This window comes from Littorina saxatilis, linkage group LG7 (genome assembly GCF_037325665.1).
Source record: "Littorina saxatilis isolate snail1 linkage group LG7, US_GU_Lsax_2.0, whole genome shotgun sequence".
Classification (NCBI taxonomy): domain Eukaryota; kingdom Metazoa; phylum Mollusca; class Gastropoda; order Littorinimorpha; family Littorinidae; genus Littorina; species Littorina saxatilis.
The window spans coordinates 20,961,291-21,105,469 of record NC_090251.1 but is presented as its reverse complement, the minus strand read 5'-3'; the positions used below and the strand labels follow the sequence as shown (position 1 = coordinate 21,105,469).

Here is a 144,179-nt window from a genome sequence, read left to right as displayed (position 1 = left end):
ACTGGTGTGTGGTTTACGCAAGCTAAATAGCCATTCAAACGAACTGTGTCATTCAATGCTATTAAATGCTATTGCAAATGTGATCCATAATGTTAGAACTGCTTTTTTCATGAGAAGATTTAAATCGTTCTGTAAACCATTTGAGGCAGACTGGGGCTTTAAGCATAGAAAAACAGCTTTCCCAAAGAAAGCAAGACATATAATTCTCAACACATGTAACTGCAGTACATACTGACCAACAATTCACCCCATCCACTTAATACAAAATTAGTGGGATTTGATTGTTTTTCTGCTCTTCCAGGATAACGATCAGCAATACCCAATCCAGGGATGTTGCTACAAATTCATACCTATAGGACAAATGTCCTGAGTTCTTCAGCATCAATAGGACATTTGACCGCTTTCAGAAAGTGTAATAGGACATTAAGAATTTGCGCCAAACAGCTTATAACACATTCCATGGAATTGTTCCAAAGTCATGCGCCCACACCACGGGGGATAACCGGTCAAATGCCGAACAGAAGCCGAATGCCGCTCATGACACGTGTGAAGGCAAGTTTTGTCTGTTTTCTAGGTATTGTTTGATTTATGTCGGGATTTAAGGTAAGCTACTGATTCAGCGATGACTAAATTTGTTTCTCGATGCATAAAAAGTCAGGGAGCGATTGATATTTGCCCGTAAATATCCTTCAAAGCTGAAAATGTCCGCGATCGAGCACCGGAAATGGCTGTTCGATGGGTTTTGCAAGTAGAAATGTGCTTTATTTCACCAAATCAGCTCGTATTTGGTGTGGGTACGGGATTCTAGAGGACGAAGGAGTCATAAGAGGTGCAAAGAAGTGCTATTTGGGAGTAGAATAAATCTTCCGAGACAGTAGACAAGAGAAGGTCATATTTGAGAGAGGAGCGCGTAGGCCGATTGTCTTTCCGACAAGCGAATGATACAGCAGATTAATCATTCGTTTTGACCAGAAACCTAGTCTCTAGTTTTTATGAATGAGTTTTTTAATTAAAACAATCACGAGAACTCTCTCGCTTAGCCTAATGGCTGTTCGATGGGTTTCGCAAGTAGAAATGTGCTTTATTTCACCAAATCAGCTCGTATTTGACATCGGTTTGGTATATATATATATATTTTCTAATCCTACCGCGAACTGGATAGCAGACGCGGCACGACTGTTGCACCACACTTTGAAGGGGATATAGCTCAGTTGGTAGCGCGCTGGATTTGTATTCAGTTGGCCGCTGTCAGCGTGAGTTCGATCCCAGGTTCGGCGGAAATTTATTTCAGAGTCAAATTTGTGTGCAGACTCTCTTCGGTGTCCGAACTCCCCCCCCCCCCCCCCCCTCCCCCGTGTACACTACATTGGGTGTGCACGTTAAAGATCCCACGATTGACAAAAGGGTCTTTCCTGGCAAAAATTGCTTAGGCACAGTTAATAATTGTCTACCTATACCCGTGTGACTTGGAATAATAGGCCGTGAAAGGTAAATATGCGCCGAAATGGCTGCAATTACTGGCCGTATAAAATTTCATCTCACACGGCATCACTGCAGAGCGCCTAGAACTGTACCCACGGAATATGTGCGATATAAGCCTCATTGATTGATTGATTGAAGTAATCCCACACTTTGAAGTAAATTACTTCAAAGTGTGGGGATGTGCCCCACACTTTGAAGTAAACCCATTTTTTACTTCAAAGTGTGGGGGGATCTTCCCACACTTTGAAGTAAACTCAGTTTTTACTTCAAAGTGTGGGGGGATCTTCCCACACTTTGAAGTAACTTACTTCAAAGCGTGGGACTTTTGCATCGCCTGTTTGAGCCTGATGATTTTGTCAAAAAAAATGACAAAGTCTTTTGGATGAGTGAACAGAAAAAGTGAGCGAGCCAAGAAACATAGGGATGTTTGTTATCAGGCTTTAAAGGCATATGTACTCGATGACTATACACGCTAATTGCTTTACCAACAGCTGGAGACATGCTAAATTAAGTTCCCTGCAAAATATTGTGGTCTAGGACCCCTTCAATGTTGAGATATGTTAATTTTCATTTTGATCCGGATCGTCCTATTTATAGATTTGGCAACACATGTAACGTTGATGCAAGGGAGCTAACACCGCGGCTTTGTTGACATCCTCACTTATTCAGAGGCTAGAACAAGCTGTAATGCATGTATTATGGTCCGCGCATGGTGACATATCGTCATTATATGGTCTTATGGTGCGTTTGACATCGATTATGGGCAAACTACACTTTGTAAACACGGGAGCGCGTACATATGCCTTTAAGCAATGTCCCATTGTTGAGTATGACGAAAACTCGTGGTGACGATTTTAAAACATGTTGGGTCACGCATGGTCCAACCTTACATGGTCCAACCTTACATGGTCCAACCTTACATGGTCCAACCTTACATGGTCCAATCTTACATGGTCCAATCTTACATGGTCCAACCTTACATGGTCCAATCGTGCATGGTCCAATCTTACATGGTCCAATCTTACATGGTCCAACCTTACATGGTCCAATCTTACATGGTCCAACCTTGCATGGTCCAACCTTGCATGGTCCAATCTTACATGGTCCAATCTTACATGGTCCAACCTTACATGGTCCAATCTTACATGGTCCAACCTTGCATGGTCCAACCTTGCATGGTCCAACCTTACATGGACAACCTTACATGGTCCAACCTTACATGGTCTAACCTTACCATGTCCAACCTTACATGGTCCAATCTTACATGGTCCAACCTTACATGGTCCAATCTTACATGGTCCAATATTACATGGTCCAACCTTACATGGTCCAACCTTACATGGTGCAACCTTACATGGTCCAACCTTACATGGTCCAATATTACATGGTCCAACCTTACATGGTCCAACCTTACATGGTGCAACCTTACATGGTCCAACCTTACATGGTCCAATCTTACATGGTCCAATCTTACATGGTCCAATCTTACATGGTCCAATCTTACATGGTCCAATAATATATATGGACCATGTAAGATTGGACCATGTAAGGTTGGACCATGTAATGTTGGACCATGTAAGGTTGGACCATGTAAGATTGGACCATGCGTGACCCAACATGTTTTAAAATCGTCACCACGAGTTTTCGTCACACTCAACAATGGGACATTGCTTAAAGCCATATGTACTTGATGACTATACACGCTAATTGCTTTACCCACAGCTGGAGACATGCTAAATTAAGTTCCCTGCAAGATATTGTGGTCTAGGACCCCTTAAATGTTGAGATATTTGAATTTTTATTTTGATCTAGATCGTCCTATTTATAGATTTGCCAACAGAGGTAGCGTTGACGCAAGGGAAATAACTCCGCGTCTTTGTTGACATCCTCACTTTTTCAGAGGCTAGAACAAGCTGTAATGCATGTATATGGTCCGCGCATGGCGACATATCGTCATTACATGGTCTTATGGTGCGTTTGACATCGATTATGGGCAAACTACACTTTGTAAACACGGGAGCGCGTACATATGCCTTTAAAGCCTGATAACAAACATCACTATGTTTCTTGGCTCGCTCACTTTTTCTGTTCACTCATCCAAAAGACTGCCATTTTTTTGACAAAATCATCAGGCTCAAACAGGCAATGCAAAAGTCCCACGCTTTGAAGTAAGTTACTTCAAAGTGTGGGAAGATCCCCCCACACTTTGAAGTAAAAACTGAGTTTACTTCAACGTGTGGGAAGATCCCCCCACACTTTGAAGTAAAAAATGGGTTTACTTCAAAGTGTGGGGCACATCCCCACACTTTGAAGTAATTTACTTCAAAGTGTGGGATTACTTCAAAGTGTGGTGCAACAGTCGTGCCGCGTCTGCTATCCAGTTCGCGGTAGGATTAGAAAAAATATATATATATACCAAACCGATGTCAAATTTATACGAGCTGATTTGGTGAAATAAAGCACATTTCTACTTGCGAAACCCATCGAACAGCCATTAGGCTAAGCGAGAGAGTTCTCGTGATTGTTTTAATTAAAAAACTCATTCATAAAAACTAGAGACTAGGTTTCTGGTCAAAACGAATGATTAATCTGCTGTATCATTCGCTTGTCGGAAAGACAATCGGCCTACGCGCTCCTCTCTCAAATATGACCTTCTCTTGTCTACTGTCTCGGAAGATTTATTCTACTCCCAAATAGCACTTCTTTGCACCTCTTATGACTCCTTCGTCCTCTAGAATCCCGTACCCATACCAAATACGAGCTGATTTGGTGAAATAAAGCACATTTCTACTTGCAAAACCCATCGAACAGCCATTTCCGGTGCTCGATCGCGGACATTTTCAGCTTTGAAGGATATTTACGGGCAAATATCAATCGCTCCCTGACTTTTTATGCATCGAGAAACAAATTTAGTCATCGCTGAATCAGTAGCTTACCTTAAATCCCGACATAAATCAAACAATACCTAGAAAACAGACAAAACTTGCCTTCACACGTGTCATGAGCGGCATTCGGCTTCTGTTCGGCATTTGACCGGTTATCCCCCGTGCACACACACACACACACACAGACACTCACACACCCACGCGCGCGCGCGCTGTAGAACACACACATAATATAGTAAATACATCAACACAGTGTGCGTATAATGTTGTATTTGTTTAGTTTCAAAGAAACCACAAAAAAGAAACCAACATGAACAACTTCAGAGCTCTTATTTTGATTAAATACTGCATGATTTGGATAAAAGTTGAAAAACAAAATGATCGGTTTGATCTAATGCTGATCTTTTGCAGGCTTTAGGTTTTTTCAGCGGCATAATTCAGTGCTTCGTCTCGTATCGAAAACAAAAGCAGACTACAAATTTAGTCAGTTGGAGTTGTCTCCCGTACTCCTGTAGCATGCACTGATCTAAAAAGAATCCACTATTTTTAGATCAGTGCGCTGCACCGAGACGGTTATACCCAAACGGCGCATACCGCAAACGGTTCCGGAATTCCCGACAAAAGAAAAGGTCCGCACGCGGCACTGACAACTTCAGTGTCAGCTGAACACGAGAGCGTTCGGTCTTTTAGAAGATTTGTATCTTGAAATGAAAATTAACGAATATCGCGCTGTCCGAAGAAATGGAGTACATATCGGACAATGACCACGCTCAGGCTAAAACGATAGGACATCTGACCGACATGCGGCAATGTGAATCGGACATTTGGGGATTTTCATCATTATATGTCCGATGTCCGACGCCTAACGACATCCCTGCCTATCAACCATGACACTTTTATATCTGTCAGTGTCACAATGCTCCCTTTCATCTTTCCTCATGGCGGGCATTGTCAGAATAAATATATATACAGCCCATTTCCAAATTGCGCTGATAGCGATTATGTTGCATACAACATGACCTCTCATTTTCACCATCTTTCCTTGCAGAGGGAGAGATAATGTTGGGGCAGGGAGTGGTGTGGTGTTGTGAGGGGTTGGGGGTGGTTTGCAGTACTGAATATTCGACTTGAAGCAAAAACATCCATCTTCTCATTTTTGAAATCAGACAAGGCAAAAGATATATACGCACTCCGAGTGTATACAGGATCGATGGGTCTGTATACACTCCGACAATGAAAAGATCTGTTACAAATCTGTAGCCAATGAAATGCCCCTGAACAAGTCGTTAGGAAGTATCCAATGAAAAATCCGTCTGACATATATATATGGACCTCCGCTATCTCTTTTTCGGAGTGTCGAGGGTTGGCAAATAATGTACATTCACTTAATATACAACAGTTTCTAAGTTGATACGCACTCCCAAGTGTGTTCCAAACTCTGACAATAAACTGCCATGAAGCATCAGTTTCGTGTGTGTGTTTGTTTTTGTCTGTGTTTGTTACCAGCGTACTTTGATACCATGAATCGAACGTGAAGTGTTCCTACTCAAAATGGCGTTGAATGACGCTCTGAGTGTTGATGCGGTTCAGTGTCTGCTCTTTTAAGTACACCCCGAGAATGTAATCTACGTTACAGCAAAGGCTGTGCAGCATCATATTTTTCGTTTCTTTGTACTCTTATAATCAACTGCTCTGCGTCCCTATGGCAAAGTGGTGCCGTAACGCCGGAGTGTATACAACATGTTGACCCCTGTATCCAGGTTTCCCAATTGCTTCCTTTCCGGCCGATTTATGTAGAGCACGTGATGCGCACAAAAAATATTGGCGGTCTAGAAGTGTCGTCTGCGCAATGATCGCGGCGGCGCCCGCGGCTTTCTTGACCGCCAAGGACGACCGCGCACGTTGTGAGACGTCATTCGTTAGACCTCAATACACTCCGAGTGCGTATATATATATAGCCAGTGACAAACGCCAACTGCATTGCTTGCCTTCATCCGCATGACGAAAGAACGGCACTGGACCAACCTGAGAGGCAGACATCGCTTACCTAGCTCACTCTTGCTTAGGCCTTCTGACTGCATCACTACTGGGGATATAAAAGATACAGACTTCCTGATGTAGGTGATGACCGCATAACCCACGTAGAGGGATATGAATATGCCCCTGCTTCGAGAGTCCATCTTGATCAGAACAGCAACACGCACACATCTGACACGTAAGCTGCCGTACAGAATAGTCAGTGCCCCTCACCGAACAGGCTTAGTTTTTGATGTTCAATGTCGTTACGTTGCACACAAAACAATCTAGCCTCTGATCGCAGAATCATGCAGACGCAACAAAGACAGATTTTATTTAACTGGAGTGGTCGTCCATGAAAACCTATTTACCTAAATCCCATCAAATAGCGAATCACATAAATCGCTTTACCTAAAAGCACCCTAACAAAGCAATGTGTCGGTGGGACCAGTATTACGTTATACCGGAACCCCCCGGAAACCCCCTAAAATACCGGAAACCCCCAAGAGCTTATAATTCAACCTAATCGAGTGGTGTACCGCGAAATATTGATAATTCGTGAGGATTTTTTGTTTGTTTATCATGACCACACTCTTGGTATTGAACTTGAAATACACACAGGAAGACTGAAATCAGTTTAAAAGATTTATTTCATGCAGATAAATAAAACTTAAAAGCCTGGCAAGGTAACAACTTGAAGGATAATAAATCACACACAACACAGCATGCATTGTTCGGACATCAGGATGATGGCAACAGTAGGATGTCAAGTGTCACCATACATTTAATACTTTAACAATGTTCCAATGATTAAAAAGATGATAGTGAAAAAGACTGCCTACAATCTCGTTAAAAATATATAAGGGCCGCCTAGACCCTTTAAAGTCAAGCTATCTACTGCAATTTGCTCTTCCAGTGGTTGTTGTCGTCTTGGCCGTACGTTTTTTTTTCCTTGCTTCCGTTCGATGGGATCTGAGACAGCTTCTGGCCATCCTGTGATCAGTCTGGCAATGTGAAGGGGTTCCTTGGTGGTGTACGGCTGAGAAAATTGAAGAAATGTCAGTCTTCGCTGGGATTTGGGTTGCATCTTCAACCACTTGTCTGGTGTGACACTGAAATTTCTGAAATTCCTTGCAGAGGAGGTAGTCCCCCAAGCCAAGCAGCGATCTCATGACTTCTCTGTACTGACCCTTCACAGCCATGCCAATCAATTGCTTGCTTAATGACACTTAGTCACAGTATAATTGTTCGTCCATCGCAATTTTGTCCATCGCATGGTACACTCGGTGCGCTGGCACGTCTCCCAAGTGTCATATAGAATGGGCCCAAGGCAGGTTTCACGGTAATCAGACTCTTTGATGTGTGTAAACTTTGCCTTCAAATTACTTGCTTACCGTGTGTTGATTTTCATCATTTTTTTCTGCTTGGCATGAGTAAGTATGGTATTTGCACAACAAAAAAAAAAAATAAAAGCTAAAATGTTTGTGTTTGAGCAATTATTTGAGCGAGTTTTTCGAAGCGAACGTGTGAATCCTGACCGACACCATTTCCTTCTGTCACATCAGTGACCCCATTTCAAAGTGTGATTCAAGCAGACACGAAAATAACACACAAAACTTATGATAATGGGGTTATATTAATTCAATTAATACACAAGGTTAGTTTCTGACTAGATAAAATGGGGGAAAAATATCAAATAGGAACAGTAAAACCGTTTCTGGAAACATTTTCAATCGCCACAGAAAGCGTCTGTCGGAAAAAACCCCACGTGCTTTGTTTGAAAAGCAAAGCCCAATTTTACACATCGCGTGCTTTTGTCTTTGTTATTCTTGCTTGTCAACATCATTTTATTGATGTTCTTCACTAGAAAGCAGGTGTATCATCAACAGTATCACAAAATCGCAAAGAATTAACATTTTTGTTGTGATCCGACCGGTGTCTGTAGACTGACTGAATCACACGTTCGGCAAACTTCGTTTTTAACGGAAATAGCCGAGCCTTTCATCGGAAACGACGTTTCAACCGCTTCAGATCGTAGTCTGCAGGAAGAACAAGTCGCGTAAGGCGAAAATACAACATTTAGTCAAGCTGTCGAACTCACAGAATGAAACTGAACGCACTGCAATTTTTCAGCAAGACCGTATACTCGTAGCATCGTCAGTCCACCGCTTGTGGCAAAGGCAGTGACATTGACAAGAAGAGCGGGGTAGCAGTTGCGCTGAGAAGGATAGCACGCTTTTCTGGACCTCTCTTCGTTTTAACTGACTTTCTGAGCGTGTTTTTAATCCAAACATATCATATCTATATGTTTTTGGAATCAGGAACCGACAAGGAATAAGATGAAAGTGTTTTTAAATTGATTTCGAACATTTAATTTTGATCATAATTTTTATATTTTTAATTTTCAGAGCTTGTTTTTAATCCAAATATAACATATTTATATGTTTTTGGAATCAGGAAATGATGAAGAATAAGATGAACGTAAATTTGGATCGTTTTATCATTTTTTCTTATTTTTTTACAATTTTCAGATTTTTAATGACCAAAGTTATTAATTAATGTTTAAGCCACCAAGCTGAAATGCAATACCGAAGTCCGGCCTTCGTCGAAGATTGCTTGGCCAAAATTTGAATCAAGTTGATTGAAAAATGAGAGTGTGACAGTGCCGCCTCAACTTTTACAAAAAGTCGGATATGACGTCATGAAAGACATTTATCGAAAAAAAGAAAAAAATGTCCGGGGATATCATTCCCAGGAACTCTCATGTAAAATTTCATAAAGATCGGTCCAGTAGTTTAGTCTGAATCGCTCTACACACACACACACGCACAGACAGACAGACAGACACACATACACCACGACCCTCGTCTCGATTCCCCCTCTATGTTAAAACATTTAGTCAAAACTTGACTAAATGTAAAAAGAGGAATGCGATACCCAGTGAGTAAAACATTTAATCGTTTTTAGTGCCTTTTGATCAAATTTTGTTGCGTCTGTCAGCAACGTTCGTCAACCCAACGTTCGACACAGCGACGCACGCATACGGATTTGCAGCGTTTGCATTCGGAAAGTGAGGGATTTGTGAGTTCGCATAATTGTTGTCTACGTCGACCAAAAGAGTGGGATTCCCTGTAGGTGGAGTTCCTGGAGGGGGATTCCCTGTATACAGGGAATCCCACAGGGTGGAGTTTTTCAAAAACTTGCAAACCATACTCGAATTTCTAAGAAATATCAAAAAAGATTGAAAAACATCAAATTCTACCGATGTCGCCAAGCATCACGTGACTTTCAGCGATGATCAGCGATACGCTACAGGAACTAAATCCTGTGGTATTCCCTGTATACAGGAAATCCCCCTCCAGGAACTCCACCTACAGGGAATCCCACTCTTTTGGTCGACATAGACCCCATCAGCGCTATAGGTCAGTTTCCCTTCGTCTCCCAGTCTTGTGTTTGCATGTTATTGGCATTTCATTGTGTAAATTGAAAGTTTGTGAGTAACAGTAGTACAATCTGTCGAACATTGGCGACGCTGACAGACGGAAATATCGAACGTTGCCTTCAATGACAGAAGGGCTTGGCGATCGTGCTTTCGATTCGTAGTAACACAATATAGAGACAGCAATGTGCGCTCGTTACCACAACGGTCATGAACCGGTGTAACACGACATTCAGTTTTTACTCCACGAAAAATTGACTCCGGGCAGGTTTCACAGTATTGAGACATTCTGTTCACTGCACAATGTATAGGGCGGGGATGTAGCTCAGTCGGTAGCGCGCTGGATTTGTATCCAGTTGGCCGCTGTCAGCCTGCGTGAGTTCGTCCCCACGTTCGGCGAGAGAAGTTTATTTCTCAGAGTCAACTTTGTGTGCAGACTCAGTCTCCTCGGTGCCCGAACACCCCCCGTGTGTACACGCAAGCACAAGACCAAGTGCGCACGAAAAAGATCCTGTAATCCATGTCAGAGTTCGGTGCCCAGCATGCTTCCTCCGAAAGCGGCGTATGGCTGCCTAAATGGCGGGGTAAAAACGGTCAAACACGTAAAAGCCGTGGGAGTTTCAGCCCATGAACGAACAAACAAAAAACTGCACAATGTGCTCTGATTTCTAACTTGTACCCAATTTTTTTTTATATGCTATGCAAAAATGTGTCATTTTGAATAAAATTCTGAGAAAAAAATCGTTTGAGTTGCTTTTGTTGGCATTTTATGCACATGTGTATGGAAGCGAACGTGTGAATCCGGACAGACGCCATTTTCTTCTGCATGACAGCAGCCAACCATTGACGTGAAAAGAGAAACGCAAAGGCACTCGATTCACACTGAATGGTTATATTTGATAGCAGAGCTGCAATATCTAAACATACAAACAAACAAAAAAGCCCAAATATGAATTTTGCATTGCATATTTTGCACACAAAAAATCCAATCGAGAACCGGAAGCTGTCTGTCTGACACTAAGTCTTCACAGATAAACTAAGTAAGCTACTTTACCATAAGAAGTGATAACATGAATTTATTTTGACATTGAAAACACACCTTTATAGTCTGTACTTCATTGGAAAGCAATTACAATGACCGAAATTTCGCGAAATTTCGTGCCGTGTCCATTTTTGGGAATGTCCGACTTACATTGTAATTTCCGGGAAATCCTATGCCGGATGTGACGTATTACACACTTTTCAAAGTCAGTTGAGGCCCAATGCGGGATTTGTGCTAACTTTTTTCAGGTGCGATTTTGTTGTTTTTATTGCCTTTTGGTCGAGTAATACTCCGTCTGTCAGCAACGTTCGCTACCACACGTTCGCTACTGCTTCATGCTCGATCAGATTTTTTAGCTTTTTCACAGATAATAGACGTTTGATTAACGTTTTCTTTGCAGTTCTGGATTTCTAACCGGTGTCTCTTTGCTGATTTTGCCGATTCACTTTTCATACACGAGCGAGTTCAAAAAAAGAAACGCATTGCTTGTAATATTTGGTTAATTTAGTTATATGGCTACAAGGATATCCACCAAACTGCAGAAAATGTTTATCTGGTCGTCGACCTTTCGTCCATTGCCACAAGTGAGCTCTGCACGTGACGCATGCGTTATCAGTGGCTACAATGTCAAAATTGCTCATTTGGCATGACCACTCGTCATGCTTCAGTGTAATCTCGTGAAACTCGGGGAATATTGAGCTCTCACCATGTCTTCCAAAACCCATAAAAGCGGATTGTTCGCCACAAAGAAATCAGACGACAATTCAGCGACGAAAGATGGCCCGATTGAGCAGAGAAGACCGCCAAATTGCATTGGGTCGTTTACAAGCAGGCCAAAGTCAAAGTGCAATCGCCAGGCACTTCCACGTGTCCCAGAGCACCATCAGTAGACTGTGGGTCAGGTTTCAAGCCACTGGCTCCGTTGCTGACTTGCCACGAGCGGGAAGACCAAGGGCGACAACTGCTGCTCACGACCGCTTCATACGGCTCCGCCACCTCCGGAATCGTTTCCTGTCGGCCTCATCTTCTGTCCAGGCTCTCCCCGGGCCACACCGATTATCGGACCAGACCGTGCGGAACCGCCTGCATGAAGCTGGTTTGAGAGCTCGCAGACCTCACAGAGGAGCTGTCCTCACCCGCCGCCATCGCCAGAACCGAGTGCAGTGGGGCAACCAGCACCTTCGCTGGACAGTCCGGAATCACTGGAGACACGTGTGGTTCAGCGACGAGTCCTACTTCCTGCTCCAGCGACATGATGGTCGGAGGAGGGTCTACCGGAGAGTAAACGAACGTTACGCGCCCAACTGTGTGGATGAGGCACCCGTTCATGGTGGTGGAGGCGTCATGGTGTGGGGGGCGATCAATACCGCTGGAAGGAGCACCCTGGTGCACGTCCAAGGGCGCATAACTGCCCAGCAATACGTGGAGGAAATTCTGCGCCCACACGCCCTTCCTCTTCTGGCTGACCAGGATGCCATATTCCAGCAGGACAACGCTCGCCCGCACACAGCACGACTCACCACCCAGCTCCTCACCGACCACCATGTCCAGGTGCTTCCCTGGCCATCCATGTCGCCAGGCATGAACCCGATAGAACACCTCTGGGATGAATTGGACAGACGTGTGCGCAGGCGAGAAGAAGCGCCGGCAAATCACCGCGATCTATTGCAGGCACTTCAGGAGGAGTGGGACACCATCCCACAGCAAGATATCCGGCATCTGATCCAGTCCATGCCCAGAAGGTGCCGGGCAGTTGTTGCTGCTCAAGGCAGTCACACCCCCTAACTGACTTGACAGCCTCGGCACCCAATCGTATTGATTGACATTGATTTGAAGATGCAAATGAACTGTGTGTGCATTCAACTGTGTCCATACCAAATTTCAAACAAATAATCTAAATATTGGATTTTCTGTTAATTTTTTCGAAAAATAAAACAAATTTGGCAAGTAGCAACTATGCGTTTCTTTTTTTGAACAGTATATGTATGCAATAATCATTATTTTAGAATAAAACGAGCGAGTGTCTTTTAATGAAAAAAAAGTGTTCCTTGTTAATGAAACATGTACGACGGGTATTCTTGAAGTCCTTGGAACCTTATATTAGCGCACAGCCCACCGTTAATTTGACCACGCCATTTTCTCGAAAGATCCTTCCTGAGCTGTGACACACGTTAACATTCTGTAAAAATACCTTTCAAACATTTCGGCGTGAGTGTTTTTGCCGATGCCCTAAATGACCCTCGTTTACTCTCGGACAGCAGCATCAAGGCTCTCGTAACGGTTTCCTCAGAGCTTTTTCTTTAAATGTGAAAACAGGAAAACGTCAAACGGGGCATATCAAGTTCAGGAAACTATAGTGAATGAAACTTCAGGCAGACATCCTAATTTGTAAGAAATTCGATTACGGGACATTTTAATGGACATAGCATCAACCCTCAAGTACCCGTGTTTGGCGCCAAACTTAAAACACCACGGGCAGGCAATGATGCTTGTAGTACTCTAAGGTAACCGTACGCTGCTCCCGGCCTGATAGAATTGTGGCGATTTGTCCTTGTTTTCCAAACAAATATGACCACCTTCTTCTTGCCAGTGTTCCGAGATCACCAATAGTTGATAGGGGTGGAGCCGTTTAGGAACATCTCAACGGCTGATCGATGTGTTGCCGGATTGATAGACCCAAGTCCCCATCGCCTTCGACAAAATTCATAAAACCCTTACACTCTCTATAGTGACAATTGGAGAATATTTGTATGCACATTCCGAGACATATCCCCTTTTGTACAATAAAAGAGCACGGGCACCCACTGTCTGCAACGCTCGTGTACCCGCAAAGGCTTGTGCCAGATCACATTCAATTACCTATTTTGTTGCAGTAACAGCATTCAACTGTCGGTCTGGCTGGGTGTCATCTTTGAAGACGTGTCTACCCGATTTAAATTCGTTGCCGTACCAGTTGTAAGTACTCGTTTTGGAAGCAGCATTCTTCCCCCAAAATATTCAGTAGCTCAGCCTGTGAGAAACATAACAATCCTTTTAGAGATGTGTATACATCATTGTTGTAAACTCCATTTTTGGGAGATCCGCCATGACAGGCAAATATACATGGACGGGTAGTGTTCTTCAAGAGCTGTTTTCTTTGAAGAGGAAACTTTGAGATACATGAACATTTCAAGTGTGTCATCGCCGATGAAAGGTTGCCGTATGCATACGTCATTGTAAATATCATGAGGCATTATATTCAGTGGGTTGCATGAGAGAACTCAAATTCCAAGCTCAAACGGTTCGACTTTACTCTAAAGCTTGCTCTGTTAAGAATCCGTAAAGCACGAAACGAAGTCGGGGTGCATGAGCCGTCTTTTGGGCCGACTCAACAGAGAAAGAGGGCAAGTCGACGTTAGAGCGTTTGTGGGAGTGATTCCATGTCGTCACGGGAAATGTGGTCAGCAACAGCCAATGCAAACTGCAGTCTAGTTGGTTCGCGGGAAAAGGGCGCATCAGAGACCGTCTGTTACACAATATTGTACTCTGCGGCATCTGGGCGCATTCAAGCATGCACAGGAAGCGCGCGCTCATACCAACACAGGAGATGCCGTGTGTAGTACAAAGTAGAGCGTACGGCGTTATAGTACTATTTTGTGCATTGTGCATGTTGGATCGAGTAGAAGAAAAATAAAGATTGTCTTCTTGATCTTGAATCGCTCTCTACTGAAAAGGTGAACATCGACCAAAAATTAAAAAAAGTAAATACAAAAAGAAGATAAAAATACAGTAATTACAAAAAAACACGAATTATATCAAAATAATTTTTTTTTAAAACAAAATAGAAGAAAAAGAAACCAAAGTCATGTAATGTGAGATTATAAAAAAAAAAATTTTTTTTAAAAGATTAAATAAATAAAATTTTAACAATCAAATTATAAAACACTTATAACTATTAGAGACAGCATTAGGTAACAAAAGATGATTTCTAACAAATAAAAAAAAGATAACAAAATATAAATATATTAATGATTGAATAAACAAATACATAAATACATATTTCAACAAATAAAAAAAATAAAAAATGATTTCACCCTAAAGAAAACAAGTCGCGTAAGGCGAAAATACAATATTTAGTCAAGTAGCTGTCGAACTCACAGAATGAAACTGAACGCAATGCCATTTTTCAGCAAGACCGTATACTCGTAGCATCGTCAGTCCACCGCTCATGGCAAAGGCAGTGAAATTGACAAGAAGAGCGGGGTAGTAGTTGCGCTAAGAAGGATAGCACGCTTTTCTGTACCTCTCTTTGTTTTAACTTTCTGAGCGTGTTTTTAATCCAAACATATCATATCTATATGTTTTTGGAATCGGGAACCGACAAGGAATAAGATGAAAGTGTTTTTAAATTGATTTCGACAATTTAATTTTGATAATAATTTTTATATATTTAATTTTCAGAGCTTGTTTTTAATCCAAATATAACATATTTATATGTTTTTGGAATCAGAAAATGATGGAGAATAAGATGAACGTAAATTTGGATCGTTTTATAAATTTGTATTTTTTTTTTACAATTTTCAGATTTTTAATGACCAAAGTCATTAATTAATTTTTAAGCCACCAAGCTGAAATGCAATACCGAAGTCCGGGCTTCGCCGAAGATTACTTGACCAAAATTTCAACCAATTTGGTTGAAAAATGAGGGCGTGACAGTGCCGCCTCAACTTTCACGAAAAGCCGGATATGACGTCATCAAAGACATTTATCAAAAAAATGAAAAAAACGTTCGGGGATTTCATACCCAGGAACTCTCATGTCAAATTTCATAAAGATCGGTCCAGTAGTTTAGTCTGAATCCTTCTACACACACACACAGACACACGCACATACACCACGACCCTCGTTTCGATTCCCCCTCGATGTTAAAATATTTTGTCAAAACTTGACTAAATATAAAAACAACAAGAAATTCCTCCGACGCAGGAAAAACACCCCCGTCAAAGAGAAATAACCTTCTCAGTTGGTGGCAGTGACTGAGTGAGAATGGTTATTTCCCTTTGACCATTAAAATGTCCCTGTATAAGTCCTTGTATAATTTTAATCCACCAATAACTCCCTAACCGTGTGTTTGACTGGTCCCAATTTTTGTAAGGACCGTCTCAGGAATGTATAGAACCTGTTCACCAAGTTTGGTGACGATCGGTCCGTTCATTCTTGAGATCTATATGCGAACACAAACAAACAAACACATCGATGTCCCTCTATAAGTCCTTGTAGAATCTTAATCCACCAATAACTCCCTAACCGTGTGTTTGACTGGTCCCAATTTTTGTAAGGACCGTCTCAGGAATGTATAGAACCTGTTCACCAAGTTTGGTGACGATCGGTCCGTTCATTCTTGAGATCTATATGCGAACACAAACAAACAAACACATCGAGTGAATCCTATACACACCCCTATACCGGGGGTGTAAAAACCTTTTGGTTGCCGGGCACAGATGAAGTAAACAAGAAAGTTGTCTAACTCCGTCGCGTTGGTGCGACCTATTATAGCACCATATGATAAAAGGTTTAAAAAAAATCATCTGGCAAGCGGCAACTGGCTGGTTACAGGGCCGGACTAGGCGAAGAGGAGGGGGGGGGGGGGGTTGCCAGTGGTGGCCCAGGGGGATGTCCCCCCTGGCGGCAGGGGCGGATCAGTTCATTTTATGACTGGTTTTTTTCAAAAGTATATTGTGAAGATATGGGTGTGAAGGCGCGAAGCGCCGAGCTGACGGCGCGAAGCGCCTAGCTTGCTTGGGGGGTCCGGGGGCATGCCCCCCCGGAAAATTTTGAAAAAAAGGATGCAAAATGGTGCAATCTGGTGCATTCTGAGGATGATCATTACCAGTTTCAGGCAGCAGATTTTGTCACTGATTAATACCCCAAAAATTGAAACTCAATGTAAAATAAAGAAATGCAGACCTCATTCAATATTTTTATTTTTTGGCTGGGGGGGGGGGGGGGGGTCCGGAAACCCTAGAACCCACCCCCCCCCCCCCTCGTTGTGGGGGTCAGGGGGCGAAGCCCCCTGAAGCTGACGGGTAGGTCATATTCTGAGATAGGAAAATGGTCGCTCCTTGCATGAAACGGCATAACATAAGCAATAATAAAAAAAAATTAAATAAGTAAGGTACATGTTTAGGCTAGGGGGGGGGGGGTTGCGCAACCCCCATAACCCCCCCGGTAGTCCGGCCCTGGGTTAAGTCTGTTATCTCTGCCAAGCTCAGCGTTAAGCCTGGGGGGGAGCAGGCTCAAAGTTAAGCAAGAAACGCTGTGCTCAACGAACGTAAGACCGCTCATGCACCCCCGCTTTCGCGCTTTCGGCGTAAAGTCAACCATCTCAACTTTGAGCACATTTCCGCCCAGCTTAAGTCGTGTCATGCAACCCAGCTTGGACTGAGTCTAAGGACTTCCAGAACACCTTAGGTATCTTGGCTTTTCTTGCTGTTTTCGAAATTAGGGGGTATATACTATAAGTTGATTTCTGCCATTAAACAATTGATAAAGAAGTATTTATCTGTTTTTATCTTGTACACACATAAATACACTTTCAAAACATTTGACTTTTGTTAGTCTATGGAGACCTTGATATGTGAAAAAAAAACATTTCCCTGGCCAATTTAGGTAAAACTCGCGTTCGGATCGAGGACAGCATCATACAAACATATAGACAGCCCAAGACAAGTAACTTTGTAGTGAATATCTGTTATATGTTTGAAGTTTATTTAAACCCTTTTGTATTAGTGGTTTGCTGTCTTCTTTCTGGAGTCAGGCTTGCATCAAGTTTGTTTGATAGATTTTCACGTTTTTGGGGCAACTTTCGTTTCGCTTGATTTTCTATGGAAAAAACCCACTGCGTATAATATTTTTCTTTGTTTGTGAATTTTTCTGTACATAATTTTTGTCAAATGATTATCAAAGCTTTCCTTTGAGGTTGTCGCTGACAGGGCAGGGCTTGATCAACTAGTTTCAAGGTTTTGGTGAGCAGTGGAAGAGAACCACCACTTGCACACAGTGAGGCAAACACTGCCACTGATCAGCAGAGTGACCTATGACGGCTTACTAGTGCCAAAACCTGGGGTTACCCATTATCACGTGATAATTACTAATTAACGCTGTCAGTTACTGTTTTCACTCGTTATTTACTCATTTTCCCGGGATAATTAGTAATTTTCACGGGAAAATGACTAATTTTTAGTTTTGGCACTAGCAATCCGTCAGGAAGTGAGCCAAAACTAAAAATTAGTTATTAACAGGTGAAAGTTAGTAATTTTCTCGGGGAAAATAGTAATTTTCCCGGGAAAATTAGTAATTAACACGTGATAATGGTAATTATCATGGGAAAATTACTAATTTTCCCTTGATAATTACAATTATGAGGTTTTGGCACTAGTAAGCCATATGACGGCTTAGTAGTGCCAAAACCTGGTGTTACCCATTATCACGTGATAATTACTATAATTAACGCTGTCAGATACTAAGTTCATCTGTTAGTTACTCATTTTCACGGGAACATTACTGATTTTTAGTTTTGGCACTAGCAATCCGTCAGGAAGTGAGCCAAAACTAAACATTAGTAATTAACAGGTGAAAGTTAGTAATTTTCCCGGGAATCACAAAAGGTGCTGCCTTGCCGGTTTTTGCTGAAAAATAACTCCGAGACAATTAGATTCAATGAATACAATGATACAAGTAACCGGCAAGTCATAAATCCAAGAAGGTGTGGGGACCGACTCAAAATAGGCTGGTTGTGGGGTCCGTCACAGAGAAATTAGGTCGAAAGTGGGGTCCGACACAGAAACTGAGTGGGGACCGACACAATGAATTATGGGAACCGTCACAAAAGTGTGGGGGGACCGAACACAGCCAATTTCACTGACTACTTTTGTTGTTTTTATTATTACGGCTGTTTGGATGGCCCTACAATCTTGAAACTTGGGCTGTCTGCTACAGACATGTTGAACTTTTTGCTGGACCACGGACAGTTCCAAGCAGGCATTTTTTGGTAGGATATTTCTTGCCGATGCTACGAATTATGCAGTTTTGCAGTAAAGTGGAAGGCATTCTACCTAATAACGGCTAAAATATCAAAAACCTTCAATCCAACAGCACCTAGGCATGTAGTGTAAACACTCACAGATCTAACAAGACCATTCTCAGAGAGCAACATTGCGTAATACTACCATAAATGGATGTTTTGTCCGCGAATTTTGGCGTGTGGGAACCGAGTGGGAACCGAACACAAAGGGTCAGGGCACCGAACACAAAGCGTAGGGGAACCGTCACAGTGTCACCGGTGCTTATTAAAGCCATTTTTAGGCTCGCATTAGGTGTGAAAAGCCGCAACAGTGAGTCTGTAATCGCTGTCTGATCACGCACAGCTAATGCATGACTGGTTTTCAAACAACCTGAGACGTTTTGGCCAGCCTCTTGTGAGTTTGAAATCACGTTAAGTGCAAGTCAGTGGTCATAAACAACTTCCAACAGAAGCGTACTTCCGAGCTTTTGTTCTTGTACATGATCGCATTTCTGTCACTGTGACATACACTAGCTGATCTACACTGCCAACAAGTGTTTAGTCTGAATCTGGACACCAGCAACCATGGCCACCAAACGCTATAAACTTTTCTCCAGAACGGATTTGAGCGCTTTCTGCTTTATTTACTTCATGAATTATAAGCTGTTTATCAAAATCGTTAAGTTGTCTCTCTAATGCTATTTTATTAGCTTTTGTAAGGATGTTTTTCTGTTTAATAAAAGAGATGCACACAGAATGTCTCCTTTGTTTTAAGGCTCGGTTTGCCTGAAAACCACGAGTTCCTTTTATTAAATCCACCCGCTTAGTATAGCCACTTTTGTCCTGCACCAAGGTGACCTTATTAAGCGGAGTCTACTGTAGCACCATATCGAATGAACAATGCACAAAACGCTCATCGGAGCTCACTTCTCACTGTGAGACTAACTTTGACTGATGAGCGGTAGTGCTTGCCTCTCACTTTCAAGGGGGGTGGGGGATTCTGCCACAGCTCCAGGGATGAAAGAAATGAGAATACAAACCCAGGAAAATTAAATCAGGGGGTTCATAGGGCTTGTTGGTCCCCGGCAAAGGGGCAGGATTCATTGAGAAACCGGAGCATTAGAGAAATTGACACAATTTGGAGAAAATTTTAAAAAAATGTGTCCATTAAAATTTCCACCTGACTTTTCTTTAAAACTACATGTATTCAGAAATAATTTCAAAATCCGAAATAGAAATTGCTGATGAGAATTTTCATACCTGCAGATTTAACTCTAAAAAGCATCAATTGTATATATTCACAACTTCGATTACCATGGCATAGCCAGGTAAATCATCTCTACCAGTGCGGTGCGTCCCGCTAGCGCTACGTGTCATTTGTGCTACGTATTGTTTGCGCTATTTTCTGTAGTGCTATCGACACAAATTGCCAAAAACAGTAGTACTATTGCCACAATTCACACGTGCCATTATCACTACGTCTCAATAGAACTACGTGTCGAGATCACTATTTTTGAAAAAACAATGTACGGTAGCGCTACGTGTCGATAGCACTATACTACATGTTCAAACGGCAGACACTTCCCTTTGTGTTTGCGTGTGAGTGTGTATATATATTGTCTGCATGGCTGTCTGTCTGTCTGTCTCTCTCTCTCTCTTTTTTCACCACGTATTTATTTCATGGTTGTTGTTGGTGTGTGGTTTGTTTTTTATATTTAGTCAAGTTTTGACTAAATATTTTAACATCGAGGGGGAATCGAAACGAGGGTCGTGGTGTATGTGCGTGTGTGTAGAGCGATTCAGACTAAACTACTGGACCGATCTTTATGAAATTTGACATGAGAGTTCCTGGGTATGAAATCCCCGAACGTTTTTTTCATTTTTTGGATAAATGTCTTTGATGACGTCATATCCGGCTTTTCGTGAAAGTTGAGGCGGCACTGTCACGCCCTCATTTTTCAACCAAATTGGTTGAAATTTTGGTCAAGTAATCTTCGACGAAGCCCGGACTTCGGTATTGCATTTCAGCTTGGTGGCTTAAAAATTAATTGATGACTTTGGTCATTAAAAATCTGAAAATTGTAAAAAAATAAAAAAAATTTATAAAACGATCCAAATTTACGTTTAACTTATTCTCCATCATTTGCCGATTCCAAAAACATATAAATATGTTATATTCGGATTAAAAACAGGCTCTGAAAATTAAATATATAAAAATTATTATCAAAATTTTTTTTTCGAAATCAATTTAAAAACACTTTCATCTTATTCCTTGTCGGTTCCTGACTCCAAAAATATATAGATATATGTTTGGATTAAAAACACGCTCAGAAAGTTAAAACGAAGAAAGGTACAGAAAAGCGTGCTATCCTTCTCAGCGCAACGAATACCCCGCTCTCCTTGCGTGCTATCCTTCTCAGCGCAACGAATACCCCGCTCTTCTTGTCAATTCCACGGGCACTGCCTTTGCCACGGGCGGTGGAGTGACGATGCTACGAGTATACGGTCTTGCTGCGTTGCGTTGCGTTCAGTTTCATTCTGTGAGTTCGACAGCTACTTGACTAAATATTGTATTTTCGCCTTACGCGACTTGTTTGATTTTGTTCTTCCCCCATCCCCCGTGGTTTGTATAGCGAGTCTGTGGCCTTAGTATAATAAACCATTCCGAGCTCTCTCTCTCCCACAACCCTCGAAAATAAAATTTGATTTGATCTCTCTCTCTGCACCTCTCAATCGCTCTTTCTCTGTACCTCTTTAAAATCGCTCTCTACTTCTCTACCCCCCCCCCCCCTCCCCCCCTCCCCCCTTTCTGTCTTCTCTCGCTCTTTCTTTCCCCCTCCCACCTCTCTAGCATGATACCGTACTAGATGAATATCTGCTTCGCCGGGAAGAAGTAGAGCCGAATACCTGGCTTTGCCGGGTGAGTGGCGCACTGTACGCCGGCTTTGCCGGGTACCCGGCTTTGCTGGGTGAGTGGCGCACCGTACGCGATTGACGCCACACGAAGGAAAACTTCTAAAAATAGTAACGGGAATATGGATTGAGCGTTGTGGACAGTGACCTTCTAAAAATAGTAACGGGAATATGGATTGACGCCACACGAAGGAAGAGAGATAAACGCAAAACACTGGAGAAGATAAGGAAGAGTTACTGGGAATGGATCTGGGAAGATGAACAGAAAAACCAAAATCGGTTCAGCGCTGCGCGCTGAGAGCACGTGTTGAAAATTCTCATCGACCAGGTTGTGTCCGGGGTCTACCTGAATATGCCCACCAAATTTAAAGCAGATCCATCGAGAACTTTGGCCGTGCATCGCGAACACACACACACAGACAGACACAAGTCGTATATATATATAGATATACATACACGGATGTTTTTCTGTGTGCGAGTTTGTGTGTACGATACCGTGGGTACGTATGCGTTTGTGTGTGTGTAATGAGAGAGAGAGAGAGAGAGAGAGCGGTAATTGAATTTGCCTTTTACCGAATGAAAAATATTGTCAAAAACAGTGCATTAAGAACTAAAACCAACCAACCATAAAAAGCACCCTCCATCCCTCTCTCTGTTAACTGTCTCTCTCTTCCACTTTCTCTGTCTGTCAATCCCCCCCCCCCCCCCCTCATTTCATAAAAGAATTTGGGAGAGAAGAAAAGGTTTCAATATCTTCGGTTATACCTTGTGTCAACATTCTAGTAAAAATATATGCAATAACACTGTCTTACAATTTGTCAAAAGCAAAGCCCTGTTTCTCTAAAAAGATCAAAATCCGAAAGAAACAACTGAAAATCATGCAGAGACTTTCTTCCGAAAATTACAAATCTCTGGCAAAGTGAAAGGAACAACAAAATATTCCTTCAAGAGAGAGAGAGACAAGACAAAGTCTTTATTAACGAGGGTAATGGCATAAGCAAACAGGTGTTTTTTTACATCCAGCCCTCGCCCATGGGAGGGTTTAATCTAATGACAATACGTTTAGCACATAGCACAAATGACACGTAGCGCTAGCGATACACACCCTTACCAGTGTGTGCCTCTTCGGCGTTCGCAAATTTCCATGCAAGGCGGAGACAGAGAAATAGTGCAATGGTCAAGTATATATAATTACATAACCCAAGTTTTCAACCTTGATTATTTAAGCATTTTTCCCAACAGCTTCTCAGCTTTATTTTCCAATGACCTTCATGTAGTTTTAAAACCAAAAACCACCACAAATAAATTGTTTTTCATGAACAATACAGTGTAACAGTAACATTCACTCAAATCACAAGACAAACTGAAAGACAACAGAAGATCCATCATTTACACTGATCAACATATCTTTAATGTTCAACACCGACAAACAATCATGGCAGCTGGAAAAAGTTTCCACAAATGATATAAACAAAGTGGGGATAAACTGTCTTGATTTGTGAAATACAGTTGCATGTAGACCGGTCGTCGATCAGTGATTTTTTTCTTTGAGGAACTGGCAGCTTTACATCTTGAGCTTGGTCCTACGCCAGTGGCGCCTCTTGGCATTGTACCTGGAATAAAAAATAAATCTCTTTTCAAGAATCTTCACAGCATTAACTCATAGCCTGCTCATATGCTTCTCTTTCATCAGGCTGCAAGTTCAAACCATTCACCCTTCTACAGTTCTATACTCAAGTATACAGATACATTTAGCTGTAGATCTTTGTGATGCGGCCAGTTACCGTATTTGACGGACTACAAGCCGCGACTTTAAAAAAAAATAATCGCATTGCGGCTTATAAAAAGATGCGGCTAGAACGTTACCTAAACTTGAATAGCATTCACCTAAGGCCAACAAAAACAAGAAGAGCAAACGCTCGATCGAGTCACTTTCGCAGTTCTGAATATTATATGAGGCATCAGATGGACAGGAAGAAATTGCTATTCACAACACAATGAGTCACGTTCACATAAAATTTGAGCCCGGTCACTTTTATAGTTTCCGAGAAAAGCCCAACGTTAAGTTGTGTGTTGCCGAACAGAAAAGGCTAGTTATCTCCCTTGTTTTTCTGATAACGTTCGTAAAAGGCTACAGATGTAAATACTTTGATGTAAAGAATAATCCTACAAAGTTTCAATCACATCCGATGAACTTTGTCAAAGATATAAAATGTCTAATTTTTCCTTTGACGCTGACCTGTGACCTTGAAAAAGGTCAAAGGTCAACGAAACCATCGTTAAAGTGTAGAGGTCATTGGAGGTCACGACTAAACAAAATATGAGCCCGATCGCTTTGATAGTTTCCGAGAAAAGTCCAACGTTAAGGTGGTGTCTACGGACGGCCGGCCGGACAGACTAACACTGACCGATTACATAGAGTCACTTTTTCTCAAGTGACTCAAAAAATAGTCTGTTTACGGTAACCCGACCGACCCTAGACTTTTTTTTGGCATTTTGGAGGAAAAAAAAAAGAAAAAAAAATCCCAACCTACCGACCTTATTTTTTTGGCCTATGTTACCGTAAACAGACCTATTTTTTTTTTGGCCTAAACACACCACCACCCTCGTCTCGATTCCCAGTCTATGTTAAAACATAAACACACCACCACCCTCGTCTCGATTCCCAGTCTATGTTAAAACATAGTCAAAACTTGACTAAATGTAAAAACAGCGCGCAGAGAAATCAGTCTCTCAAGTCTTGTGCCTTTATGGAAAGGTATCCCTGGTCCGAGATATCATAATACAATAAATACAACCCTCAACCTGAACGGTGTAGCTTTTGGGACCCTAATTTCTGCTTTTGTGTGTGCGTTGTTGCCATGATTATCTCTTTCAGACAACAAGTGTGTATGTATTTGATTTTGTTATCAATAATAATAATAATAATAATAATAGAGCATTTATATAGCGCAACATCATAACTTTACAATTATGCTCTTTGCGCTTGACACATTTAAAATTAAAACACAGTTATACAAGCATTTCCATCTACATTCAAAGTCAGCAACGCTTAATTAAAAGCATACACCATCAAACATACATGATTCTTCCACTAAGTAATAAAAACATGAATAAAATAGGTAGTGAAAACAAGGAAATACCAGCTGAATACCCTTAATCAAACAGAACATGTTATCAACAATACTGAAAACAGCCCTAGATGTTTATATACATTATCACTAAAACAACAAATACACTACATGTAGCCTACTGATGGACTGAGAAAACAAAATCAGGGGTTGTATTTCTTGAAGAGGTGCGTTTTAAGTGCTCGTTTGAATGCTTGGGGTGACTGAGAGTGGCGGATGTGAAAGGGGACTGAGAGTGGCGGATGTGAAAGGGGAGAGAATTCCATTGTGTGGGTGCGCAGAAAGTAAAAGTGCGTTGTCCGTATGTTTTGGTTTTGGTGAGGATGCGTCAGTCAGAAGAGGCACAGAGTTGTCTTGCTGGAGAATAGACGGTGAGGAGTTCAGAGAAGCAAGCAGGAGACAAGCCAGAAAAGAAGTTAAAGCAGAGGGACAGTTTGTAGTCAATGCGGGCTTGAATAGGTAACCAGTGCAGTGTGTGAAGAAGTGGTGTTGAGTGATCTCGTTTTCGTGCTTTCAGAATGAGGCGTGCTGCTGAGTTTTGGACTTTTTGTAGTTTATGCAGGAGGTACAGAGGACAGCCAGAGAGAAGCAGTAGTCAAGTTTAGAAAGAACAAAGGCACAGACAAGAGTGTTAGTTGTTTGAGAGGAGAGTGTGTGGCGAATGGTGCTGATCTTACGAAGCTCAAAATAAGCTGCTCTACAGACTAAAGATATATGTTTGTTAAGGGTCATGTCAGATGAAAGTGTGAATCCAAGGTTTCTAGCTGATGGTGAGAAAAGAATGTCGGTGTTGCCTATTTGAACAGAAACAGGTTGGGGAGAGGGAAATGTAGTGTTCTTTTTGCACAGTAAGACTTCAGTCTTATCATCATTCAGCTTAAGTTTGTTATCGACCATCCAAGATTTAACATCAGTGATGCATGTCTTTACCTGATGGTGTTGCCTGTCTTCATCCGGACCCACTGTGGAATAGGTCTGTTTTGCTTGATCTTTTTCGCCAGTTTCATTTTGGTCCGGAAAGATTTGTGGGCACCCTGAAACAAATGTTTGCACACATTAGCAAAATTATAACACAGACTGTTGCAACCAAGGACCATACCTAGCATCCTTTAGTTATCACATATCAGTCAGAAACAGCCAGAATCCGAAGTGTTGCACGTCTAATATTTTCAATGACAATCACACCTATCACACTCGGCAAACCAAGCCTTTTTGCCTACTAGTACTATGTTCAGGTTCAAACTTCATGTCAGTATTTAACCTTCACCGGCTCACGCTCTGGACTACACAGTGCGGAAGATGTGGGTCGTGTACGACCCATACTTTCTAAAGAAGGATTCAACGTAAAAGGTATGGGCCATACATGACCTACACCATCTGAATAGGAATAAACTCTTTACCGCCTCTTTGCAGAGTATGGGTTGTACACAAGCCCAGCCATCCGAATAGGGATACATGCAGTAAAGTGCCTTCTTTAATTCCAAACGGGTCGTCCACGACTCACAACATCTGGACTGTGTAGTTCAAATGTCATCTTTGTTTATTTACAAAGATGATCCTTTAAAAATTGGTTGATAGGTTTTATGGTGTTTGATGATTACATGCAGTCCAGAAGCCTATCATAATAGAAGCAGCTAAGTACTATTACCAGCAGTCGACACGCGATGATACATATGCCCTTTGATCTTTCCTTGGGAATATCCATTACTAAAAATAGAATACGGAATTTGGGAAAGCTGTTCAATGGCACTATTCCAGTTCCAATATATACGACTCAAAATCTTTGGGATAAATCAAAATGAAAAAAATACAAGTATATAGAGTTAAGAAAAAGTTAAAAACAGTTTGGAATGAAGCAAATGAATTTGTTTATTTGTTGCTTAACGTCCAGCCGACTACGTAGAGCCATATCAGGACGAGGAAGGGGGGGATGAAGGGGGCCACTTGTCAAGCGATTCCTGTTTACAAATGCACTAACCCATTACTTGTGTCCCAGCAGGCTTTAGTAAAACTAAATTAATACCTACTGGAAGATTACCAGTTTCCAGTATGTTAAAATAGGCTTAACCTATCTACTGCTGGGCTTACATCAGAACACTAACAGATTAAACTATACATGAATCGCGAGACAAGCGGCAAGAGAAGAGATTTTTTGGAAAAAATACAGGTGAATGAGCAAGAAGGCAGAAAAAAGAAAAGAATTCATGAAGAAAAAGAGAGCATGACAGGAAAGAGGAACCAAAAATCTACCTAACAGCAAACTAGAAAGCTCCTGCGGTTCCAAAAACAGGAGGGGCCTTTAATTTCATAACCGCAGTGCCCCACTGCGGGAAAGCAAATGAATAAAATATAAGAATTACGAGTTCAGAAAAAATTAAAAATTAAATTGCTTTCAAAGCAAATAGAACCCAGGACCACAAAAGTAAGGACTATCAATCAATCAATCAATCAATATGAAGCTTATATAGCGCGTATTCCGTGGGTACAGTTCTAAGCGCTTGTCGAAGAGTTGTGAACACAGGACTAACAAAGAAAGTAACATCTACAGACGGACACGAACCCTATCACACACTAGCAAACCCTGATAAACATACAACAAACAACTGTTTAACAACAATATACACATCAATAGCTAGGTCCAAACAAAATAATATTAAGCACAAAGAAAACACCTCTCACAGAGCACAGCACAAGAATGTCTTTTGGGGCACAACACATCACGTCGAACATGAAAGTCGCAGCCAGCTACGGGAAGAACTGAGTCTTCAAGCTACTCTTGAACGCGTCAAGAGAGGGGCTCTGGACTAGCGCACCGTCAATACCGGGCCAGTAACGTTTTCTTGAACAAGTTGAAGTAACATTTTTGAGATTTGGCCATCCCTGTATGGGAATGCAAAAAACCAATTAAGGAGTACTGGGGAGCACATGTGTGTAGACTGCAGGATAAAGTAAATAGCATTAGCAATATATTCAGAAATAATGTGCAACTGTTCCCTGCTTGCACATATATCTGAGCCTGTGCCAAAAGGTGATCCTTGAAATGGGACTTTCACATCAAAATTCAGAATGCAAACAGTGCTTTGCAAATTTAATATATCATTTAGACTGCAGGGAGATGTCGTTAGGCGTCGGACATCGACCGATTAAGAGGCTCAAATGTCTGATTCACATAGCCGCATGGCGGTCAGATGTCCTATCGTTTTGAACTGAGCGCGATCATTGTCCGATAAGAACTCCATTCCTTCGGACAGCGCGTTAATTGATAATTTTCCTTTCATGATAGACATCTTCAAAAAGCCACCAAGCGCTTTCGCGTACAGGTGCACTGAAGTTGTGCAGTGCAGATCTTACGTTTTCCGAACCGTTTGCATACACCCGCCTAAAGTTAGGAGTACGGGAGACAATTCCAACTGACCAAGGCTCGCGTCTGCTTTAATTTGCTTTCGGTTGTAGACGAAGCGCACGGCAGTGAATTATGCCACCGAAAACAAGAGGCGAAGCCTTCAAGGCTCACGTAAGAAATCGACAAACAGTAACACAAACTCAATCACTCCGTCACACACACACACACACACACACGACACACACACACACACACACACACACACACACACACACACACACACACACACACAGTAAGCATAGGTGAAACTGTGCAAGAAAGCGAGACCCTGGATCTGCCAAGTAGTCTCGGCCCGCTCACAATAAGAATGACCGAGACTTTCAGTAATTCCTTTGCGTGACGTCTAACCCTCTTGACTTACGTCATAATGTGACGTCTTCAAATAGTTTCTATCACACACGTCGAACACTTTTGACCGAGACTGACGTAATCCATAGACTCGGAAATGTTAAAGTTTCTATCACACACACACACACACACACACGCACAGACAGACAAAGTTTATCATCGCATAGGCTACACTTACGTGAGCCAAAAACTAAATCCTGCCAAAGAACAGCAAAAGCTGAACACGTTTGGCGTTTCAACGGCATCTTGTGCAACATTAGAGCCAAGAACAGAAGAAAACACGGCTAGCATCATTCTTGAAAATTACAGTGCCAATGACAGTGTCACCGCTGAAACCTCCACAATAACGAAAAGTAAAGTTTCGTCACTTGTAGATGGTGTCATTACAGTAGAAAATTCACACAAACGCTATTTAGTACTAGTTGGTTAGAATTTGACAGCAAAGAGACCATCTATATAGGCAAACTGTTTTGTCGAATCTGTCAATAAAAAGCCCCGCCAGAAAATCATGCAGATTGTTTGCCAATCAAAGTAAGAGTGCTGAAGTTTTTGGTTGCTTTTTAGGTGTTTTTGTGTGTGTGGGTGTGTCCTGTTTGAAACAAAAGTAATAAAACAATATACGCAAACAATGTTGGTGCATATGAGTGCTTCTCCGATACTGAGCTCACTTAGGGGTGATGAAACAAAAACGAAAATTATGAATAAACAAATTAACTGAATGCTGTTTTTATTGTTCAAAGAAACAGTGAAATAATAAAACTATAAACTGTTGTAGTTTGAGTTAAGTGATTTGTGAGGTTGTGTGATAAAATTGTGAAAAAGTTGTGATTTTGCTCCAAAATGGCGCCCAAAAAAGTGGAATTTGAGAGTGATGAAAATGTTGTACCATATTTGTCCCTTTTTTCATCCTTGTGTTGTACAATTTATGTTGTAATCCATTCATAAGTGATTGATGAAATAATACAAACATATATTCATGCAATTGTAAAACGGAGCTCACAAAAAATAATCCTTCACAAACGTGTTTCGGCCGAAACAAGTAGCGTCCCGTTGGTTGCTACCGAAATAATGGTCTCGCAACTGCCTGCAAGATAAATAAATATCCCAATCAAATCATAAGTGAACGATATTTCATTCACTGGGTTGCCTTCAAACCTTTTTCGATGGAAAAAGTAAAAGATTTTTTTTTTAATTTTTGAAATCGTTGTGTCCCTGATGATACGGCCGAAGCGTGAAATCTGTTTTCGATTGTGCCGAACCACACGAGAGGCTCAACACACTGCCAAAAATCCTGCAAAATTCTCGAACAGTTTTGTACAGAAACTGATGACGTTTTCAGTAGAAATGTTAATTTCTTCGAAGAAAAGCACAGAAATGCGTGACGTGTCCGTACTTAGTGTACCGGTTTCGGCCATAACGCACGTTGCGACAGTATCTGTCGAACTCGAATCCTGAGTAATCTCCACGACGTACAGGCATCATCTTGCTTCCAGGTACGTGAATTTAACTTTATTATACTTTTCTTGATATATTGTCATCGTAGTAGATGTATTTATTGCATGATCTCTCACGACTGAAGCGATTAATCGACGATGTCGGGTTTCGGCCGATTCACTGGACAACGAGAAGCAGCCATTTTTGTTTCGTACGAGGGAAAAAATCTTGCATTTCTTTCATATACCTTGAAACTACATACAAAAGCTTGGAAAGGAGTAAGGATGATCAATCTCTGGTAAAGATAACATGTTGTCATCGTAGTGAATGAATGTATTGCATAATCTCTCACGACTGAAGCGATTAGTCAGCGCTGTCGAGTTTCGGCCGATTCACTGGACAACGAGAAGCAATTTGGTAAGCTCTCACTGTGTATTTCAAAAAGAATCAAGAGCATCACTGTACCAGACCTGGTTACTGTACGAAATTTGCGTACAATCTTACGAAATTGAAGACCGCTGTACGATTATACGCCAGACATTAAAATCATACGCAAAAAAAAACCCCAGTGCAGTGACAGAAATGGAGGGCTGACTCAATACTGCTGACAGCAGCTGATGCAAATTTTCCTCGAGGTCAAAAATAAAAATTATATTTTTCTATCATTCGTTTTGTGTCACATTTTCAAATATCTAATAGTGTATGGGTTTTTGTTTTCAACAAAAATGTTTTAATTTACTTTCAGCACAAATTCTTTCTTACATGTATTCACAGTCTTTAAATAATGGGGTTTGAGGGGGGAATAAAGCACAGTGTGTACCGCGAGAATGAATTGTACACCTTAAAATTCTGATTGTACACATTTTTAGCCTCATTTGTACACCAGGAAATTTTAGTGGTAATCAGGTCTGCTGTACACATAAACTGACCTACAGTCATGACAGTTTTCACAAACATGGTATCCCATGTAACACCAAAACTACCACATGGACTTCTGATTACTTCAGACTACCAATTAAAAGCTTCATTGCCTTAATTTTGGGGCAGATGTCAGGTCAGATAATAAGACATTACCCAAATGAAAAGAACAGTTGGTTTGTTTGCTCTTTCTCTCAGTGTGTGACAATGTAACATGTATTAGATTGTGGTGGTCTGAGTGTCCCATATCAAATGTGATGTCCCGTGTAACACCGAAATGCTAAATGAAAATTTTATCACTTCAAGACATTAGGTAAAGCTTGAATGAAGAACTTTTTGGACAATTATTAGACCAGACAATGAGAAATCTACCTCACAGGAAAAAGTTGGTTTGTTTGCTTTTTATTACAAGTGTGGCAAAATGTTGACATCTGATTTCGGTTGTCGCGGTGTCCCATTATCAGTTTTGTCGTCAAGTTCCTTTTTGAAAATAAAAATCTTGAAAAACTTTTTCACTTGCATTGTTTTATTGATATGATGATGTGTGAATGAGAAAGTGAATCATATCATTTGTGATCTTTTTATGATTTATTTGTGTCCCGCTGTATCACCCGAAACGCCATTGTTTACACCTGAACACTTTTCATTATTGTGCGTAAACCGTTTGTGTTATTTATTTTTTAGTTATATATTCTGAAAGTATGTATTATGAAGTACAAAAACTAATTAAAGATAATCAGTCAGGTTTGATTTTAGTTTTTGGGTAGTTTTCCACTATTTTGAGCTCAGTATTGGAGAAGAACTCATATACTGATGTCTGTGTGCACATGATTGTGTTTTGCACAAAATTATAATGTCCTATTAAAATTTCTCAAAGAAGTCAAATGTCCTATTGATGCCGAAGAGCTCAGGACATTTATCCTATCGGTATGAATAGACCTTTTCGGTATCTGAGCAGCTCTCGCGAGACACGCTCTTTGTTATGCTTTGGACATCGCGAGAACTTCGAACCTTGGCTTGTGCAGCTCGCACGAGATCGCTGTACCGCATGCTTTGCTATGCTCTGAAGTTTGCTTGAGATTACGAGAGCTTAGAATACCGATAGGGTATATTTGTGGCAACATCCCTGAGACTGTTTTAAGTATACACTCGCAATTGAAGTTTGAACAGACACACTGCTGTAAAATTTTATAATCTGGCACCTGCTACCTGAATTTGATTTCCTAGTCCTATTGGTGGCACTGTGCAACTGCAAGCAAATCCACAGACTGACAGTGATAGTGTTCAGTTTTCGCTCTCAATGAGTCTCTGCCATCCATGGAGGATTGAACCGTTCAATATTATTCTTTTAATACTATTGCATACCACTTTCGCAACTCGATGTCAATCATATGGATGTCAATCAGAGAAACTGAGCCTCACAACCAGGTTCAGTTGTTTTTTCACAACCCACTACATGATAAAAGTGTGAAATACTGAACTAAGACAAGTCAAGAAGTTCATAGATTGTTGATCAACCAATCCACAAAAATCAGCAAAGATATGTGCCATCGGGTTTGCAACAGTTCTTTGATCCGTACAAGTTCGTGGAAACTTTTCTGTCTAGGCTACAAAAAGTTCAATATTAGAATTTAAAGGACCTAATGGACATAAAACATAAAATCATTCCAAGATCTCACCATTTTCAACACGGTGCGACCAAACCGGAAAGAAAGAAGGTATGTTCTGGGCTAAATGATGAATACTTCCGGTCACTTGATTATTTTGATATTTTTATGTTGATTTAAAAGATATAAGTATTTCAGTTGTATTTTGAAGATACTATAATTGAGTTTAATGCATTCCTCTTTGATTCTCAATTTATTTTTTAAATGTGTACTTCTTTCTTGTTACTCACAAGTTACTGCAGAGGAGATAACAACATCCAATTCCTACGCATTCACCTAGAAAGTGATTATTTCAGTGTTCAATTTTACTTTTAAATTACACCTATATAAAAAAAAGTAGAAAGACTAGAAAAATTGGGTCTTGTTCTTGTTATTATCTTCCTTTTTAAATCACGCAGATGCCGACTTATATTTTACGCGGAAGGTTAGAAAGCGTCTTTCAGTGTTCTACGCCCAAGCATGGCTGCATTAACCTTGTTTACAGATCACGAAAAACACTGTCTTTTATTGACAACACGGATACAGTCAACCATGCTTTTGGTCTTGATGTAAATTCACTCGTTTACAGGGATCTTCCGTCAGTATGTGCGATGTCACTCTCAATGTGTCTCAGGTCCTGAAATATTTGTGTTTTTGCTCCAAACGAGGTTGTGTTTTCTCCCTTGGGCCGCTAGACGGGTAGTCGGCCAGTCTTGCTAGGCGTGCCATTGAACACTTGGAATAGGAGTCATATCACATATTTGTTTTAACATTTTTGTGTGATGGTGCTTCGTTTATATCATCCCGAGTGAAGATGTGGCCTCCAGGTTCAGAGGACAGAGGGAGTGATCAAGATCTAGGACTGGTGAGTATGAATCTATGATCCCAGCGAAGCTGGACGGATCTCACGAACCCTATACTAATCGACTTGAGAAATTGTCATGCCGATCATACATGATAACGAAGGATTCGTTGTGCATGGAAGTTGGGGATGGAAGTTGACCAAAAATTGGGAACATACTAACTAAAATACGGTGGGTAAAATGGGCGCCCCCGGTCGTTTTTTGAGCAAACGCCACCCAAGGCCGCTTAGGCCAGGTAGAAATTCCATAGTTTCCAAGTCTATGGATAAAGCTCGCGTAAAAAGATGACATCAAAAGGCATCAATAGACCTTTTCGGTATCTGAGCAGCTCTCGCGAGACACGCTCTTTGTTATGCTTTGAAAATTGAACATCGCGAGAACTTCGAACCTTGGCTTGTGCAGCTCGTTCGAGATCGCTGTACCGCATGCTTTGCTATGCTCTGAAGTTTGCTTGAGATTACGAGAGCTTGGAATACCGATAGGGTCTATTGATGCATCATGATGTCATGCCTCCCTGCAGTCTTTCTCTCTCGCGCGGTGTGTGTGTGTTCATTTTTGTGCACATGTGTTAGTGTTAATGTTAGTGTGTGTCACTGTGTGTGTGTGTGTGTGTGTGAGATAGAGAGAGAGAGAGTGGGGATTTATGTGTGTGTGTGTCTGTGTAAGAGAGAGAGAGTGGGTGTGTGTTTGCGTGTGCGTGAGTTTGTGTGTATGAGTGTGTTTGTGTGTGTTTGTTTGTAAAGGTGTGTGCAGGGTTTCATCTACTAGTGCGCCCTGCGCCATTGGCGCATTAAATCTGAAAATGTCCTATCTCAATTCCCTTCAGTGCGTCAAAGGGCGCATTGGCCATTGAGATTACGTACCACTGCACCACCAAATGTACACTTTACATCGGATTACACACACACACACACACATACACAGATAACACGATATAGCTGCTAATTCTCAGATGGCACCATATTGCACTATTTTGCATCTTTGAGGGCCCCAAAGGGGGGGTATCATCACGATCACGGGAAGGGAAATTTTAGCTTTCATGATCACAGTTACCTTGATTTTTGTTTTCACGATCACGAACACCAGTGGCAAATCACGGTCACGGTAAAAGTTGCATGTACAGAAAGCACGTGTCAAAGTAAACACAACCACACAGTAATTCGCTCCTCTGGATCTATTGTTTATTCAACACAAAGTGAGAACTGTTGCACTTTTTTATTATTATTTTTTTAATTCTCTTTCATACACACATAGAAATACATATCATGATTTGTAATCAGTAACAAGAATGTTGTTTTCATTGTTTTCTCTCTCCCTCTCTCTCTCTCTCTCTCTCTCTCTCTCTCTCTCTCTCTCTCTCTCTCTCTCTCTCTCTCTCTCTCTCTCTCTCTCTCTCTCTCTCTCTCTCTCTCTCTCTCTCTCTACACTCATACACATTCAACTCCCACACCCTCACTCACACACATGAATATATATACTTGCACAATTTCACATTTCCAGAGCTAAATCTTGTAACCCCATTTTCTCAAAAACTATTGGGTGGATTGAAATTAAAGTACATGTATGTGTGATGGGTTCTTTATTTTCAATTTTGCCATACAATTTGAGGTACACCATCGCCTGGTTTCATGGCCTTGAAAAAGAAACAGGAATGCTACAGGCCAAAAATGGTTTTACCTGAAAGAAGCGCGCAGTGCCAGTGGCGAAGCCACAAGCCTGAGCCTGCGAAGCAGGCGAGCCAAGTAGGGGGGTCCGGGGGCATGCCCCCCCGGAATTTTTGTCAAAAAACGGTTAAAATCTGTGCAATCTAGTCGTGTTTTTCCTTTCGTCACTCTCAGTCGCAAAGGAGACACAACGATTTGTGTAGGTTCTGTAGATTTATTAACAGCTGGAACAACGGTGACAATATCTCTCAGCACAGTGTAAGAAAGAACAAGTGCAAGACTGGTAAAGAACAACAATACGTGTGCGCAGCCCTACTTATATAGTTAATGGACATACGAGAATATTCGGGAAACATCGACACTAATCTGGTTAGATCTACACAGTTCCATCTGTTCGATGAGCGTCTACGCTTACGTCATGAGTGACTGCGCACTAAATCAAAGTAAGTTCCATAATGTTCTTTATCCTTCCATTCGATTCCAGTGGTATCTAGCGATCTCCACAACACCTCCCCACCTAAACTGATGCTACTCCTCAAGCATCAACAGCAAAGTCTCTCTGTGGGTTTGCGTGTTCTCTTTGACCGTCTTGGATTGTCTGGTCCATACTCTGGATCGGATGGAGTACGTTTGGGTTTGGTCTGTCTCCGAGTTTGTGGCACAGTTTCCAAGATCTCCATGGGGTGATCTGTTACAAGTTCAGAAACAGTGTCCACTTCCTCACCAGGTTCATTGTCTTCCTCAGTGGTGTAGCGTGGCTGTAGCTGTTCCCAGTGTCGTCTCCATACTGGACCATGAGGAATGACCATGACGTTGAAGCAGCGAGTACCCAGAGACTTCTTGATGACTGCTGGTACCCATCGGGGTTGTTTGTCTCGGCGAGGTCCATGGTACAGAGCATACACAGGATCTCCGGCCTTGTACTGTCTGGTTACCTTGACGACAGCTTTCCAGTCTGGGGTCATCTGAGACTTGGATGCCTCCTTGGATTGCTTGCCCTGAGCGATGTGGGCTGGCGAGGGCAGCAGAGTGTCGATCCTTTCCTTGTGGATTTGGCTGTAGTTCCTTTCTGCAGCCGTGAGAGTCTTGGACACGTTGGCGATTGGGCGCTCGCTTCCATCTGGATAGCGATGAAATAGGACTGCTCCAATTCCAACGTTGGACGCGTCACAAGCTAGTCCCAAAGTCTTGTTTGGATCGAAGTGTACCAGAACTTGATCCGAGGAAAGCACATTTTTCAACTGTTCAAATGCTGCCTGTTCCTCATCTCCCCACTTCCAGGGGTTCGCCTTCTTCGTCAGGCGGTAGAGCGGCTCTGCCATGCTGGCCAGGTTAGGGATGAACTTCCCGTAAAACTGAACTGAGCCCAAGAAAGACTTCAAGCTTGAGACGTCCGTAGGGGCTGGCATTTTCAAAACTGCCTCGACCTTCGATCCTTTGGAGATCCCTTCGGCCGATAAGGTATGTCCAAGGTATTCCACACTGGCTTGTGCGAACTCGCACTTTTCACGACGACATCTGAGTCCTTTGTCGTTCAGACGAGTGAGCAAACGTTCCAGGTTGCTCAGGTGGTCGTTGGCGTCCTTCCCGCTGACGAGTATATCATCTTGGAAGACGGCAACACCAGGTAGATCACAGGTCAGGTTTTCCATGATCTCTTGAAAGTAACCAGGTGCTGACTTTATCCCGAAAGGAAGTCGTTGCTGCAGGAGTACCCCACGGTGAGTGCTGAGGGCTAGCCTGCGTTGACTCTCTGGTGCCAGCTTGATCTGGTTGTAGGCATCAGCAAGATCGATCTTGGTGTATCCGAATCCACCTCCTAGCTTCTGCATCAGTTCCTCTGGGAGTGGCATTGGATGACGGTGATCTTCAAGCTGATCATTGATGCCCACTGAGGAGTCACCATAGATCCGTAGCTTGGGCTTCAGGGTGCCCGAGGTTTGTGCCTTACGAATTGGTACCACTGGCGTTCCGTAGTCATTGAACTGGACTGGCTTCCAGACTCCTTTGGCGATGCCTTCTTCGTAGCCTTTGGCGAGGTCATCACGAAGAGCGAAAGGTACCGGACGTGCTTTGTGAAAAACCGGCTTCGCATCAGACTTGAACTTCACGTCCAGTTCGAAGTCCTTGAGACATCCCAATTCTTGTTTGAAGAGATTTGGGAATTTATCAGACAGTCTGTGACAATCTCGTTGCAGGGCAGCATAAGGCGCGTTGGAGGTCGCTGGATGCGTAGGTTTTGCACCCTCACTCTTTGCGTGACTCTCTATGCTCCTCAGTCCTAGAGCATTGTCCACAGAAATTCCCAGAGTCTGGATTGCGTTGCGTCCTAGCAGATTCAGATGAGGGATCTTGGTGACGATGTACGGAATTGAGCTTTGCTTACCAGTCACTGGATCCTTGGTCTGGCCCATGAAAGTTCCCAGCACGGGCAGGTCGTGCTTGCTGGCAGATTCGTAACGATGTGTGACGTCATCCAGCTTCGGTTTTCCTAGTTGTCTCCAGACCGGAAGAGAAACAAAATTTCCCGTAGTTGCGGTGTCCAGTTCCATGGTGAACTGTCGGTCCTGGATTGTTATGGGTACATCCAACCTAGGAGTATCTTGGGGAACTTCACCGAGGATCGCGTTGACAAGCTCTGCTTTCGTGACTCTCTTCACGGAAGCCTGGGAATGTCGTTCCCGATTCTGATGTTGCTTTTTTCTACAGACAGCTTCCAAATGTCCTGTGACGTCACAGTATCGGCATTTGGCTTCTTTGTAGGGGCAGTCTGTTGCTTTGTGGGCCTTTCCACATCGGTAGCACTTCCTGTCTGTGGAATTAGACTGCTTGTGGTTCTTTCGTGGACCCGTAGTCTTGTTCTGGTGGACCTTGTTGACTGGCATGGTCTTGGAACCGTAGACAGTTTCCTTGGCAACCATCGCTGCGTCTTCAGTCTCAATCGCGACTTGGACAGCACGTGCGAAATCCAGCTCTGTGTCCTTGATCTTGAATAGAGCCTTTAAGACAGCCTCATTGTTGACAGAACATATGAATCTCTGTCTCAGAGCTTCGTCTTGTGGGTTTTTGATCGAAGGAAAGTCACAGGTAGCGGCGTCTTGGCGTATGCGCGCTGCTAACTCCTGGAGAGTTTCGCCTGGCTTCCGTTTCATGTCACTCCAGAACTTGAAACGTTCTCGCACTATGAAGAGTTTCGGGTCGAACTGTTCTTTCATGAATTTGACAATTTCGTCCATTGTCAAACTGTTGATGTCCTTGGGCGGATTTTGCTGAGTAGCCAGATTTGCCAGTTGTTTGTAGACCGTAGCAGTCTGATTCGTCAAGAAAACTTGAGCCTTGCGCTGCTCCGGCACGGAGTTGGCGACCACAAACGTGCAAAATCTTGACCAGTAGTCAGGCCACAGTTCCGATGTTGCATCAAACGCAACAAAAGATGGGATTGCAGCTGCCTGTGTAGTAATGGGAAAACGTAGATTCGAAGCACTCGGATCGTCGTAGCTTTCCTCCCTGGCAGAAGCTGCGGCACCACTGAACACTTTCATCATCATCTCCATCTGGTGCATTTGTTGCTCCATATCTTCTTTGTGCTGGCGTTGCTGTTGCTCCAACTGCTCCCTTAGAAGTGTTATCAGCTGCTCTGTTTCCGTCATTTTGCAGTAATAAGTCACTCCGAATAGACAAGGGAAATAACTGTCGGCGACGCCAGTTGTCGTGTTTTTCCTTTCGTCACTCTCAGTCGCAAAGGAGACACAACGATTTGTGTAGGTTCTGTAGATTTATTAACAGCTGGAACAACGGTGACAATATCTCTCAGCACAGTGTAAGAAAGAACAAGTGCAAGACTGGTAAAGAACAACAATACGTGTGCGCAGAGCTACTTATATAGTTAATGGACATACGAGAATATTCGGGAAACATCGACACTAATCTGGTTAGATCTACACAGTTCCATCTGTTCGATGAGCGTCTACGCTTACGTCATGAGTGACTGCGCACTAAATCAAAGTAAGTTCCATAATGTTCTTTATCCTTCCATTCGATTCCAGTGGTATCTAGCGATCTCCACAACAAATCTGGTGCATTCTGGGCATCATTTTCAGGGCTGTAATAGTGTTGTGATCTTGTTAAAAATCCCATTTTAGCCTCCCCCCACCACCATTCAACACACCTCCAAACTGGTGAAAACAACACTACTGTGCGCTGGCTTCATTGAGACCGGCGCCCGGTCGTGTTGCGCGATATTCACACGGATCGTTTTTGCGGAAATTTTTCAACTTCACCGGAATAAATTTGACTTTACCGGATTTTAAAAAAAGGGCTTTATCGGATTTCCGGCAATTACCGGAAAAGTAGCATGCCTGACAAAATCCCCAACGAACATGACTTTGATCGTCTTTGACATGAGGATCAAGTGACCCAACCTGGCACGTCTCCCCGCCATTGTTTCTGAATTTAACCCATTGTTGATATTAAAGTTTACAGGCTCTAAAATAAATCCAAGCTCAATGCAAAGAAGCGACAGTTAGAATCTATGCCAAGCGTGTCCACGTTGCTGGGATGAAAAACACATTTCTAGTTTCGGTTTTGGCTACACGCAGACTCGATCTCGAGCCAGTCGAGGTCACACTGAGCGAGTGACAGCCGGACGTGGCAATGTTGACAATGTCAATGATCTCACTCAAACTCAAAGATCTTGAACAAATTTCAAGATCTTTGCCTACATTCAAAACAGTCATAGAGCAACATAGATCAACATACCTTGATATTTCGTCTTCGGAAAGACCGACCCGTAGCCTGACCTTTCCACCAAGGAAGGCATTCTCGCCGCCTGCTTTGGTCTGGCTTGAATCCACAAAATATAACAGAAGTTCGATGACAGTACCGCTGCACGCCATTTTTGACCTTCGAATTCGAATTTGACTGAATGCACTCAAAACTTTTGCACGAAGCCCTTCCATTGGATGAAGTTTGGCAGACTTTTGCAATTTGCCTTCTGATTTGATCTCTTTTTTTGTGTGATTGGTTCTCTTAAAGGGAAGCAATCGCTGTCAAAATCATATTTCTGAATGTGTTGTTGCTTCCCTTCAATCGGCTCCTTGGCGAATAGAGGATCATAGAGTGATACAGCTGTGAAAAATGTACGTTGAAAATAAAATGCTTTGCAATAATGCCCATCACGATCACGAAAACAAATGACGATCACGATCACGAGACTTGATTTCTTTGTCATCACGGATCACGGGCAAAGTCCCATCACGATCACAGAAATGGAAATTTAGGCAATCACGGTCACAGAAAGGTCAAAAAACGCCAATCACGATCACGATTTTAAACCCTTTGGGGCCCTCATCTTTGGTCAAAAACGCATACATGCATCTTTGACGCTTCTTGACTATGTCCCATCGGAATTTAGTTGAGGGGGACAAATGTCCCATTGCCTTATTTTGCCAGTGTGTGTCCATCTGTCTATAGGTGCGTATGAGTGTGTGTTTTGTGTGTATGAAGTTTGTGTGAGAGAGTGAGTGAGTGCATGTGAGTGAGTGAGCTTTTCTGTACAGTCGAGATCGCTTTACACGAAATGAAAGGGACCAATATTTTTTTTCGAGTTAACGTTTTTTCGCGATAACGAAAATGATCAAACTGATTTATTTTTTATTTTTTTAAAGCAACATAAAGAAGATAAAACAGTGCCATACCTTTAAAAAAAAAAAAGCCTCTGTAGTGCGCGGCGGACGAAGTACACGGTTCAGTCAGAGTCGGCAGTTTTGTCGTCTGCTACAGTTCATTATTTTGTTGTACATTTTAATTCCCCACAAAAAAGATTAAAATCCATTGCAGTGTTTAAAATCCATTGCAGTGTTTATGAATTCACACAGGACGAAAGAAATCCGTCAACTTCAACAAGTGTGTTGACTGCAGAGAGTGCTTCGCGAACAGACGGAGGTTCCACGTTCTTGATGTGAAGATCATTGTCAATGTCATCATCATCATCATCGTCGCTCATATCAACACCCATTTGTGCTTTCACATTGTCAGCAATTTCGGCAGTTGTCAACTCCTTTGTTGTGTGTGTTTCCGAGTCGACCTGAATAAAATCCTGTGCTGTCACACGGTCACGCCAAGAAGTGTTGTCACACGGTCAAAAGCAAACTCTTCCATGCGACTTTCTTCTTGCTCTGTCTCTCCCCCATTGTCCAATTCAGTATCCTCCAGGATCACAAAACCGGCGTGACGAAAACAATTGGCAATTGTTGAGCGTTCAACACATCCCCACGCAGTCCGTGTTGTTTTCAATGCGTCAAGCAGTGTGAAGGGAAACAACTCTGTACAGTCTGCCACAGGCACACAACTTTCCGTTCGATTGTCGATCGCCACAATGATTTTGTGCAACACAAGCTGTCTGTAGTAGTGCTTGAAGTTTGCGATGATGCCTTGGTCGCATGGTTTGAGTTTGCTTGTACAGTTGGGTGGAAAGAACACAAGCTTGATGTTAGAGAGTTGCACTTTTGGGTGTGCAGGACAATTGTCAATGAACAAACACACTTTCCTCTCCTCTTTCTTGAATTTCTCATTGATCGATCTTAGCCACTCTTCAAAGAGCAGCCCAGTCATCCAGCTTCTCTTGTTGTTCTGATATTTAACAGGGAGGGCCTTGACATTTTTGAAACATCTTGGCTTTTTTGATTTGCCAATGACAATTAGTGATAGAAGTTTTTCATCACCACTCATTTTTGCACACAAGAGAAGAGTGACTCTTTCTTTTGATTTTTTTCCACCAGAACAAGTCTCGCCTTTCAATGCCAGAGTTTTGTTTGGTAAACACCGGTAAAACAATCCTGTCTCATCCGCATTGAAAACGGCATCTCGGGGGGCGTAGTCTTTGAGGATGTGTGGTAGTGTTTCCTCAGTCCACTTATCCACCGTCTCTTGTGACACAGAAGCAGCTTCGCCACATATCGTTTTGAAAACGATGCCCTTTCGGTTTTTGAAACGAGTGAGCCATCCCGGGTTCGGTACAAACTTTTCAACTCCCAACTCTTGTGCAAGAGCCACTGCCTTTTCGCAAAGAAACGGGCCAGACACAGGTGTGTTCATAGAGCCATTGAAACAGACTCTCTTCAAGTGCCTCTCGATTTCCAGCACACGTTCTCATCTGCTTTCGGTTTGGTTGAACATCACATGACACATACGCATCTTCAATCTTTTGTCTATTCTTGATGAACGTTGACAGAGTTGAATTTGCGATTGAAAACTTCTTACAAATTTCAGTCTTGTTCAGTTGTTTTTTGTCAAGCTCTTCTAAAACTTTGATTTTAAACGCGATTGTGTGGTTTGCTTGTTTTCTCTTCACTCCTGTTTTTGAGGCCATCTTCAATCACGGTCAGAAGGAAAATTAGATATTCAGTCAGTCATGCAAACACGTGAACACTTCTCGCTTTGGAAGCTACAAGTTGAACAAAACAGTTGTTTGGTGGTGCAAGAGACCGAGAATCGGCTTCGTGTAAACGTTTTTTGCGTGAGTCTCAGATCGGTTTTTTTCGCGTTATGATGGTTTTTTTTAGTAGGGTTTATGAAGGGAATGATTGGGACTGACAACACGTTTCGCGTAATGGGGTTTTTCGGCTTATCGTTTTTCGTGTTAAATGATCTCGACTGGTTTTAAACTTTCTGAGCTTGTTTTTAATCCAAACATATATATATGTATATGTTTTTGGAATCAGGAACCGACAAGGAATAAGATGAAAGTGCTTTTAAATCGATTTTGGAATTTTAAATTTAATTATAATTTTCATATTTTTAATTTTTAGAGCTTGTTTTTAATCCGAATATACAACATATTTATATGTTTTTGGAATCAGAAAATAGTGAAGAATAAGATGAAATTGTTTTTAGATCGTTTTATAAAAAAATAATATTAATTACAATTTTTAGATTTTTCATGACCAAAGTCATCAATTTATTTTTAAGCCTCCAAGCTGAAATGCAATACCAAAGTCTGGCCTTCGTCGAAGATTGCTTGGCCAAAATTTCAATCAATTTCATTGAAAAATGAGGGTGTGACAGTGCCGCCTCAACTTTTACAAAAAGCCGGATATGACGTCATCAAAGACATTTATCGAGAAAAAAAATTAAAAAACCTTTGGGAATATTATTCCCAGGAACTTTCATGTAAAATTTCATAAAGATTGGTCCAGTAGTTCACTCTGAATCGCTCTACACACACACAGACACAGACACACATACACCTCGATTCCCCCTCTATGTTAAAACATTTAGTCAAAACTTGACTAAATGTAAAAATCAAATAGGGCTTAACAATAACATGCTAATTTCTAAAATAACAACTGAAACTTGAGTATTGGGTGTCAAACTTTTCCGCAAATCCACTTCTGATGAAATTTCTAAAATTCTATTGTGGATTCATATATCTATATATATATACGACTAGTGTCTGTCTGTCTGTTCGCGATGCACGGCCAAAGTTCTCGGTGGATCTTTTTCAAATTTGGACACCGTATTCAGCTACACCCCGGACACAACCTCATCGATGAGATATTTCAACATGTGCTCTCAGCGCTGTGCGCGCTGAACCGATTTTTTTTTGTTTGTCGGGATCCACTATCCGTAACTCTTCCCTGAGCGAACGACGAAGAAGAAGAAGAAGTAAGTCTTCCTTATCTTCTCCAGTGTTTTCAGCCGCGATTATCTCCCTTCCTCCGTGTGGCGTCAATCCATATTCCCGTTACTACGTTACTATTTTTAGAAGGTCACGGCACGTTACTATTTTTAGAAGGTCTCCAGTGTTTTGCGTGTTTATCTCCTTTCCTTCGTGCGTCGGCAAAGCCGGCGTACACCCGGCTAAGACGGGTCCCAGGCGCAGCCCGGTATTTGGCTCTACTTCTTCCCGGCGAAGCCGGTACCCGGCGAAGCGAGTAATCATCTAGTATTTATATATATATATATATATATATATAGAGAGAGAGGTTACAACACGAGTGTTTTTTTTATATGGCTTGTATTTCAGTCAAGACCCAGCGGATGAATATCAAGGGACTCACGAGCCTCTCTGGGTCTTGCGTTTTCCGAACCATTTGTGGTATGATCCGTTTGCGTACACCCGTCGACAGCACACTAAAGTTAGGAGTACGGGAGACAACTCCAACTGACCAAGGCTCGCGTCAGCTTTAATTTGCTTTCGGTTAGAGATGAATGCGCACGTCACTGAATTATGCCACGGAAAAAAACTAAAGCCTGCCAAAGAACAGCATAAGCCGAACACGTTTGGCGTTTCAACGGCATCGTGTGCTCTAGCATTGTAAGCCGTTCGGCGTACTTTACGCCGAAATAACATCTCCAGTACCCGGAACTCGATTTGGTGTACGCCGAAATGCAAAAACCTGTTATTCCCAAACGGTAAACCCAAACAGTCCCAGCTTTCGTTTTGTGCGCCGTTCGGTTCAATTCTCAATCGGTTTGACAGTTTGCTTGAGCACGCACTTCCTCTGGCATCGCGCGAGCATGCTTTGTGCCGGTGTTTTGTGGCTCTAGACTTGAAATAATGTCTCGAAGCGACATTGTTGAACGTGGTCAGCCATTCAGTGACAAAGAATCCAGGTATTCCTGGAAGTGGGAATGGCTGGATTTCGTTCCAAAGGCAAGTCAGAAGAAGTAATGTGCCGATACGGACTATGGACTATGGCATAATTTAGTTGCTCAATCTTATTTGGGGGGGGGGGGGGGGTGTCATTTTAGGTAAAAAAAGCTCCAAAAAATCTTCAAATTCGGGGGGCGGCCCCCAGACCCCCGCCTTTGTAAGCTGAACACACTTTTTCCAATGCTAGGCCCGGTGTGCTACATTAGGGCCAATAACATGGGAAAACACGGCTAGCAATACACTTGCTCAATTGAACTATCAGGCACATGAGTCTGCTTAAAAAAATAACACCTTCCTCATGATGCATACTTGATACACTAAATCCTTCGGTTCACAAAAGACAGTTGATCAGTACAAGTGTTTCTTAAGGCCTGGGTAGCAATGGGGGCAAACGGGGCATTAGGCTCCACGGGGCAATAGGCCCCAGTGCATGGAAATTGTCTTCATTTCAGTCAGATCTCATCAGTCATGTTAGAAGAAGCTTAACAACCAATCAGAATTCACTTTACTTATTTATGCAAAGAATATCTGAGCCATTCGAATCGATGTTAAAAAATCAAATGCACTTACTGCTTTTAAATTGAAACTGCTCGGACTACTGTTGTAGGTCGAGCAAAACCAAGGTGACTAGTATAGCTAGACAAATTGAAGAAAACTGGAGCTAGAAAATTGTGCCACAAGTTTGGTGCTGGTGTAATCATCCGGGGTGTTTTGCTTCCAGACTAAGCTGTCTGAGAATAACCCAAATATGTCGTCCTATTCTAGACCAAATGCTGACACAGTAGCCTGCTGAATAGAAATGAACCAATTCAGAATACAGGAGTACATCGTTCGCCCGACATAACAACATTTAAGATTGAGGCTTAAATGTCTTTATGCAAAGAATATCTGAGCCAATCAGGTAACAGTACACAGTTTACCAACCCTTTACAAACAGGAACCATTTTATGACCGCCAAAACCCATTTGGCAACTTTGTGAGTGGTTGTGACATCTTTATTAAATCCACTCATTTGATTACTTCAAGGCCAGCCTGAACCTTTTCCCAATCAATCAATCAATATGAAGCTTATATAGCGTGTATTCCGTGGGTACAGTTCTAAGCGCTTGTCGAAGAGTTGTCAACACAGGACTAACAAAGAAAGTAACATCTACAGACGGACACGAACCCTATCACACACTAGCAAACCCTGATAAACATACAACAAACAACTGTTTAACAACAATGTACACATCAATAGCTATGTCCAAACAAAATAATATTAAACACAAAGAAAACACCTCTCACAGAGCACAGCACAAGAATGTCTTTTGGGGCACAACACATCACGTCAAACATGAAAGTCGCAGCCAGCTACGGGAAGAACTGAGTCTTCAACCTACTCTTGAACGCGTCAAGAGAGGGGCTTTGGCGAAGCTCAAGCGGCAGGGAGTTCCAGACGGAGGGGCCCGCGGAGGGGAATGCACGCTGACCGGCAGATGCGAGTTTCGAGCGAGGGATGTGAAGGCGGAGTGGGTCAGCAGCAGAACGAAGGGGACGGTCGGAGGGCTGGGTGTACAGGTCCAGGAAGGAGGTACTCGGGAGCAGAGTCGTTGAGACACTTGTAGACCAGAGTTTGTAGGAGATTCGGGTGTAGACAGGGAGCCAGTGCAAGGAGCGAAGTAGGGGGGTGATGTGGTCTCGCTTCGTCTTCCTCAACGTCAGCCTGGCAGCAGCGTTCTGGACTCGTTGTAGGCCATGAATGGATGAGGCGGGGAGGCCAGCCAGAAGGGAGTTGCAGTAGTCCAGACGACTGAAGATGAGGGAGACAACCAGCTTGACACAGGCGAGGTAGCGACGGATGGAGGCGATGCGTCGTAGGTGGAAAAAGCAGGTCTTGATGATGAAGGAGATGTGTGTCTGCATGGAGAGAGTGGAGTCGAGAAAGACGCCAAGGCTCTTGACAGCAGGGGAGAATGGAACAGTCGCGTCATCCAGCTTTATACACTGAGTCTAATTGCCCCATGATATTAAAGTTGGGCTGTTCCCATTTGAGGTCCCAAATTTTGAAAGTTTCAAAAAAGGGGGGGGGCTTAATGCCCCGTTTGCCCCTGACTGTTTTCTTCTCAGTATGATTTACATCACGCTGTGCGCACACACGATATGCACTTGGATTCTGTGACAAGTAGATCGACCACATTTTCGTGAGAAACAGGAAGAAAATAAATCTCCTTCTGACAAAAGTACTTAAGTAGGTCGGAACTGCTATCTTCATGACCCAAAACTCGACGAGCTATGCATCAAAATATCTACTTTTCACTCACTTTGTGTCATCCCTCCACATGTACATCCCTAACTATCACTTTTTTGTTGAAGACTTTTCTGGCCTAAAACATTCAAATTCATTGCCAGAATGTTGATAGAGAAAGATGTCAATCAATCAATCAATATGAAGCTTATATAGCGCGTATTCCGTGGGTACAGTTCTAAGCGCTTGTCGATGTCTGAAAGCTTCTCACACCCTTCATCCTCCATTGTGAGTTCAACTTTAATTCTCTCCAAAAACTTCGTAAAAGTTGCTCAAACACGACCAAAATCGATCAACGGCTTCAACAAAGATAGAGAGCCTTGTTTTGAAACCGGATACAAGTCAAGGTTGTATGCAAATGAACATACCGACGGGAAATTCAAACACCCTAATCTTGGTGATTTCCATCACCGCTGGCTGCAGGAGAAATGTGATGATAGGCGACCACGGGCACCATTGGCGTGCTAAAGGTTAAATAGCCAATTTCTTTATTTTTGGAACAATACAGATAAAGTTAACATTCATCTATTCCTTAAAATTTTCTGATTCCAAAAATATATACAATGTAGTTGATAATTACGTGCGTGTTTGGCGTTGATAATATGCTCAATTCATGTATTATGCTTTGAATCTTTTAATTTAAAGCTCTGTTCCGCCGAGAGAGAACGTCATATCGAGTCTGTAACACGCAAATGACATCATATTGATAGGCGAGAGATTATGGCGTCACCTTGCGACATTCTTTTTAAAGCATGATAAAACTTTAGCCTCCAAGTTTATCCCAGCAAAGCTGGAGGTATCCCACGAACGCATACTGAGATCGACTAGGAAAATGTTCTTCCCGATAATACATTATAAAGAAGAAATCTTTGTGCACGACCTGAGGCTACAGTTAGGGATGGAAGTTCACCAAAAAGTGGGAACATACTAACTAAAATACGGTGGGTAAAATAGGACTATTCGTTTTTTGAGCAAACGCCACCCAAGCCCGCTTTGGCCGGGTAGAAATTCCATAGTTTCCAAGTCTGTGGATTAAGTTCGTGTAAGAAGATGACGTCGAAAGGCTTGTTTGTGTGTTTGTTTGTAAAGGTGTGTGTGTGTCCGTCTGCATGTCTATACGTGCGTATGAGTGTGTGTTTTGTGTGTATGAAGTTTGTGTGAGTGAATGAGTGTGTGTGTGTGTGTGTGTGTGTCCGTCTGTCTATGTATGTATGAGTGTGTGATTTGTGTGAATGAGATTTGTGTGAGTCAATGTATATATGTGTGTTACTTGGGGTGTGGACGTGTGTGTGTGTGGGTGTGTGAGAGAGAGAGAGAGAGAGCGGATTGGGGGGCTGTGATCGGAAACAATGGTTTACGGGAGGTGGAGTGGGCCTTTAACTGTATTAATAGATGTACATGTAATTATTCAAATCATTGGTGGCAGTATTGAAAGCCCTCATATGACGTGAATCACAGAAAAGTTCTATTTTGCACTGTATGCTGACATGATTTATTTTTGTCTCATTTCAGAATCCTTATGAGAGTTTTATGAAGAAGCATCTTCAGCATTATGGTTACTTCACAGGTAAAGAAAAGACTTGGCGTTGTTGTTTGTTTGCTTTTTTGTGTATTTTGTTTTAATGAAAGTGTCATATGCAGTGACCATGTACAAGTGATTTGAATTGATGAATGTCGCCCAAATATGTATTTATTGTGTGCACCTTTCTGCTCTCTATAATTGTTCATTTAACTCAAATAGCTGGAACTAGTTCAACCCTAGGCATTTCTTTTGCAAGTTATGAAGAAACTGGAATTTTGCCAAATGTATGGAATTTTTCTCCAGTGGACCTCCTTTTAAAACCTCCCAAAACCTGCATGACTCGTGAGGAAAGATCACATCATCGGTCTGAAGACGCCATCCCAGCAATTGTTGCGCTTTACATGTCAGATTCAACACAGTCTGTACATCACAACATGTCGCCAGCAACACAGTCTGTACGTCACAACATGTCGCCAGCAACACAGTCTGTACGTCACAACATGTCGCCATTGAAAAGAGCAGTCTTTCTCTCAATGGACAGGTTATTGAACCTTTGACAAACTAATTAAAATAGAATGACAGTGTATCAATGTGTGCACATCCTCCAGGCAAACACATGCAACAAGCAAAGTAAACCCAGTGGCAAATTTGCTATAGGCACATCAATTCAAACAGTCATGCATTCTTGTTCCATGGGTATTACCGCAGGTGTAATGCTTACTCCATGTTTTGGTTGATGTTCCGAAAGTCTTATACACAATGCTGCAGATAACAATTTAACTTACCATTGTATGATCTATGAGAGGGGTCCATATGTGCATGCAGTCACACTTTCATTCCCAGTCAAGCTTAAGTCACCAAAAGCTTACCCAAGTCAGGAGTGATTGAGGCTGCTGGCAATCATCATGCCTTTGGAAATTAGAGGATTATCTTTTAAGTACCATTTGTCTGACTTTATCATATGTTCACCAGTTACTTAAAATATGTGTGTTAATTGCATGCTTGTGGGCTATTTAATTTTTCATGTGGAAGTGTAGCATGTGTTGAAAATGGAGGATAAACTGTTTAATTTGTTATTCTTACATTCTAAGGTCAAACACAAATCTGTGTGTACAGTATTCCTACAAACCTTATCTTTTGAGGTCAACCCTAATACTTCTAGTTTTTGTACAAATTAAATAAGTGTAAAGAACAATAAATAACAAAGAGAAAATTTTAAAAAAGTTCTTCCAGCATTTCGAAGTCTGTCTATTTATATATGGCGTATTACACTTTTTTATCCCCGAGTACGCTAGTACAAGGGCTCAGCAGACTTTAATTGTGTGTCTGTGTGTCTGTCTGTCTGTCTTTCTCCACTTAACAGCTTATTGCTGGGAAACTACTGGGCGCAGTTCGTTCAAAAGTTGATACACTAACTTGATAATAGGTCCGATTGATCGTATTAAAACTTCATAATGTTACCTGGGACCTAAATGCGAAATAAACCACAAAAAACCGACTTGGCGGTGGGAGGAATTCGCGGAGCCACAGCCAGCCAGGCAGAAATATAGCGTCATAAAAAGATTACGTCACGGTCAAAAGTCTTTGACGTCTTTTTCTCTCGCGCGGTGTGTGTGTGTGTGTGTGTTCATTTTGTGCACATGTGTTAGTGTTACTGTTTGTGTTTGTGTGTGTGTGTGTGTGTGTGTGTGAGTGTTTTTGTGTGTGTGTGTGTGTGTGTGCGCGTGCATGAGTCTGTACTCGTGTGTGTGTGTGTGTGTGTGTGTGTGTGTGTGTGTGTGTGTGTGTGTGTGTGTGTGTGTGTGTGTGTGTGTAAGAAAGAGAGAGAGAGAGAGGGAGTGAGGGAGAGAGAGTGTGTGTGTGTGAATGTGTGTGTGCATTTTCACTGTGATCAAATAAAAGAGAAAGACCAGTCACCACGCACATCCTCGGCTCGCATGCAATGTATTTATATAGCAAAGGGAATGCCTGTAATTCACACAGATCAATCACTTGGTCTTAAACGTGCACAAGACAAAAACGTTCATACTGGGGGAGCGAGCCAGTCTGAAGAGTACTCGGGTCCAGCGCGAGCGTTTTTTGAGTCACTTGAGAAAAAGTGACTCTATGTAATCGGTCAGTGTTAGTCTGTCCGGCCGGCCGTCCGGCCGGCCGTCCGGCCGTCCGTAGACACCACCTTAACGTTGGACTTTTCTCGGAAACTATCAAAGCGATCGGGCTCATATTTTGTTTAGTCGTGACCTCCAATGACCTCTACACTTTAACGATGGTTTCGTTGACCTTTGACCTTTTTCAAGGTCACAGGTCAGCGTCAAAGGAAAAATTAGACATTTTATATCTTTGACAAAGTTCATCGGATGTGATTGAAACTTTGTAGGATTATTCTTTACATCAAAGTATTTACATCTGTAGCCTTTTACGAACGTTATCAGAAAAACAAGGGAGATAACTAGCCTTTTCTGTTCGGCAACACACAACTTAACGTTGGGCTTTTCTCGGAAACTATAAAAGTGACCGGGCTCAAATTTTATGTGAACGTGACTCATTGTGTTGTGAATAGCAATTTCTTCCTGTCCATCTGATGCCTCATATAATATTCAGAACTGCGAAAGTGACTCGATCGAGCGTTTGCTCTTCTTGTTATAATTATATTATCAGTTAAGTATTAACAAAAAAAGTTTGCCGTTTAATGGAAAATTCTGATCCTCAGCTTATTTTGATTGGAGAGTTTAAGTACAAACCATTATCAAAATGAAATGTTATAATTTATGTTGTGATGACAGACTCTTTCCTGAGATAAAAACAAATTCATGGATGAAAAGTAAAGCATCAGTGTATTTTATCAAATGCAGTTTTACTTTACACAAATTAGCTGAGAAAGAATTGAATGTAAACAAACCACAATATTTGCTCATAATTTATGTGTACAGTTAATTATGATATTTTGGTATAGTTGTGCCTGCATATGCGCTTTTTGTTTGTTGTGCTTTATATCTGACCACCCATGTGTCTGTCTGTATGTGATCCCTATCACAGACCTGGGAACCTATACGATTTCGGCGTATTTTGTACGCATGATTGTCCAGAATACGATCAGACTAAATTAAAGTACGCTCAGTGGGGAAAAAGTACGACGAGTTAATATTCCTAGACTACTTTTCTTCACAAACGCTTCCGTAAGCCGATCCAGTATTTTGACACGTGATTACAGTTTTTTTGTCAGTAAACATTGAGAGAAGGATTTGTTTTGAATGTCTTGGTAAACTTAATTAACGGTGCGACGGACGTGTATGAAGCATGTTAAATTGTTTGAATCATGGATGTTCAAATGCTGTCTGGAGTACGCTCATTTTTCTGAAAATACACCAAGTTTGTTTGAGAATACTCCAAGTGCAAAACAGGGGTTCCCAGGTCTGCTATCAATATCCTGGTAAAAGATAAGTGTGTAACATTAACATGGTTTTACCATTTTCTAATTGAAACGAGCCAACCATGAAACCCAAAGTTGACCTGTATATAACCAACAACAAAGGGTATAGAAGCGGAACAAGTCTACTGTACAGTAATCCCATTACATGCATTGACAGGTGAGGCATGGAATAGTCCTTCCCAGACCCAGGTACTCAGCCTACTGCCTGCCTGTATGTGTGTTGATCTGACAGAGAATATAATCCTGCAGTATGGTAAAGCCCTATATTAGACCTGTCCCTTTGCAGCAAGTATATTACACTCCTCTACAACCTTGATTTAGGGTTATGTCTGTGTACCACATGGATAGTAAGAGTCAAGTTGCCATGTAGTGCAAGCTACTGCACCCACATTCCACACTTGTTTCCTTATTAGTGGCAGCTTGGGCTTCAAGTCTGACAACTGTTCTTTGAGGAGTCTTGGTTGTTCGTGCTTTGTGGTACTCATACTGGATTTCACTTACAGAGACTGTGTTTTTAATCCTTGACAGTGTTTGGTGCATGGTTTGTCTTTCACTGGAGTTAATTGAAAGGAAGACATTTGAATTGAAACTGAGCAATGGGACTGTGCTTTGTTAATCTTTACAGTGATTAACACCTAATTTCTGAAGTGGAGTTAAAGAAGTATAAACCAGAACCGAGCAGCTGGACAGTGTATATTTTTTCTTTGCTTTAAACTGACTTGGAGGTATTTGACCTCACAAGATTTAAATATCCTGCAAACGGATCTAGCTTAGAGGATTACATCTTTGAGAGTGACAGAAAATACTGGTGCACAACTTTGTGGGTGCAGGCAGCACAGTGGTGGACTGCTAAAACTTGTCTCGTGCTGGCTCCACCAAATCAGGGTTTCCTGAGAATAAAGAGATACGATTAGTATTTACCTTGGTTTTGGAACCAGCCACCACACTGGTGGATCTGTAAATTGAACAATGTCTTGGCAAAGACAGGATGAAGATTCGGGAGAGGAATTGTTTAAAATGTATGACAGGAAGGAACAAATACTCAGCACTTCCATGCACCATTTCTCAGAAAACCCTTATGACATCGACCTTTCCTTTCGTATGCCTGTCACTACAGCAGCTGGTGAGTTAGTGATGCAGATTAGTAAAATACTGTCATGTTGTTAAAGATTGTTGTTGAAGTTTATTGATGTAATTTTATCAGCAAAGAATCAGAATTTTTTGATGTGAACATTACCAGCATTACCGTGTAAGTGCATGAGATAATGCTTATGATTAATTTACTGGTAACTTTACAAATTACATGGACTTTGTAACGCTGTTGTACACTGTGGACCCCCCGCAGGTTAGGGGGAAGAATTTACCCGATGCTCCCCAGCATGTCGTAAGAGGCGACTAACGGATTCTGTTTCTCCTTTTACCCTTGTTAAGTGTTTCTTGTATAGAATATAGTCAATGTTTGTAAAGATTTTAGTCAAGTAGTATGTAAGAAATGTTAAGTCCTTTGTACTGGAAACTTGCATTCTCCCAGTAAGGTCATATATTGTACTACGTTGCAAGCCCCTGGAGCAATTTTTGAGTCACTTGAGAAAAAGTGACTCTATGTAATCGGTCAGTGTTAGTCTGTCCGGCCGGCCGGCCGTCCGTCCGGCCAGCCGGCCGGCCGGCCGGCCGTCCGTAGACACCACCTTAACGTTGGACTTTTCTCGGAAACTATCAAAGCGATCCGGCTCATATTTTGTTTAGTCGTGACCTCCAATGACCTCTACACTTTAACGATGGTTTCGTTGACCTTTGACCTTTTTCAAGGTCACAGGTCAGCGTCAAAGGAAAAATTAGACATTTTATATCTTTGACAAAGTTCATCGGATGTGATTGAAACTTTGTAGGATTATTCTTTACATCAAAGTATTTACATCTGTAGCCTTTTACGAACGTTATCAGAAAAACAAGGGAGATAACTAGCCTTTTCTGTTCGGCAACACACAACTTAACGTTGGGCTTTTCTCGGAAACTATAAAAGTGACCGGGCTCAAATTTTATGTGAACGTGACTCCCAGTGACCTCTACACTTTGACGTCTGCTTTGGTGACCTTTGACCTTTTTCAAGGTCACAGGTATGTCTTGAAGGAAAAAAATTGAAATATCATATCTCTGAAACTATTCATCGGATTTGATTCAAACTTTATAGGATTATTCTTTACATCAAATTATTTACATCTGTATTGTGTTGTGAATAGCAATTTCTTCCTGTCCATCTGATGCCTCATATAATATTCAGAACTGCGAAAGTGACTCGATCGAGCGTTTGCTCTTCTTGTTTGATTAGTGCTTTTGTGAACAAGAAACAATTAACAAGTGGCTCTATCCCATCTCCCCCCTTTCCCCGTCGCGATATAACCTTGAACGGTTGAAAACGACGTTAAACACCAAATAAAGAAAGATGTACTCTGTGGAAGAAGCCTGACTCTGTCAGTAAAGAAACAATTAAAAAAAACTTGGAGGTGCCATTAATATGATTTTACTTTCCTCAGTTCTCTGTCAATTTCTGTAAGTGTTCAACTGTAAGTGTAAGACAGAGTGGTTGTTTTGTTGGTGTGAACTTCCCGGTTGTGTTATATTTTCATCTGTTTGGTCATAGGACGCAATCAGAACTACAGAAACGGATTCCAGCAATACAATGAATGGGAGAAAAACTATGCCTTTCCAGATGGCAGCAGCAGCTCATCAGATTCTGACTCCGACTCTGATGATGACAAAACTGGTAAGTGACATTTGTTAAAAGTGTGATTCCTGAGTTTGGAGCTGTTTCTGTTATTTGTTTGACTGCAGTGCTGCCTGGTCATAATAAGAAGCAAAATGCGATGTTAAGTCTGGAAGTTAAGAATTTTAACAGGCTTGGCTCCATAGCAGACAGAATATTAGGACACTGTTGTGTAGGTTGTGGTGGATACCACAACAGAACTCTAGTAAAGAGGCAGAGGGGTAGAAAAAGAATAAAAAGAATCATGATGTCAGACGGTGTTTTTAACATTTTACCTTGTTTGAACTGGAATGGTACTGTCCTGAATCTGCATGGCATGCATGTTTCAAGCTACTTACTCGTTGTGGTGGCTATCGCTCCATTAAACTAGCCTTCTCTGCAAGAAGTTTTTATGACTTTATGTTGCCTTTAAAAATGATTCAAGCAAGATTTTGTGGAAGAATGTTACTTGATTCATTTTTATCCACATAAGATTTGGGCTGTGATATCAAATGAAACTCAGATGAGGTTACTTTAACAAAAACTGAAACTGTGTAAGAGAACTCAGAATGCTATTTTGTCAAAATGTCACTGCTGATAGATTTGTGTGACTCAACAGCCAATGAAGTGTCTCTTAACCTCTGAAAGGAAAAAGTCAAGAATGTCAATCTATATGGAATAATTGTTCTAGTGTCCCATCCCACCTGTATTACTCACCACACAACATTTATTACATTATCTTTGAGCTGTTTTATCTGAAAAAGTGCTGTGTCCTGTAAATATATATAGGATGTTGATTTGATTTGATTTTTTTTTTTTTTTACCCTGACTGGTGTTAAATCTCGATCATTATCAGTTGCGTTGCAGTCTAGCATGGATTGTGATTGAACAGGTGTTTAATCACCAGTCACGCATCAATCTTTCTTGAACAGATCAAGCTTTTAAAGGGAGATTTGTTTATGAACACATCAAGAGCTAGCATAATTTTCACCACAAGCAGCTTTTACTTTGCATGGCGTAGCTCAGTATAACGTTGTACAATTGTACCACCTCCACCTTTGTACCTCATCTGTGTGTAGCAAACTTTTTTCTAACATACAGCAAAGAGTATATTGACTAGGTGAGTTTTCTAACATACAGCAAAGAGTATATTGACTAGGTGTGTTTTCTAACATACAGCAAAGAGTATATTGACTAGGTGTGTTTTCTAACATACAGCAAAGAGTATATTGACTAGGTGTGTTTTCTAACATACAGCAAAGAGTATATTGACTAGGTGTGTTTTCTAACATACAGCAAAGAGTATATTGACTAGGTGTGTTTTCTAACATACAGCAAAGAGTATATTGACTAGGTGTGTTTTCTAACATACAGCAAAGAGTATATTGACTAGGTGTGTTTTCTAACATACAGCAAAGAGTATATTGACTAGGTGTGTTTTCTAACATACAGCAAAGAGTATATTGACTAGGTGTGTTTTCTAACATACAGCAAAGAGTATATTGACTAGGTGTGTTTTCTAACATACAGCAAAGAGTATATTGACTAGGTGTGTTTTCTAACATACAGCAAAGAGTATATTGACTAGGTGTGTTTTCTAATACATGTACCATTTTTATTATTCAGTTTTCTTGTTGTTTTGGGAGGGAAGGGTGATATTGACACATGAAAGCCTATCGGTTAATCTAGGATTATGATATTGCCGTGTGCACAAAGGAGTGTGTGCAGAGTGTGATTGATGACAACTAATTGTGCGAGGATTGATTTCTGAGGGTGAACGGCAGCACTTTGTATGAGCAGTGTGGTGTGACTGCTGCCTTAGCGTCAGCTTATTGATGTCTTGGTACTCTCCTCACCTCTCTGTGGAGACGTTTCCAGGGTAGCTAATGGGCCCCATTCCACCACAGTTCTGTTGATGGCGTTTGTACCTGGGTAGTCATGGCCCTGTTGACCGGCATGTGGTTGTATACCTGTGTGCATTCTGTGGACAGGGAGAACAGTGTTTGTGTCCAGATGAGTTGTTTACTTTACTGTGAGATTTACCTATTAATTCAAGAATATTAGAATTATTAGTTCATTTTTAGAAAGTTCGTGAAGAAGAGAACCAAGCAAACGAAAAAAAAGAGTGTACTGGAATATCTGTGTTTCTAGATTTTATCACTGGCATGTTGTTGCTTCATTAATTCATTGAACCCAAAACAGAAGCGTTCACAGAAGAGTGAAAATCAATCAGCCAGCCACATAAAGTGGAGTCTCACGGATTAATTAAGGACCACGAAGCACCCTTCTATGGCTCATCAATGGAGCATGAGAAATCATCAAATATTCACTGATTGCACCTTGGTCTTAAGTGGCTGTAGCGCTGATATCAGCAGCCAGTTGCCACGCTGTTGAGTCAGGTGTAGTCAGAGAAGGATTGTGTCCACACCTTGCCGTGCACTGCCTGAGGCTTCTCTTTGGAATCGACTTATCTCCTGCAGTTTACCTGTGTGTCATTCATTTCTTACACGGCATACGTTTCCATAGTAGACTTCCATTTAAACGTTACTGTTCAGTGAGGCTGTAGGGGCCTGGACCAATCCTAAGTAAATTTATATATACTTCCTGTGACATTTGAAGCGTCTGTGTTCTCAAAAGCTGTTTTCTTATCAATCAATGCTGTCTTCAGTTCAGGATGTTTTTGTAATGGTGACTCCAGAATCTTTTACCCAGCAAATGTTAACTCCCAGATTTAAACAGCGAGGAGCTTCCAAGTTGGAAAATGAGCTCTGAGGAAGGCAGCCAGCCTGAGTCTGCTTCAGAGCCTGATGGGTCTGGCTCAGGAGAGGAAGATCCCTCTGGCTCTGGCTCTGGGGAGGAGGAATATGATTCAGCTGGTAGAGAGACAGCTTTTGAATCTGAGGAGTATGAAGATAGTGGGACCGGCGTTAGGTCTGGCTCAGGTGAAGATGAGGCAGACGATGTAAGATCTGGCTCAGGAGAAGAGTTCTCGACCTCTGGTTTGAGAGAAGAAGAGGCCGAATCTGGCTCTGAAAATGGAAGGCCTGATTCTGACAGCAACTCAGACAGAGAATCGGATGCAAAACACCACAGAAGAGTGAAGCAGTCATCATTAAAACAGTCTCTGTCTAAACATGCAAGTGGGGATGACTCTGAACAAAGTGAAGATGACCACGAAGAAGACGATGAGGTTGATGATAACAGTGGTGATGGTTCTGACAGAGGCACTTCAAAACACACAGTGACCCACAAGACCAAAACAAAAGGGGGAAAACATACAGAATCTGACAGCAATGATGAAGGAAGTGGTAATGATGAAGATAATGTTGATAAAGGAAGTGGTGGTGATGAAGATGATGCTAACGATGGAGATAATGTTGATGAAAGTGATGGTAATGATGAAGATAATGTTGATGAAGGTGATGGTAATGATGAAGATAATGTTGAGGATGAGGATGATACCGAGGATGAAGCGGCTCTCAGTAAAACAGTCCGCTTTACCAAGAAAGAAAAGAACTTCGGGACAAAGAAAACTAGTAACAAGCAAGACCGCCGTTCTGAGAGTGAGGATCAAGAGGAGGAGGAAGACGAAGATGGCAGTGAAAGCGACAGCGACAAATCCAGGACATCCAAGACATGCAGAAGAAATAAATTACAAAGAAGGAACACAAGAGCCAGTCAAAGCAGCTTTATGCAAAGGAAGAGTTCTAGAACCAGTGGAAAGCAAAGGAGTGACTCTACAACTAGTGAAAGCAAGGCAAAACAAAGGAGTGACTCTACAACTAGTGAAAGCAAGGCAGAACAAAAGAGTCTTATTGGAAGCAGTCCTAGAATTGACAAAGGACAGATTAGTTCTAGAGTCGATGAAAGCAGAATCGCACCAAAAAAACATTCTGGAAGCAGTGAAAGCAGTGAAAAACAAAGGAGCATTTCTAGAACCAGTGAATGCACTAGTGGAAGTGTGAGATCCGCCAGATCAGTTGTCACAGGCAAGGGAAAAGACAGGAAGGGGTACAGTGTGGCAGAAAAAGGAAAGAACATCTGCGTTGGTCTTGCAAACAATTGTGAAAAGAGTGAGGTAACTCTGTGGGATAGTTCTTCTGAGGCTTCAAAAGAACACAAAAAACATACCCCAAATTCAAAGAGAGGCAAGGAAGCTAGCAAAACAGGCTCATCACCGACTGAGAAATTACATGGAAAGAAAAGCGAGAATGAAACTGGTGATGATCAGGGGAGTCAAAATGAGTCAAGCAGGGAACGTTCTTCAGACATCGCCTCTTCCAAGAGTAGCATGGCAGCCAAGCAGTCATCTGCAACTCTGACAGACACTGCAGAGCAGGACAGCAGCGATACAGACTCAGAACTGTCAGATGAAAGCTACATCTTGCAAAAGTTTTCCTCCTCCTCAGCCAGCGAAGCTGAGTGTAGGGGAAGGAACGAGAGGAGGAAGGGGTACCCCCCGCCCGTGGAAAAACCAATTGGATTGCTTTTATATGCGCACACGCACATCAGCGTGCATGACCTTCGCGGTGGCGGACAATTTAAAGTCTCAGGTATGGAAACAGCTCTTTGCTTCTCATGTTTCTTGTCCATTATGTGTTTCCCCGGTTGATTGAATGAAAATTACAACACTACCAAAACGGTGTCACAAGACACTGAGTATTTTTCCAAAAGATACTCTTGATTGAGATATAGATCTAACAAAGAGAAAGAAGATTTACAATGTTTTTTATGTTTACATGGGTTCCATTTTACTTCTTTAATAAAATGAATTCCAGAAGGAAGCAACAGTGAAAATCATCCAGTATCACCTGATGGTGAGTTTGTTGCGATCTTTCTCATAGCTGTTGCTGTCAGTATCTGCAGAGCAAGAGGCTTACCGGAAAAGGCGCTTTTCCGTAAATCAATATGTCTCACATTTAAGGCCAATTTGCTTGTTAAGTTTGATAACAAGTCAAAGGTATCACTTTTGTTGTTGTTGCCTCTCTCCTAACTGTTGAACACAGAAGTGAAACTGTTAGAGACGATTACTGAAAATTAGAAAAATAACTTTATTATAGCAAAATTCATGCATACATTATGTAAGAGATATCTTATTAATCTCTTGGTTCTGTGTTGACTATTGAACAATCTCTTAGAAATAAGAAGAAAAGAACTTCTTCCTTGTAGCATTTAAGGTTATGTCTATGTTGTTCCCCTTATAGGGGAGTCAGTCTAATTTGAAACTGCATGTAATTGATGAGATTCTCTGAGTTTTTGATGCAGTTGATGTGTTAATGGTTTCTTTTTGATTGTTATGTGGTAGAATACTAATCAGATCTTACAAACATAAAGATGAGCAGAACTAATTTTGGGGAGATTTACATGTATCAAGATTTCTAAGGTCTAATAAAACTGCAAATGACCATGTAGTGTAAAGTCTGTTATGTTGCAGCACTCCGAAATAACTTCTGAAATTAGGCAATTCTATGACTGAACCCAGATTTCATTTGTTGTGCACATGATTACTATTTACCTGCTTCTCCAAATGAGCAATTGCACATGCATTGACAACACCAAAGACAGACTGAAACAGACATTTGCACCCTACTGTCATCATTAAATTTCCTTTCTTGACATCAAATTGCCTTTTGGGCACAGAAGGGCAGTTATGCTTCTGTTCACATTGTCAGATTTGTATTGACAATTAACGCCTGCCAGCTTTGCGCCAACATTTTGTGGCTTCATGATATAATTTCAGCCATTCTGTAATCTGACTGCAAGTTACATTTGCAAAGATATCTTTTCATCATGACTGCACTTAATTTAATTTGATATGCACATTTACTGGCAAAAATTAGTTAGAAAACAATTTACATACATACATATTTATACTTTAGTAGAACGTAGAGTGCACAGTATAGAATACTTTTATGTATACAATGCACAAAGGTCACTCAACATGAATCTCAAATGATACATTCTGAAATGATTAAGGCATCTTTCAGAACATGATTTACATGTGTATGTGTGTTCCATTTTCTTAATCAGTGTTTTGTACACCTGAGTATGCATTTAATCATTCATTAAAAATGTAGAATATACACAATTTTACAAAACTAAAATACCCATGAGTCCATTGTCAACTTGTGTGTGTTTATATCCGAGAATACTTCACATACTCCCTCTATCCAATGGAACCCCCCCCTTTTGATACCTCCAATAATCTGAGAAAATTGGGTCTTTTTAAGGAGGGAGTCTTAAAATGGGGATAAATTTACAGAAGTTATGATTATGAACAAAAAATATGAGAAAACAGGGTCTGAAAAGGGAGGGAATCTTAAATTAGGGGGTCTTAAAGGGGGGTTCCACTGTTGTTTGGGCCGGGTAGCTCAGTTGGTAGAGCACTGGACTTGTGATCCTAAGGTCACAGGTTCCAATCCCGGCAGGGACGGACACAGATCTACTTTATGTGGAGACCCAGAGACGGTATCCATGTGCCACCCCCGTGTCACCACAGTGGCATGTATTATGACCTTCAAGTCATTATTCTGCCAAAAGTGCAGGTGGCTGATTACACCTAAAGCATGCACACACCTGGGTAGTGTGACTCTTGTTGCTGCTAGCTTTCCACTGGGAGGAAGCGAACGGAATTTCCCAGCATTGGGATAATAGATTAAACAAAATGAAATATAATTAGCACATAAGAAAAGTAGATGGTTGCTGTCAACCAAAAACGACCGATCAAAAAACACCAAAAAAAGCTAAAAGAGGAATCTAAGGTTTGCCGGACTGATTTGTTAATGTGACTTTAATTTTATTTCGTGATGAATATGACTTCTTCCCATATCAGGCTTAGATGCTGGGTGTACATGCACATGTATAACCGTTTTCACTGATGTCTGTCTGTCTTGTCTGTCTGCCTGTCTGTCTCTATGTTTTCAACTGTGTCCATTTTGTCTTGGATGCTGTCCTGGTAATATTATGTGATATTATGTGATATTTCCAGTTGCTGAAAAGGTCAAATGCACAGTTTGTCATTTTATTGATGGATTCAAAATGTTTATCAAGACTTTGCTTGCTGGGAGGGTTAATTGCAGAGTTTCTGTTCTTTGAATCTTTTTGTGGTAAGAACTAACTTTGGATTCCGACTCCTTCCATGTTCTAACGTGTGCCAGATCATTTTTCAAACAATTACCAAACAGCTGGTCTAAATCAAAAACAAAGCAAAATGTACAAGAGACTTCTGCTGATTATCTTTGTTTTATGATTGTTTCATTAATTAAAAATTGGCGGCAAAAGAAACACAGTGTACACTGTACTTGCTTTTGCTGGAGAGCGATATTGAATGATAAGAATATTGTGGGACACTAACCAACACCATAGTCCAATTTATGGCAATGCATTTGGCTTTGGGTGTCAACAGAGCTAGGCTATTGCAGCCATGGTGACATTGGAAACTGTCACAGATGATACAGGCTCATTGCACAAGCCACAGTTCCTCAGGGAGTGACAGATACAATGGGCTTTAGATGCTCCCTCCTGACCCCCTACCCCACAAGCTATGCAGCTGATTTATACATTATATGTGTTATTGTTTTCAGACAACAGACTTCAGGATGACCTCATGCGCACAACTCAGCTTGTCTACAGCTGTGAATCTGGAAGAATGGTAAATAGTTGGTACATCACTTTGTTTGTTGTTTGTTTCACTTGTTCACTTTGTCTTCCTTTCTTTCTTCATTGTTGTGCCATAACATCTGAAAGTGGTTATACATTTCTATGGAGATGTACTACAATAAGCTAAGCCTTTTGTATGCTTGATTATGTCCTTTTGGTAAATTTTGTTTAACAGGTTGTCCATACTATGGAAGGAGGGATGTACCGGCGATGTAGAAATAACGTAGTACTGCTATAAATGCTCAAGGCTCAAGTCTTTGCAGAAAAGCTGCTGTGAAAGGGAGACTACTGCGTCATCCTGTCACACTTGGTACCTGTCAAAAGTGTCCCCATATTGCAGGTGGCTTGTCATGACATGTATATTTTGTTCAAAATAAATAAAGGACTACATGAAATGTCCTTTATTTGGGAGGTGTCATCTCCTCAAAGAGGCCTCACATCAAAGGGTAACCCCTGTATAAACATCTTCTGCATTCTCCTTGGCAGGTTCCCAGGCTGCGAGAGCCACGCAACTTGTACGCACTGGCCAAAGAACTTGGACCACAGCAGGCAGCAAGATGGTATGTTCCTGCTTTTTTTTTTTACCTGAGAAAATGACGAGATTCATGTCTATGCTTGATGGCATACACAGAAGAAGAAAATGGAAAAGAATAAAAATTTTGATGTAGCTGATAGTTTCATTATGTTGCATCAGTGTGTCTGTCTAGATGTGGTGGCAGTATTGAAGTGAAGATGTCACTGTTTCAGGCCGTCAGAGATCCAGGTTGAGCGAGGCAGAGTGCTGCACCAGTACTACGTCCCAACAGAGCCTGAGCCTTTCTACAAAATGAGTCAGTTCATTTCTTTGTCTTGTTTCTTTTAGAAAGCAACTAACAGATGAACTCGGCTGGGCGTTAAGCAAACAAACAAACAAACAAACAGATGAACAAGCACCCTCCCCCCTGCCATCTGCCCCACTACCACCACAAAGAAAGACAAAGTTAGGTAAAAGTAAACAATCAGAAAAACAAAGATGCAGGGCAAATATTGGTATCAAAAAGAATTGTTAGCAGATGTATGATATGGTAATAGTAATACAGTAGACTTCCACTATATCGCAGTCTTTGGGGTCCAAAGAATCAGACCGAGATATACACATTTTGGGATTTAGCCCCTGAACAAAAAAATTACACTCTTGGACTTGGCCTCAAAGTTCACACTACTCCACCCCACTCCCCCCTCTGAAAAGAAACCCCTCCCCCAACCTTCCCACACCTGTTGTTCCTGACTTAGAGGATAAAAAGGGAGTTGGACCTGGATGAAAAGTCCAAATGTCGTGTGTGTGTGTGGGGGGGGGGGGGGGGGGGGGGGTTGGCGCATGCGTGCATGTGTGACTCCAAAGTGTACAGATGTGAGGTTTCTATTTGCAACAATGTTGTCAACATGAACAATGATGCAAGATGTGACGTTTTTTTCTTTTTTGTTTGCATTTCTGACACCACACCAAAACGCCGTAAGGTGAAGCGCAAGTATACACTTGTCACAGTTGGCGCCTCCAAACCTTAAGTGGCCACCCGATCTGCCAGAACGTCAATTAGCCTGTCTGAAGTGATAATTTGCATGCCTGACTGGCCATTCTGACTGGTCACATTATTGACCTTGAATATGGCACATGCCATGGCCACAGAACCGTGTCAGAATTGACTTTGAGGCAGGTGTCTTTTTTTGTTAACCGGCCAATCTGTTTTGGCAGTTTTTTTGTTTTTGTTTTTTATTTGATGCATTGTTTTGACTGGCTGGTCGACCGTTTGACAGTTTTGACATGTAGACATTTTTCAGGCCAAACATTTTATTTGAAGTCAGGATGTTTGAACCTTTCATCTTCCTAGCCAGTCTGGGAATAAAAAAGTGGGGCTTGGCAGGCTTTTTTGTTGTTGGTCCAAGTATGTCAATGCGATACAGCCTAATTCGTGATGTAGAGAAACACATTAAAGTTGAATTCCCCTGTAACTCAGAAGACATTGGTGGTCTGAAGTTCAGTTTCCATGAAATCATCTCAGTGTTCACAGTAGAAAACAAAAAGTATCCTCTCTGTCTGTGTAAACTGCAATTAAGGTCAAAGATAAAACACAAGGATATTATTTTTCTTTTGTTTCTTATCATATTATGGCTGTTTGATTTATATTGTGAAAATGAATATCGGATTTGATATAATCACAAGTGGATGAAATACTACAAGTTGATAACATTGTTCATTGGCTCTATCGACGCCCGTTTTTAACCACTTGCTTCCCTTTATATGATAAACCGTCCATAGATCGTCGTTCCCCCGAACTAACTCCTTAGTATGTCATCGAGAATTAAGGATTTTGGGATATCCTTTCATGCGCCTTTCAGCGATTGGTCAATGCATTTCGTATCAATAATGTCGGTCTCGCTTGAAATTATCGCTACATGATATTGCTTTCCAAACTTATAAGAAGTGACCAGGAGCGTAGGGTCAGTTACTGAACTAGCCCCGAACAATGAGATATGGAGAACAGTACACAAATACGAACGGAGAGACTCGGAAACTCGAGTCACTGAGTCGTCGCCACGCTCGAGAACTCGGGTGTAATATTTGAAGTTAAAATCTCCCTCGACTACAGTGCGACCAAATAGCTCAGTCGGTAGAGTGCCCGATTGACGGTGCGCTAGTCCTTACTTATGTGGTCCCGGGTTCGATACGCTTCGAGAGCAATTTTTTTGGGTTTTTTTCTGAACTCGCAATACTTGTATTTTATTCATTTGCTTCATTCCAAACGGTTTTCAACTTTTTCTTGTTTTCTTAACTCTATATACTTGTATTTTTTTCATTTTGATTTATCCCAAAGATTTTGAGTCATGTATTGAAAATCGAATATAGTGCATGAGTGCCATTGAACAGCTTTCCCAAATTCCGTATTCTATTTTTAGTAATGGATATTTCCAAGGACAGGTCAAAGGGCATATGTATCATCGCGTGTTGACTGCTGGTAATAGTACTTTGCTGCTTCTATTATGATAGGCTTCTGATATAATTGAATAGGTTTTATAACAGAAGCCATGAGGATGTATAATGATTTTTCAGATTATATTTGAAAAATGAATGAGTACTTCATGAAATAGGTATTATAACATTTTGGTTTAATGTCGTACTGTTGGCTTATTTCTTGTTCCTTTTCGCTTCAGCGGGGACAGAGAAAACACCCATGTGTCGTGGAGAGGAGAATGGGGGCAGAGTCGTCTTTGAGTATGACCCCAAGTTCAGCTTTGTAAGTCACTCAGATAGTTCTGCCTGTGTGTGTGTTCTGCCTGTGTGTGTGTTTGTCTGTGTGTATACGCATGCACACATTAGTGTGTGTGCGTGCATGGGTGCATGCATGCATGTGTGAGAGAATGAGAGAGAAAGAAAGAGAGGGAATTAGAGAGACGGGGTAGGGAGAATGCATGTGGGCTATTAGAAGTGTTTATAAATATTGTTAAGGTCATCAATGTGCATACAAATATTAGGGAGCCCAGGCAGTATTTAGTCAAATGGAATGACAATTATATCTTGTTTTCAGTTCATGCGATCACGTGTCGGTGGATCACGGAATGGCTGCAGCAAATGCAGTATAGACCTTGAATCGGACAATGACAACACACTGCTGTTTGAATCGCGCTTTGAGAGCGGGAACTTGGCCAAGGCTGTCAAAGTGTCAGTAGGAAATTTTGTGTTTGTGCAGTTTATAGGAGAATGCATGCATAAATGGTGTACAGAAATAATCTAGCGTGTGAATAAGATATTGTTAGTGTGTGTGTGTGTGTGTGTGTGTGTGTGTGTGTGTGTGTGTGTGCGATCAGAAGATTAATATTGTTTTGTTCACAAAATGATACACTAAGAGAGTTTATCATTCCAATGATACAGTAAGGACTATGTTTTTATATGAACAGTGAGGATGCAAAGGCATGTGATTGCTGGGCATTGATTCTGTGAGATGGTCAAGTCTTCATTGTCAGCTGGCATTTTGATCTGTTTTGTCAATAGATCATAGGCTTGAGAAAGGGAACTTGAGTATAATAAGATTTTATTTGTTTGCAGTGGTGACTATGATTATGAACTGTGGCTTCGTTATGACCTGTACACCAACAAGCACACACAATGGTTCTACTTCCGAGTGAACAACATGAAACCCAACACACAGTACAGGTTCACAATCGTCAACCTCCTCAAGGTAGGTGCTGTGTCTTCACAGTGTGTTATCATGCAGTGTGGTCAGTATTTTGATAAAATCATAAATCTGTCAGTGGTGAAAATATGACAAGCCCTTGTATATTTTACTAGATGAATACCCGCTTCGCCGGGAAGAAGTCAAGCCAAATACCTGTCTGCGTAAACCGGCGCACCGCACGAAGGAAGGGAGATAAACGCGCAAAACACTGGAGAAGAGTAATACCCGGCTTCGCCGGGACAGTGACCTTCTAAAAATAGTATAATGGGAATATGGATTGAGCGTTGTCGACAGTGACCTTCTAAAAATAGAAACGGGAATATGGATTGACGCCACACGAAGGAAGGGAGATAAACGCTGAAAACACTGGAGAAGATAAGGAAGTAAGTTACTGGGAATGGATCCAGAGAAAAACCAAAATCGGTTCAGCGCTGCGCGCTGAGAGCATGTGTTGAAATATCTCATCGACCAGGTTATGTCCGGGGTGTACCTGAATATGGCCACCAAATTTGAAACAGATCCATGGAGAACCTTGGGCGTGCATCGCGAACACACAGACACACACACACACACACAGACACAAGTCGTATATATATATAGATACTGTTGTTGATTTGAAGTATGTGAATGTGTCTGGAGTATTGTTGAAATGATGATGAAAAAAATCTTTTAAAAGTTCACTCACATGATTGTTCTCTTTGTACACACTGGAACTTATTTTTTAAGACCCTCAATTATACTTTTAAGACTTCATTTTCTCAGAAGGTTTCTTCATTGTGCCAGTAAATTTATGGCCGTTATGAGACACCTGTGTGAAGCCCAATTTGTCAGATCTTGGGGAGGTCTTAAAACAGAGGTGCTATGTGCTGCAGTCATTTCTTTGTGTTTCTGTGGGCAGCCTGTACAGAGGTGCTATGTGCTGCAGTCATTTCTTTGTGTTTCTGTGGGCAGCCTGACAGCCTGTACAGAGGTGCTATGTGCTGCAGTCATTTCTTTGTGTTTCTGTGGGCAGCCTGACAGCCTGTACAGAGGTGCTATGTGCTGCAGTCATTTCTTTGTGTTTCTGTGGGCAGCCTGACAGCCTGTACAGAGGTGCTATGTGCTGCAGTCATTTCTTTGTGTTTCTGTGGGCAGCCTGACAGCCTGTACAATTTCGGGATGCGGCCATGCATGTACAGTGACAGAGAAGCCATGCAGAACAAGGTTGGCTGGACCAGAGCCGCCCAGAACATCAAGTACTACCGCAACAATCTCAAGTACTGAACCACACACACTCTGTGATGAGTGGGCTGAAAAGCAGACTGTCACTCTTGTGTCTCAATTGTAGGAAGCTCAAAAATAGACGGAAGAGACAGTAACAGTGAAAGGGAATTAGTCATGAACAACTTACTTGCAATCTTTGCCATTGTTTGGAATTCCTAGTTTATTTTAAACTTTGGGATAATTCAGCCTAAAGTGGAAACTGTTCTGTTTTATTTACTGTTCATTCTTAGATTTGGCTCCTTTGCCAAAATTTCACCGGCTTCTTCAGCATAAAAGTAGATATTATATTGCCCCCAGACCTATGCAGTTTTCATTCCATGTCATTTTTCAAATCCAAACTTAAAACCAACCTCTTCAACAAATATTTTCTTTAAACAACCCATCAATTCTGGTCCATTTCTGTCTGCATTTGTTCCATTGTATTTAGTTTTTGACGTGTGTGTGGGTGCATGCGTGTTTGTTTGCATGTGATTGTACTGTAATTATTGTTGGAATTACTTTTTCTGCATTCAACACGGACACGCACACGATTGCCAGTGTGCTGATGCATAGCTGTTCATTATGTCTGTTGCTGACTGAATATCTTTATAAGTGTCTCTTTATGGGTAGTGCTTTCATCAACCTAATAAAGTTTGTTTGTGACAGGTACGAGACAAGTAAAGGGGATCGGTCCTTCTACTCCTTGACGTGGACCATGCAGTTCCCCCATGACAATGACACTGTGTACCTGGCCCACTGCTACCCCTACACCTACTCTGATCTGCAGGTCAGTGGTGCTTGTGACTACTTCATCCTGTGTGCTGGCCTGTTAGGCATTGCCACAGTATGTTTGATATTCTTACACTGCACACAAAATATGTGACAACAGTGAGTGAGTGTTTTGCGGAGCCAGTCTCCTAACACTCTGGATTATAAGAATCATATGATTTTGATTAATTATTCTGACGAAAAAGTAGTTAGTATTGTACTGTGTGAGTGGATGCATGCTTTGCTGCTGGCCCTTCATCAGAAGTCATATCTACAAGTCGGTGTCTATGGTAACGGCTGCACCATTTATTCAGTTCAGGATGCGTGCAGTTGATGGGCAGTGTCACTAGCAGATCAGCAGTATTAATATTATTGTAGGTGTCTCAGATTTGATGTGGTTGAGACAATCGGAGAGATGCTTTGTGTAGTTAATACAACTGCTCTGTGATCAGTTGTGTATGAGGTATCTTTAATTTCCAGTTGACTAGCATGGAATATTTTTCTACATTTACAGGACTACTTGCTAGAGTTACAGAATGACCCCATCAAGTCACGTATCTGCAAGCAGCGAGTTTTGTGTCGCACTCTGGCAGGAAACATGGTGTATGTCCTCACCATCACATCTGCCGCGCAGAATCCCGAAGACATGAAGGTGAGTTGAGAATGTTCTGTTTGGGGGTTTGAGTAACTTCTCAAGCTTCCTTTGTATGTCCAAATAACCTTATGTTTTAGATGTCTATTAAAGTGTCCACACAATGGCAGATGAAAAAACAGCCTAATGTAAAACACAAGTGTACATGGGAGTTGCAGCCCGCAAACGCAGGAGAAGAAGTATATTATTCACACCAATGCTGAAAAGAGTAAAGAAGATTCAAACACAAAGGTTGTGTAAAGTTACAAAGCTAAAAGAAAAGTTTAAAGTTTTTGTATGATTATAATTCTTCTTCAGAAGTGACATATACCGTAAACTACCTTGTATACGATGCACCAATTTGGCCCAACTTTGCCCAAAAGTTCGGGATGGTACTACAGCAGTCCCTGCAATGTACGGCCCCCGGCGTGAGCGGACACCTGACATGTACGGACACATTTGCTCGGCACGGAGTGTTTTCCTTCTATATTTGCCCCCCCCTTAAACGGACACCTGCAAAACGTGGACGCGGACACTCATTTTCGGTCCCAACAGCAGGTCATACCTCCAATGTACGGACAGACCATCGTCAAATTTTCACAACAAAATCGATAACAGAGCAGTCCGGCTCTTGGTACAAAGATCACAGCCGCAATGGCGTGATGACAGTCACTGATAACTTGAGTTCACGTGTACCCATCAGAAGGGGGGGTAGTTTTGGTCAGGAGTGGAGTACATGTATGCGAAGATGCCAACATGAAACTGCACTGTGCTCTTTATTCTTGTCTGTTGGACGTAATCAACAGAAACCACAGTCGATGAAGGTCCTGAGCGAAAGAGAGTGAAAAACCGGCCACAGTTCTCAGCATCGTGTGTCTGTATGTAACCTCTTTCATTGACAAGATACTCTTGTTTCCCCTCAGCCTTGACCAGTGAATCGGTTGCCTAATCTGTGAACCCTTCAGTTGTCTTGCTTTGTCAAAAGTTACGACACAGTCAACTGGCTTTGCTCTGAGTGAACAGTGCAGCTGGCCTCTCTGGCCACAGCCCCAAACAGTACATGGCTGGAGGGAGTGAGAGAGGGGGGGGGGAGGGGTGGAGGGGTAGCTGGCTAAACTCTGTGGGGTGTCTGGTGTCACTACATGTCAGCAGGAAGAACATTGAAGAGAAATAGAGAGGTGTACTCTTCCACACAATTTCCAAGCATCAGTTGTCACGGCTTGGGGTAGGCATTAGTGAGGGAGAGTGGGAGCTGTGTTATGTACAGTGTATTTCCGACTGAAGAGTGAAAAAAAAGTCACTGCCATGCCACATGATCGGCATGCAGTCAATAAAGCCAGACAAGAAGAAAATAAATTACATGATTATGACATGCAGCTCTATCTGCTGCTATTTATTCAAACTGGTTTTCAAGCTTATTCTTGCAAAGCATCTGCACACGCTCCTCTGTGCTGTGTTTGTGTGGCTGCTTTCGTATGTCAGTGCATGGTGAGTGTGTTCACTTGCCTTGAGGATTTATTTGATCTCTTCTTTTCTTTTTGTTTGTTTGTTTGTTTGCTTAACGCCCAGCCGACCACGAAGGGCCATATCAGGGCGGTGCTGCTTTGACATATAACGTGCGCCACACACAAGACAGAAGTCGCAGCACAGGCTTCATGTCTCACCCAGTCACATTATTCTGACACCGGACCAACCAGTCCTAGCACTAACCCCATAATGCCAGACGCCAGGCGGAGCAGCCACTAGATTGCCAATTTTAAAGTCTTAGGTATGACCCGGCCGGGGTTCGAACCCACGACCTCCCGATCACGGGGCGGACGCCTTAACACTAGGCCAACCGTGCCGGTATCTCTTCTTTTCAACACTTTTTTCATACAAATCATTTTTACAGAACGTTTAAAGAAGTATTAGGAGTTTGTTGTTATTGTTTAGTAGCCACAAGAAGTGATTAGCATTGACTCAATCCTGTTGTTTGTGTGTCTCTGTGTGAGTGGAGGGCCCCAAAGGGTTTAAAATCGTGATCGTGATTGGCGATTTTTGACCTTTCTGTGACCGTGATTGACGAAATTTCCATTTCTGTGATCGTGATGGGACTTTGCCCGTGATCCGTGATGACAAAAAAAATCAAGTCTCGTGATCGTGATCGTCATTTTTTTTCGTGATCGTGATGGGCATTTTTGCAAAGCATTTTATTTTCAACGTACATTTTTCACAGCTGTATCACTCTATGATCCTCTATTCGTCAAGGTGTTCGTGATCGTGAAAACAAAAATCAAGGTAACTGTGATCGTGAAAGCTAAAATTTCCCTTCCCGTGATCGTGATGATACCCCCCCTTTGGGGCCCTCTGAGTGTATGGTGGAGGGGGTGGTGTGGTCACCCCTCCCGTGACCGGACACCTGCAATGTACGGACACTTTTGCTATGGCCCAAGGGTGTCCGTTCATGAGAGGGACTGCTGTATACCCTTTGCAGGAGCTATTCCTTTACTAGAATAACGATATTTTGGTCACTTGGCATGGAAGTGTTCAAAGGATGCGTTATTGCACAAAACTTTCCTCTCCCTCACTCTCTCTCTCTCTCATACACACACACACACACACACACACACACACACACACACACACCCAATAAACATGCCAGAACTGGGCCATTGCTGGCGTTTTGATGGCAATGCCAGTTGCCAGAACTACTGCCATCAAAGGCCCACTTATGGCCCAATGCTGGCATATTACCCGTATGCACATTGGCAAATTGATGGGCCATCACTGGCAAGCCAGCACTTTGCCAGCAAAAACCCATCATTTATTTGCTGGCTTTTTGATGGCTTGCCATCATTTTGCCAGCAATTTGCCAGCAATTTTCCAGCAAAAACCCATCATTTATTTGATGGCTTTTTGATGGCTTGCCATCATTTTGCCAGAATTTTGCCAGCAAAAACCCATCATTTATTTGATGGCTTTTTGATGGCTTGCCATCATTTTGCCAGAATTTTGCCAGAATTTTGCCAGCAAAAACCCATCATTTATTTGATGGCTTATTGATGGCTTGCCATCAAAAACCCAGCATTTTGCCAGCATTTCGCCAGCATTTTGCCAGCATTTTGCAGGTTTTTAGTTCCATATAAAAAAAACTTTTTTCCATATATTTTCCGTTAATGGCCCTTTACCTGCTGAAATTACCGGGCCAGTTGTGGCCCGGCAAAATGCCATATTTCTGTCTTTACCATTGCCAGCAAAATGCCAATAAGTTGCAGGAAATATACCAATACCACTGATTCGGATAGAATGACGGCTCTATTCATGTACTCGATCTGCACAGTCTTGTTAGCCCATAGATGGTTGTTAGAAGTCTATAAATATGCTTTGTTTTGTCATTTTTTACTGTGAATGTAATAACAATAAAAAAACACAGCACATCAATGGACTTTTCAACCCATGCTGGCAGCAAGACGTGCGCAAATAAAGCAAAGGGCAATGCTTTCAAGCTGTACATTAGCAATATGCATATGCGTAATTATCAAATTCATCAGTAAAATGCAATTGAAATGCTAATCACATTTGTCGTGTAACTTATCTGGCAAGTAAAGGCAGTGGTTTTGACAGAATATCGTCATCAACGCAGTTATAGCGGGCACAACAACAATACAGTAATATATATTAAAAACAAAACAAATGTAAAGCTTCCAAACAGCAACGACTCATTACCGAAACATTACAGAAACGTACGCTTTGTTTTCAGTTGCTCACTGTTTTATTTTATTTGTACAGCGTTCTAAATTTCACACTCGAGACATGATGACCAAAGGCAGGAATGTTTCTTGTTCACTTCCCAGTAAACCTCCGTAGGATTGTCTTGATTCTGTCATTTCTCTGTTCGCATCCGCAACGTTGAGATAACGCTTCTTTTCTTTGTCCTGACGTCGTAGCCTACGGTAAGCCATTGAAACTCTCAAGTCCTCCTGCCGTTCACCTCTTGAAACATGAAAGCAAACGAGTTTTGTTGGTTTTAATTCATTATTCCATATCACACACACACACACACACACACACACACACACACACACACACACACACACACACACACACACACACACACACACACACACACACACACACACACACACACACACACACACACACACACACACACACACACACACACACACACACAACCAAACAACCAAACAAACGCAAGCATACACGCAGGCATGCAAGCAAACAGCACACGCACGCACGCACGCGCGCGCGCTCACACACACACGCGCACACACACACACGCGCGCGCGCACACACACACACACACACACACACACACACACACACACACACACACACACACACACACACACACACACACACACACACACATACACACACAGAGGCATTCTCACAGAGAGGACGACTTCTTGTAATCTATCATATTTTCTGAACTGACTAAAATGCCAAGCAGAAGTAAGGGGTCAACAGGAATATGTATTTTGATCTAACCTGCGAAGCTTACGTTGTCTCGGACAGCTCTCTTGCGTTTCTCTCAGGAACTGAGACCCAGGCGAGCTGCATCTTATCCAGTTGGGCAGTCAGACACTTTGTCCTGGAGTGAATAGACACATACTCAATGTCAACATTCACAAGATGCAATTTGTTTGGTTACAAGTAAGCTTATGGTAATGCCTATGGTGCTTTTCTTTTGACAGAGACAAAACAAACTCAATCACACAAAGAAAGGAAAAAGGCACACACACACACACACACACACACACACACAACCGCGCGCGCGGGCGCACACACACACACACACACACACACACAAGCGCGGGCGCACACACACACACACACACACACACACGCGCGCGCGCGACACGCGCGCGTGTCACGACTTCTTAAAGTCTATTATATTTTGCGAACTGACTCAAACGTCCAGCAGAAGAAAGTTGAAAAAAAGACCGACAACGGAGGAAAAGAACAAGAAGATACTAGATCTAACGCCGTTGCGACGACCTGCTCACACAACTGTTTGTGAAACTCACCACGCTTGCTTCTAGCCGGAGGAGATCGGACGCGTACTGAAATCGAAGAAGGTGCTTTGGAAATTCCTTGAAGTTGAATGCAAAACAAATAACCGGACATCTGCAGAACCACCGCGGGCCGGATTTAGTTGACAATGCGTCATCATCACGAGTGACGTCAAGATATTTCGACATTTGTTTGTACATTACGTCACTCCAAGAGAGAAAGTCATACCGCTGTGCTGTCGCAGATCTTCTTGCCAGCAATAATCCAGCATTGGCCCACTGCTGGCGTGCCAGCAAAAACCCACCTATAATTGCCAGCAAATCGCCACCTATGGCCCAATGCTGGCAAACAAGCACTGGGCCATCAATGGCGTGCCAACAGTGGGCCAATTAAGGCATTTTACTGGCCGACAATATTACTGGAATGCCAGAGATGGGCCAGTGATGGCAAGCCATAACTGGGCCTTTGTTGGCAAACCATAATTGGCCCAGTGTTGGTTTTTTTATGGCCAGCTTTACCAAACTTGCCAGCAAAAAGCCAGCAATGGCCCAGTTCTGGCATGTTTATTGGGCACACACACACACACACACACATACACATACACGCAAGGAATTCTGCAAGAAAACCACGAAGGAAATCTTGTGTGATGTGGGGGGTGGGCGTTTACTTCTCACCAAGAGTCATGCACCAGAATCTATATATACAAGCTTAGTCTCCATAACAGTTTTGTAAGTATAACACCATGCAGTTGAAATGTCAGCACAGCACATCTCCTTTGATTCGTTGGGGTCAAGGAAAATGTGAAAAATCTGCATGGAGTGGTTTTGTTATGAGAAGTGTTTTTCATGGTGAATGTTGCTGATGATCCAGACTTCAGAGCTGCCAACTGCTACGCTTTCAGTGTAGTATGCTACGTTTTAAGATCAATTGCTGCGCCAATCTAAAGATTTATACGCTTAAATAAAACAAACAATCACAAGTATGCAACAGTTCCCTCTTTTTTGTGAGTCCGGGTACTCATTTTTGCTTCCCACTCCGTGTAGTGGTCACAAAATGGGTCATTAAACATCGTCTACACTGGAAAGGGGCACGCCAGATACTCTCTAAAGGGCATTTTATGTTCCTGCAATTCTCATGACAATATCTAGTTTTGAGCAAGATGGCATAGATGCAGATGTGGGAATACATTTTAGAAAATGATTTAAACACCATTTGCTATGCTGAAATTCCATACAATTCTAGATTGCTAGACTTGTGGCTTGCCAAGGGTTGGCAGGTCTGAGACTGGTTGGTGTGTGTGTTGCAGCACAAGAAGGCGGTGGTGGTGACATCACGTGTGCACCCAGGGGAGAGCAACTCCAGCTGGATGATGAAAGGTTTCCTTGACTACCTCACAGGCAGCTCTGCTGATGCCAAGGTATGTTTCCAGGGATGTACCTTCGGTCGGGCGGGTAGAAATCCTGTCGAGCGAGTTCAAGTACCTGGTCCACCCGCCCGACTGGCGATCTCAAAATCTGTCACTTCTCACAACCATCATTTACTCTTTGCTAGTCCACACAGTTAGGCTGCCTGATCTGGATTGTGTATATAAAAATGGGTCATTCTATAAAGCTGTTTACCAGCCAAAACCATGTTATGTGGCGATATTTTATTTCTGCAATTTAGTACTTTTAATCTTTGAACTTGATTTCCTTAACAAATGGCATTTCCAAATACTTCCTTGTCCTGCAGGGAAAGAATAAGGAACTAATGCACTGATGGATTTGTTAAGTTGGCTCATTACAAGAATTTAAACGGACATATCTCACGTAATATGGAAGCGAAAGAATTGTGACATGGATTTTTCATACCAAGAAATTATGTTCAAAGACAGCAAATATTAGATGTGCCTTTTTCAATTCTTTGTATCATTCATTGACTGGAGGGTCACCGACAGAAATCATGAGAATACAGTATAGTGCCCATTAACGTAAATCACAACCATTTAAATGAGTAAACGTGCATGTCACAAAATGGAACACAGCTTTAAGGAACCACCCAAATAGGAAGTAAGTGTGAGCAATATTTTCTGTCTCCAAATGATGCATCATAATCACATTTGAGAGACGCTTGTTTTGAGTGAAATAGAGGTCATCCTGAAATGAATGCAGCTTCACAGAACAGAGCTGCTCAGTATCTCGATTAGCTTGTTTCATTGTTTTTGTTTTGCTAACCAGTTGCTGCGAGATACATTCATCTTCAAGATTGTTCCCATGCTCAACCCGGATGGAGTGATCGTGGGCAACTACCGGTGCTCCCTGGCAGGCCGGGACCTCAACAGGAACTACAAGACGGTGCTCAAAGACTCCTACCCTTCTGTCTGGCACACCAAGAACATGATTCGCAAGTCAGTGTTTCACTCTGTTTTTGCTACTTTTTGTCCTTATTTATTTGTCTTAGTACCTGCCAGTGTATGTATTTTGTATTTTCTTGTCTTTCTACTGTCACTGTTTATTTCAGTTTCTTAGTCCGTCTTTCTTTCTGCCTGTCCGTCCGTCTAATAACTGAACTTTATGTCCTAGAGACTGGACTTGATCTGTCAGTTGAGTGCCCTTGCACACACAGCTGAAGGCAATGGGAATGTCAGTGTTTGTTTCTATTTGACTGCAGGCTAGTTCAGGAGCGTGACATCATTGTGTATTGCGATCTCCATGGCCACAGTCGTCGTCAGAATGTGTTCATCTACGGCTGCGAGAATAAACTCAACACTAACAAACGCCTTCACGAGCGCGTCTTTCCCTGCATGCTCAACAAAAATGCCCCAGACAGAGTGAGTTCTCTTTGTCTTGTTGCCCTTCACTTAATGCAGCAAGGAAAAGATCAGCTTGCCCCAGACAGAGTGAGTTCTCTTTGTCTTGTTGCCCTTCACTTAATGCAGCAAACTTAACAAGGAAAAGATCAGCTTGCCCCAGACAGAGTGAGTTCTCTTTGTCTTGTTTCCCTTAACTTAATGCAGCAAACTTAACAAGGAAAAGATCAGCTTGCCCCAGACAGAGCGAGTTCTCTTTGTCTTGTTGCCCTTCACTTAATGCAGCAAACTTAACAAGGAAAAGATCAGCTTGCCCCAGACAAAGTGAGTTCTCTTTGTCTTGTTGCCTTTGACTTAATGCAGCAAACTTAACAAGGAAAAGATCAGCTTGCCCCAGACAAAGTGAGTTCTCTTTGTCTTGTTGCCCTTGACTTAATGCAGCAAACTTAACAAGGAAAAGATCAGCTTGCCCCAGACAGAGTGAGTTCTCTTTGTCTTGTTTCCCTTAACTTAATGCAGCAAACTTAACAAGGAAAAGATCAGCTTGCCCCAGACAGTGAGTTCTCTTTGTCTTGTTGCCCTTCACTTAATGCAGCAAACTTAACAAGGAAAAGATCAGCTTGCCCCAGACAAAGTGAGTTCTCTTTGTCTTGTTGCCCTTAACTTAATGCAGCAAACTTAACAAGGGAAAGATCAGCTTGCCCCAGACAAAGTGAGTTCTCTTTGTCTTGTTGCCCTTGACATTAATGCAGCAAACTTAACAAGGAAAAGATCAGCTTGCCCCAGACAGAGTGAGCTGTCTTTGTCTTGTTTCCCTTAACTTAATGCAGCAAACTTAACAAGGAAAAGATCAGCTTGCCCCAGACAGAGTGAGTTCTCTTTGTCTTGTTTCCCTTAACTTAATGCAGCAAACTTAACAAGGAAAAGATCAGCTTGCCCCAGACAGAGTGAGTTCTCTTTGTCTTGTTGCCCTTGACTTAATGCAGCAAACTTAACAAGAAAAAGATCAGCTTGCCCCAGACAAAGTGAGTTCTCTTTGTCTTGTTGCCCTTCACTTAATGCAGCAAACTTAACAAGGAAAAGATCAGCTTGCCCCAGACAGAGTGAGTTCTCTTGGTCTTGTTTCCCTTAACTTAATGCAGCAAACTTAACAAGGAAAAGATCAGCTTGTGTGCACACATACTCTTGAACCTTATGTGATCATGAAACGCTTCTGTGTACTTTGCCTTCTCAAGTCTCGGTTGCAGTTTTATCCTGAATGACTTGAAGATCTTTTTCTGAATAAACAGTTTTCTTGATGAAATGAATAGAACATCATTGTTTTAACACAGTCTTAAAAACATGTACAAGACATCAGGAAAGATAATGCCCATTAAGACATGGAAAATTTTGATTGACGGCACTAAAGCAGAACAGGAAACTTTGATTTTATCAATGGAACATCATGCTTTCTTTCAGTATTTATACCCAGCAAATTACTTGTCTCTAAGAGTACAGTACAGAGACACTGTGTAATACTTGACCCTATTTGCTTTCTAGCTAAGCATCTCAGTATCACCATAATGATTAAAGTTTGTCTGCGATTTTTTTTCAGTTCTCGTACGATGCCTGCAAGTTCAAGGTACAGAAGAGCAAAGAGGGCACAGGGAGAATCGTCATGTGGAACATGGGCATCATGAACAGCTACACCATGGAGGTAGCATGATTGTAGCAATACCGCTTCATTCTCTCATCTTCAACACAAGTTGTATTTTCTTTGCCAGCTTCGTAATGAAAATGATGTCATGCATCCTTGTTCTGGGTACTGGACTAAAAGTTAAGAAGAAGAGTGAGTTTCGAATGTAGCAGTGCAGAATGGTAGTATTCCAACTTTTTTCTTCCCATTTGTTTTTGTGTTTACATCTGTTTTTGAGATAACTAAATGTAGAGTATAACTGGAAAAACAGAAAAAGATAAAAGAAAAGAATAAAGAGCTAAAACTAAGAAAGCATATGAATCACAAGGTTTGAGATTTTGCGTTATGTAGGTGAAATAAAACTTTGAAGAAGTAATTTGATCACAATTCATTCTGTGGACAGCCACTGATACATGATGCCTTGTTTGCAGGCCACATTCTGCGGGTCAACAATGGGCAAGAAGAAGGGGTTCCACTTCAGCGTTGCAGACTATGAGTCCCTGGGATATCACTTCTGTGACACACTGCTTGACTACTGTGACCCTGACAACAGCAAGGTGAGCAAAGAGAGACGATGTGTGGTATGAAAGAGTATTATTGCTATTATTTCAAATATTACACAGGCGTAGTGGATAAGACATTGGCCTCCTAATCGGAAGGTCGTGAGTTCAAATCCCATCCACGGCCGCCTGGTGGGTTAAGGGTAGAGATTTTTACAATCTCCCAGGTCAACTTATGTGCAGACCTGCTAGTGCCTTATCCTCCTTTGTGTGTACACGCAAGCACAAGACCAAGTGCGCATGGAAAAGATCCAAAATCGGCGTATGCTGCCTGAATGGCGGGGTAAAAACGGTCATACACGTACAAATCCACTTGTGCAAAAACATATCAGTGGAAATCAGAAACACATGATGAAAAATGTCCTGTTTTTTAGGGTCTTGTTCAATTTTGTTTGAGTCTCATATGCATTCTCAATTTCCATGAATGTGTTAATTTGCTTGTCTTTTCGTCAGTATGTCAATCTGATGGGTGACCTGGAGAACCGTATGAAAATGGAGATTATGGCTCGATTTGGCCGTGCAACCGCCACCCCTGGAGACATCAACCTGTCCGACTATGCCTCTGAGATGGAAACCAGGTATGGGAATATTTACTTATGCATGTTGTATTTGTAAATCTGAGGTGTAAATGTTTTCAAATGTTCGCCTCAGTTGTTGGAAGCAAATACCTCGGGAGTGTGCTGATCCTGAAACATCTATGAGCCTCATTAGTTACAACTGAAGGCTATCAAGTTGTGAATTTGATCCTCTGTGGTAAAAGATCAGTAAACGTTCCTGGTACTAACAAACTGTGTCAATTTTTTTTTTAGATATTTGTTATTTGTTTGATACAAATTTATTTAAGTGTTCTATACCATTTCCCTTAGAGTTAGAGAGACTTGTACATAATTGTTTAAATACAGATTTTAACATTTCGAGTTCTTGATTTTATTTGTAGCCTTCAGCATTTGCCATTAAACATTTTCAAATTGTACAATTCATGTGTGGATTGTTTTCACTTTCAGTTTCAGTTTGAAGTAGGCAAGTTGTAAAATATGTGTTACTAATTGAAGTTATTTGTTCAGACTTGTGGTATGAAACATTATTTTGTTCAAGTTTGAAGGGCATGTCTTGGAATATTAGTTGCATCGTGAACTGTTGCCTTTATCACTTATGCCTGTATGTCTTGACAAACCAGAAAAGATCGGAAAAAGTGGGAAGGGTAAGGTTCACATGAGCATTGATGACTTGCATGACTTGATAATTGCATGACTTGCATGACTTGATAATTCACAGGTGGTCCCACAATGAAATTTACATCTTTTTCACAGAGCACTTAATTTATGTTGTTGGGTTTGTTTTTGTTTTTTGTAGCTGGGTCTTGTGGGCACTTCATGTATATCAAAAAGGGATTTAAGGTGTTTACACAGAGCATCCATTTTGCAGGGTTCGTACAGGTCATGGAAAACCTGGAAAGTCATGGAATTTGATTTTTAATTTTCCAGGCCTGGAAAGTCATGGAATTTCAATTCAAGTCATGGAAAGTCATGGAATTTAACAAAAATAAGAAAGAAAGAAAAATTAACCTTTAGCACGCCAGCGGCGATTTTCGTTGCCCAGCCATTCCCTCCCCTTTGCCAGCCAGCAGCGATTTGCGTCGCCAGCACAAGGCTTGTTCGTATGACCAACTTCTCGTTCGTATTTGCATACGAGAATAACGGTATTTTTAACGGCACTTGAGCCAAAGCGAGGCTCACTTCCTTCCGTTATCTCGTCGTGTCGTCTGCGCTGCATTTGAGTCGGTTTCGTCGAAGTTTTCTGCTTTTGTTTTTGCATCGATAAAGTACTTTAGCGCTTCGACAAGCAAGATGGAGGATGATGAATTTGAAACTTTCTTTCGAGTTGTTTCTTGACAACAAAAAGTATGCTGAATTGGAACGAATTACCGAGGAAGATCTTCGCAATGAACTGTGTATTGCGGTGAAAAAAATGACAGTTCGTCAAGTCACAGTGACGGTTACGAAACGGAATTTACGAAAGTGCAGATGGATACAAACAGTGGCTGGTCCAGTTTAGTGAAATGACGGGGCTGGGCCGCTATTGCGCGGGTCCGCTATTGCGCGGGGCCGCTATTGCGCGGGTCTAACCCTAACCCTAATCCCCGCAATAGCAGACTCGCGCAATAGCGGACCCGCGCAATAGCGGGCCGACCCCGAAATGACAGGACCAGCAAACATTACCGATAATCTGACTGCGTAGCAAATGCTTGACTTGCTTGTCGAAGAGACACTGCGTAGAAACTGACTCAAATTCAGTGCAAAGCAAGCCAGTATCAAAACTGGCAGTGACAAGACGTAAACAGTTTGCATGTTCGGAAATGGCGACCTGTGGATCTAGTCATGGAAAATGTTATTGAGGCTCATGGAAAGTCATGGAAAAGTCATGGAATTTTGTTTCTAAAAACCAGTGGGGACCCTGATTTTGGGTTGTGTCATGCGATGCTGATCCAAAGGAAGAGTGAATGGGGAAATGACACGTCTAGTGCAAGGAACATGTTGAGAAGATAATATATTTGAAACAGTCAAGGATATTACAACGCACAATGATTGTCTACTCTGTGGTTTCTAGACATCAGTATATGTACATAGTTGACTGTCGCAGATCACACTTAGGTTAGTTCTATCACGTCCGTTTCAATTTATTAATCAATAGTTGGAGGGAAGTAGTCAAGATCGAGCAGACATCTCTCTGTAGATTATGAGGCTATTCCCTTCAACAGTGAATGTTATGTCTGTTATCATTGTTGTTGTGCATACTATGATGTATATTTGACCATACATGCATGACAATAGCTGTTCGAAGCAAAAAACTAGAATTGTAGGTTATTGGAACATTTAGTTATTGACAAAACAAAACGTTACATCTACAGTACATCCATGGCCCAGTGGTCTGTTAAGCAGACAGACAAACACTTATGATACAAATAATGAACTTATCGTAAAATCGCGGCAAGTTTAGCGAGTTTCATCATTTTTTGTATAATAAGTGTATTTCTGTCTGTCTGCTTGTAACGGTTTGTTTTCTCAATAATTAAACATTCCAATAACCTACAATTCTTGTTTTATGATTCTGAATTTTGGAACGTTAGCAGTCTATCTGTTTTTTGGATTAAATTACATATTACTTCCCCAAATCTCATAAATAGCAATTTACTTCCGTTAAGTGCTTAAACGTTGAACACGCTTCCCTGGTAACACAAGGGAAGCCACTCCCCTAAAGAAAAATCACATAAACAGTCACTAGACCACGTGATACCTCAGGGTAGGCTCCCCTTATCGCCACGTGACACGCGGCCGCCATCTTCAATTCACTTCTCTTCCAACGCCTGAGCTGCTCAGACGTGTTGGTTCACGCTCCGGCCTTTTGTGGCCGTTTCAGCTTTTTTGAAGCTGAGTTTTTCCCTGGTTTTCTCTACGTTCGGGTGAGACCTTTCTATTCGTATTGTGGCTAGCGTTTTCTGTTGTAGAAATTGTTTGTTACAACTTTTTCGGTCAACATGTCTGACAAAGAACACAAGAAACGTGCGTCTGCATCAGCGAGTTCAGATTCTTCTTCAAAGCGGTCAGCTAAGAAAACGAAAGCCAATCCTACTGTTCATGTCACGGACCCTATCAATGATACTTCATTTAGTGTTGTTATTGATCCTCCTGCTGAGTCTCTTGTTGATTCTGCCGCTCCTGTACTTAGCATTGAACCGGCAGACAAAGCTCCGTTAGACAAGGAGCAAATGATGGATTTTTTTCATTCCTTTGCTGGTCAGCTTAAAGACATTTTTGCTGAGGAAAGGAGAGCGGCTAGTCGTGTTACGTCCATTCTTCCTTCTAGAGTTGGTGGTGTGCAATCTTTGGCTAAATTGCGTACACCTTCAGCTACCGTTACGTCGGCCGACGTCTCGGTTGAGTCTCCAGCTTCCGGTCGGTACGAGTGGCCATGCTCGTATCCGGAACTGGCTTCAGGTGTCCCTCACCTTCAAGGTATGTCTGGTCAGGCACAGGAAGTCAGCTGTCGTTCCGCGACAGTGGGTGACAATCGTGTCTTACAAGAGCGTCCAATAGCGGGTACACCTTCCTTTCTTGCGGACGTTTCTTGTGCCACCCCACTGGGGGTGCGTCGCGAGCGTATTCTACATAACGCTTCGTCGATAGCACAGGCATCTTCCGGTCCGCGTGCGGAACCGGAAGAGGACATTGGCCAGATGTCTCGAGAGGCGGTCACTTCCGGTGATCGACCTCGCTCGGTTCCGGTTACCGCTGCCAGTAATACTGAGTGTACTGAACGCGGTTTCTTACCGGAAGGAAGCGCTTTTGCGCAAGACTCTTCGTCTGTTTACGGAAGTACTAAATCCGAACAGGATGAGGAAGTTTTCCGGTTACCGGCAAGGTTTATCCAGGCTCTTGCTCTTGCAGCAGAGGTGACCTCACGGTATTTTCCGGAGGGAGTGGTCGCAGCTGTAGACGATTCTGCTCCTCCTAAATCAGCGGTTGACGATTTTTTACCATCGCAACCTGTCGCCTCGGGGTTTCGTTTCTCAGAATCTCCCTTGGTGGCTTATGAAATGGCGAAAGTTTTGGCTACTCACCCACCGCTGGGTAGTAACATTCCTCTTCGCCCAGTGCCACTTCTGGTGGCGCATGGACAGGTTCCTCCTTCAGTGGATTCATGGCTGGCCACAGAGCAGCAGGCTTCTGTGTTTCGCCATGCCACACACAGGAAGTTAGTGTTGAAACAGTCCAATCGCGGGTTGATTCAAACTTTTGCCCTACCTCGGGCTCCACTTCCGGTGACTCCAGCTGTTGACTTCCTGCGTTTTGAGCATTTCAAGAAGGATAAAGCGTTTCCTTACACTGAATCTTCTCTTCTGGGGTTAGAGGAAACAGGCAGATCTGCACTGGAACTTGCATCCCTCTCGGATACGCTGCTGCGTTCTTTGACGCGGGCGCTTACTTCTTCCCTAGAACCATTTGAGTTCAGGCAAGATGCAAGCGAACAGGATGTGGCGGCTCTTTTGTCGGCATTGGCTAAAGTTTCGGCGCAACAAATGGCGTCATCAGCACGGCTCTACGCTCATGCAGTTTTTACTCGAAGGGATAACTTCCTCTCCGAGTCCAGACTGCAGGATCGGCGAACTATTGACTCTTTGCGCACATCTCCCTTCACGGAGGAGGCGCTCTTTGGTCCTTTGGCTCTTGATGCTCTTCACAAAGAGACCCAAGAGGCAAAGGATTTGGAGTTTGCCAGATACACTCAACGCTCCGCTAGTCATACCATACAATCCGACTCTGCTACCTACATGGCCCCTGCGGTTAAAGGTAGCTTTAAGCAAAACTCTGGTTCCTCTCGAGGTCGTGGAAGGGGTGCTTCTTCTGGCAATAAGAAGCCTTCCTTTGGCAAGTCTCGGGGGTCTGGGCGAAATCCCAACCCCCAGTGATTCCCCCCTGATCTGATTATCCCTGCAGCCGCCATCCCCGTGATGGTGGGCGGTCCGTCTCGGGCGATCGTATTTTGGATGCAGAACGTAACCAACAATTGGATCGTAGGGATAGTCAGATCGGGGTTCCGGCTTCTCTGGAAAGAGGAAAAGGCTCCTCTTACCAGAGTTCTCCCTCACTTTTCTTTTCCGGCCAACAAGGAATCAGTCATGGTCATAGATGCCGAGATTCTGGCCCTTTTACGGAAGCAAGCGGTGGAGGTAGTATTAGATCATTCCTCCCCCGGATTTTTCAACCGGATTTTCGTGGTACCCAAGGCCTCAGGGGGGTGGCGCCCAGTTCTGGAACTTTCCTCTCTGAACGCCTAAGGGACATACGCTTTACCATGAAAACACCAGCTACGGTCAGGGACACCTTTCGCCCGGGCGATTGGGTCACCTCCATCGACCTCTTAGACGCGTTTTTCATCTTCTCATCCATCCTTGCGACAGGAAGTGGTTGAGGTTTCGGTGGAGAAACAAGGCATACTAGTTTCGGGCCCTGCCCTTCGGCCTATCCTTAGCACCATGGATCTTCACAATGGGTGTTCGATAGATTTGTGCTCTTATTCGGCAGAAGGGGGTACGTCTTTGGGCGTACCTCGACGATTGGCTGATTCTGCATCAGGCTCGAGATCTTTGCCTTTCTCACACTCATGTCGTCCTGCGCCTCGCATTGGATATGGGTTTTGCAGTCAATCAGACCAAGTCGGATCTCACTCCCGCTCAGGAGTTTTCTTACCTGGGCATGAGATTCAACACAGTAGCCTGGACCGTTCGGCCCTCTCTCAGGAGAGTGGACAAACTCCAAGACTTAATCAGAAATGGACAAGCCAACACTGGATCCGGACCTACTACGTCTGTCTCGGGGCTCTCCCGTCCCTCTCAATCTCGTAAAGGGAGAGCTTCTACAACCAAGAACAGGCATTCCTCACGGAAATCCGCAGTCTCTGCTTCTTCACGGGTGGATGTTGTGAGAAATTCTCTTCTGCACGCAGGTGCTTCAGACATCACTGTTTCGTTGATTCAGAAAGCTCACAGAGCTTCCACAAATTCGGTTTATTCCTCTCACTAGAAAGCTTGGAATACTTGGTGTCAGTTAAACAACGTCAACCCAGTAGCGCCTAGGTCCATGCATGTCGCTAATCATTTGGCTTGGTTGTCTTCACAAGGTTGTTCTGCATCCTCCCTTAAGGTTAGAAGATCAGTTATATCTTCAACATTACGACAGTTAGGGCATGTTATCAATCTTGGCGGTCCAATAGCTTCAGTGCTGAAAGGCGCCTCGATTGCAGATATTAAAACAAACAACCAGTACCGGCTTGGGATCTCTTTCTTGTTCTTGAATTTTTGAGATCGTCAGACTTTGAGCCTTTGCATGCTGCAAGCTTACCAAATCTAACCCGCAAGACATTAATGTTACTGTTGTTAGCTTCAGCCAGACGCGGTAGCGAGGTACATTCTTTATCTGGCCTGCAGAAAGACATTTCGTTTCAAGCAGACGGTTTCGTCTCGCTTAATTTTCGACCAGATTTTCTAAATCAGAGACCAGATCAGCAATCACCAGTGATCACAGTTCATCCACTGTCTAATATATTAGCTCCAAACGATCCAGATCTTATGAACTGTCCGGTTCGTGCGCTAACGACTTACTTATCTCGTACAAGCCCCATTCGGGCTAGTAGTCAGAAGCTGTTATTCATCTCCACGAACACAGCTAGACACAAAGACATTGCCAAAGTCACTTTAGCAAAATGGGCTTCCACTCTCATTAGACAAGCCTATGTGTGGTGGCAGCAGAATGATGGTGGGCGTTCTTCTCAGTTCATCCTTCCTCTCTCCTCGGCGAGGACTCATGAGACCCGTGCTTGGGCCTCATCTCTCGCTGTCTTCAAATCCAGGCGGCTATCTGAGGTCTTGGGCGCCGCTTACTGGAGATCAGAAGACGTCTTCCTGAATTACTATTTGAGGGACGTCTCTGGCACTCGTCCTTATGGATGCAACGTCCTACCTGCGGTCGTGGTTGCCGGGCAGGCTCTACCCAGAACTTAGGGTGAGTTGTCTGTCTGCTTATATTCATGTTTTATGATCCCACCTCCTTAAGTAGCAATCTGCTATTTATGAGATTTGGGGAAGTAATATGTAATTTAATCAAAAATTTTAGTGTAAATTTTCATTTGATTAATATACTTACCCAAATCTCATATCAAATGCCCTCCCACCTACCCCGCTTTCAGACTTGCTCAGGCTTGTCAAGAAGTGAATTGAAGATGGCGGCCGCGTGTCACGTGGCGATAAGGGGAGCCTACCCTGAGGTATCACGTGGTCTAGTGACTGTTTATGTGATTTTTCTTTAGGGGAGTGGCTTCCCTTGTGTTACCAGGGAAGCGTGTTCAACGTTTAAGCACTTAACGGAAGTAAATTGCTATTTATGAGATTTGGGTAAGTATATTAATCAAATGAAAATTTACACTAAAATTTTTGATTATGGCTGTCCTAAGCATTTCCTCAGTTCCCCCCCCCCCCCCCCCACACACACACACACACACACACACCCATTCCCCCTTCCTGACACTGGCTAATGTGATTCACACAAATACATCTTGTGGATTTAAAAAGGTGAAATGAATGGGCACAGCATGTTACAGATGAATTTACATGAATGAGCTCAGATAAAATAGCTTACATAAGAACATCTTAAATTCAAAATGTTGTTGTTAATCAAAAAGTAGAGAATGTGATCTACAGTGGCCATGGATTTGAAACGCCTTTATAATTTTTCTTTCTGCATGTTTTCATTAATCTTTTTGTATTGCTGTTGCATTATGGTGTATAAACTGTAATATTGAGACTACTCAACTAATTTTGATTTGTAACAGTATGTTATAATAGTTACAGAGTAGAGGAATGCTACTAACTGTGAATCAGTGTGGTTTGGTAAAGTACATGTATCTGATGACATACGTGTGATCCTTTCAAGGAGTCCCTGACACCACTATAGACATATGATTTTACATTGTGGTGTAAATTTGGTTTCAAGGGCTGTGTTCGACAAAGATTGGTGCATTTTGTTCAAGTCTTCGGTTTGTTTTTGTGAGGCGAACATAACAAAACCTGGTTTGTGGAGCAAATAATGAAATTGAGTTTTGCATTTGACACAAGAATCATGATATTTTTCTGCAGCAGCCACTGTTGATTGTAGAAGTGTGTTTGATGGATACCATTATGTTTGTGCAGTGACGGGGGATCTGACAGCTCTGTATCGGATGGACCACCACTACACCTGCAGTACACCCTGGAGAGGGTGAGTACATTACCATTATAGCCTGACATAACACAACTCAACAAATATAGCCTGAAGCGCGGTTAACAGTTTTATAACAGGCGTAATACTTCTGTTGTAAGCTAGATTTCATCTTGTCAACTTTCTCTCCTTCACTATTGGGATTGGGACCTTCCTATATATTATGTCAACCTTGTTACAACACAGTAGCTGAGCAACTTTCTTGAAGTTCTAGACGAGGAATACTGAATGGTTATGGATAACTGCATTTTGGAAAGAGATGGGACCGTTAAGCAGTGGCCACACTTATTGTGTTACGTATACATCACCTTATAAAAAAAATGTGTAGAGCGGGAGTTTGCTGAATGGCAGCATACTATGACATTTTTGACTCACATGCGAAGCAAAAGTGAGTCTATGTACTCACCCGAGTCGTCCGTCCGTCCGTCCGGACGTCCGGACGTCCGGAAAACTTTAACGTTGGATATTTCTTGGACACTATTCAGTCTATCAGTACCAAATTTGGCAAGATGGTGTATGATGACAAGGCGCCGAAAAACATACATAGCATCTTGACCTTGCTTCAAGGTCAAGGTCGCAGGGGCCATAAATGTTGTCTAAAAAACAGCTATTTTTCCCATTTTCTCTGAAGTTTTTGAGATTGAATACCTCACCTATATATGATATATAGGGCAAAGTAAGCCCCATCTTTTGATACCAGTTTGGTTTACCTTGCTTCAAGGTCAAGGTCACAGGAGCTCTTCAAAGTTGGATTGTATACATATTTTGAAGTGACCTTGACCCTGAACTACGGAAGATAACTGTTTCAAACTTAAAAATTATGTGGGGCACATGTTATGCTTTCATCATGAGACACATTTGGTCACATATGATCAAGGTCAAGGTCACTTTGACCCTTATGAAATGTAACCAAAATAAGGTAGTGAACCACTAAAAGTGACCATATCTCATGGTAGAAAGAGCCAATAAGCACCATTGTACTTCCTATGTCTTGAATTAACAGCTTTGTGTTGCATGACCTTGGATGACCTTGGGTCAAGGTCACATGTATTTTGGTAGGAAAAATGTGTAAAGCAGTTCTTAGTGTATGATGTCATTGCTAGGTTTAGTTATTTGACCTTGACCCTGAAGGTCAAGGTCATGTAAAGGTCAAGGTCAAGCATGTGAGTCGTATGGGCTTTGCCCTTCTTGTTCTTAATGCAGTTCAACTTGGCTCCACCGTTCGTACGAACTTTCTCTGAGAAGACAACCATGATACAGTGTTTGCGTACTTGTTCTTAAAGAACCACTTAGATGATGGGGTCCATACTGTGCTTCTTGACTTCTACATAAGTCAATAAGTTAGCGAATCGTCATCTTGTTTGAAGTCAAATGCCTCGCTGGCATGAGCGGTGGACATGACACACTCTTACCTTCTCTGATTGGTCAAACCACGCCTGGCTTGCGTTTCTCCGGGAAGAAATAGAACATGCGCTATCCTTATGATGTTAGGCAAGGCAAAGCACTGTAAGAGAGTTTCATAAGGCATAATGCAAGTTTAAGGGTTTAAGAATGGTAGGAACATTAGCAGGATTTCATCCAGAGAATCTGGATTTCATCAGAATTAATGAGTTGTAAGGAGGTTGACATGTATACAGCTCTTTTTTAAATATCTTTTTAGCAGAGTGCTTTTAGTTATGCGCTATAGAAATCTCCTTAATAAATAAATAAATAAAATGTACTCTCTAAAATCTGTTTTTCAAGAGGCTCTTGGATGTTATAATGTATATCCAGATCATATGTGGAATTTAGATTTGAACCAGAACAGCATGTATCGATAATGCAGGTCACAGGCAGGGCTATAACTTAATTGCGCACAGTGTGTCAAGTGCACTTCCAGTAGCTATACATAGCTATGCATACTCTGGTGTTCAGTAGCTGTGCATACTGTATAGTTCGCCCTCTTAGGTGTACATGTAAAGACATAATTCCTGATGAGAGGGTATACATTAAATTTGTAAACAGAATGACTCTGCTCTTTGGGTGGGGTTAATTTCTGTTTGTGTAACAAATTTGTGTAGTTAAGTGCTTTTTTCTGTTGCAGGAAATACTTGATGTAGGTTTCTTGTTGGTTTCTAAACTTTTTTAAATTTCACCTAACACTTGCCCTCACTAATGTGGTTTATGTTTTTTTTTTTATCTGACAGATAATGAATTGTGTTTTTAGCAGTCCTGACCACTTGTCTGTAGGGTTTTTCCTTGATGTTTTACTTTCGGGGGAAGATGTGTTGTGTTGTCTACTTGGGCAATTTGAGTCTTACACAACAGTGGACATGTGTCCAGACAACGATTCGCTGTGTTTTAAATCTAGACGTTAACATGGTGCAGAAATCTTTGTCTTGTGTTTCTTACTAACTGTATGTTGCACAGAACTAGATGTTGATGCACAGATTGCGACAGCTTTGTTGAGTTAAACACTGAACCTTTGCCCACTGCACTGTTTTGGTCAGAGGCGGCTTGGCAGACATACTGAAGCCTACCCTATTCCTCCTAGCACTACTCGCAGTGAGCGTGGTCCTTGTGCCTGTTTCTCTGATTTGGTAGGTAGGCGGTACCAACTCCAATGCAAAATGGTGTCCCCTTGAATTGTGCTTTCCACCATGCCTCTAGCTGTCTTGTGGCTGTCTTCCTGTATTGCCAGCCCTGCTTTCTCCTCAACTCAGCAGTGTGGGACCTGCACATTTTGGGCTTAATGTTTCATAGTGTGGCTTCATGGCAGTGGAGTTTGTTGTTGTCAGTGTTGCCAGTGTTCCTCCTGAAAATAGCGTTCCAGTTTATCCCCATACTCAGCTAAGGAAAAAAATTTTTTTATGTTTTGTTTTTGTTTTGTTTAAAATATATTTTGTTATTTTTGCAGATTTTCCCCCAGTGTAATGAAAATGAAGTCAGTTGTAATCTATGTGATACCTCCGTTTTGTTTCAAACATTATGATATCGGGTAGAGCGTTTGATGCACATATACTCTTCAAAAAAAGTTAAAGTTCTTGTTTACATGTGGGTTCCGAATCTTCTTGGATCCTGCTGATGGACGCATCAGCATCTGGAGGTGATATAGAAAGCGCTTTGCAGATGGGGCTGTTCTGGAAAGAAATCGTTGATGGGGGTTCTGTGATGGTCCAGGGAGAAATCATCTCACGTTGTAGGGTATCACACCACTGATAAGTGGGACTGGCTTAACTGGCGATTGCTGCTGGGATAAGATTGTGCAGTTCTTCGTCGTAAGAAACACTGCTGTTCTGAATTTGAAATGAGAGGGTTGTCTAGAGTAACAACCTCTAGTGTTGTTTTCGCTGCCATGTTTGAAATGACATTTTTTGTAGACAGTCCTCAGTTGTTCAATTTAAATAATCAAGAAAACATTAAATCATTCAATCTTGTCATTTCTGTATGACGTGCGTTTAAAAAAGTGGTCCTTAACTTTTTTGGAAGAGTATACATGTTTAGGTTTGTAGTGTTCATCAGAAGTTTGACTTTTTTCATGTAGTTTTCTAGCTGTATGCAAGATTGGTACTAACAATGAAATAAACATTAGAACTGCTTTGCAACTTTTCAATTTTCATGAATTCCGTTTTATGTGTCTACCCAATATTATGAAATGTTGTCACTTGCAAACAAGTATGTTTAGGTCAGTTTGTTGTATACTAACTTTTCCAGCCAATTCATCTCAGGCTTTATATTGTTTGTGGATTTTTTTAAAATTACAGCAGTCCCTGCAATGTACGGCCCCCGGCGTGAGCGGACACCTGACATGTACGGACACATTTGCTCGGCACGGAGTGTTTTCCTTCTATATTTGCCCCCCCTTAAACGGACACCTGCAAAACGTGGACGCGGACACTCATTTCGGTCCCAACAGCAGGTTATACCTCCAATGTACGGACAGACCATCGGCAAATTTTCACCACAACAAAATCGATAACAGAGCAGTCCGGCTCTGGTACAAAGATCACAGCCGCAATGGCGTGACGACAGTCACTGGTAACTTGAGTGCACCTGTACCCATTAGGAGGCCGGGGGTAGTTTTGGTCAGGAGTGGAGTACATGCGAAGATGCCAACATGAAACTGCACTGTGCTCTTTATTCTTGTCTGTTGGATGTAAACAACAGAAACCACAGTCGATGAAGGTCCTGAGCGAAAGAGAGTGAAAAACCGGCCACAGTTCTCAGCATCGTGTGTCTGTGTGTAACCACTTTCATTGACAAGATACTCGTGTTTCCCCTCAGCCTTGACCAGTGAGTCGGTTGCCTAATCTATGAACCCTTCAGTTGTCTTGCTTTGTCAAAAGTTACGACACAGTCAACTGGTTTTGCTCTGAGTGAACAGTTGGAGCTGACCTCTCTGGCCACAGCCCCAAACAGTACATGGCTGGAGGGAGTGAGAGAGAGAGAGGAGGGGGGGGGGGGGTGGAGGAGTAGCTGGCTAAACTCGGTGGGGTGTCCGGTGTCACTGCATGTCAGCAGGAAGAGCATTGGAGAGAAATAGAGAGGTGTACTCTTCCACACAATTTCCAAGCATCAGTTGTCAGGGCTTGGGGTAAGCATTTAGTGAGGGAGAGTGAGAGCTGTGTTATGTACAGTGTATTTCCGACTGAAGAGTGAAAAGTCACTGCCATGCCACATGATCGGCATGCAGTCAATAAAGCCAGACAAGATGAAAATAAATTACATGATTATGACATGCAGCTCTATCTGCTGCTATTTATTCAAACTGGTTTTCAAGCTTATTCTTGCAAAGCATCTGCACACGCTCCTCTGTGCTGTGTTTGTGTGGCTGCCGCTTTCGTATGTCAGTGCATGGTGAGTGTGTTCACTGCCTTGAGGATTTATTTTATCTCTTCTTTTCAACACTTTTCATACAAATCATTTTTACAGAACGTATTAGGAGTTTATTGTTTAGCAGCCACAAGAAGTGATTAGCATAGACTCAATGCTGTTGTTTGTGTGTCTCTGTGTGTGTATGGGGGAGGGGGTGGTGTGGTCACCCCTCCCGTGACCGGACACCTGCAATGTACGGACAGTTTTGCTATGGCCCAAGGGTGTCCGTTCATGAGAGGGACTGCTGTAGGTACATTTGAGACACACGTGAAACAGAGCTATAACCGATATTTGAGGCCAAGTGTTTTGGATGTTTGTTTGAGGTTATTTTTGTTATTATCTGTGGGATTAGATATAAATTTGGGATAAGTTGAGTGCTGAAAAGAAGAGTGTGACTGACGGCAGAAGCAGCATATCAGTGAGATAATCATTATTACTGTACCTGAGTTAATGGTACTCAAGAATGTCAGTTGTGCTTTCTGACGCAGTAGGGCATGCTTTTGCTTTTGTATGATTTTGCAACCAATTGTCTTGAAAAAAGATGCCAGTATAGACAATTCCTGAAATCATAATTTCAGTTAAATGTTATGGTTTTGTCAAGCTAAATAACTAAATTGTTGCAGGGGATATTGGCCTATAGGTGACTTAGGTTTTGGTGTCTATAAATGCCAAATCTGTTAAATCTAACTTCCATTGAACTGGAAAAGACAGTCCACATATTTTCATTCCATCTTTCAACTTTGAAAGCTTAGAGCTTGGGTAAGTGTGCACAAGGACTGGTTTTACATAGTATAAGTGAAGTTATTTGATGTTTTACATGTCTTCTTCAGTATGTTTCACTGACTTTACCATGTTGTTGCTGATCATGCTGACTGAAATGTTTTTAGCCGCTGAAGAAGAAGAAGAAACTGAAGACCAGGAAGGATCGTGACAGAGTGCGGCAGGTGCGCTCAGAGGAGCCAAGGAAACCTAATGTGGGCATGCAGACTGTGTGTAACTTGTCTTTCTACTTCTTATTCATCTTCCAATTCATGAATCGGGTCCTTTTTGGACGTGACAAGTTCAGCTGGAGTTGGGGTAAAGCTGGATAAAAAGGGGCTGCTTTGTTTTTCTTGATAGGGTTAAAACACCCAACAAGGTGAATGAAGTACAGCAGTCCCTCTCATGAACGGACAACCTTGGGCCATTGCAAACCTGTCCGTACATTGCAGGTGCTGGTCACTGAGAATATTTTCTTTTGCTCAATAGAAGATGTTTGGAAATAACTCTGTCAGGATTTTCAAGCATTATGGAAGAGTTGCGCCCTGCTTTAGTGTACAGCGAGCAATGATATCCGGTTGCAAGAACATTTGGTCGCCCCCCCCCCCCCCCCCCCCCTTTCCCCGTCGCGATATAACCCTTCGTGGTTGAAAACGACGTTAAACACCAAATAAAGAAAGAAAGAACATTTGGTCGACCAGTTAAAACCAGCGATTGCAGCAAATATCTGACTCCGATGTGTATGTTATGCAGTGTCCACTCGATATGATGCCTTATTCTTTTGAAAATCTGCACATCGAAACCACGATTCACTGGCATTGGTCTGCAGTGATCGCTGAGCATTCGATTTTCCCAAACTCCTGTGATCTCAAGCAAAACTCACGTGACCTTATCACACGAGCCAAAGCAACAAATCATAAACTCCGATATGTATACTTTTCATAAAAATGTGGTCATATCGATTGAACACTGCATAACATACACATCAGAGTCAGCTATTCGCTGCGATTGCTGGTTTTAACTGTTGGACCTTGTGTTATTGTAACCAGATATTATTGTTTGCTGTACACTAAAGCAAGGCATAACTCTTTCACAACGCTTGAAAATCCTACATAGTTATTTCCAGAAAACGTCTATTCAGAATAGGTGAGGCACACAAAAATTTGAACCTTTATAGTTATTGATAGTCATATGTAAAATTGAATTTTTAGTCTTCCAATCAAAGTAAGTATTGTGTCGACAATTCAGCAGAGTAACGGTCTAATTGTCGTTCTGCACGAAGTGAAAGTTAGTGAGCATACTGTCTAAATACATTTTATCGATCGATTTTGTCAGACTGATCATCTCTGTTACTGCCTGTTGCATGCATCTTTTGAGGAGAGGTTTGGGTGTTTTGTCTACAGGAGGAAAAGCAGAGTCGTGGGGCGGTTGAGGCCGCAGCATCCAGTAAGCCGGACAAGGTAGGCACTGGACACACAGCCTCTGGTAGACAGCAAGAAAAGGTAGGCACGACTCAACAGCAAACTGTGTGCTGTGTTATGCCGTCACTGCTGTGGAACATAGTGACTGCTGTGAAACACAACCACTGCTGTGAATTATCATCACTGCTGTAAAATATCATGACTGCTGTGAAATATCATGACTGCTGTGAAATATCATGACTGCTGTGAAATATCACTGCTGTGTAATATCACTGCTGTGAAATATCACTGCTTTGAAATATCATCACTTCTGTGTAATATCACTGCTTTGAAATATCATCACTGCTGTGTAATATCACTGCTGTGAAATATCATCAGTGCTGTGAATTAATTGAAAGGCTGTCATGCCGACACTGCTTGGTGTGTACTGTCCTGCATGCCATGCGCCACAGAGCACTGAATTCTGCTGTAAAGAGAAGTGAACACACCTTTTACTGTCAGTTACAATATGTGTGGTGATATGTCTGAAAATGTGTATGATATTATTTGCATCTGCCATGCATCTCAAAAAGGAGCATTATCTTTCTTACATATTGTATCCTGTATTCCCTTTGTTGGTTTTGTATTTATACAAAATAATACTCTTGATGATTTGAGATAACATGAACTGGAGCACTGTTTTAGTCAGGTGCATTACCGTATTTGACGGATTACAAGACGCACCGTTTTATAAGCCGCACCCCTGACTTTTAACAAAAAAATTGGGACGAGCCACGTATAGGCCGCGTCACTATATTAGCCGCCGTCGAAAAAAATATAATCAGATCGTGTCAATCAATCAAAACAACCAGGCAAACGAAAGTATGGTATTTGGCGAAATCGGCTCCGAGAATAAACAAGTGAAACAAAGAAGAAAAGTGAAAAAGTTTGAAGAAAAATATCACACACACAATTTGTAACCAACACACACATGTAGTCCCGTCCGGAATAAGCTTTTTTGGGATGATTTACGACTTTTGCGCACATTTCGAGCAGACGAAAACACAACATGGCCCTCGCTCCTCCAACTATCGCGAGACACAAAAAAACAAAATCTCGCGCGCGCGAGATCCTGATACATCCGGTGTTTCTCTGTACGCTATCTTGTCACGATGACTTGTTGACAAACGAAGATTCGCGAAAGAAAGAGAAAAGCGCCGAGTCTTGAGTAGAGAGCTAATAAAGTACCGGTAATCGCTAATCGAGCGAAATGAAAATCTGCGGCGACTTCCATTAGGTGAATGCTATTCAAGTTTAGGTAACGTTTTAGCCGCATCTTTTTATAAGCCGCAATGCGATTTTTTTTTAAAAAAAGTCGCGGCTTGTAGTCCGTCAAATACGGTATGATTATAGCTGTATTTGATGGGTTCTTCCAGAGAATGTTAACGATTTGCAAATCAAATTACCATGTGTAGGGTTTATTATGATTTTTCTGGACATTTCTAAACACTGAATCTTAATGTATGAAATTGAACTGCATTGTTTTGAGTGATGGATGGACTAATGTGGGGAGGGGGACTACAGTTGGACATTTTATAACTTGTTTGGATTAATACTGAGTACTGTACTTTCGGGACTATAAGGTACAACTTTTTTTCTCAGCTTGAACCCCTGCACCCTATTGATATGCATGATTTTGCTACTATCGCCCTGACAGACTTTCCTCTCAGACATGAAAGGAGTCAGTTTCATAGTTAAAACTGTTATTGACCCGGGGTAAGAAGGTCAGTGTCTGTAAACTAGGGCAGGCAGCTTGACACCTGCCTTTGATCTCACCGCACGTGGGGAGCAACAATATTTCCACTTTGTAATCTTCCTTTGATGTGCGGCCAATACACCGGAAGTGCCTATTGTGTGGATTTTTATAATTTTTACCTTAAAAGTGGGGGTTGTACCCTTTATAACAAAGCACCTTATAGTCCTGAAAATACGGTATATGTTCTGAATAATTAAATTGGAGCCTGCACGCATCTGACCACAAGACAATCTGAGAAAATTAAGTCTTAAAACAGTGGGAGCCTCAGAATGAAAGTACATTTTTCACACCTTATGAACAAAAAAATGAAAGAAATAAGGTGTTAAAAGGGAGAAGTTGCTGAAATGGGAGGTTTTAAAAGTGGGGTTCCACTGTAGCTAACCCTCGCCTAATTTCACATGACATTGAAGTGTGTTTTCAGTGTGCTGTTTGTTGTCTGCACGTGTGATCTGCAACTCACAACACGCTTGTTGCCGGCAGGTGGGAGTGCTACCATTTCGCTACAGCTCTAACTCGGGGAAGCGGCCACGCTCCAATGATGATCGCTCTAACAACGGCATTCCCATTTTTGTGCAGGAACGTTGCGAAGAAAGACAGCAGAAAAGAGTGAGTTGGACTGATGTTTGGGTTTGCTTAAAACGTGTGTTAACTCTTGAGGTATATTGTAATAATCTTTGCTGGTGAGGTGTGTTTCTTTGTGGTTACTTATTACATTAAAGGGTGGGTTGCAGTATGAAAAAAGACAACAGCGAAGAAAAAGTATTTTGGGGTTGATTTTCCTTATTAGCTTTTTCTGCTACAGTGGAACCTGCTCTGTCGACCACCTCTCGATAACGACCACCTGCTCCTTAGGACCATCCCAAATCATCCCCCGACAAAATTGTTTTCTATATGATTCACCTGTCTAGAACGACCACTTTTGGTCGGTCCCTTGGGTGGTCCAGAGCTGCAACTGCTACGCTTTCAGCAGTAGCATGCTACGTTTTAAGAGCAATTGCTTAGCCAAGCCATGGATTGCTACGCTTAAGGGGAGGTGGGCCAGTGCACTACCTTTTTTTTTATTTTGAATGTTTTATTGTGTCTGAATGTTATTTTATGAAAGAAATGAACAAATGATGACAAAGAATAGTCACTTTTTGTATTTTCGGTTGCTGGTTTTTGTTTTATGCGACAAAAACAGTCAAAATACAGACAAAAGTGGAGTACAGGAGATACACGGATTTTCATCAGATGTGATTGTCACACTTCTAATTATTGTTTTATTTTATCCTTCTGGGTATGCTATAGGGGATTACGAAGCAGATCTTGTTTAATATATTTATATTTGGAGTTAGGAACACTTCTTTGTTACAACTGTCAAACTTTAGGGTAACGCTTGCGAGATTATTTTTTGAAATAATCTGGATATGACTATGATAAAATTTCAGCAAAATCCCTTCGTAATCCCCCAGAATGTTATATTCTGCACAAACTACAAAAGAAAATATTGCTCTAGCTAAATTACAGCCAGAGAAATCGCGTAACCCAAGACGTAACCGTAGGCAAAATGGCTGAACTGAGAAAAACGTCATTGAAGATTGAACACCACAGAAACACTATTGAAACAGACATACAAGGACAAAACTGTGTTATGAATGAACAGCTTAGTTTATTTGAATTGCAAACTACTTAGCCTTTAGCACGCCAGCAGAGAATGTATGCGTCCATCCCTTCTTTCCCTCTGTCAACCAGCATGGGGATACTGCCCCAGCGCTAAACGTGTATCAATGACCCGATTCTCGTTTGTATTTGCATGCGAGAATAACGGTATTTTTAACGGTAACTTACTTGAGCCAGAACGAGGCTTATTTCCTTCTGTTATCTCGTCGATTTGTTGGTTTCCTCGAAGTTTTCTGCTTTTGTTTTTACATCGATACAGTACTTTGGTGCTTCGACAAGCAAGATGGAGGATGATGAGTTTGAAACTTTCCTTTGAGTTGTTTTTTGACAACAAATCGTACGTGGAATCTGAACGATTTACTGAGGAAGCTCTTCGCAATGAACTGTGTATCGCGGTGAAGAAAATGACACAGTTCGTCAAGACAGTGACGGAATTTACGAAAGTGCAGATTGATACAAACAGTTGCTGATCCAGTTTCGTTCGGGTAATGGCAGGCCCAGCAAACATTACCGATAATCTGACTGATGTTGGATACTTTCTCCTGTTTTTGTTTTTTTGCGTAGCAAATGCTCAACTTGCTTGTCGAGGAGATACTGCACAGAAACTGACTCAAATTCAGCGCAAAGCAAGCCAGTGCCGAGACGTAAAAAGTGTGCTGCATGGCGTGTTCGGAAATGGCGACCTGTGGATCTGCGTGGAGATCAAAGCTTTCCTCTGTATCGGAAACACCGGCAGAATCCAAACTTTGGCCTAGTACCAGCGGAACTACTTGTTGTTGCTAACCGAACTAATAAAGACATTGTCCTCTTTCTTATTTCGAGCCATTGTTATCGTATGAAAGGTTGTTTCTCAAGGAAAAATTCGCTTTCGGTTGTCACCGATCGTTTGATGTGTAACCAGGATGTTGTAAAACCGAGTGAACTTCGGGTGTTCCCGTCATGGCCGAAAGTCTCTTCGGTAGTTTCCGTATGCAAAATTCGTAAGCTGAGCATGCGCACTAACAAAGTAAACTGGTTCCCGATTTCGGTTTATGAAACGAACCAATGGATGTCGAGTACCTTCCAAATAAGGACATTTCCGTTCGATTACGATTGCTGCCTTTGCAACGGACTAGTGGCTGAGTGAATGGAACATTCATCAAAACACTGATGTCATGTTATAGGTCAAGAGCTGCTGCGCAGTTTCGTATGCCGTGAATGCACTGTTTTGCTGAGGACAAAGCCGTAACTAGCCTTTGAAATGAGACATTTTTTGGCGGGGGAATATCGACTACAGAAGACAATCAATGCCACACATGTTCACATTTTGTCTTTATTGACAGATAAATAGGACACTTTTGACAAAAACACCGACACACATGGATGATAGGTATGTTATGGAAACATAATCTGCTAAAATACCCAAAACAGTGTTTTGAACGATTTGGTCAATTTTGCACTGGTCCACCTGCCCTTAAATAAATAATCACAAGCATGCAACAGTTCCCTCTTTTTGTGAGTCCTGGTACTCATTTTTGCTTCCCACTCCCTGTAGCGGTCACAAAATGGGTCATAAAACATTGTATATACTGAAATGTGGGCATTTTATGTTCCTGCATTCTCATGAAACTTTATTGAAAATGTCTATTAAATTACATATTCTTACTCCGAATCACATAAAGCATTGACACAGCCTGAGATGCTAAGGTCTGAAAAGCGCTACCCGTCTTAGGGAAGCAACCCCACCACAAAAAAGTGTAAATGGAGCCATGGTAACGACACCAGACCAGGGGAGTTACCTCCCCTTGGTGTGTACTACGTCACTACCACTCCCCAACACGTGGTCAAGATCATACGACTTTTTCAGCTCTGAGGAGAAGGTTGTTGATTTTTGGCGCTCTCGTGGCTGTTCTGTCTGGTGTTTGCTTTGACACCCACCGGCCACATACCCGTCTTACTTGCCTTCTGCTTCGTTAGTTGGTGAGCTCGTTCCTTTTTAGTCATTATTTTGACAGGAATTTTGTTGTAGTTGCTGACTTTTCGCCCTTTTTTGGACTTGTAATTTTTCAGTAACTGTATTGTTTGGCCGCCATTTTTGTTGGTCAGCATGGCTGACAGTGATAAAAACGTGGCAAGGCTGATGTCTTGGTAAGGTTTAACCTAATCTTCAACTTCATCTACCAAACCTCCTGTACGTGTTGTTGTTTCGGACGAAGCACGTAATACCTTTATGTCTGTTACTATTTCTGCCCCAAATGAACATGTGTTTGGGGGGCAGTTAAGCACGTCTTCGAGTTCTTTGTCTTCTTGCTCTCCCTCTTTTTCGGCATCGGAGCATGGTGCTCTGGTGTCCATACTGCTTAGCTCTTTATTTCCAGAGTTCCGCAGCTTGGGAGAGAAGAAATGCAGCGTTCAAGGTGCAACAAGTTGTTAACCCAAACAGGCAGACTGAAGTGCAATCATATCCTGAAGAGACTCTAGCTGGCAGCCAGAAACGTTTTCTTATGTGCTGGAATAGTCATAGATATAATGAAAGGATGGTGCAAATTATCCTGATCAGAATTTCAACTATTGTTTGGGTAAACATTTTTACCACTGGTTCATTACTGAAGTTGATCTGCATGCAGTATCTCATCATTTATGGTATTAACATGATTTTTATAAGCATCTTCTTCACAATGATAACCGCAACAGTACCGTTTATTCAGTACTATATTTAGGCACAACTTCTTTCCTCAACTTTGACCTCTGCACTCTATTGACCGGTATCACCTTGTGTATGGCTAAAGAAGAGTACAAATGTATCCACATCGCTATATAAAGAAACATAACACTCCCTCGCTAGTGACATGCATGTTTCTATTATTATGACCAACCAGCAGTGGCTTTGATGTCACTGCAAAAATATTTCCACTCTGTATATTTCCTTTGACTTTTGACCTATACACACCGGAAGCGCCTATTGTATGGATTTTTCTCATTTTAACGTTAATAATATGGGTTGCGCCTATTACAGCAAAGCGCCTTATAGTACTAAAAATATGGTACAACAATTTTTTCTTTGGATTCGGTCATATTTTTGTTGTCGCTGTTGGCATCTTTGTCCATAAAATACATTAAACACTGGTGTGTGTGCATGTGTGTGTGTGTGTGTGTGTGAGAGAGAGAGAGAGAAGGTGAGAGAGAGAGAATGAACGGAAATAACCCAAACAAATGGTTCACTGCATAGACCGTCAGCCCATTGCAAGGGGCGTGCGTGGAAACAGACGAAAACTTGCGAGGGGGGGGGGGGGGGGTTGGTGGTTTCACGGTGTGTGTGTGTGTGAGAGAGACATTTAATAGACATTTTTTGAGAGGTTGTATGCCAGCATGTACTTAAAATGTTGCCAGCTTGTGCAACTTGTGACGTTTTGCTCTGTGAATCATACCCACCATGCTGACTTGATTATGTGATAAAGGAAAGATAACTCCAGCCAGTCAAGTATGACTTCATCATGATAGAGGCCGTCTAAGCGTGTTAACTGTCTACCAACAGTGTCATAATTTGTATTGTATAAATCAAGTTAGAAAACAATATTATAATTATTATGCAAGTGAGACGGCGTAACTGGGTCAAGAATTCTGTGCAAAAACATTTTTTATGAGAAGTTGTGTGTATGAGTGTTTGCGTGAGAGAGAGACTAAGAGATCGTGAGACTGCATGATAATGTGTTAATTTGTACACGAATGACGGGCGCAGTGGCGTGGTGGTAAGACGTCGGCCTCCTAATCGGGAGGTCGTGAATTCAAATCCCGGTCGCTGCCGCCTGGTGGGTTAAGAATGGAGATTTTTCCGATCTCCCAGGTCAACTTATGGGCAGACCTGCTAGTGACTTAACCCCCTTCGTGTGTACACGCAAGCACAAGACCAAGTGCGCACGGAATAGATCCTGTAATCCATGTCGGAGTTTGGTGGGTTATAGAAACACGAAAATACCCAGCATGCCTCCCCCAAAATCGGTGTATGCTGCATGAATGGCGGGGTAAAAACGGTCATATACGTAAAAATCCACTCGTGCTAAAAACATGAGTGAACGTGGGAGTATAAGCCCATGAACAAAGAAGAAGAAGAAGAAGAAGAAGAAGTACATGAATCTGTCTGCTCACAAGTTAATCTAGTTCTTGCTCTAACACTGTAACAGAGATGATTTAATAATGGCTTGAACTGCATATAATTGCTTGAACTGCATATTGCTTGTAGACTAATGTTTGCAGAAATGCTTCTGATTTCATGAATTCGGCCATTCAGTGCATTTGGCACAACATATACTTGCATGTTGGGATTCATTCGGACTCGCAAAGCAGTTATCAAAACTGCCAAAAGGTCTGAAGAGTGAGCCAGACTTAGGAGGCCGCATGAATTTGGGAGGGGGTAGGGCTGGAGGACTGAGTCAGTACATTTTCTAAAGTGGATACAATAGAATGATGGTAAGGACTGCTGTAGTGGATACAATAGAATGATGGTAAGGACTGCTGTAGTGGATACAATAGAATGATGGTAAGGACTGCTGTGTGGATACAATAGAATGATGGTAAGGACTGCTGTGTGGATTGTGTTTGAGTGCTGTGCTGGTTGATGTGCATGTTTACACATTCGTAATGAACATCCAGAAATGGTGATGTAGTGACTGATACCTACATGATTGTTTGGTGTTTGTTGCTGTTTGAAGCAAGACTACCTGGATGCATTGACCTCGGCCTATCTGCGGAATGGAGTACCTCTCAACAAGGAAACAGGAGGTATGTGTGAAGCTAATAACACTGTCACTTTGTTTCAAAAGTGCTTTTCTCTCCTCCTGACTTATTTTTAGCCTTATGTTCTTGGAATATGAAACTGAACTGTGAACACTTTTAAGGGAACTGCGCCCAGAATGACATGAACCTTTATTGTGAAGTAATCGCAGTGTAAAGAAAGAGTTTTCGGCCTGAGATCTTTGGATTGCGAGCAGCAGCTGCTGTTTCAAACACAGAAGAAAAGGATCAGCCTTTGGTATATGATACAAGTGTCCTGTTTGCTAATGTTTCCAAAGAATAAATTACACATGATTTTGCCGAATTAATTGTTTGACTTCAGCAAGTCATCTGGAATGACTGTACACCTTGAACCATAATCTGCAGATGATTTTGAGTGATGTCCTCATTACTTTATGTGGCTTTTGTTGTTGTTGAAATTTGCCAGAGAGGGGTTAATTAGGATGAAACAACTGCATCTTAGAGGGAAGGGAGAGTTATGGATGTAAGTCCTACTTGAAGTAACTTCTGACCTCTCTAATTCAACCACTTTTCGGTATTAAATGTACCTGATTGACTGTTAACTTGTTTAGAATATCCAATGTGTGTGTGTATGTGTGCATCTAGATCTTTCTCTCCATCTCTTCCTATTTGTCTGAGATGCAGCCTTCAGTGTTTATTCAGAACTGTGATAACTGATATAGATCTTTATACATTAGGTACTTAAATGTGAAATAAGAAGGCCACATTCTACTCGCAATAGCTAACTGAGATGCTAGATTTGTATAAGGGTTGAGAGAGGGTTATGTTTTTAGATCTGGTTGACATGTCTGTGGACTTCATTAGCAGCTGACAGTTTGGTCTTAGCTTGATGTACCTACATTTCATTATTTATGTTATTTTGATGACCTCAAACAGAGTAGTGAATTCAAAGCAGTACATAGTAGTTGTTTGTTGAGAGGGTTGGGGATGAAGTAATGATCTGTGTGTCCTTATTTGATGCCATCAGTAATGATTTTCCAGTGTACAAAACTTTCATTTTGGACTTAGCTTACAGGTTGCTGGGGCAGTATTCTTCTTTTGTTTGCTTGTACACTTAATAGAATTTTAGTTGTGTTTCTGTTGTGATTTCTTTGACAGTGTTTGTAAGAACGGATCCTAGAAAAGGTATTTCTTTTTTTACATAGCACTAGTTTAGCATTTGACTGCTGCACTTTCCTTTTCATCATTACTGCAAGTTCTCTGAATAGACCAGCACTTAAACAACATCTTTTAATTTCTTCTGTAATCTTTTCTGTTCAATGATTAAAAAAGATAGGAATAATGGCATATGATATAATAACATGATATAATAATGTACACTTATTTTTGAAATTATTCACCAAGCGAGTAAATCTTGCATATTTTCACATTTTGTCTGCACAAGAAAATATAATACAGTATAATACAGTTGAATAGCGGATTAGCAGAATGAGTGAGGGTGGGGGTGGGAAACAGTTGCTTGATGAACATGAAGCTTAGTTTTTGATTTTGAACATGTCTAGTTCTTTCTTTTGTTTTTCACTCATTTTAAGTTTTTATATTTTAACTTTTATTGTGTGTTGAAATTGTTATTTCTTTGTATTATATTGACACAGTATGGCTATGGACACTTCTTACAACTGTATTTCATACTGACTGGGCATACATAGTTTGTGTGTGTACTTGTGTGTACTTGAAGTAGTGAGGAAAATGCTTGTAGTTTCACAAAGACATGTATCTCAGTATGGTGTGTATTCATTTATAATATTCCTATGAACTAATTGTGTTGGTGACTATTTGAATTAATTAGGCTCTGTTGTGATTTAACCCCTTTACTTCACTGCCACAGTATAACAGCATTTTCAACACGTGGTAGCAACTTTAGCAACTTATCCGAACGGTCTATGGGAAAGAACTGTGTTTAGAACCCCTACAAGTTGTTGGACAGTGGTTACCTCCCATTTAGTTTTCAGAAAATGTCCTGAAATGTTGTTGACACAAATCCCACGTATGATTATGGGCGTACGACAAACTGAAAATGACCACGTATTACATACGGGGTGGGCAGTGAAGGGGTTAATTAATCCTGGGTCAGTTTGTTGTTATCACGTACCTTGGGTCTTTATCTTCGTTCGGAGCAATAAAGGCTTACCTGAAAAATACCCATAGGCATTGGCAGCATGGCAATCATTTGGACATGGATATCTGTCTTGTAAATGGTATATCATAACTACACAGAACAGCAAATCTAAAGTTTTTGGCTGGGATATTGATCTTCTCATGTATTATGCAAAATATTCTGTTCCATATGATTGACTTGGTATTAACTTGTAATTGTAGTTTAACATTTGTCTAGGTTCTGTTACTTCCAAAGCAGTAAATTCCACAGTTCCTGAAATGCAGTCAGGTAACCTCTGAGCTGTGTGTGTTGCATTGTGGCAAAGCTGCCTTGGGTTTCTCTGCCAAAAATCCCATACATATTTGCATGTACATGCAGGGTCACCGATTATGCTCAGCATACACACACCATGCAATGCACTCAATGTGTACCAAGTTGAAAGCTGTACCAACACTGGTTTGTCTCCATATGGTATTTTGTGTATGGATATCAGGGGTCAAAGTCTGCACAATGCTTTATGTATTAACACTTGCTTCTACTTTGTATGAGGATCTCATTCTGATATTTGCTGGAGTTTTGCAATTTGCTTACCTTGTTTTGGCTAGAAAGCACTACAGTGGAACCTTCCTTTTAAGACATTAAAAGATCTGGGAAAATCTGGCCTTAAAAGGGAGGGAGTCCTGAAAATGGAAGGTAAATGTACAGGTATTATGAACAGTAAATCTGGAAAAGCAAGGTCTTAAAGGGGGGTGGTGGCAGGTAGGGGTGGTGGCAGGTAGGGGTGGTGGCAGGTAGGGGTGGTGGCAGGTAGGGGTGCAGGGGCCTAAATCGGGGGGAAAAAAAATCAGGGGGAGGAGTGCGGGTCTTAAAAGGGGGTCCCACTGTGTAGACAGATTTTTGCATTTAGAAATGATACTTTTCCCAATGTTTTGATGCATTTAGAAATGATACTTTTGCCAATGTTTTGATGCATTTAGAAATGATACTTTTGCCAATGTTTTGATGCATTTAGAAATGATACTTTTCCCAATGTTTTGATGCATTTAGAAATGATACTTTTCCCAAGGTTTTGATGCATTAATTTAATGTGGCTTGGCATTTGACATTTTTGACTGAAGATAATATTCAACAACATATGTAATAGGATATCCTTTCAGGGATTGGCTTGGGTTTTGTCAACTAGAGGTCCATTGACTGACTTAGCCATGAATCAATCAGTCATTTTGCCAACCAATCAGTCAAGAAAAAAATCTTTCCTTCCGTCACGGGACTGCCGCAATTGTGCATTTACGACAGGGAGGAGAAACTTCTGAAAGTTGTTTACAATGTTCAAATGCGAGGAAAATCAGTTCACGGTGCAAGGGAAGCTCTATGGCAGTCTGGACGACCTACAGCGCACGGCAACATTTGCGTGGAGAACCGGCGTTTCCATCTGAGTGATCGACAAGAAAAAGAAGAAGTTCAATTCAATTCTTCATTTTTTTGTTTATTTTCCAATGGTCTTACATGAAGAGGAATAAAAGGTGTGAGGACACAATAAAAAACAGAAAAGTTATCAAAACAACTTGATGGACAGTTTACTTCTTTTGATCAACTCCACAGACAATGTCTGTCTTTCCTCCTCACAGAGAAATAGAACAAAATAAAAATCTTCTATTTGGACAATACGTTTGATCCAAACTTTGAAGCCACATTTTTCAGAATGCAGACAACTGATGTGAACAGTTGTGGTGGTGGTGGTGGGGGGGGGGGGGGTATTGGAGGGGTTACTGAACAAGAAAAACAATGCAACCAACAGTTGCTAAGTCTTGCGGCACTCCCAGTCTTGCTGCGAGTCCTTTCTATTACGATTTTCGCCAAAATAAGACGAGCTGACTGACTCTGCTGCATGTCTATCAGTCAATTGACGGATTGAGACCCAGGTGTGTCTGTCTTTTCCGAATTTAACATGGCAAAAGACCGATGACCAACGCCCAAGCCAATCCCTGTCATCAAAATGACAGGACATTTTCATTTGCAGATGAAAGAATTTTTTTTTTGCAGTCACATGCATAGTAACTTCCCACAATGTCAAAAGTTTCTAGTAGCATTCTCACTACACATGAGTAGCAACATCTCATATTGTACATCATAGCCTTACTGTTGCAAGAGTGGCGACACCTTTAAGACACATGGACCTTCATGAATTATGGGTGGGGGATTTGCATGGTGCTCTTGAGTGGTGACTGCCGCTTTGCAAAATTATCCACTGTGTGCAGTGACATTTACTTGTGCAGGTGCCAGATACTGTTTTGTTAAAATGTATTTGCTGAAGCTTACTTTCATGTTTTCTTGTTTGTTTGTTTGCTGTGGTTGTTAATTCTCAACTGTAAATGGCTTAATCAGTTTGAGTATTTAGGTTTTGTCTTTACTTAGCTGCTATTCCCAGGTAGCGAATCTTAAGCTGTTGATGGTGGTCTCAGCTGCTTCTCTGGATGTAACTGTAACATTCAATGTCTGAATGATTCACTTCATTTTAGTCAGTGAGTCACTCCCTAGTTGCCGGTTCTCTTAATTTGAAGAAAATAACCTTTGTTTTGCATCATTAGTGTAAGTACTGATCTCTTGATTTTTGTTGTTGTTTGTTAGTTAGTCTTAACTTGGTTCCTCAGGGAGGGTAACTATTGCAGAGCTAATGAGAACTCATCATTCTATTTTGTTGTGTTATAGTTATTGATTTAATTTTGTTTCTAATTTATGTGTAGATGTTTACTAGTCCTTGTGCCTTAATATATAGTAGCAAGTCAGTCTTGTTTTTTGTTATCATTTGTTGGTTTAATCCCTTTATGCATGATTACCAAATGGGAAGGATCTTGTTTTCAAAACATATGTTTATTTTTTATAGAAAATTAACTTTTATTGCAAGGAAAACAATTGTGTGCCAAATATGTCAAAATTGTACTTTTATTAATCGGAAAACAAAGATGTTCATCGTTTGTTCATTATTGAGGTGAAAAAAAGGTAGTGAAATTTAAGTTGAAGAGTTTCTCTGAAGATGCAATATGTCTGCGTACATGGCAGAGTGATTGAAAATGGTTGTATGACAGAGTCACCTTGTGTGTACAAAGTGACCCCAAGATTGCTGAGCACAGGTATGCTCAACAGCGTCAACAAGTTGAAGAGCCAAAACAATGAAATAATTCAGCACACCCACTGTTTTGAAAGCAGATCCTTTGCATAGACACCAGAATAGCAGATTTAATAACTTGTATATAATGAAGTCAGTGTTGTATTCCCTGCATGATGCTCTCACCCCTTTGTTACACGTGTTTTGCTCTGTCTGTCCCCCTGTGTGGCCAGTGGTGCATTTTCGTTATTCTGAACGCACTGGCGGGCCCGGCCCTAACCTGCCCGTCAGCATGGAGGGTCTGTGTGCACACCACGGCCAGACGCTGGCCGCTCAGCTAGCGGGGGCCGCCTCTCCCCGGGGACAGGGGCGTGGCTATCCTCCCTCCTCCCACCCAGGTAACCTCCCCCTTTTCCCTCCCTTCTCCTCTGGTTGTTGTGTGAGACTAAGCCCATTCTGTAGACTTGTTGTCATTGTCATCTCATTTTGGGCTGGACTTGAAATAAGAGGTCATTTGCTAGTATCACAAAGTTGTGTCATCGATAAATGTCCTGCCTTTTGCCCTGTTTCATTCTTGCTAGCCTAATATCATCCCCCACCCGCCACCCCCATCTCCAACCAACCTTTTGCCTTATCCAACACGTCTATGTTATCGCTAGACTATGCAGACAACGTTTTTGTATTCAATCTTCTTTTAAATTTTTTCTCTGAAATAAAAATTAAAAAAATTAAAATAAAACAACAAACATAAGATATCTTGTTCTTCAAGCCATCAAGGTCAACTTTTTTTGGTGTTCACAGAATGGGCTCACACAATTTGTTTATTTAGAGTGTTGTTTCCATTCTGTAATACATGTAGTACTGTCATGTAACATATTGTCTTCCTTCTGTTTGGGACTAACTTGCACATCCATGTATGTGATGTATCCATATTTTATCCCAAGTATGCAACACTGCTTTAATTTAAAGAGAATCAATCTCTATGTATTGGGTTTTTCTTCGCTACCAATGTCACTACCAGTTGGTTTAATGTGTTCTTGAGGAAGAGTTAATGACACTCTAACAGAACCTGAACTAGAACATCAAATTCCACAGGTGGGATTTTTATATTCAAGGTGAACACAATGAATAATGGCACTCAGAGCAGATGGGAAAATGAAAATGTGGGGTTAATTAGGTCTTCTGACAGAGAAATACGCTGCATATACACTCTCTTCTATGATCATGAGTTGCTTTTGATACTGTATTCAAACACACCAAACAGGTCATATAGTCAAAAGAACTTTACCCATGTAGATCTTTCTACCTGCATATGCAGTTCCTCTGTACATTGACAAGTTGATTTACTCGATGTATCAGAGGCATTTTAGATCTCTTGCAAGTTCTTTTCATCCCTTGTAGCATAGAAACATTTTTACACTCTCTTGACATACATGTCATACATATCACAGTAAGTCCCTCCGTTTGTTAAATGATCATCATCAAGCCATAAAGATTGGAGTGTTTCTTTATTCAGCCTTCTTTTTGAAGAAGTTGTCTGGTTTGATCCAGTTTCCATGTGAATGGATGCACTAATGTAGCATTAATTTTCTCGTGTCCCTTTTTTATCTTAACAACTGGTATGTGTTCCTCTATCATCACTATTTTTATTTGTTTTGAATTGAGTAAACAAATGCTGGGAAGGCATATAAATCAATAAAGCTTTTGGTTTCAGGCAACATGCATCAGTGCTTAGTGATCAGTAAGTTGAGTTGAGCCAGGAGTATATTTGTGTCACAATGCTAGTCACACATAGTCATAGTTTCTACACAGTGGTTTCAGTCTGTCCCATGCCACGGCACAGCACGAGGCTTTTGTGAAAACGGACCATGTCTTTCCTCAAGGTTACAATTTGTACATCTTCCTCACCTATTGCCGTTTTCCCCATTATTGACCTAGTTTTATTATTTTAGTGCGGAAAGTACAATTAGCTGTTTGCAGACTGGTTTGATTGCATGTGTTTGTTTGTGTTTTTATTTGTTTTGTTTTTTTACTTGTGCACATGAAATTTTAGCCACCATCAACAAAATAAGCATTTGTTTTGCTTGTTAGCATACTAGCTTTGGATTTGTAGGAATACTAGGATTGTTGGTTGATTGGTATGGGGTGGCCTTTTGGGGCTATTTTCTTTTATTGCTATAGTAAGTAGTGTGTATGTCTGGCTTTATTTATTTATTTGTGTGTGTTGGAGGGGGGGGTGTTAGTTGCGTGTGTTTTGTTCTTGTCTTTCATGCTTAATTTTGGGGAACTGTCACAATTTTGTTTATTTGAAACGTGCTCTTTCTTACATTCAATACTTGAACTTACATGTCAAGCAACTGTTGCTATTTCCTGAGAGATCAAGTGCCATGGCTAAACGAAGTGATCCTATAGCATTTGGTGACCTAGATAGGATACTACTTTTCTGACTGTGACCTTGACCTGTCACTGATTGTGAATGTTGCTGGTAGCAGCCAGTGAGCCCCACACAACAGACCAGCAGCAGCTGCACCAGCCCTCCCAGCGCCAACATCAGCGACAGCAGCAGCAGAGAGAGATCGTCAAAGAACTCGAACTCGAACTCGAAAACTTTATTACCGAGGGATGATAGCATTAGGTCCATATGGTCCTTTCTTACAGCTAGTCCCTACTATAATACACACATGAAACGAAGAACAAGTATGAAGAATAAAAAAAGAAATCAAATAAAACACAATCATGTAGGGAGAAGTATAACACACATTAGTGTGCTTGTGGAAGCATATTATACATTTTCTCTTTTACGCACCCTCACACACACTCGCACAAATTGTACACCGACTTAGTCGTTAGAGAGGTGCTTTCGGAGCTGTCTTTTAAAAGAAGATAATGACAGACATGACCTAATATTTACAGGTAGTGAATTCCAAAGGAACGCACCAGAATACTGGATCGTTTGCGCAAGATGGCGCCCAAGTGGCTGCAGGAGACGGGTGTTCAGCTGACCCCCCTGTCAAGTGTGCCCACAGGTACACACTGTAACACCACTTGGCCTGCTGTGACTGCTGCCCTACCGCACACTCAACAACACTTTGTAGCTTGTCTCTTCTTCCTCACTTTCTCCCTGAGGTTGGACTTGCTGTCAGTCTTTGACACCTCTCTCAGCACAGTGACACTTATACTTTGTGGACCTTGTGTGACAAAATAACGTTCAGTGAGGGACACAGTTTTTTTTTAACATTTTATCAAGTTTTGACTTAATATTTTCAGATAGACTGTGAATCGAGACGAGGGTCATTGAGTATATGTGAGTGTGTGTGCATGTGTGTGTGTGTGTGTATGCAGACCAGAGTGATTCTTAAAAAACTGCTGGACAAATGTCCATGAAACTTTTCATGTAAATTCTTTGAGATAAAATCCTCACACAAGGTTTTTTAAAATTACTTATCAATGTCTTTGATGACATCATATCCGGGTTTTTAAAGAATGTTGAGGCTGCACTGTCACAACCCATCAACCTCATGTTTTAATCAAATTATTTGAAATTTGGTCAAACATTCTTTGACTCCATCGAGACTATGGGATTGCATTTCAGCTTGGTAATTAAAAAATTGATTGATTAGTTTCTTCATTAGAATTCGGATAAAAATCAAATTTACTAGTCTTGGTGAACAAAAATACAGTGTGTTTATTTTCATTCTGTCAGGCCCACAGATTGACTAAATGTAGTGATTTCGCTTTACGCGACTTGTTTCCTTTTGTCTTTAATTTTCACCACAGTGTTCTTGTCCGCAAATGTTTTTTTTCTTGAAGTGGGCTCTGAGCTGAGTGGATCTTAGTCAGTGAGACCTCTAGCTGCAATGGTTTCCTTGGGTGTCTGTCTCATCCAACATCTTTGATCCAGCACATACATGTGAACATGACAGGCAGACATCTTTTCTGGTGGTGTCATTAGTTTTTAACATCTTTCATTTTAAGGGTATAGTGAGTGCAAATAGCTGCCTGTAGAATGGATCAACTGGTTTTGCTGAAAAATAGTGATACTGTATGCTTTTCTCTGTGGACATAGGCAAGCATCTTTTTTATTTTTTTTCTCTCTTTTTTCCGTCTTTGTTCCCTGTACTAATGCTGCAAAGCATTTAAACAAAGAGCACATTGTTTCTCTTATTTGTGTCAGGTTGTACTGTCACTGTTGATCTCTTTGTGAACTGTCTGGGATCAGTTCTGATCGCTTTCTCCAATCAGATACACATGGTAGAGATTTCATGCTGTTCTTTATATTGTTTGACCTTTTAGTCTGACTTGTTATCCCAGTGCTTAGACATTTTACAGGCAGCACATATTTCTGTCTTATCTAAAAGTTTTGCCATCATTTCTGCAGCACTGTTGGTCAAGTTCTTTATTTTGGCAATCATCGCTTTCTGGAAGGTGGCACTTTGCTTTGGGCTGTGCCTTAGGTTTTTGTTCTATTTACAATGTCTCTTTGCTACTTCAGACTAACATGTTGTGCGAAGTGTGATTTCAACATTGATATAATTTTACAGTATGGTTTTCCCTCCGAATGTGTTAGATTTCTGTGTGAGCACAGATGGTATAAATGGTGTACTATACCAGTTAGACCCTCTGAGCCATGACTGTGTGTGTGAGTGTGTGCATGCGTTTGTTTATGTTTGTGTGTGAGTGTGTGTGTGTGTGTGTGTGTGTGTAAGAGAGAGAAAGAAAGGGCCTTCTGCAGCAGCAGTACGAATTTATAAAATTAACCTAGCTTGTGACATGCATTGCACAGATCCAATTTGTTGTTACTCCAAATGGGACTTTCTTTGTCCCTTGTTTGCTGACTGAAATGTTAAAGCAGTGTTTTAATGAATTATGCACATAACCTGTGTGTGTTTAATTTCATATTATTGTTTTAAAAAATAAAATATGTGAGTAAATCTGTGTCATTTTCAGATTGCATGATTTTAGAAAGTTGTGTCTGATTTCTGTCTTGATGGTGCATCTTTGATACACTAATTTTGTTGGATAAAAACCCATGCAGGCAGTGCATGCAGATATGCCAACGCTTACCGAAAAAATTCACATACAGTTGCAGGCATAATGACACAGATGAAACGCAGGGACACACAGACACACTGACACACATACAAAATCTATGCATGTGCAGTTATGCAATAAATAATTGTTGAAAAAGCGTAAGGAATGTGTGTTGCTGTTTTCTTTGGAGACTTCAGTTTATGTGAAAAGTGATCTTGAAATTCCTTGGTGCTGTTGTTTCTCTGTGATGCACTTCATTTTGTTTTCTGTGTTGAGGGTTTGAAATGCAGTTAGGTAAGTTATTGATCATAACAAGCAGCATGTGTTTTGTGAGTCGTGATTCATTAACTTGAGTGTAAACCACACAGCCCACTGATGACAAAGTTGAATGCTGTGTGGCACTAGTTTTATGGGCATACTTCTGCAACTTGTTTGGTCATATTATGATTACTACTATGAATTTGTCTATGGAGACGTTTACCGTATATCTTTTGCATGTTGTCAATCACATTGTTTTTGTTTGGACAAGAGTTCTGCCGATCATTGTTTACTAATCTTGCAAGTGCAAATCATGAGCAGAGTCACGTGCCTGGCTTGCATTGTTTGTGTAACTTACACGTGTGTTAAAGTAGAGTTACGCGTGGGTGCTCAGTCGAAGCTTTAAATATGTAGTTTAAATATGTCAGTATCGTAGGTTTTTAGGGAAGTGTCCATAGCTATCTGTGTCCATTGCTGAAGGAAATGTTTTGTATGCCTTTTAAAATTTTTTAATTTGTTCATTAGTTAGCCTATTTGTGCTGTTTCATTGGTTGTGAAAATTCATTGCTGCTATGTTTTTATAGGGGACTCAGCATTTAAAATTTGGAAGTTGCTCTCACGACGACAGGCAGATACCTTGGAACCGAGTATGAGTCAAGATGGTTCAGTTATTACTCTTTTCTGTTTCCCCAAATTTCCTTTCTTTTACAGTTGCTTGCTGTTGCTCATACTGTGCATAAGAATTCCCTAAAAATAAAAAAGCTACATTTAAATTGTTTTGATCTCTAATCTTTAGTGATTTGAATTTGTCTAATTTTGATATTTGTAACATTAAAGCCATGTTGTCTTAGACAACATGCAGAGAGTTTCATCCATGGATTAGTACTAAAGGAAGTTTTATGAGTTTTGCGGTCAAATGTTTAATGCCACCAAAAGTAAAGTAACAAACAGTTTAACTTCTTTGTTTTCAGGTGATTTAATGTTTGCCAAAGCTCATATGGTTAACTCATGACATAAAAAATGTAGTGTTGTGTAACTTAAAATGGGATGTGTTTGTGTGAAACCGTGCCTGAGAGTTATTTACATGCTTATAATATTTCTTCATAACTTTCACATAAAGCTAACCTGAAAAATCAGTTTTAATGAATGAATATACTAACAAATATGCAATTAAATGGCACAAGTGTGCCCTAAAAAAGTCTTATGAGGCTTTCCAGCTGCTTCTTTTCCCTTGCTAATTTTTCTTCTATGCGGCAAATTCTGTCAGACTGCTGTTTGATATGCAATTATCAGTAGATGGAACACTGCTTAATTATTTTGTACAGGCTCTGGAGAAACAGAAGAGAAAGGATCTAAAAGAAAAGCAACAGCCACTGGTTCAGCGTTAGTGCAATGTATATGACATTAGTAAATAAATAGAATGCTTTTTGAAGACCTTGTGAGGTTGATGCACTTAACAGCAAATCAGTGGGGTGTTTTTCTTTATTTCTTCAAGACAAAGGATAGTTGATTATAAAACTTGTCTTTGAGGTATATTGTATTACCGTATTTTCCGGGTTACAAGGCGCTACAGCAAACAAAATTTTAATCCAGTCACCCATTGGGCGCAGGGGGCCGATAGGGCGCACCAAAATTGAAAAAGTATACCGGTAACAAACGGTCGAAGAATGAAAATCGAAAGATCGAAAATGCCGGTCACAAGCTCCAAGCTCCGTCCTTTGTTTTCTCCATTTCCGAACCATGGATTCATTAATCCCAAGCTCCAATGCTGCTTTCCGATTTCCTTTTCCCTCAGCAAGTTCGATCGCTTTCAACTTGTATTCTGCATCGTAAGCAAGTCGCTTCGTCTTCGGCATGGTTGCTGTGTGACTGTGTGAGGGTGTGTCAAGAAATCAAACTGCCGAGAAATGTGACGATCAGTGTGAGTTGTGTAAACAAGTGCTCACGGAATTTAAAAATACGACTACCGGTATTCGAGATGGAGGTGAGTTCTTGTCACGTTTTGTTCCCCATGATTTTTTCCAATTTTGTTTGTTTTGTTTGTATTTCATACACGGATTAGGCGCTTCGTTATACAAGGCGCAGGGGTCAAACTCGAGGAAAAAAGTCGTGCCTTATGACCCGGAAAGTACGGTAGTATCTTGTATTTTTTCAGCATCATGTACAAGTAGTTGACTGAGTACTGTCATTATCATTCAGTATCCAAAGTCCTCAGATTAGTATTTAGTTACCAAATACTGTATTGATATTGGTTGTTGCTCTCTGAGAGAGCAGAAGTGTTTGATGTATGTTATGTATTGTCCTACAGTGTGTTGAAGCTGTACTATTTTGCACCCTGCTGCATGACTGTAACTGACAGATAGACCAATTACTGACTGAGTTGAGATATACTCCAACATATGCAGGAGGGGTGTTAGTCAGCTTCTAGATATGTCATATGTACACCGGTTGCTTTGCATGATCTTTTGGCAATCTGTCTTGTCTTTCTCTTGGGACATTACATTTTTATTTTTTATTTTTTTTATTGTTTTTTATTGTTTTTTATTATTATTATTTATTTTTTTTACTAATCTTTCCTTCTCTTCTACATTCTTTTGGGCTTGAGATAAATATTACAATGTCTGTATAGGAGCAATATTGGATGAAAACTTCTTAGAAATGTGTACATCATACTATGATGACAGAAAGCAGACTAGCCTTTATTTATAATTACTTTTTCTGGTATTCAATGTTCTTTCAGTAAATGGTTATATTGCTTGTCCTTTCGCCTTATTTTCTAATTGAATGTGCATATGTTTTGTTTTTATCAGGCCTTTTGTGTCTTTTCAAATGTTTCTGTTCACAATATTTATGAAATTGAGTAAATTTGTACTGCAGGGTTTGATCATTTGAATATTTTTGATAACTTTGCACGTTCATTTTCAGAACATGATGTACTTGCACTTGAGGGGTTGTTTTTATTTGTATTTAAGGGGTTGTTTTTAGTTTTGAACAATACAGGGATGAAGTGTATAGGCTTTTGTCAAAGAAAAGTTGTTTTAAATTGAGTTAGATCATAATGTTTAGGAAAGTAACTTGGATGACTGACATGAGTATGGGAAAACAAAACTGTTTTGAATAGCAGCCTGCAGTGTAACAATTTTGGCTTGATTTTGTTGAGATATGATAGTGTCATGAATATTTAATTGTTTAGAAAAAGGTATCATCAGCTAAAGACATTCATGAATGAAGAGTTAGCGGATACTGTGTTGCAGGGAAGAACATTGCAAATTGTTTCTTTATGTTCCATTTGATCTGATTTTGCATGTTGAACTTTTTCCTTCCTTGAAGAAAACTTAGCCACAATGATGCCTTTGCTTACAAGCTGAGTGTTGTGCACATTGAAAATCTGAAAGATTAGAAAAATCACATGATCTTGACCTTTTTATCATCAGCAGTTTTATTTGTAATACCACAAAAATCAAGAACACAATAATATAGCATTAGGGTGGCTGAAGTTCGGTCAGATTTCTAAATTATAACTGCTTTGTTGTCAACAGCTCCAGTAGTGGATACACAGATGACCCCGCCAACCTCTGTGGATGAGTTTGTACGCTCACAGATCACCCCATCTCATAGCATCTCACCGCTTGACCGCAGACCCCCCTCTCGCCCACACCTCCTGGAGGTATCGGCCGCTCAACAACGCCAGCAAGACACGCTAAGGGAGAGCAGCTCTGCTCGCACCACACGCTCACATCTCAGCGCCATTGACAACAAGGGAAGCCACTCTGGTGAGACAAGTTCTGACAAACGGGATGTAACAGACAGACAGGAAGAGGCGGCAGACATGCACGCTGTAGACAGAGGTGACGGTGGTGTGGCCATGTGTATAACACTGCTTTGCCTGCATGCTCACTGAATGTAGGCGTGGCTTGTGTGGTGGCCAGTGCATGACACCTTCACTTGCTCACTGAATGTAGGCGTGGCTTGTGTGGTGGCCAGTGCATGACACCTTCACTTGCTCACTGAATGTAGGCGTGGCTTGTGTGGTGGCCAGTGCATGACGGCTTTCACTTGCTCACTGAATGTAGGCATGGCTTGTGTGGTGGCCAGTGCATGACAGCTTTCACTTGCTCACTGAATGTAGGCATGGCTTGTGTGGTGGCCAGTGCATGACAGCTTTCACTTGTTCACTGAATGTAGGCGTGGCTTGTGTGGTGGCCAGTGCATGACAGCTTTCACTTGCTCACTGCAATTGGTTTCCTAATCAGCTCTGTTCAGTTTGGTAGATTTCAAAAACTGTTATATTGCTTTTTCTTGACAATAGCAAGCTGCTGTGACTTACCATTTTAGAAGAAGCATTCCTGGAAACAAAAGACGGGCGCTGTGGCGTAGTGGATAAGACATCAGCCTCCTAATCGGAAGGTCGTGAGTTCAAATCCCGGCCGCTGTCGCCTGGTGAGTTAAGGGTGGAGATTTTTTCGATCTCCCAGGTCAACTTATGTGCAGACCTGCTAGTGCCTTATCCATTTTCGTGTGTACACGCTAGCACAAGACCAAGTGCACACGTAAAAGATCTTGTAATCCATGTCAGAGTTCGGTGGGTTATAAAAACGCAAAAATACCCAGCATGCTTCCCCAGAAATTGGCGTATGCTGCCCGAATGGCAGGGTAAAAACAGTCATTCACGTAAAAATCCACTTGTGCAAAAAACGTGAGTGAACGTGGGAGTTTCAGCCCATGAACAAAGAAGAAGAAGGAGGAAACAAAAGTTACAAACTATAAGCCAAATTTCTCTTAAATGTTTCTCTTGAAATCATGTGAAAATAAAATATTCGCGCATGGCATATATATTCTTCAGCTTCAAATAACTTTTTCAATCCCAGTCACAATGGCATTTGCATCCAGCCAGTAAAAAGATGCATGGGGTTTCCATGTCGTTTCAGCGCCACTTTGACTTTGGATTTCCAGATTTGTTTGGCTTTTTCTTAACAATTATTTGCTTTACATGTAAAAGTCATTTTAGATACATAAATATACTATTATACGTATTACATTAACCTTGTCCTGCAGTAGAAAATTCAGGATTCATCGAGAACCAGAAAGTATTGGCACCCCATGCAATTTTAAGGTGTTGCCCAGTATCAGGGATGGTTACTTATAGTCTTGGCTTGGTAGAAACTGAAAATATACATGCTGTGGCTGTCTTTCACAGTAGAGACTGCAAGAAAGTAATTATCTACTCACTGACTGTAGGCTTGATTTGAATGGAAGCTGCAAGAAGCCTGTCGCTTGTTTGTGGAACACACGTTGTTTTGCATAGCTGAGAAAAGACTGACTTGGTTACTGCATGCTGTGACCAAAATCACAAGGAGGCTTTTGACTGGGCTTCAGTGGCACAGATTGAAGGTTGGGATTTTATCACAGAGACTCTGGTCACATCTACGCTCGCACTTGCTCACTGGATGTTGGTTTGGCTTGCATGGCTGAAAACTGTCACTTTTGCTCACTGCTTTTGGCTATTGCTTTTGGCAGAAATTGGAAGACTTCACTTGCCCATTGAATTTCACATGTTCTAGCTAGTAGACATTGCAAAAAGAGTGTCATCCACTTATTTCTTATAGACTGATTGGCTTGTAAGGACAAAAAAGCAACAATGTCACACAGATTCATGGATGGTGTACCTCTAGAGCAGTTATATGCTATCGCTTGATTGCAGAATGTTGGCTAATACCATGTGTGACAGTATTGTTGGACTCTGGTAAGAGTTCTTGTGAGTTCTCTCTTGGTGCAAGTTTGCCTCATACGAATCAGTCATTATGGTAATCTTTAACTTGCTTTATGTGCTGTTACAGGCTTGTCTTGCATGGTATACTGCATGATGGCTGATTTGTTCTTTTGCCAGGGTCATTTTTTGGTATTAGGGGAATAGGATACAGGGCCAGGGAGTATGGTGTGGTCAATGTTGTGAGTTTGTATAATCAATCAACTGCAGAATGAAAAGAAGTTTACACAGTTTTAGCTCTATATCAGGGCAGGTGGCATTCTGAGGCTGCCCACTTAAGTTGCTTCTTTTCATCACGAAGTTCTGTTCAATACTAGTACTGCTTTGTGTTACGGTACTGCTTTGTATATAGAACAATAGCAAGAAACCAAGACTTAACAATCAGGTAAAATAGAGCCTGGTGACTATATGTCCTGAAGCTAATTTATCATATTTGGAAAGGAAGACTAAGATTTGGAAAAGAAAGCATTTTCATGCATTTATCACTTGGTGTGGTATTTTTTAATGAACCTTGATCTGTGGTACTGTGTCTGCTTGTTGAGTCACTTGAGAAAAAGTGACTCTATGTAATCGGTCAGTGTTAGTCTGTCCGGCCGGCCGGCCGGCCGGCCGTCCGTAGACACCACCTTAACGTTGGACTTTTCTCGGAAACTATCAAAGCGATCGGGCTCATATTTTGTTTAGTCGTGACCTCCAATGACCTCTACACTTTAACGATGGTTTCGTTGACCTTTGACCTTTTTCAAGGTCACAGGTCAGCGTCAAAGGAAAAATTAGACATTTTATATCTTTTCTCGGAAACTATCAAAGCGATCGGGCTCATATTTTGTTTAGTCGTGACCTCCAATGACCTCTACACTTTAACGATGGTTTCGTTGACCTTTGACCTTTTTGAAGGTCACAGGTCAGCGTCAAAGGAAAAATTAGACATTTTATATCTTTGACAAAGTTCATCGGATGTGATTGAAACTTTGTAGGATTATTCTTTACATCAAAGTATTTACATCTGTAGCCTTTTACGAACGTTATCAGAAAAACAAGGGAGATAACTAGCCTTTTCTGTTCGGCAACACACAACTTAACGTTGGGCTTTTCTCGGAAACTATAAAAGTGACCGGGCTCAAATTTTATGTGAACGTGACTCATTGTGTTGTGAATAGCAATTTCTTCCTGTCCATCTGATGCCTCATATAATATTCAGAACTGCGAAAGTGACTCGATCGAGCGTTTGCTCTTCTTGTTTTTATTTTAAGTGTCAAGTGCCTTCATATCATCTTTCTAGTTTTGACTCATTTACAGTTGTTTAAAATTGCTGATGCATTTTTATGGACAATGAAACAGCATGTTGGTACTGCATACACTCAAGTAAGCAGTTTTTGAATGGAGATAATGTTCTACTTAGTGCCTTTTTAACCTTTAAATTGTCTTTATTTTCTCCGAATTTATTGAAAATGAAGAAAAAGCTGAACTAGTGAAAAAACAACCAACAATGAAATTGAAAATGAAGCTGCTCAGTAAGACATAAGAGAAATGTGTGTTTTTGAGAACAGGGATGGATGTTTTCAGGAAAAGCACACTTGCGCACCAGGGTGCCGTCTGCCACAGCCATCAACTACAGGGCAGGGGGAATGGCCGGCACGGCTACACAGCCCATCTCTCTGTTGGGGCAAGGCTCCATGGATGGTCAGTACACTCAGTGTCCGTGTCATCATCTGAGCTTGGGGTGGAGATGTAGTGGTCGGCTATAGTGTGCAGGTGGAGTGGCATGCATGGCCGTATGAAGCAATATCGTCTTCTGACACAATACATTGGTCAGGCCTTTCAGAAGTGCGTGTGTGTGTGTGTGTTGTGAAGAGAGATGGATGCCTTGACTGGCTGCTGACATTTGTACAAAAATGCCCTCACACACACACACACACACATTTTTGAAAAATGTCAGCAGCCAGTCAAGGCACAACCACACACATCTCTGTGCCAGCACAGGGAGTTCTTGATGGTCATCTGGGTGTCATCATATATACTGATTGTGCTTGCTGAGATACTGAATTTCAAAGCACATGTAGTACAGAACAAAAATGTGAGCTTCAAATAATTCTAGCTAAATAGGTGCATGGTCAATTATTTCCAAACTGTTGTCTAATGCTTCATCAAATTGTTATGTTTTTTAAGATATATAGGCATAGATTGCTGTAACATGTGCTTGAAGAAGAGTCATGTTTGCATTTAACTGAACAGGTCATGCTGGCAGTGACAGAGGACACCCGCACCATGATCGCGATCATAACCACGATGGCAGGAAGAGCAGAAAGGGTAAGGTACTATTTCTGCTGTCTTATCCAGTGATCACTCTTAAATCACATGGGATGTGGTCATTCAAGGAGTGAGATGGTCAGTCTGGCTGAGCTTTATACTCTCTGAGGTATCCCAACCTATCATTGGATTTGTGATTATCTATGCAGGGTTAGCATGATACTCTTGGTTTCATTATGTGGTGAATGAAATTGCTGCCTTTGCCTGAGAAAAGGAAACATTATAACACCGATACAGCATCTACATCCTGGGGGAGACTGAATCACATGTGAGTAAAGGTGTATAGACCAGAGGGTAACTCACAGATTGTTCATGGCTCAAAATGAAACCCCTCTCCATCCTCATGCTTTGCCAACGACAGACACTCAAGAGGTACAAGTGGAATTATGTGCCAGTGTGTTGAAGTTACCAGTCTGCCACCCTGAACTTCAAAATCTCAAATAGATTTACCGTCCAGATCAAAATGTTGGTTCATGATCAATAAAATAAAAAAATGATGCAAAAGACATCTGCTGAATGTTAACCTGTCTGAAGTTCACCTTTCAAGTATGTAAATGTTAGCGCTGAGTAGGCTGCAAAGAAGGCACCTGATGATTGAACGGATGATGTGCGTGGTATTATGTCACTAACTGTCTTATCTTTCCCTGCACTAACACCAGGCATGCGAGAGGGGGAGGAGGAGGACATGGAGACGGCCCCTGCCCCCCGAGCCATGGTGGACCTTGGCCAGGCCCCCTCCCACCGACCTCCTCGCATCAAGTCCGTTCATGCACCCCAAGAAATTGTGGATGCCATGGACAGTATACGGCAGCTGCAGAATTCAATGAAGACATCTGAACGACCAAAGACAAATCTCACTTCTGCCGCTGGGTAACACTCCTGTTTTTGTGGGTGCTGTAGTTATGGAGGGGCAAGGGGCTAACATAATGGGGGTGGTTGGGGGTGTTGAGCAAGACAGATGGATAGTGCCTGCATCAATATCAGCAGTCATTTTACTTGTTTCTGTTCAAGCAAGAGTTATGATTTGGGGTTTGGCAAGGTTTCGCTTGTCACATTTTAAGTGCAGTTTTTGCTTTTTTTTGTCAGAAAAAAATAGCAGTACATGTATTTGGATTATGTGTGAGCTTGAGGGATACAAAATATATATACATTTTTAAATTCAAAAGAGATGGATAGTACAAAATCAAGGATCATAAACATGAAAGGTTAATGAATGGATTATGAAATGTTAAGTTCAAACATTCAGGGACCTTTGACTTACAATTCTTCATAGTAAACAAACAACATGTACTTTCAACTTTCCATAGACAAATCTTTCTTGTTTCTTTGTCCTTTGTGTTTCGATATAGAGTGTGTAAGAGATAAGAAGTATTACGTGTTCAATATTTTGTTAAGAACCTACATCAAGCAGCTGATCAAGGAAACAAGCGATGAGATTGAGGACCTGACCAATGAGATTGATGATGAAATAGAGGTATGCAGTCATATCAAAACATTTGTCAGTCTTTGTTGCTTTCTGTGCCTGTGTCTGTGTTCACGCATTCGTACCCGCTTGTATACATATATGCATGCATGGTTAAGGCCCCAGTACTACCTAGCGGAGGGCGTATTTGTTGTTGGTTTTGTTTAGCTGCCATTTATCAGTCATAATGTTTGAAAATTGGGCAAGACATCAATCATAGAGTATAATTTTCTGCAATATGGGTATTTTGTTGTTAAAATAATATATTGAAGCAATTGTGACAAATATGTTCTAAATGTGCTATTTTTTGAAGCACGAAATATGGATTTGGTTTTGACACAATATTTTCACACACACTCACTTTTCACACAAGTTCTTTTTTCCTATGGTTGATATGATTTGTTATTTGGATTCTTACAGACAGGCAAGTGGAAATATCCATTGGTTTATAAAATGTGACAAGTCAAATAATCATATAATATTAGATATAAAAATAAATATATCAAAAGAAAAAATTGGGGTTCTTTATTGATTTCAGTCATTTCCATCTGTGAGAATCCAGATAATTACAAGACCAATCAGCATGCAAAATTTTAAAGCTCTATTTATAAAAATAAAATAATAACAGTGTAAAAAGAAGCTCATTCATGTGTTTTTCGGCAAACTTTTCACACTCTTAAAAATAAGGTTTTCACAAAAACTTTCTCAGTAGAAATTGGAAGGAAGTGTGTAAATCAAGGGAGCATTCAATACTTCATTCAAGGGAGGTAAAGAGTAATCATTGTTTTATGTATGATGCATCTAGTATACTCGAAGAAGCAAAACATGTACATTCGTGTCAGAAAAGTGACGTTTTCTGAGGCTGACCCACCCACTTCAAAGTAGAATATCAGAAAAACTAAAAAGCACAAACAAAAACGGTCAACTGTGTGTCAAAATATAGGCATGTTTCTACACAAAAAGTTAATTGTGTTATGAAAACAAGAAAAAAACGCTTTTTGGTCAATTTTCAGGTAGCACTTGGGCCTTAAATGTGCGTGTGTGCGTGAGTGTGTGAGTGTGTGAGTGTGTCTGTGTCTGTGTATCAAGTGTTAGATGTCCATCACATTCCCATTTTTAAAATCAGTTTTTACTGAGGGAGAATTTTTGATGCATGATGTTGGGGGTTTGCTTGAAGTATGACACATTTGTGAAAGATAATGAAAGGGCTGTAGTACCCCTAAACATAATGCTATGCAGCCATTCTAAAGTAAGTGTATTGCTGTGTCAGCACAAATTACAGGAGGTAAGAGATCTTCAGCACCACCAGGGGCCAGCACCTCTGCATGATGGGGCAGCAGCGTCATCAATGACGCAGCTCCCTCTCTCTTCTTCACAAGCTCCAAGGGGCAGCACTGCCATCCTTTCTGGGGGTGCCATGATAGACTTCCAACAGCAGACGACAGCACGCAGCCTCTACAGTGACAGACCTCCGTCTTCTCACAAGGCTTCACTTGCCATAGCAATGGAGGCGTCCAACGGCAACAGCAGTGAAGGCGCGGCGTCGACTCGTCAGCCCACAGAGGACAGGAAGCGAATGGGCAGCGCGTACAGCGGCTCGGGTCGAGAAGAGTATGTGCAAGTCACCAACGCTGAGGGGGGCTCAGAGGTAGGGAACCTGACTGTCATTTTCTGCTGTTATCTTGTTGATGCTAGTTGTCTTCACTCTGATACACAGCTAGGCACTTAACCAAAGTGCACAAGTTCAGTAGTTGATAGAGTAAGGAAGAATGTTTTCCATTGATAAACACTTGCATCTGTGTACTTAAGACTTGCCACAAAAAACAACTACAAAATGAAAACTAAGAATATTAGATCGAATATTTGTCTTTGATTTCCTAGTCTTCGTAAGGGAAATGCATATGTACATGCATGATCTCTGTTTTTTTCTTGGGATGAAGTTTGCATGGTCTGCAGTGGTAGCAGTGTAGGTTAAGGCTTCGGTCACGTTGCACTTTGTGTGCAATAATGTATGTGTCTGCATGCTGGTGTTTGTAGCGCATATCTTTTACCAGGGGATGCCCATAAGACATTAGGGTCACTTGGATCAGCTGTTAAATGAAATATAGGAACCCATGGTTATTTTTTTAATTTTTTTTTATCCGAACTGAAGTGAATTCATGACAGGCAAAACATAGTACACCATAACGACTTCCTGAGAATGTAATCACTCACAGCCTTTTTTGGCTGCCTGTCTTCTTTATTCCTTGATTGGTTTCTGTTCGGCTTTGGGCGGTTGTTACATCTGTGTTTTCTTCTTATGTTTTTGTCTTTGTTCTTTCTTTTTTTTTCAACCAGTGAAATGATAATTGATTTTGATGGTACCGTATTTTACGGACTATAAGGCGCAACTTTTTTTCTCAATCTTGACCCCTGCGGCTTATTGAACGGAAGCGCCCTATGTGTTGTTAAAATAGAAATCCCTGGCCAAGTTTCCTCTCAAGACATCAAAAAGACCGCCCCCCATAGATAAAACTGGGTCATTGACCCCGGGGAAGAAGGTCCTGTCTGTAAACAAGGCCACCCAGCTGTCACAAAGGACCTGCCTTTGATCTCACCGCACACCAGTGTTTTTTCTGACATGAAAGAAGACCGACCCTCTCATAGATCATAGATAAAACTCGTGCAGGGAAAGATTCCTCTCTCACATATGAAAGGGGAACAACTTCTCATAGCTAAAACTGGGTCATTGACCCCGAGGAAGAAGGTCCGTGTCTGTGAACAAGGCCACCCAGCTATCACAATGGACCTGCCTTTGATCTTGCCACACACAGAGCACAAATATTTTCACTCTGTATTCTTCCTTTGATGTGCAGCTTAATGTGATGTTTTTTCTCAATTTTACCTCAAAAGTGGGGGTTGCGCCCTATATAACGAAGCGCCTCATAGTCCCGAAAATACGGTAACTGAAAGAGTATTGATTGCTTCAGTTATGGAGCAGAGTTATGATACCATTAAATAAATATATAATCTTTATTGCAATGATTTTAACTCACCATTTGGGCAACCAGATTCATGTTTCCTTTGCCAGACAAGAAGGTTACCGTCCTTGGGTAATGGCAAGTGGCATCCCCTGTTATACTTGAGGCATGATACATGGAAGACAAGGTCTAAGCATGCTGGCATGGTTGTTCTGAATTAGCTCCCTTGAAAAAGGTTTTACCGCAGACACAAAAGTGAAACTCAACACATTGACAGCATGCACATCAGTGTTGCAAGGTTCATGCAGTCCATGTATGTGTATGCTGTGAGTGTGCATGATGTGTGATGACTGTGTAGATGGCGCCCAGAGCTAGATCGGCTCGATCCGGTCGCCAGGTTGTGGGTAAGACTGTTGTGATGGTGTTGCACTTAGGTGGAAAGGTCATACTGCTTACCACCTGCTGGTTTCTCCAGAAATTCTCATTGTACATCTACAGGGCATGTTTTTCAATAAGAGTTACAGAAAGTCTATATTTGTTGTGGATATATAAGTAAAGAAAGACATTCTCTTTTTGAAGAAATTTGAATGTGTAGTTCATACACACACACACACTAGCATATTTTTCAACCCCAAAGGTCTTCCTCTGCACATACATAAGAATTAAAGGAATAGAAAAAATAGAGAACATAAGAGGACAAGGGTGACCAAAAAACAAGAAAGGTTAAGTATATGGAACATTTAATTATTGACAAAACGAAACATTCACAAGAAATCCATTAACCAATCTTCGGACAAACAAGGTACACAAAAGACAAAAAGTGAAAGTAATTGTACTGTGACTTATCTCTGCATTGTTGTTGCTTCCAAACTGGACAAAGCAAAAATAAATCTTAATCAAATGAGGCAGAGCGCTATTTTAAGATGAGAAACAAAGGGACTCAATTAGTGCTCTAGATGCATGCGACATGTGCAACAAGATCAAGTGAGAGTTGTGCGGAACCAATCTCCTGGCACCTGAGAGAATAACAAGCATTGAAGCAAAAGTGTGTTTTTTAGTGTTTAAAAAAAAAAAAATGTATACATGTAGAAGAGGACAGACAAGAAACTAACTCTGTATATGGTTCAATCAAAGAAGCTTTTTGACTCATAGTCTTTGATTTGCATGAGCAGGGCTGCATTAGAAGCCACAGAACAGCAAATTCAGATGAACAAGTAAACTTTGCCTGATGCAGATGTGAATTTTGGGAGATCGGGTGGAAAACTGCACCTTTAATGTTGTGTGAGTGTTGTGACGTGATCTCGTGCTCAGAGTGTTTTGCAACCCAACACTCACTTCAGTTGCTACAGCCTGTGTGTGCTATTACAGCTTATCCAAGTAATGCAGGAATACTTTTTTTTTAAACAAGGATGATAGTTCCCATTGGACTAAAACATGACCTGCACATCGGTTATATCACTTATGATGACAGCAGTTGTTTGGGTCAGATTTTTTGGGGTTTTATTTTGGTCTGATTTGTGTATTGGTGTTATGCATGACTGTTGTCGTTAATTCTTGTGTTTATGGTCTCACCTGAGTAATCAGTGAGTTGCATTATGAGCAGTGTTCGTCTGTGTGAAAAAAAAAGAGTAATGTTAGGGTTTTCTCAGATGTTTTTGAAGCTAGAGCTTTAAAACTTGACACACTTCTAGAGTTTGATGACCTCCCAACATGACCCCAGGTCTGTCTTACCCTCATCAAATTTTAATGTCGCACAGCAGGGACAAGTTTGAATCATAAAATGGAAAATTATCAGTTTCTTGAACGTTTTTGAAGCTACAGTCTTGACATTTTGCACACTTCTAGGGTTTGATAACTTCCAGACATGACGTAGATCTGGTTGACCTTTGTCAACTTTCAAGGTCACAGTGGAGTTATGTTTGGGTCAAAATGAGAAAAATTATCAATTACTTCTAACAAATTTTAAGCTAGACCTTTCGAATTTCACAAACTTTCAGGATTTAATGACCTCCAGACATGACCGAAGTCTGGTAGACTAGTCAAATTTCAAGGTCAGAGCAGGGTCAAGATACGTGTAAAAAAATGCAAAATCTATTATTTTCTTCAATATTTCTTGAAGCAAGAGCTTTGAAACTTCACAATTACTGCCATGGTTTCAGGGCCTCCAAATATAACCCAAGTCTGGTTGACCTGTGTCATTCAGTGTCACAGCGGGGTCAAGTTATAAATAATAAAAATAAAAAGATGTGATTTTCTAGAACAATTTTGAAACTATATCTTGAAACTTCTCACACTTTTAGGCTTTGGTGACTTCTGGACATGACTCAAGTCTAGTTGATCCTGGTTATAAGTCAAGGTAAAAGTAATGTTGAGTTTGGGTCAAAAAGTAGAATATGTATTGTGTGTTTTTCAAAGTCTATGGAGTAGCAGATAATTTGTTTCGGATTCATATTACCTATGACAAAGGTGAGTCGAATAAGCTTTAAAATTTAGCTTTTCTTGTTCTGATGAATACGAATGCCCCCTTTAAAACATACAAAATGCCCAACCACATTAGTGTTCGAAGACGATAAGTCTAGAATCCAGTACTTTCAGTTGAATCATGGCTGTTTTACAATTGTCAGACTATTGTGCTGCTTGTAAGAACATAAATAGTGCACGAAAACAAACTTTCTGTGTGGTATTTTGGAAACAAATCTGTACGTCACTGTATAGCGGTTGGAAGTTTGCTGGGTGTTCTCTGATTTACCCTGGTGTGGGGTGTGTATTTCTTCTTCCGTAAACCTACATTTGTGCAAGAAGATCTCTGTTCAGAAAACTTTTAGCTGAGACTAGTGCAGAAAGAATGTTGAGTTGCTACATCTTTCGTTGCAGCATGTGTACATGTACATTTCAAGACCCTTTATCATGTTGCCGGTATTGTATCTTCAGTTGATTTGAGCCACTCAACCCCCTTTGTGAAACAACACACTCAGCTGCTATTTTCAGTGTGCTCTAGCTGTTCTCATTTGTCAGTGTCAGTCAAGTCTTTGTTTGATATATTTTTGAACTTGTGAGACTGAAGAATCTGGGTGGCCTGCTGATAACTTAATTACTGAGGCCTAACAGTGTTTTCAAGATTATCGGTAACAGTGTTTCTGTATTTATCTTTGACAAAAATGGCTTTGCTTTTACTTACAGACTGATGATGGTGATGACAGTAAGTGTGCTGTGTTGCTCAGCTTAACCATTTTGTTCAAAGTAACAATCCTTCTAATCAATATAAAGTGCTGTAGACAAATCCTACTTTTCCCACCAATATGTGGTGTGAGGTCTTCATCGTCACAAGCCTACATTGTATCTGTATGCTGAAAGTAAAGTAAAAACTCAACAACTTTAGAGCCTTTATTACTCTGGTACAGTATGCTGAATGCACATGCTTTCACTAACAAAATGTAAGAAAACAATAGCAGCCAAAAGGGCTTAAGATGTGCACTTTTTTTCAAAATGTTCTGATTGATCAATTTCCGGCTGTAACTGTGAGTAAAATATATGTACATTTGTTATACAATCTTGTCAAGTTAACATCTTTTCTTGTTTTGGGATGTCTTTTTATCTGGGTGTGTGTAATCTTCTTCTCAGGAATTCAGATCTATTACTTTACAGTTTGATCTTCTTTTCCAGTACAAATGTACATGCAGTACAATTATAAACTGCACTTGTTTTTTCAGAACTTGGCACATTATTACAGCTTCAGGCCATACCTCCTCTTGTAGTCAGTTTTCCTTTTCAATACATGTACTGCATTTGGCATTTGGGTTGCTGTGTACAGTTGGTATTGTTATCAATATTTCAACAGTCTGAGTCAACAACACACTAACTGAGTACACTACTCAAGCATTCATGCACACACTTTTGTTGGTTGATAGATTAGGTCTTATATATCACAAGTGGATCATCTACAAGTGAATATCAGCCTGGCTGCAGTCGACGTGTGGGTAAAGATGCACCCTTTGGGCTTTTCAACATGCTAATATCACTAAAAGAATAGGGAGTTTTGAGAAACTGTTCAAGGGAAGTAACTCACTGGTGCAGCGGTCATGCAAGTTCTTAGATTTAAGATGGATGATTTATTCACTGCAGTTTGAGGATAACTGCTGTTTATATTAAGGGTTTAGAAAAAGAACAGAAGAATTGAAAGATTAAAAATGTTGTATTTACTTGCCACAGGTCTCCAACTCCAATCCCCGGACTTAGAGTCCAGGGACTAAAGACCACTACCAACTGTGCTAACGGGGCTATATAACTGACTTATGGGACATAAAAAATACACTTTTATTTTGAGAGTTACTCTTGAGTTCTCGAGCATGGAGTAACTCAAGTTACTTCATCTGAAACTTGTCAATTGAATGGGCTGCGGTCTATTGTGAAGTAGAAAAAGATTGTCCATGTTTACCTTATGCGTCTGAAGTAACTGTGATTTTAGATCTCCTCTTATTAGTAACATGTTTCTTTATTTCCTTTGCATTATTTTCAGTGATGTTAGTACAGGCATAATTATTTTTCTGGGATGTTATAATTAATTACAGTTATAAGTACTAAAACATGTTATGTTGAAAATATTGAGTGAAAAATTAGCACTAAATTCCTTCAAGCATTTTTGTCAGATCAATCGTCACTGTTGAAATATTGATAACAATACCAACTGTACAATTATTTGATTCACACCACAGATGGATAAAAGGAAACGTACAGGTGACTCACCAATTACTTTTGAGTTCCAATATTTTGTAAATGCTTTCTTTGGACTTGTGCATTGTGCATGTATTAAAAGAAATAGCAACTTATGAATAGAGTTAGGTTTGGTCCTTTCTCTTTTGTTGGTTCTTTGTTAATCTTTATGCATGTTATATAACTGTAATTACACAAATCAGCAACTTGTTAATGGTTGTAGGTGGAAGTCATCTTTTTAACACGTATACATATGTCATAGCATGAATGTGGATGAATGCAGAATAAGTGAGGCTAGCATACCTTAGTGGCTGTGAGGGCATGCCGAACCAAATAGTGTTGAAGTTTGTTTTGTTTGTTTACTCAGAAGACAGTCTTGCAAAACTGTACAAGATTATTGTTTTCATGATTGAGGCCAGATAACATTTATTTCTTTTTGTACTGCCACATTTGTAGTGTATAGTATGCAGGTTTCATGTTTCTTTTCTGTGCACATACATGTATGCATGTATTCAGTATGTGCTTACACGTCTCTTCATCTTTTTCTCTCTCTTGAAACTGCCACTTTGAGAAATAGTTATTCCATAATAAGCATGGTGTTATACATGTATGTTCTTTTCTCTTAGCTTTTTGGTTTTAATATTAGTTGATTCTTTTTTAAATTCTGTTTCTAAATGGCAGATAACATGCACTTATCCTGAAGCACAATTCATGGAGCATATTTTGAGGTGACATTGATGAATGTTGATGGCTGTGTTGCAGAGGCGGTGCCCACCAAAATATCCCTGATGATATGCAGCGACCACAGGGAGAAAGGAGACAATTCAAAGCAACAGTTTCTTCCCCGCTACCGGTCCGTGCGAGCACCTTTCTTCCACAACCGCACACAGTCCCGCAGAAAATAACAACCTAGCTTTGGTCAGACATCTGGGGTAAAGTGATTCTCATGGCTATATATGTCATTGTTTACAATTCCTAGCATTGCCACGAGGGGTAGCACAGCATTGGCAGTTCTGGTTTTCTGCTCATCAGCCTATGCGCTCCCTTTTGAGTGTTTAGCAAACTTGACAAGACTGAATATTAAAGTGAACAGACTGTCTGTTTGCTGCATGAAACAGGGTATGTGCCCACACTTAGGTGCAAATGGTATAGAGGACTGGAATTTGAATGGTAAGTGACTGAAGCTAACACAGATACTGTGTATTCGACTGTTATGTAAAATAAATACATTCATAGAAATGATTTTGTGATGATTACAAGATATGTTGTTTTTTCCTTCTATTTAAGTATCATTCCATGTACAAATATTCTTGCTATTAATTACTTTTGTGAAATGTTCAAGTACAGAACATTGCTAAAATGTTCCAATTGATATGTTATTCTTCGCTATTAGTGACAACAGTGGGTGGCTCTCTTTGAAGCTACTGATAATTGCTCTTGCTACAATACCCCTTTTACATTAGTTGTGTGTGTACATGAAAAGCTGAAGAAACAGAACAAGCAAGGACAATCTAGAAAAATGGGGAAACAGTTGAATTCTTTCACCAAAGTGGCGTTCCACCAACTCTGGTTTGAAGTACGTATTAATGATTCTCCTTCATTTTCAACAACAGATTTTATTTTACTTGCGTTTTTGTGACAATAGCCTTCATTAATAAAGGTGCAATAGAAAAAAGATCTGTTGGTTCTTCTGTCTTTGTGCACCTACATTTTTTGTCAAAGGGGTCACTGGTGTGACATGGCGTGTTCCATTACGGTAGACTTACAAATACATTATGTACCCTTAATCCCATAGTGTGAAAATTCATACTCAAATAGTTTGATCTGAATGAAGATCCCCCTCTTCTACTCAGCAGAAGGTTATGTAACCTGTCAATTTTAAACTTTGCCATTGATCGAACGATTAAAAGAACACATGGACAGTTTAAAGGTTTAAACGTAGTTAACAGACATTCTTGAAAAGAAAATGTGTAAGTCAACCAAAATTTGTGACTTGTCCCACAAATAGAGTACACGATGCACCAGTTACTTCCCATCGCGCCGTTGCCTTGATGATTTAGATCTGAGAGAACCAAGGAGATCTGCATCCGGTATTCTCAATCTATCAGAACCTGAGAGCAGAATTCTGGCCTGCTAACAGACCAGTTAGGGACAAGCTCTACGGTCCTGTGGAGACCCTTTGATGGACATCAGCATTTGTCAGCAAACGCAGAAGAAGAAGAATAAAGCTGTCAGGTGTTATGTAAATGCTTTATAGGTAACCTTGTTTTACGTGCAGTGCAGTTTCTGCCCAAAATCAGAGAAAATAAGGACTTAACCCCTTCACTGCCCACCCCGTATGTAATACGTGGTCATTTTTGGTTTCTCGTACGCCCATAACCGTATCTCGTACGTGGGATTTGTGTCATCAACATTTCAGGACATTTCTGAAAACCAAATGGGAGGTAACCCCTGTCCAAGTACTTGTAGGGGTTCTAAACACAGTTCTTTCCCATAGACCGTTCGGATAAGTTACTGAAGCTACTACCACGTGTGTAAAAACCCATGATCGTGTTGTAGAATTCTCGCCATTCACAATGGCGGCTGAAAGTCGGACCTCAACTCGTAGACCTGTGTTCAAGCGATACAGTGTTCTGGAAGCTCTACAAGAAGTGATTTATGGATTACCACACAGAAGAATACTTTTATGGGCTGTAATGTGAGTACCTGATGTTTGACACCAGTTTTAGCAGTGTTTTGTGTGGTTTTACGTGATGCAATGTGTGTCACTGTGTGTGTGTAAGTCCGGAAACTGTAATTTTTGACGAAAATCTCATTATATCAATTTTTACTATAACAATCACAAGCAAATTCCAATGATCATGTCATCATATAATAGCCAAGGGTATAAGCAAAACACATGCCAAAGATCTAAGAGATATCTCAATAAATGATCGAGCAGTGAACAGATTAGTGAACCTACCGAAGAAAGCGAAATTTTGTCCTGGCACACAGCAATACCAAAATGCTGTTATACTGTGGCAGTGAAGAGGTTAAGGAGGGAAGAGTCTTGAAACCGAGGCAAATTTACAGATTCAATTAAGAAAATCTAAAATAAGGTTAGGAAACAGGCGGTTTTTTTTAAAACAGGTTCTGCATGATAGGTACATGGATGGGTGTCTTTTATGCATGAATCATGTCTTGTTATCGGATTGGGTGATACTTGTTGTTAGCAGACTAACACCCTGTCCTGCAATTCTTTCAGATCACATTCTCGGTTGTTAGCATTCTGTTTCATGCAGAACCTCTTTTTGTTGGCAAGCATTTTGTAAGGCCTTGCTCTCCCTGCTCTTTGTTGATTTATGTTTGTGATTCATTGCAAAATAAGTGATGACAATCTTATTTGTTTGTGTTGTGTACATGCGTGTCTGTGAAAGTGCCAGTGCTGTGCTTCCAAATCAAGGAGAATTTTAATGTTTGACATGTTTGTATAAATTGTGAAGAGTTTCTTGCATGTATTTATTTTTTTTAAACAATAGCAGTTACTCCGTCCATTTATTTATGATGATCCCAGCCACCTTACATGTATGCATTAAACCTGTGTCATGAAGTGGATTGTAGTGTGAATAAGGTGTTACTTTTCTGTTTACGTGTTCTGCCCTATCTTATTACACTGACTTCAATCTTCACACTAAAACACTCCAACACAGAATTTTGGGAGGATGCAGACTTATTTCCTCACACAAAATATAACACAATTCTTCACCTAAATAAAACATCAATACCAAACAACTTCTCGTCCACACCGTTCTTACAATTTCTCTACACTCACTCCACACACGGGATTAATGATATAAAGAAATTATTTCAATAATTAATTACTGCACAAGGTAAAGTGTTGACAGACACTCACGAGTTCGTAACACGGCTCACTATATGTCGTCATTTACACCTCCTTGTGCCGCTGAAACCACGTAGACGATGAATTCCCAGAAACTCTCCTTTTAGATGCCAACATGCACCCTTCACATTTCTCCCCGAGAAACACTTTCACCTTTCACTTTTCTCCCCGAGAAACACTTTCGCCATTAACGAAAATAACCGTCGTCTCTATGACCGGTGATGATGGAGACTCCAGCGTCCAGCCATCTGCGCCGATGTGGTCTCTCTCTCCACCATCGTCACGCCTCTTCCGTGTGAGGTCCATCCCTCGCTCACGCTCATGACCCCTCGTCATGGAAACTCCTAAAGAATTAACCCAAGTCTTAATACAACATTCTCTTAAACCATCTCCTCTTCCTAAACTAAAGTCATGTAACATCTCTCTCGTTCATTCTACATTCACATTCCGTCCACAGTCAATATCCAAACTATACTTCATCCATGAATCACTTAATCCACCACTGACACTACCATACATAGTATCACTGTCTTAAACATAACATAAATGCGTAACAGCAATTATGTTCAAACCGGCACGGTTGGCCTAGTGGTAAGGCGTCCGCCCCGTGATCGGGAGGTCGTGGGTTCGAACCCCGGCCGGGTCATACCTAAGACTTTAAAATTGGCAATTTAGTGGCTGCTCCGCCTGGCGTCTGGCATTATGGGGTTAGTGCTAGGACTGGTTGGTCCGGTGTCAGAATAATGTGACTGGGTGAGACATGAAGCCTGTGCTGCGACTTCTGTCTTGTGTGTGGCGCACGTTATATGTCAAAGCAGCACCGCCCTGATATGGCCCTTCGTGGTCGGCTGGGCGTTAAGCAAATAAACATACAAATTATGTTCAAGAATTTACCAACAAAAACCATAACACAATCACAACAAGAATTCTCTCAAACTTCACACTAGAATTTAGTGCACTTTGTATCCACTTACATTACATTCCAGCTATGTATTCAAGCTTCAATAATATACAACATAGTAAATCATTTACCTTTAGAGACCCGTCTCTTGAAAGAGTGTTTGTCCCCGACAAACCTGACAACCGCTATACACACCTTGCTCGGTCGAGCATATACAACGTTGTGACGCTATTCAACCCAGACCAGCTACATTTCTCATAAACACAACTCATGTCAAACTAGGGTTTTCTCGTGCAACACACGAAACCCGTGATATCGCTTCAAACGTGTCCTAGCATATCCCAATTCAATGTTTAGGGAGGTTAAAATCACGACGTGCTTCACATCACAACTCTCCTACTCACATCTTTGTGACACCCCCCTTCCCGGGGAACAAAAGAAAACTCGAGTTTTCTTTTGATCAAAGCAACCATCCATTTTCAAACATCTATAAGCCTATGGTATGCTCTGATCCGCGAATGATCTGGACAACATGTCTGCCAGGACATTTATGTCCCCTGCTATTGGATGAACCTCGTATGCGAACTCCTGCAGTGAAAGACACCACCGCATCACTCAGCTGTTTTTGTAAGCTCCTGATGCCAAATATGTCAGTGGTTTCTGGTCTGTTTGCAAAATAAATCTGCGACCCCATTGGTACCGTGACAATTTTGACAAGCTCCACACAATGGCCAAACACTCACGTTCTATAGTGCTGTACCGAGTCTCTCTTTCCAACAGCTTTCTACTGACATATGCAACGGGACGAACTTCCCCCTCGTGCATTTGCATCAAGACACCGCCTATACCAACATTACTGGCATCTGTGCAGACAACAAACTGACGAGTCAAGTCCGGCAAAACTAGCACTGGCGACGAAGAAATAATCTTCTGTAATTCGCGCAAAGCTGTAGCGCACTCAGCTGTCCAGTTCAAACGTCTACCCGTCTTTTTCTTGAGCAAATCAGAGATTGGCGCCGTCAGTTGTCCAAAGTTTGGTACATACCTCCGATAGTACCCAACCAGACCCAACAGGGAACGAACTTGTTTCTGAGTAGTAGGAGTAGACACCTCCAAAATCTTTTGAACCTTGGATTTCTCCGGTTTCAAACGACCTTTCCCCACCACATGACCTAAGAACTCAAGTTCTTGGAATCCAGCTTCCACTTTTGACGGCCGTACCGTCAGACCCTGTTCATGCAATGTCCGTAGCACTCCTTCAACGTGCAACAAATGTTCCTTCCACGTTTTGCTTGACACCAGTACGTCATCAAAAAAATTTAGACTACTGAATCTGTCTAACGAAAGCATTCTCATCATCCTGGCAAATGTTGCCGGTGCAGTCAACAACCCAAATGGCATTCGCTTCCACTGAAACAGTCCTAGTGGTGTTTGAAACGCTGTCTTCTCTTTGTCATGAGGATTTACCGGAATTTGCCAATAACCTTTTGCAAGGTCTATCTTTGTAAAATAGACTCCCCCTGCCAAACTAGCAAAAAGCTCTTCCACATCTGGAATCGGTTCCGCATCAAACACTGTAATGCTGTTCAAACCTCTAAAGTCTAAACACACTCTGGTTGATCCATCCTTCTTTTTCACTAACACGACAGGTGCACAATACGGCGAACTAGAAGGCTCTATGACGTCTAAATCCAGCATCGTTTTCACCTCTTTCTCTAGGGTTTGTTTAGATGCGAATGGTAGAGGGTATTGCTTCTTTCGTACTGGTTCATTATCTGTCAGTCTGATGTCATGAACTAAATTCCCTTTGAAGCATCCTGGGTCTGTTTTGAAAATCTCACCCACCTTTTCAAATACCTGTTCCATCTCACCCTTTTGACTCTCTGTCAAACCAGGATCAAAAACAATGTCTCTGATTGTCTCTTCTTTCCCCCTGGGCAATGTAGGCAACGGCAACGGTTCCCTCTCCTCAGTCGGAGGTAACACTGCAACATTTGCCTCTCCCCACCATTTACTTGGGAAGACATCCTGACTGCCCCAGTCAGATCTCAGTGGAATGCTTTCGCGATATCCACTACTTGTCTCTGTATCAACAACTTCCTCTGCGCATGCTGCGTACTTTTCAGCGCGTCTAACATACTTTTTCAACATGTTGGCATGGAAAACTTTCACTTTGCCATTCATGTTGATCTTGTAATCTGTTCGGAACACTTCCACAACAGAAAAAGGACCTTTCCACAACATCAACAACTTGTTTGAGCTTGAGGGCAATAACAAAAGCACCTCATCACCCACCTGAAACTTGCGATCTTTTGCGTTTTTGTCATGGTATGCTTTGTTTTTAACCGCTGTCCTTACAAAGTTCTTGTCCACGACCTCCCAGTGACCCCGACGTGATGGAAACTCCTAAAGAATTAACCCAAGTCTTATATCCGTCCACATTCCGAGTATTATTCTGTTAATGTGTATGATTTATTATGAACATATTTATGTTTTGGTATAAATTCCTATGTTTGAAAGAAATATGGCACACGTCAAGGATGTAGGATGGTGTTCACATAAAAAGTTGTAGACAGACTCAGATTTCGTTCAATGAAACTTTTTAAAAGCGATCGATCACTCATAGGTACTGATACGAGATGGGTCCTTATTCGAATAGCTCATACAGACTTGCAGGTCCTTATCTGAATAGCAGAAAGTATATTGTTTGGGAGGTTGTTGTACATTTCTATCTGGTCTCAGTTCTATGGACGCACAACTCACAGGGGAAAAGATCACAAGACCCGGACATCCTTAGCAAAGAAAAGGTTTTTAAAACAATTTTGAAACAGTTTTTATGTTACTTTCTTCTTCTTTGTCTTTTTGATGAAATAAAGGGTGTGTCTTAATTGTTTGATTTGTGACTACGCAAACATTTTACACGCTGCTCCAACCTTTACTTGTATGCCACCAGTATTATATTACTCTTGAGTATTGAACTTTCAGTTTGAAATACATGTACATGTACTATTTTGTTTGTTTTTAAACTGAAGTTTATTATGTTAATTACATTTACTTTGCATTGTATTTGCTGGTATTTTCTTTTAGTGTGTGCATTACCTCTCATCAGTGGAGTAAAGTGTAGCCTTATCAGAATCTGTGACAAGAGAGTACATTTTAGTTAAGCAACACAATTATTAGTTTGAGTGGTAAAAGTACTGTTGTGGATGCTAATGGTTTATTTTGTTGATAATTCTGCCTGAATGCAACTTGATCAGCAAGTAAGTGCGGACATCACATAGGGAATCCCTCTTCAGCATCCATGTGATCAACATATACAAAAAAAGTTCAACCACGGTCGTTGGTTGGTGTACAGATTTATCTTTAAAAATTTACATACATTCATGATTTTACTTCTTCTTCTTCTTCTGCGTTCGTGGGCTGAAACTCCCACGTACACTGGTGTTTTTGCACGAGTGGAATTTTACGTGTATGACCGTTTTTACCCCGCCATTTAGGCAGCCATACGCCGCTTTCGGAGGAAGCATGCTGGGTATTTTCGTGTTTCTATAACCCATCGAACTCTGACATGGATTACAGGATCTTTTCCGTGCGCACTTGGTCTTGTGCTTGCGTGTACACACGAAGGGGGATAAGCCACTAGCAGGTCTGCACATAAGTTGACCTGGGAGATCGGAAAAATCTCCACACTTAACCCACCAGGCGGCCGCGGCCGGGATTCGAACCCTCGACCTTCCGATTAGGAGGCCGACGTCTTACCACCCCGCCACAACGCCCGTCATGATTTTACTTGACTTTACTGATATTTACAGGTATTGTTGACAGTACCATTAAAATTGTGATTTAATTTTAGGATTCTTCTTTGTACCTTGCCAATTTTTTTGTTTCTTATTATTAAGCATTTACGGGAGTGCCGTTTGCCATAGCACACTTTGCTTGCTGAGAAGACTGTAAACTATTGATGTTACTCAATGAATTCTTATAATGGATGAATAAAATGTATACACTGCTATGTGTGTGTGTGTGTGTGTGTGTGTGTGTGTGTGTGTGTGTGTTTGCGTATGTGTCTCTTTGTGTCTGTGTATAACTGACTGCGTTGGACAGTATCACAGAATGGGTCTAAGTCGACCAAAAGTGGGAGCATTCCTTGTAGGTGCACTTTCTGCAGGCGTTTTTCCCTTGAGCATTTCCAATGGAAAAGTACGATACTGCTCAATTTCGCGCCAAACGCGTGACTCGCCTCAATGTTGCTTCCTTTCATGGACATTCAAAATTGCGGTTTGACACTGAGGAGGACTTGAATGGTTTTTTCTTGCAAACTAAATAAAAAGATAAAAAGATATCAAATGCATCACTTGACTTTCAGCGAGATCAGCAAAACGCTACAGGAAATGCACTTGGGTGCATGCCTTGTGTACAGGAAAAAATTGCCTACAGGAAATGCACCTACTGGGAATCCATCCACTTTTGGTCGACTTAGACCTCTTCTGCTTAACCTTTGCCGGATGCCGCTTTTGACTACACACGCCCGACGATGCGGGTTTGTCTGAACCCATACATTTGAAAGAGGGTTTTTACCGTTTATTTCTCTAACGACGGGGTGGGTTCAGGGAAACCCACAGCGCTACTTCAGTGGGTGCATCGAGTTTCTCCCTTCACCGACTTCTTGCAGGGGAGGGAGAGGGAGAGGGGGAGGGAGAGACTGAGAGACTAAGAAAGAGAGAGAGAGAGAGACTAAGAAAGAGAGAGAGAGAGAGAGAGAGAGACTAAGAAAGAGAGAGAGACTAAGAAAGAGAGAGAGAGAGAGAGACTAAGAAAGAGAGAGAGAGAGAGACTAAGAAAGAGAGAGAGAGAGAGACTAAGAAAGAGAGAGAGAGAGACTAAGAAAGAGAGAGAGAGAGACTAAGAAAGAGAGAGAGATAAGAAAGAGAGAGAGAGAGAGACTAAGAAAGAGAGAGAGAGAGACTAAGAAAGAGAGAGAGACTAAGAAAGAGAGAGAGAGAGACTAAGAAAGAGAGAGAGACTAAGAAAAAGAGAGAGAGCGGAGACTAAGAAAGAGAGAGACTAAGAAAGAGAGAGAGAGAGACTAATTAGAAAGAGAGAGAGAGAGAGACTAAGAAAGAGAGAGAGAGACTAAGAAAGAGAGAGAGAGAGAGAGACTAAGAAAGAGAGAGAGACTAAGAAAGAGAGAGAGAGAGACTAAGAAAGAGAGAGAGAGAGACTAAGAAAGAGAGAGAGAGACTAAGAAAGAGAGAGAGAGAGACAAAGAAAAAGAGAGAGAGAGACTAAGAAAGAGAGAGAGAGACTAAGAAAAAGAGAGAGAGAGACTAAGAAAGAGAGAGAGAGAGAGAGACTAACAAAGAGAGAGAGACTAAGAAAGAGAGAGAGAGAGAGACTCGACTAAGAACGGAGAGAGAGAGAGACTAAGAAAGAGAGAGAGAGACTAAGAAAGATAGAGAGAGAGAGCCTAAGAAAGAGAGAGAGAGACTAAGAAAGAGAGAGACTAAGAAAGAGAGAGAGAGAGAGACTAAGAAAGAGAGAGAGAGAGAGACTAAGAGAGAGAGACAGAGAGAGAGACTAAGAGAGAGACAGAGAGAGAGACAGAGAGAGAGACAGAGAGAGAGACAGAGAGAGAGACAGAGAGAGAGAGAGAGACAGAGAGAGAGAGACAGACAGTCAGATAGACGGATAGACAGATAGACGGATAGACAGATAGACAGACAGACAGACAGAGCAACTGACAACAGACATACAGACAGAGAGATACGGACAGACAGACAGAGAGACAGACAGTCTCTTGGAGACAAACAGGCAGACAGACACTGTTCCGCCGCTTTGGTAATTATGGGTGTAGCAGAACCCGCGCCGTCGGCAGAGGGATAGTTACAATCACTACTAGGGGAGACCGGGGCTAGTCCGCCCCCGGGGCACATCCGTCTTTGTCTGTTTATTCTTACGTTTGCCACCTTTTAGTCATTCACACCATGTGAGAGTGGTGTCCCTTCTTCCCGCCATATCCTGCAGAAGTTCAGAGGTTGCGCGCCCATATATCGTGAGTACAGGTCACAAGAAGTGTTTTTCTTCATTTTTGTAACATGAATGCATAGGAGTTGACTTAGGTTTTGATGCATTACCTCTGAGAACAAATACTTAGTCTTGGTGTCGAGTGAAAGTGCGTTAATTAAGGTAGAGTTCTGACGAAAGTTTTGCTTCTTCCTTCCCATGTTGTGCTCGCTATCTGGCACTAGAGTTGCCTGCCCGTGCGGGGGCAAGTCCGCCTATTTGTCATGGGGCAAGTCCGCCATGAAGAATGTGCAGGTGTGGGAAACAGTCCAGTTTACATCTGCCATAACTGTGACTCTGATGGTGACTCCATCTATTCTCGATGGTAAAGATTGCAGATTCATGTCTAAAAAAGACTGACGCCGATTTGTGTTACATTCTTTCGACATTCTTTTGTATTTTGTCATTGGCATTTTTGAACCTAAATATTGAAGGGAATTAAAAAAGTTTTCCCACTGATCGGGTGCTTGTTTGACTGACTGTGTGTGCGTGCGTGCGTGTGTGTATAAAGCTTGCCCACTACTAGTCTTGTACCTACTATGGGATGAGGGCGGCGGACTTGCCCCACCCTGTAGGCGGACTTACCCCGACTTGGGGCAAGTTCGCCTACGTTAGGGTAGGTCTACTTAAAGCAGTATGTACAACAAATGTTCATGCGCACATAAAAACTGTCTGCACATTGATATCAGCTACACATTTGTCTTGATGTAAAATAAAAAATCAGTCTTCTAGTTCATCAAACTCGCCAGTTATGCTACCAAAAGCATAAAAGTAGGCGGACTAGCCCCGGTCTCCCCTACTCTATAAAAGTATGGGTTTGCGTGAACCCGCGCAATCGGTAGTGTTTATGTTAATTAACATAATCAATTAATTTTAATGTTTTGTCATGTACACACTAAAAATTTGCAGACAGAGAGCAAATTAGGTGTGTGAGAGATACTTAAAATTTCAGAACGATACCTTTAATGGTTCCAGAGTTACAATGATTTTAGTCAGTGTGTCTCTGGGTACAGGTGAACCCAGGAAGCACGGCAAAGGTTAAGTATCCCTCTGAGGTTGGTGAGACAAAGAGTATGAAATCATGCTCGATGCTTATTTTTACATTTAGTCAAGTTATGACTAAATGTTTTAACATCGAGGGGGGAATCGAGACGAGGGTCGTGGTGTATGTGTGTGTGTGTGTGCGTGCGTGTAGAGCGATTCAGACCAAACTACTGGACCGATCTTTATGAAATTTGACATGAAAGTTCCTGGGTATGATATCCCCGAACGTTTTTTTCATTTTTTTGATAAATGTCTTTGATGACGTCATATCCGGCTTTTCGTGAAAGTTGAGGCGGCACTGTCACGCCCTCATTTTTCAACCAAATTGGTTGAAATTTTGGTCAAGTAATGTTCGACGAAGCCCGGACTTCGGTATTGCATTTCAGCATGGTGGCTTAAAAATTAATTAATGACTTTGGTCATTAAAAATCTGAAAATTGTAAAAAAAAAAAATTTTTTATAAAACGATCCAAATTTACGTTCATCTTATTCTCCATCATTTGCTGATTCCAAAAACATATAAATATGTTATATTTGGATTAACAACAAGCTCTGAAAATCGAAAAAATTTTTTGATTAATATACTTACCCGAGTCACATATTTAGCATTGACGCAGTCGAGATGCTAGGTTGACTGAAAAAACGCTATCCCGTCTATAGTATAAGGGAAGCAACCCAAGCAAAAAAGTAGCAAGCTTGCTACCCTGGGTTGCCTCCCGTAGCGTGCATCACGCCACAGATCTCGTACCCAATACGAGACACCCTCATTCGACTTCTAGAATACAAAGAAACTAAAAGCGGGGAAGGTGGGAGGGAATTACCTATGTGACTCGGGTAAGTATATTAATCAAATGAAAATTTAATTAAAAATTTTCGATTAAATTACATATTCTTACTCCGAGTCACATATTTCGCAGATAACTCCAACAAGGTGGTGGGTAAGATCAAAAAGTTCAAACTCACTCTAAAGTTCTGGAGAGACAAAAACCAGCTGCCGCCATGGAAGGAATGGGCCGAGACCCATCCTGACAGAGGGCAGCAATGTCTGCAGAACCTGATAAGACAAAATCCTAGCGCCAGAAGCTGTGCGC

General features: G+C 41.4%; 2 protein-coding genes and 2 long non-coding RNA genes across 7 annotated transcripts in view; 1 reads left to right on the top strand and 3 right to left on the bottom strand.

Moving 5' to 3' along the window:
- LOC138970906 (glucose-6-phosphate exchanger SLC37A4-like) overlaps positions 1 to 6,842 on the bottom strand; it is a 33,229-nt gene extending 26,387 nt beyond the window's left edge. Inside the window, exon 1 of the mRNA XM_070343486.1 lies at positions 6,415 to 6,842. Coding sequence (XP_070199587.1) covers positions 6,415 to 6,547 — 133 coding nt within the window. The 5' untranslated portion in view covers positions 6,548 to 6,842. The remainder of the gene's footprint in view (positions 1 to 6,414) is intronic.
- Positions 6,843 to 25,878: 19,036 nt separating this feature from the next.
- On the bottom strand, positions 25,879 to 32,960 carry LOC138970887 (uncharacterized). Its single transcript, XR_011457096.1, has 2 exons — positions 32,732 to 32,960; positions 25,879 to 25,983 (listed from the first exon to the last, which is right to left on the bottom strand). It is a non-coding gene; the product is annotated as an uncharacterized lncRNA (long non-coding RNA).
- A 180-nt stretch (positions 32,961 to 33,140) lies between these two features.
- LOC138970885 (cytosolic carboxypeptidase 2-like) lies at positions 33,141 to 132,442 on the top strand. 4 transcript variants are annotated; one of them, XM_070343457.1, is made up of 34 exons: positions 33,141 to 33,563; positions 48,680 to 48,734; positions 54,761 to 54,883; positions 62,446 to 62,513; positions 63,008 to 63,081; positions 63,269 to 63,351; positions 65,711 to 65,793; positions 66,085 to 66,218; positions 66,603 to 66,735; positions 67,867 to 67,988; positions 68,641 to 68,761; positions 69,257 to 69,394; positions 75,693 to 75,803; positions 76,603 to 76,772; positions 77,036 to 77,195; positions 78,769 to 78,870; positions 79,281 to 79,406; positions 79,863 to 79,987; positions 88,153 to 88,219; positions 93,961 to 94,062; positions 95,236 to 95,292; positions 97,529 to 97,654; positions 103,396 to 103,465; positions 104,597 to 104,623; positions 105,834 to 105,884; positions 108,936 to 109,100; positions 117,531 to 117,764; positions 121,325 to 121,441; positions 121,994 to 122,068; positions 122,728 to 122,938; positions 123,464 to 123,542; positions 124,801 to 125,178; positions 126,849 to 126,894; positions 131,963 to 132,442. In XM_070343457.1, the coding sequence occupies exons 1-34, from the start codon at positions 33,513 to 33,515 to the stop codon at positions 132,103 to 132,105; spliced, it is 3,927 nt and encodes a 1,308-aa protein (XP_070199558.1). In that variant the 5' UTR covers positions 33,141 to 33,512; the 3' UTR covers positions 132,106 to 132,442. The 4 variants fall into 4 exon arrangements, with proteins under 4 accessions (XP_070199558.1, XP_070199559.1, XP_070199561.1 ...); XM_070343458.1 differs by lacking the exons at positions 105,834 to 105,884; positions 108,936 to 109,100 and adding an exon at positions 114,576 to 114,638 and having other exon boundaries at positions 117,531 to 117,839; XM_070343460.1 differs by lacking the exons at positions 104,597 to 104,623; positions 105,834 to 105,884; positions 108,936 to 109,100 and adding an exon at positions 114,576 to 114,638 and having other exon boundaries at positions 117,531 to 117,839.
- LOC138970308 (uncharacterized) lies at positions 73,102 to 74,156 on the bottom strand. Its single transcript, XR_011456882.1, has 2 exons — positions 73,862 to 74,156; positions 73,102 to 73,345 (listed from the first exon to the last, which is right to left on the bottom strand). It is a non-coding gene; the product is annotated as an uncharacterized lncRNA (long non-coding RNA).
- Positions 132,443 to 144,179: the final 11,737 nt, after the last annotated feature.

Coding starts and splice junctions, on each gene's coding strand:
- LOC138970885 (XM_070343457.1), top strand. CDS start 33,513: ATGTGGCCTCCAGGTTCAGAGGACAGAGGGAGTGATCAAGATCTAGGA. Junction 123,543..124,800: donor AGATTGATGATGAAATAGAG/GTATGCAGTCAT, acceptor TTGCTGTGTCAG/CACAAATTACAGGAGGTAAG. Junction 126,895..131,962: donor ATCCGGTCGCCAGGTTGTGG/GTAAGACTGTTG, acceptor GCTGTGTTGCAG/AGGCGGTGCCCACCAAAATA.